The sequence below is a fragment of the Barbatula barbatula genome (assembly GCF_947034865.1).
Source record: "Barbatula barbatula genome assembly, chromosome: 6".
NCBI classification, from domain to species: domain Eukaryota; kingdom Metazoa; phylum Chordata; class Actinopteri; order Cypriniformes; family Nemacheilidae; genus Barbatula; species Barbatula barbatula.
This window is the reverse complement of record NC_136765.1, coordinates 16,860,752-16,969,931: the sequence shown is the minus strand read 5'-3', so window position 1 is coordinate 16,969,931 and position 109,180 is coordinate 16,860,752. Positions and strand designations below refer to the sequence as shown.

The 109,180-nt window shown below is 38.0% G+C and overlaps 5 protein-coding genes and 1 long non-coding RNA gene across 12 annotated transcripts; 2 read left to right on the top strand and 4 right to left on the bottom strand.

Annotated features, from left to right (window-relative positions):
• Positions 1–2,340: 2,340 nt before the first annotated feature.
• On the bottom strand, positions 2,341–5,801 carry LOC306894967. Its single transcript, XR_013786744.1, has 4 exons — positions 4,905–5,801; positions 4,721–4,781; positions 4,414–4,512; positions 2,341–3,133 (listed from the first exon to the last, which is right to left on the bottom strand). It is a non-coding gene; the product is annotated as an uncharacterized lncRNA (long non-coding RNA).
• Positions 5,032–50,523, top strand: rps6ka1 (ribosomal protein S6 kinase a, polypeptide 1). 4 transcript variants are annotated; one of them, XM_079457825.1, is made up of 23 exons: positions 5,032–5,583; positions 13,405–13,449; positions 36,248–36,301; positions 39,013–39,129; positions 40,843–40,924; positions 41,618–41,698; positions 41,875–41,954; positions 42,044–42,150; positions 42,258–42,295; positions 42,468–42,610; positions 43,065–43,135; positions 43,335–43,423; positions 43,565–43,629; positions 43,721–43,823; positions 44,129–44,259; positions 45,632–45,757; positions 46,624–46,713; positions 46,947–47,105; positions 47,446–47,607; positions 47,750–47,826; positions 47,938–48,055; positions 48,139–48,276; positions 48,462–50,523. In XM_079457825.1, the coding sequence occupies exons 1-23, from the start codon at positions 5,521–5,523 to the stop codon at positions 48,582–48,584; spliced, it is 2,262 nt and encodes a 753-aa protein (XP_079313951.1). In that variant the 5' UTR covers positions 5,032–5,520; the 3' UTR covers positions 48,585–50,523. The 4 variants fall into 4 exon arrangements, with proteins under 4 accessions (XP_079313951.1, XP_079313953.1, XP_079313952.1 ...); XM_079457827.1 differs by lacking the exon at positions 36,248–36,301; XM_079457826.1 differs by lacking the exons at positions 5,032–5,583; positions 13,405–13,449 and adding an exon at positions 34,984–35,150.
• A 2,966-nt stretch (positions 50,524–53,489) lies between these two features.
• LOC306895420 (uncharacterized protein) lies at positions 53,490–54,179 on the top strand (the record flags this gene model as incomplete). The annotated part of the gene is made up of 1 exon (XM_079458641.1): positions 53,490–54,179. One exon carries the CDS (start codon positions 53,490–53,492, stop codon positions 54,177–54,179), a length of 690 nt encoding a protein of 229 aa, XP_079314767.1.
• Positions 54,180–59,754: 5,575 nt separating this feature from the next.
• On the bottom strand, positions 59,755–82,040 carry asap3 (ArfGAP with SH3 domain, ankyrin repeat and PH domain 3). Of its 4 annotated transcripts, none has more exons than XM_079458570.1 (26): positions 81,599–82,040; positions 77,777–77,849; positions 74,823–74,968; positions 73,528–73,602; positions 73,024–73,073; positions 72,261–72,384; positions 71,334–71,419; positions 71,038–71,113; positions 68,751–68,837; positions 68,412–68,521; positions 67,291–67,360; positions 67,057–67,144; positions 66,242–66,290; positions 65,835–66,001; positions 65,514–65,647; positions 64,980–65,071; positions 64,692–64,872; positions 64,015–64,100; positions 63,819–63,934; positions 63,576–63,643; positions 63,091–63,195; positions 62,747–62,951; positions 62,132–62,390; positions 61,568–61,778; positions 61,273–61,389; positions 59,755–61,151 (listed from the first exon to the last, which is right to left on the bottom strand). In XM_079458570.1, the coding sequence occupies exons 1-26, from the start codon at positions 81,722–81,724 to the stop codon at positions 61,077–61,079; spliced, it is 2,976 nt and encodes a 991-aa protein (XP_079314696.1). In that variant the 5' UTR covers positions 81,725–82,040; the 3' UTR covers positions 59,755–61,076. The 4 variants fall into 4 exon arrangements, with proteins under 4 accessions (XP_079314696.1, XP_079314695.1, XP_079314698.1 ...); XM_079458569.1 differs by having other exon boundaries at positions 59,762–61,151; positions 61,273–61,401; positions 81,599–82,009; XM_079458572.1 differs by having other exon boundaries at positions 59,762–61,151; positions 61,273–61,401; positions 62,132–62,354; positions 81,599–82,007.
• A 3,352-nt stretch (positions 82,041–85,392) lies between these two features.
• On the bottom strand, positions 85,393–99,543 carry e2f2 (E2F transcription factor 2). The gene is given in 7 exon segments (XM_079458568.1): positions 85,393–87,547; positions 87,633–87,813; positions 89,985–90,092; positions 90,483–90,660; positions 90,805–91,024; positions 91,623–91,725; positions 98,928–99,543. Coding segments are annotated over 7 exon segments (1,329 nt in total). The 5' UTR covers positions 99,195–99,543; the 3' UTR covers positions 85,393–87,275.
• A 2,087-nt stretch (positions 99,544–101,630) lies between these two features.
• On the bottom strand, positions 101,631–103,402 carry id3 (inhibitor of DNA binding 3). The gene is made up of 3 exons (XM_079459329.1): positions 102,985–103,402; positions 102,820–102,894; positions 101,631–102,423 (listed from the first exon to the last, which is right to left on the bottom strand). Exons 1-2 carry the CDS (start codon positions 103,273–103,275, stop codon positions 102,841–102,843), a joined length of 345 nt encoding a protein of 114 aa, XP_079315455.1. The 5' UTR covers positions 103,276–103,402; the 3' UTR covers positions 101,631–102,423; positions 102,820–102,840.
• Between the last annotated feature and the right edge of the window lie 5,778 nt (positions 103,403–109,180).

Genomic DNA, 109,180 nt, shown 5'->3' with positions numbered 1-109,180 from the left:
ACCGTAGTAGGAGAAAATACATGGTAGTGAAAAGTGCCCCAGAATTAATTGCTGTCCTACATTGTTCAAAATGTCTTATTTTGTGTTAAACAGAACAAGTTAAATGATAAAGTAATGTTTTCTACTATGGGGAGTCTGGTTATAATATCTTTAAAAAATATGTCTGATTATAATCATTCTTCCAAATATCGTTCTCTTATCAGAACAAAGAAATGTATACAGATATGGAACAACTTGAATGTGAGTAAATGATGACATAATTTTTGGCTGAAGTATCCCTTTAAATGTAATTTGACATATATTCCGATCCATTCCATATGAACCAGTGTTTTTCAACCATGGGTCCCACTAGGGGGCTTCAACAAACGCCAAAGGGGGCTGAATTTGACTTTAAATTAGACATGCCAAAGAAGAAAAAAAAGCAAAAAAATGTAGATTCCCCATTGCCCTGCACTTTAGCGCCTCCTACCGTTCGTGTATGTGAAAACAGATGGGATCCATGCCTGTGTGAATGCCTTTTATGAAGACTGTGACGTCATTCATTGTGCAAACCAGATAAGTCTTGTTTGAAAAGCACTATGCAGTCTTGCCTTAAATGAGCTCTATAAATCATACCTCTCGTACAGAAACAGAGACAGCATGTTGTAAACAGAGTGAGTCTGTCTATGGCTCAAGCAAAACCCAGAGACGATGATTCAGAACAAACAGATATGCAACAGCAGAAAGTGACTGTTGAAACATAAAAGGGCACTTCAAAAGCAAAGCAAGTGCATGATTTGATTTGCATTCTATTCCAGCATGGAGAGGCGACCGAGCTTTGAGTGGCCATATGAAATATATCCTTGAAGCCCTTTGATAAAAGTCTCACTGAGTTATAGTGACATTGTGTGCACAGGGATGACCTGACATACAGTATAATTCAAAATGTTTGCATCTGTTGGTTCATGAGCTACACAATGGTACAGACATGTACAGAATTGTTGAAATGTATTGATTAAAATAAATGTATGTAAAATCATTTTAACTAAACAACTTTAGTGTTTTAGCCTAGATAGAAAATTAGTTATTTAGCATCAGTGTCCATTGGTTCTGAGATGTGTTTAACTTCAGTGAAAATCTAGAGACTGAGGCCCTGCAGCTCTCTCCAGCTCCAGATGGGAGAAGGAAATACCATTCAGTCCTCAGCATGTCGAAACAAATCTCATTCTTCAAGTTGACAAAGGTAAATGTACCTCTGTCTACAGCATGAAACTGTATTTACAAGCCTTTTCATTGAGATTCAGTACGATGACTTTTAATTTCAGTCCATGGAAGCTTTCAGGTTCAAAGTGCAGTTATTTTCTCACTTTCTGCTTACGTACTTCTCCTGCAGGCATCATTAATCAGTAAACCTTATCTTTATCCCTTCTGCCGTTTTACTTTGCTGAACTTTGCCTTCTTTATTGATGTTTGCATTTATTTAGAGGACTTTCAGAAAGAAACGACTCTGATCCAGTCTGTTTTTGATAATCATGCTGGTTATTTTTCTCAAGGTGGCTGCTGAGAAAAAACTAATTATCGCAACTGTGATGCAAAAGAATTCACACCTGGCAGAAATGCTGAGTAAAAGACTGATAAAGTTCCTGACGGCCAAAGTAATGCATATGCATATTCACATCAAATCAAGTACTCTCTCCCCCCTGCCCCTTCACTTTCCGTCTCTTGACGAGAAGCAGTGCTTTTTGGTTTCAATTTACATTAATGTAGTCAACTTGTTCAGTACTTTACCCGTTTTCGTTTTGCATAACATTTCAAGGCAGCGGACTTGCTTGTTTTACTTCATGCGCAAGAAAGATATTTTGCAGTCATATTCAATCCACACTTATGCTAACAAAGTTCTCTTTGGCTAAGTGCATGACAAAGCAGTGTGCAGTATACCGTTCACACAGCATTGAGTGCATTAAATGTTAAATCTCACATTGCAACGCTCTTAACGTGATCATTACATTGAGATTAAAACTTGGTTTTGAAAAGTTGCAAAAAACAAAGATAAATATAAAAAAAGAATATAACGGCACAAATTAAAACAGCTAGGTTAGCTTACCTCAAAAATCTATAAATATCGGTGTTATTTCAAACTGCGGTTAACACTTTCTCCGGCAAACTGATGTAACAGGACATGTTTCCCAGTTTGGTCATGTGATGTTTGACAAATACCCTATTTTATGTTCATTTTAGCATTTACTTTACATTTTAAAAATAAAGTTAGTAAACTAACACGAATAATTGTTTTGGCATTAGCGAAAATTAACAAAGAATGATCCAGAAAATGTCTCATTCATGTTAGCTAATGCAATGACTAGTGTAAATAAATATAACTGTATTGAAAAAGATTATACAGTAACTATTGCAGAAAACAGTATTTCATTTACGAACATTGACACTGTCATATTGTACTGTCCACTAAATTACACTGCTACAAGAGGTGACAAGGGGACGCCAGTCTAAAATACACCAGTCTTGTACTGTATTTCTCACAGGAAAAATAGAAATATGTGTAGCACCTAGTATACAAGGAAACAAACAAAACAAAATAAAAAATAAAACTGTATATGTATATTGGGGTACACGCAAGGATGCTTTTATGTTAGGAGGGGTATGCCTTTGTAGAAAGTGTCTGAGAGAAAAATCTGTAGCGTCTGTGTTCAAGGAACAGAAGCATTGTCATAATGGCTGCCATGGGGTCTTGAGGTTATTTTGCCTTCAGCTGGTCTATGCTTCCTCCAGTCTGCTGCATGCCTTATTTCACACCCACGCATCCCTCCTACTGATAGCCCAACTATTTACACACACGCATGGGTGTTTGTGTGACGGAGTGTGGGTGGGAGGCGGACGGACATCCTGATGAATAATGTGTGTGCCACTGAGAAGTTTGTGAGGAGGAACATTGTTCTCATTTCTGAAATAATAACAATGCGAGCATATAAGTATGTGAGGGTATTGAATGTGTGGTTGTATGTAACTGGGGTGTGTCTCAATGTAATGTGCCCAGCTGCAATGTAATACGTTAAGAATGAGTCATCTTCCCATGAACCCTGCGTGTGATCCAGACAGGGACTCCCTTAGGTCGTGGGGGGCGAAGTGATGCAGCTCTCTGAAATTAGATCACACCCCCAAGTACACACAGTTACCCAGTGAGAAATACAATTATTCCCAATGACAGGTCATGTAAATGCTACATAAAACAGCAATGGAACGTCAATGCCTTTCTTACCTATTATGGAAAAATTATAATTTAATTAAAGGAGAATTAAGTTCTTTTAAAAGACCACATTGTGTGTACTTTTAAGTCAGATTTAGCAGCATTTGACAATACGACTCTACACCTCAACCCTGAATTTCAAAGGGGTTTTAGCTTGAAAATAAATGTGTTCATTTATTTCTAAGCACACGTGTGATTGTTTAAGCAGGTAATAAAAACAGCTATGAACCAGAAAGCTCTGGCTTTTTATGACCCACTTAAAAGCTTTTAAGTCAACATCAATTGCACATAACAGACTTTACATCAATCTCCATACTGTGGAAGAAATTATGTGAAAACTGGTCTACTAGATGGGTCAACACAGGGGTCAAATGGGACAGGGGTCAAATGAAAGAAAACATTCTGGACAAAGTCACTATTTATGCAAAGATCCGCACTGTGTGATATATCACCAGCCTCTAGGTGGTCCTACTGAGACAATGCCATTAGTAATAAAAAGCCCCAAAGCTGTTGAGCTTGATGTTCACCATTGTTCCCCATTTTAACATTTCTTATAAAGACTCAATCATACAATTCAAAATATATGCTTTATATAAATGTTACGTAATATCAATTTATAGAATGGTTACATAAAATCAAAATCCTCTGTTGTTTCATTCTGACCACAATGGCTGGGTGCTTCCAGCATTTCAGCAATGAATCGATTTCCTTCTTTTCAAAGCCTCTGCATTTCATTCTCTTCAAGGTTAGACTGGCTGCATTTTTTACGTTTTTGTAGCACATGTAGCAGCCTGGGTAAGGGTCTCTGGGTTTAAATCAAAGTAAAACAAATAAATCAAACATTTGGCTATAATATGAAATCTGTCAGCCACAATAAAGAGTAAGAGAAGCTTACTATACTTTGGATATCTGCTTGTGAAGTGTATTTGATATCTGTGTGCATAATAACTGTTTGTAGACTAGCCTAGGACAGAACAGACACACGCACACTTGAAACAATTTAGTCTGACATGCCCCACTTCATTCATTAGTAAATTGAGTGGCATTAAAAACATTTACATGGAAACGCTTTGTGTCATCATTTGATTCAATGATGGTCCTCAACCATGCACACTCCATATCCACCCACTACTATCTCATAAAGACAACCATTCATACACTGTTTTACTCACCCCATGATTTCTGGCAGCGAATTCACCATCATACCGGCAGCTGGTCTCTGGTTGCCAGTGGTAACCACTCTCAGAAGCAACAGTTGCTACTCTCTTCTCCTTTCGAGAGAATGAAAGAGTCAAGGGGTGTTGGCATATTGCAGCCATTGTCACAAAATGTGTGCCAATCAGTGGATAATAAATACATCTATTGGCACTTCAAAACATCTCTTTGGAAAATTCTATTGAATTTCACTGTTATAGTGGGAATTGTATTGGTTTCAATAAAACTAAAATAGTTATTTATTGGTAAAATGTTGGGTTTTACTGGAGGGATGATGGTCTGGCAGATGGCGACCAATAAACACCAGGCAATCCTACTGGAAGGCCTAAAACATTACATAAGATCATTTGGTAAAGGTTTTAATTGTTAACAGCCTTATGTTCATAATGGTATTTTTAATGTAAACCATTCGAATTTGTAGAAATGTTGAAGAAATGTAGATACTCACGCATGCTGCTAAAGGTGTAGCTTGCAGTAACAGTAAGATGCCAGAGAGGGGCATCAGATGAGAGGTAGCTGGTGAAGGGGGTTGGCCGAGGAATGCCTTCAAACCAATGGAAAACTAAAGCTCGTGCGCTTTTACGCCATGGATTCGGTTCAGAGCGGAACACATTGACAGCAACGGGTCCTTTTGCCGTGAACTGTATGCGTGCCTTGCACACCGATAGTGCTGAGAAATACTCACGTTGCACGTTATCTCATCCGAGGAGACGCCGCCACGACAACAGATGCATTAACGCAAAAGCGCACGACCTTGTGAAGCCGAGTCCACCTGTGCGTAAAGGAGTGAGTGGGAGAGATTTGTTCATTTCGAGGAACGGGTCCGTGCAACTCCCATTTCTCACCGGATCAAGAGGGCAACTCGCGTCATTCGAGCGGGAACAAGGGCTTTTATTTGTCTTCGCTGTGATAATGCGCGTGCATTCCGGATTATAAGAGCAAAGTCAGTCGTTTTCTCAAGATCCGAAGGAATAGATCTGTTTCCTGGAGTGACTCGGAAGTCGCGGGTTCAGAAGACATCCAGTCCACATTTGAATAGTTGAGACCCCGAAGAAGCGTGCACAATGCCACTTGCTCAACTGGCAGAACCATGGCCCAAAATGGAGCTTGTGCAGTTGGAGACGGAGGTGAGAGGGGTGAAATCACAGCACTAAAATGAACTGATTTAATGTGTCCAAAAGGATTTTCTAGTTGTACGTTCCAGGTCCACGTGTGTGTTATAGACACAGAGAAAGTAAGCTTTACTCACAGTAACGCACACAGGTGCTAAGTTCTTTGGTTGTGCTCTTTTGAAGAGCGCGCATTGAAGTGCTCGAGAGGTTTTGTTTCCACACAAGCTCACACTGTCACTTAGCGTTACATAAACTCCAGTGGAGATTTTGTAGCGGCTTCCCGGACAGGGATTATCTTAAAGCAGTTTAATTGTGAGATTTTAAGTGATTTTAACAAACATGTCACACTAAAAACATTACTTGTGTGCATTTTGAGACAACATGGCAATGATGTATTTGAAGATATGTCCGTACAATTGTTATCAGTTTGGACAGCTCTAATATTTATTATAGTCTAGGACTAGCCTTAATCCCTGTCCTTTGTGTTTTACATTCTACTTAATGATCGGGTTTCCCCCCACTGCCTGCCAGCTTCTCTGGAGCACAAGGGAAATGTCAAAGCCTTAAATTGATGAAGCTGGCGCATTATGGGGATGCATTTTAATTTACAAAATGATGAAAAGCAAATGTTCAAACTACTTGGACAGTACAGTACAATCTTTGCAGTTCTCCAGCAATAGCTTCCTAGTGTAGACGAGACCAAGGCGAGTCTAAATTGAAGCTGTTTTATTTGTCTAAAGGTTTAGATCATAGACACCAAGTCAAAGTGAATATTTCCACACCGTCCCGATCACAGCTTCATGTCAGTAATGATTCACAGATGTATGAACAGCTGATACCTTAAAGTGATTAGTTTATATTCAATAACCTGTTTTTTTTAAATGGTTATATTTAATTTTCCTTTGCAGGCTGCAAAGATTCAGACAGTCTGATATGTTTTTCTTTAGATCACACACAAACCACAGTGCTATCCGTTCTAAACACTAAACCTCAGTTGTTGTATGAAAGTAAACTATATGCGTTGTACAGCACTGGAACCATCTACGTTTAGGGCAAAACAAATAGACAAATAGAACATGTTCCAGTGATGCCTGTGTGTTTTAACTTTTTTAAAGATACATTGTTTTTTTAAGTGAGTGAATGAACAGTTGTGCAGTTAAAATTGCATCATCTTAGAATTTCTCTTTGCGTTTTTTTCCTTTCTACCCTGCAGTTGTTAGAAGCACAAATAGATTTTCTTACATGCTTCTGGTCACGTAACCTCTAATTTATTCAATAATCTGGTAACAGCAGGTTTGCTGCAGAAAATGTCACCTCAATCCGTTTAATGAAGTTGTTTCTTCAGAGTGAAAGTGAGAGAAGGAAATGTGAGGTGAAAATGTGTTCTAGTTTTGCATAACAACTTTACTGATTAGAATCTTGCTAGAGCTTTTCAGTGAGGAAAATTCAAAAGTGCTTCCTGAGTCTAGACTAAGAAAAGACCACATATTTGAGATATTTTTAATAAGCACTGTTGAACATATATTTTGTACACTATATGCTTGCTGGTTGGATCCAGGCGTCAAATGGTTCTGCTCTCGATCCATCACAGGAAACGTATTCCAGTGAACTGTGAGGTTCCCAGTGTGTGTGGACCGTATATCATAGCTTGTGAGGCCCATGCATGTCTGTTACACAGGGAGGGGTTATGTTTCTGTCGGAAGAGTTTGACTAAGTCCCAAAGCCAAGTTTGTAACTTGTGAGTGGAATTCTAACAGGAATGTCTGTTAGATTCACCGGCATTAATCCGATAATCTCTGTTCTTTTTGCATTTTGAGCTATACTATCTGAAAGAATATTATGAGTCTTTTTGGCACACTGTTTCAATGTATTTCCTCATCTTGCTGTCCTGTTCTCGTTTTTTAACCTCAATACCATGCACGCACTGAGTCACACTGTTCCAGCATATGTTGTCTGTGAATGTCTGATGTTTAAAACCATCAGTGTGTTTCCGGTCTCATCTGTCAGTGTGTGCAGTGGTTGAAACAAGAGAAGGCATAGCTCGTGATGGCCAGGAACATGGAGATGTTGTGATGTAATAAGCTACATTTTCTCCTTGCCGATCCTGTCAGACTCACTCTGCCTTTATGTGCATGTTTATTTTAAATTCGTTTTAATGATTGTTTTGTCCTTTCAAATGTGAGTAAATTCATCTGTAAATTAAAAATGCTCTGTCCTCCTTTTCATTTCTGTTGCATTTTTCATATTAATATGTATAAAATATGTAACTTTTTTACATAGTTTTTTTAAGTCGTTTGTCTTTGATCTATCAAATACAGTTAGGTCGATTAGTATTTGGACAAAAGCTATTTTGTATTAATTTTAGCTGTGTATCAAAATGTTTTTGAGTTAGTTTTATAATGGATATTGTCTTAAAGTGCACACACTCAGCTTTATTTAGAGTGTATTAGTGCTGGGTGGTGTACCGCTTTATTCCCGAATACCGGTGTGTATTTTTGTTATTATATGAATTTTTTATATATCTGCAATGTGCGGAACACGGGGTAGCGTGACACTGTCTCAGTGGGGTCGCTTTTCAGTGCATTGTTACCTGCCATTCACACAGGTCTTTCTATGCCGCGGCACTACTGCATCATCATTTTTCTATATGAACTTAACAGACTCGTTTGGATGTCTGTGAGCATCTCGCACTTGAGCGGTAACTTTACATATTCTGTTCATGTCACGATGGGAGAACGGCTGAACAGCAGATGACTGCAACATGTGTAGCAATTGCAAGTTCGCATTACGTTATATTCAATTCCCTCACAAGCAAAAATCTTCAAATGGCAATCGTGCTCCCCTCATACCTGCTTAATATAAGCATATAACATGATGTGTTTCTAGATTTAACTGTTTCTCTGTATGCTATGATGAGGATTGACAGCGTGATGCTATCCATTTCCTCTCACATCTTTAATTTAAGATTGTTTTATAAAAAAAATGATTTCAGGAAATCACGAAGCCATTGTGACTATGTAAAACATGGTCACAATGGCTTCGTGATTTCCTGAAATCATTTTTTTATATAATGCATGTATTAATGGCAAGATTGTTACTATTTTGTATTCAACTATTCAGACAGATGGTATTAATTTTCTGGTGTGTGCACATACTCTTGAAGTTGGGAGCACCAGTAATACCCATAGATATGATGCTACCAAGATAAACGTTAATTTCGAGGTTTTCTATCTAATTATTTACTTAAATATTATGTATGCAATTTACCTTTGCATACTATTCAGTTGTTAAAGAAGTCTAAACTTTGCAGTTATTATAGGTGAAGGCGCTTATTTACATTGTGTTACTAGTTGTTTGTAAAATTTGTACAATTAAAAGGTTCTGTATTTTGACTGCAACTGTCATGCATCCAGATTCCTTCACTTCATCATGAGTGCCACCTCTTTATAAACAACATGATTTTGTGGGACTTAGACCACATGTAGACCACATGTAGAATCTTAACAGGCTTCATTTATGAAGAAATTATTTAAGGAAAAGCCCATACCTGTGAATAAAACAGATAATCTGGATGTGAATACACTCTAAATAAAGCTGAGTGTGTGCACTTTAAGACAATATCCATTATAAAACTGTAACGCGAATACAATTTGATATACACAGCTAAAATAACAAAGAAATTGCTTCTGTCCAAATATAACTGTATGTAAGTACGGTTTAACTGCCAGGTGTCAGGTTTGTCATTGAAGCAGACAAACAAATAATCATTCAAAAAAAAATTATTTGTATTTATCTGTCAAGAATACTCTTTCTTATCTCTTTCCCTTAATGTTGGATATCATTGGATTATCACCTTGTTGCTTATACCTCCTGCTCAGCAGAACAACCTGACCTACTCAGAGACTTATAAACTCTATCCCCCTGTCAGTCACATCGATAAGAAAGTGAGTCACATTCTGTTTTTATATTGGTTCCTTCAGGGCATAAACCAATGACATTCTACCCTTCACCTACAGTAGTGTATGTCCAGAATTGTTCGTGCAAATTAGTTTACATTTATGTATTTGGCATATGCTTTCATCCAAAGCGACATTCAGTCTATACGTTTTTCATCAGCATGTTTCCTCCTTGAGATTTGAACCCAAGACCTTTGCCCTAGTACCCAAATGTATATTGCACATGTGGTTAGGTATTCATTTTGTTGATCGTTATTTATTTATGAAGTCACAGATGAAGTGTGGTTAAGGGTGATTAAGGATTATAATACAAAACATAATTTCAGTAATTAATTTCATTCTGCATACTAGAGCTGCAAAATATGTCAAAATGATTGAAATATCGCAAATGTGTATCACAGTATACATGGGAGGTTGACAAACAAATGTTTAAATTTGGTGTTTCTGCAAAAAAGAGAAATCTATCTTTGATGTTATTTTACATTTTTAAATATAAATATTAAATAATATATTATTATCAGTTTTTCTTTTTGCAGTCACATCATAGGACACACGTATGGTATATTTGTCAACTACCCACATATCACAATGGTTTGTAATAACGTTGTCAAATATATTATTTATGTACTCCAACAAGTCTGCAACAGTAAAACATTGCTTGTGTCTTTCAGAAGTTAATAATTAATCATTCTTTTCCAAGAAAGAATATGAAACATCTACGTTGGTTATGTATAATGCTAAATGATCGTATTTTAATATTATTTAAATTGAGTTGACAGACTTAAATCATTGTTTCATCACATATCATATATTGCATTATTTAGCAAGTTATCTTATCGCATATTGCTTTTTTCTACTGTGTACATAACAGTACGTTGCTATGCAACAAACAGTGAACAGCTATATTGCTATACACAGTGCAATGGATGGTGAACTGCTTTTTTAGCATGGCTGGAACACTGGGTTGACCGGCATCTGTGTCCAAAACTATCATTTTTATAACATATGTTTTTACACTGTAAAGATTTTCTCCTTTAAAAGGAATGAACTGTTTCTTATATTTGCACTTGTTTTGTGAATGACAGCGTAAATCTGCATGCCCCTATTTCCTTTTCCTTCTTTGTAACACACACTTTCTCTCGCATCTCTGGGGAACAGTTTGGTCCCAATTATTCAGATGCTATTTCTGTTAACAGGGTCACATTATGAGAGCGATGTTGTTAATTTTTTGCAGACCGCTCTTTTAGCACTTTCATTTGCATTGCATTGTGTGGAAAAGCGTTTCAGGGTCACGTGTAGCCAGCGCCCCCCATGAAGAGGCAGTTACACCGTTTTTCTTTCACTGCAATTATACATGTTTTACATGCACTCAACAACACCTCTTATTTGCGTGTCCTTTTTATGTCAATGTCTTTAACAATTCTGCACGGACAGTGCTCGCTTTTTTGGATAATTTGAGTTTTTAGTTTTGTTGGTCCATTTTCTCCTGAAAAAAGACCATATTTACATTTCTTTCATTACTATATAATACTATTGACCAAATGTATGTATAAGATGCATTATACTCCAAATTAGAGTATTTATAATGTTTAATGTTAGTTATGTAATTGGTGACCTTGCTGCTCATGTTTTCATATCAGTGTTATAGTAGCTGTTCACAGCTCACTTTGAAAGATAACGCAGTCAACAAGTGTTTTGCATGAGCACTAGCACACATACGATCTTATATATTTGAGCTAGATGTCTCGCTTAAGTTATTTGGAGCCGTTTAGAGCTGTTTTACTCTTTAAATTTGAGCCATTTGGCTTTATTTACCACTATTGTGAATTGTTTTTGCTGTTACAAATAAGAAAAGGTCTCACTCTTGACAGACGGCGTCTCAAGGTCTCTGTGGTTACCATGGAAACCTCTTTGGCTCAGACATCTAGTGCCGATTGGCGTCAGGAGTGACATTGATGGTAGACCGAAGCTTGTTCTGAATAATCAGAGTCTTCTAACTTCTAGAGTGTAAGAATGAGTCAATTTTGTCCGTAAAAGTGAATTGCTTGGCAGATGACAAAGCCTTGATCTTTTTTCTGTTCTACTCTGAGCAGCCAGAAGTACCTTCTTCCTCTTATTTTTATCTTTTTCATTTCCTTTTTATCTTGTTCAAGGTTCCATCTCAAATGGAATTGAAAGCTATAACGATTTGTCTGTGCAGGAGGTGATTGTGTGTGGTTTTTGTTTAGGGTACTCCTATTGATTGGTCAAGCATTACCCGCTTTCACAAGCCCTTCGCTAAAGTGACAGTGTTGCCAGATCTTCATGAAAGCAATTCTTGGTAGTGATAGATGTTACCAGGTCCTTTGTCCTGAGCCATAAAAGGGTTAGTTCATCCTCCAATTTATTTTATTTGATAATTTATTCACACTTCTATTATTTTAAATGTGTATGTGACTCTTTGGAACATAAAAGAAAATATTTTGAGAAATGTGTCAGTGGTTTTGTGTCTATACAATGCAAGCAGTGGTGGGCAGTGTTGTTTGGTTACCAACATTCTTCAAAATATTTTTTTTTCTGCAGAAAAAAGTAATATATGAAATTAGTAAATTATTAAAGTATTTTAATTTTTCTGTTTAAGTCCCTGTAAACTGCCCCGTTTTTGTAAAGCGTTGCCAAACGTAAAGTCCTGCTTTGAACAATTAACATTTTCGCTTTATTCAAATATATCATTTAAAACAACAAGGGTGTTTTATTAAGCTTTAGTCTTCTTAGTTTCAGAAAACATCCACAAACTTCATCATCATAACAGTCAACAAAATATTTTGGCTTATGTGGCTATTTAACAGGGTTTTTATTATACTGCTTTGACTTTTACATTTTTATTTACCATGTTATTTTTTACCCCATATTGTTCTCATATGTGGACCCCCTCAGATGTGGGTCTGATCTGATTAGTCTTGTGTAGAAGCAGAACACTCTAAATGTGCTGCAGCCACATATTAAGCTTTTGCCATACAGCAAACTTATAGTTTTTACTGAACAGTGAAATAAATGTAACTGGTACTGGACAGCGACCTAGCTGGGGTTAAAGGGATAGTTTGCCAAAAAATACATTTTCTGTTATGAATTACTAAACCTCAAACCTATGTAAATTTCTTTGTTCTGTTGAACACAAAGAAAGATATTTGGAAGAATGTTAGCAACTGAGATTTGTGAGGCACCAAAGGGTCTGTTTGTTTTCCTAAAGTCTTCCAACTATTTTCTTTTGTGTTGCTAAAATTCTTCCAAAAATCTTTTTTGTGTTCAAACAAACATAGACATTTATAAATGTTTGGAGAAACTAGAGGGTGAGTTGACACAATGCATGACGGAATAAAATGTTTTGGGTGAACTATCTCTTTAAAGTCTGTGTTTTAGATCTGTAGATTCTGCTCATAGACAGAATCGGTGCTAGAGCGTGCTCTGACACCATAGTCCGTGCATAAAAGAAACAACACGGGAACTGTTGATTATGTCATCAGACACATGTGCTCATGATTTTTGACACCACAGCTGTGTGCCTTCAAATTCACGCTCACACAGATACACACAATAGTGATATGAATGTTCTGATGATGGTAATCTGGCTTTTGGGATGCCAGACCAGTGTTTATGTAGTTTGGCAACTAATGTGTTTAATAAGGGCTAATGCTTAAATGCCTGAAAGTAGTTTTGCAGAAAAATGGACCTTAGGGAACAAGAGCAGCAACTCACTGTATATAATACAGTATGTTGATATGTTTTTTCATTTGCCATGTGGACACGCATGCTTGTCCTTTAATATTACGTTTGTGAATAACAGTAGAGTAAACACAAAATGCAGACACGGTTCTCAAATCTTTCTCTTTGTCTTTTTCAGAATGGACAGAGCACAGCTGAGGATGGAGTAAATGCAACTGTAAAGGTAGGACCCAGCTGACCACAGATATGAACACATTCTTTTGTGTTTGGCATGGTTATTACGGTTTCCTCCAGGGGAAATCCATATTTTCTAGCGATTCGCAAACATGCTGTTTCCGACTGTTACTCTTGTTTCTCCATCAGGCCACTGAGGCCAGTAGATTGATGTTGAAAAAGATTACAAATGTATTTATAATTTAGAAAAAGTTGATTTTGCAATTTCAACATAATTTCACATATAATATTCAAGGTAATACAACAGTGATCCATACATCAACATTGGCAATAGTGTTTCTGCAGTTTATAAGAGACCTCAGAGCTGCTCTGTCTGGGACAGCTTACTATTACAATCAATAGAAGAAGTGCTAAAAAGGAGATGAGGAGCCCAGCCTCCGTTTCTTGGCTCACTCCTTGCATATATAGGAGGTTTGGTTACACTCTGCCTGATCTGTATAGGGACCTTATCTTTTTTCCGGCCAACCTAACTGGATGGGGAATATCCTGAATATGTTGTGTTTTTACATGTAACGTGAGCCTGATGTGATGGGGAGAGAGAAGATCTGTCTCTTCCTGTAGAATGTTCATTTCTCTGTCTTTATGAACAATGAGCCCAAATCAGGACCGCAGTGAAGCTCAGTCAAGGTCCTGTAACGGTTTATACCCCAGAGGGGCCGCAGCCGGATATTTGTGGGCTTTTAATGTAGTCTAATGTCCAACGACAAAATGACCTCACTAGAGGAAGAGTTTAATCTGTTTCTGCATCTTTGCACCGAGCTGATTAAAAACAGTTTTTAAAGATTATTATACATAGTTATTGATTTACCAGATGCTTACAGTAATTTTCATGAAAATAAAGTCACCTTGGTTGAGTTATACCTTGGTTGAGTCAATGACGTGACGCAAATTCTTTGTGTCCTTGTGATTTAATTAAATTTAAAAGGGTTAGAATTTCCAAATAAAGTTGAAAATCAATATTTTCTGAGGACAAAGACTGAAATTCAGTTTTTAATTCATTTTGAGAGAACAATTGGGGAATGATTGCAAACATGTCTATGTGGTGTATCAGTAAAAACTTGATACAAAAATTCAGCTTGCTTAAAATAGTGATGCACGATATTTAATTTGGCCATATTTTTCAAGTCATTTTAGCCAATATCAATATAATGCAAGTCTATAAGTAGGAATGCCTGATATTATCTTTTATCATGTGCTTGTGAAATATGAATCGTGGGCTCATTATATACATAAATCTGACAGATCAGATTTGACACAGTTTTTCCGGAGGAACACTGCGTTGTCTGCATACTTTTTTGGTAAACAATGACAGATGGTTCTTTCTCAAGAAATCCAATGTACATAATGGGAAGTATATTCACAGTTCTCGGATTAAATTAGGTCTGTGGATTTAAAGTGCAAATGGATGTTATATTGTGGAGGATTAAGCAGTGTAAGCGTCTGGATTTCTGAGTGATGTGCAGTATCATAATAAAGGTATATAGCGCACTTCTAGCGAAAATTTCTGCTGCTACAGCATATATTTGATAAAACTGTGTTCTGATATAGTATGCGATGATGTTTATTACAGTCATTGAACAAAAATATAATTAAAAAGTTGAGAAACAAAAATACGTAGGGCTCTTAATGGTAGCACAAAATGTGACCCTGGACAACAAAACCAGTCTTATGGGTACATTTTGCGAAATTGAGATTTTTACATCTACTGAAAGCTGAATAGTTAAGCTTTTTATTGATATATGGGATGTTAAGATGGGACAATATCTGGTGGAGATACAAGAGTATAAAACTCTGGAAGTAAAGGGTGTAAAAAATCTAAATATTGAGAAAATTGCCTTTTGAAGTTGTTAATCCGAGGCACTGTAGCAGGCCATCCACTCACAATAAAGTTTGTATATATTTTGGGTTGAAAATTTACAAAATATCTTTATGGAACATGATCTTTACTTAATAGCCTAATGAGTTTTGGCATAAAAGAAAAATCTATAATTTTGACCCACACAATGTATTTTTGGCTTTTACAAAGTTTTTTCCCGTGCTACTTAAGACTGGTTTTGTGATCCAGAGTCACAAATGTCAGAACACCGGCTTAACCTAAAACCTTGTGTGTTTTTAACACAACCGTGTGTTTATATGAAAGTTCAGACGCCATAAGACACAAAAATGAACTTCAGTACTCGTGTGCTATGTAACAGCTGGTGTCTGTGCGAGTGCACAGAGGAGAACCCCTGGTGGAACTTACTACTGCATGCACAGGTTAGAAACTCTTTTTAAAACGTGAGATCATTTGACATTCTAAAAAATAGTATTAACTTAAAAAAATTCATTTGGAATATTTCCATCAAGGTATGTGTTTACATAGGTGTCCATTTATGCCTGTCAAAATTGATTTTAAATTGAAATATCAAAGAGTAATGCACTTATGGAGTTCTATAACAAATCTTTCTGTTGGGGCCAATTTAAGGTCCAGTGTGTCATTTTTGGGATGATCTATTGTTAGCAATGCAATATAATATACATAGCTATGTCTTCATGTATAAAGATTGTACACAATAAAGCGTTATGTTTTAGTTCCTTAGCCGCGGGTCCTTGCATGTCATTTGCCATGTTCTGTTGCAAGATCATACAGTCATGTAGGGCCATGCACATTACTGACTAACAGTATGAGTTACTGTGATAAAATTCATTTTCAAAGTTGCATCAGCCAGTATTTTCTTTTTTACAGTGATTTGTACTGTAATTCATGCCCTGAATGTGTTTATGATTTGGGGTTACATTGACCATTGTCTCATTATTTAGTTCTCACAACATTATGAAAAAAAAAAAAAAAGTGAATAGTTTTTATCTGGATATTTCATTCATTGAGATCTAATATAGTGTATTTTAGGTGTTTCATTAATTGTTTTGAGCAGTGTGATTTTTGGCAGTATTAACATTTGTTTTGTTCTGTATTTTAGAAAGTAATGTAGATAACTGATAAAAAAGGTCAGGTTCATGTAATGATGGTGAAGTGTATTGCACATTGTTTTTACACTTAATTTCACATTATTGCAAAACTTTCTCCCTGATGTGTTGAAATTGTCCTAAGTTAAAACTAAAATGTATATACTTTTAACTGTATCTTATATTTGATTGTATTATGCAGAGAGCTTTATTGTGCACGGTTCATTACAATGAAGTGTTTTAATGTCCAGCACCTAGCGTGACAAAGGAACATTGTCCACTAAATGGGACAATTATTGCGACAAATAATCTTGTTTGTCCAATCAATGGAAAAAATTGGGATTATTTATGAATCCTGTTTGAAACTATCATAATTTTAGAGACACAGAAGTGACACCCTTCAGCTTTAAAAACGTGCCCATCATGCACAGTTTTATATAAAGAACAGACATCCTTATGTTTTTCAAGATGGGAATCAGTTTCTAGAGTTCTTTCTAGAGCTCCGCTTTGCTGGAGAATGAATCTTCAGATTCAATATTGTGCATGACCACTCGATACTAATAATATCCACGTCTACTCCAGCCTCCCCGGAGAGAGCAGACAGGAATTCTGTAAATAGCTGTTTGTCCAGGAATCTCTGTGAGCTCCGGTCTTTAGTTGAGCTGAGTCAAGCGTGACATGTCAGGACCAGAAGAGAAAGTCTGGGGTGATACAAACAGAGAATTTAATAGGCCCTTATCATATCCACTTTGTCACTTCTCAACTTTGTCTCACTAAATATCATATCCACTTTGTCACTTCTCAATTTTGTCTCGCTAAATCTCTCTTTGTCTGTTTCCTAGTCAGTTTCTCCTCTCTTTCACTTTTTTCAGTGAAGTTTTGCCAGGCTGTCAGGATTTAACAAGTCAATTAAGGGTCAATATTCATTTTGGGTTTTGACAACTGCAATCATTCTTTGACATGCAATTGAACCCCCTCCACTTAAAGAGATATTTCAGTACCAAATAAAAATGTCCCCATGTTTTTTTTTCTCAAATGCGCGTGAACCAAAGGTTTCTACTTCCGGCAAATGAAGGTGACGAAATCTCCCGCCAGAGTAGCGTGCGTTAGCACCTTAACATACGACACACCTGCGTCATCTGCCGGAAGAAGTTCACACGCATTCGAGAGATGACGGAAGCTAGACATGAACGTTGATAGCTCTGTCAATATGGATATTACTCATAAACCAACACATCAATTTGCTTCAGAAGACCTTTGTAAAGACCTCAGAGCCGTGTCGAGCACTTCTTTAATTGATGGATGCAATTTTTGGAGCTTCAAAAAATCAACACCCGTTCACTCCCATTCTACCTCTTGAAAGCATATGATACGTGGTATTATAACTCTGACTAGATTATTCTTCCAGAAGTAACCATATTCAGTTAGGATACCCCGAGGGTGAGTAAAACATGGGGGAAAATAAGGATTTTTATATAATACATAAATATATAAATGTTTTGCAATATTAGTAAATTATTGAAGCTCTAAATATTTATTTGTCTCTCTAGTCGAAACATTCAACATAATATTGATGTGTTGTGCCAAACTAATCATGTTTATAATGAAAATTATCCTCTTATATGCCCTCAGAAAACAGAAATTTGATCTCTCTTGCATCAACATCATCTCATCTGATAATGTCTCCAGAATTTGTTTAATAAGGTGCAGTGCGTCCAATTTTTCCCTTTTCATTTTTACTGCTGAAGTGATGATGGATGTCTCTCCTCAGCATTCACTGAAATCCTTACATTGCTGCTAGTGAAATGGGACAATATAAAGACTCATTTTCCAACTTACTGCTAAGATTGGGACAGGATCGAAGGACGTGTGTAAATTGAAAGTAAAATTTTTTTCCTGTATGAGACTGTTCTGCTTTAGTGAACAGTGATGTGTTTCTGTCCATTTCATCTGATGGATGTATTAGGCTTCTCGTCTGACCTTGTGAAAGAGTTCAGTCCTTTCTGGCCCTCTGTCTTGAGTTGAGGATTTACATGAGGGTATTCATATAAGACCAATGTGAAACAAATTTAACATTTCCGTAATGTTAAATTAAATATTCAATAATATTTTATTTTATGAAACAACAATTTGGAAAAAAGTTTTGAACAACAAAATTGCAATATAACACAAAACGATCAGGTGTACATGCACAAAGGTAAATTTGGTCAATTTTAAATTGATTTTGACTTGAAGTGGGTAAGCTGTTGTTTTTTCTCATTGAGTGAGATAAAAGGTGTGATTTTAAACGTCCTTAATAAGAGTTTACAGGAAAAATACATAGCTCATAACAAAGGTATATGGTCTAAAATAACTATCCAAAATATAATGTTTAAATAAAATTATATTGGCGTGTTTAGGATCTGAAGCTTAGCCAAGCTTTGAATCAAATGTTCGCTACTTGATATGTATTTGGGCTTTTAAATGACTTAAAGGCGGGATATCCGATTTCGCTTAGCTGTTGTTGAGGTTTAAATCACCAAAACAAACACACATCTACCCCCATCTTTTACTTTCGTCAGCGCTCTGCTCGACTTATGTACATGCTGTGCACCTTACTGCTTATTGGCTACAAGGTTATTTTGATACTCGGCCCGACTTGGTCTAAACAAGCGGAAATCGGACACCCGATGTATGTCTTTTGTTTTAACATATCTCTTCATTGTAATGCAGAGATTAGATCGAGCTCTTTACAAAGACGTGGGTGGTGTGACAAAAAATGTATATTATTCCAACCTTTGCAGATCTGTAAGTTTTAGATCAATTTAGCATGTGGGAAGCCAATACTCTAAATGTGATCTTGCGATCCCTATTCACCTGAAAATATATGAAGTGTCATTCTTTCAAGTAAAGAGTTGTGCAGCTTTGTTTGCTTAATCCATGATTAAAAGCCATATGGTGTGTTTGTCCTGCTTTTAATGAAATTGCTCATTGTTATATGTCGTCACTGTTGTGTGTTTGACGTGCCAATCTACTGCCTATATTGCCATGGTATTATTTTGTAGTCGGCATGGCAACAGCATGAGATTTTGATGAACTTTAAAAGTAAATCAAGCTTGCGTGTTTGGGCTTTAATGCCAGTTGTCAGAGTTGCAGTAAAAGCTTTTTAATGATTGTGTTCAGAAATACTGTTCATTGGCACTAATTAGCGCAAATGGAGTTTGTGAAATTACAAAGTGTGTTATGGAGAATGCGAAACATATTTATGTTAACCATGATGAGAGGTCGTAGATGCTCTCCAGAGATGTATATTTAGATTTTATTAGACAAATTTATCCAAAGCGACTTACAGGAGGCTGGGAAACAACGAAGTATTTAATCGTAAAGGTGGTAATATAGAATTGCTGTAACGAATTACCAGTAACACAAAGCAGTTTGTACAATCATATAAACAATCATTTGCGGCTCTTGCAGTTTGGGGTTTCTTGTAACACCACTATTGAATTATGTTTGAATATGTTTGTTTTTACATTTCAGGTCTGTCTGTCGACCTGTCAATATAGTCTGTGTACTGTGCACTTTAACTTTGTATTGGGAAATATAATTGAATACATGTATATCATTTAGAAATTATTTACAAGTGGATTCATTTTTATATTTGACAGAATAAGTTCTGGCATGGAACTCTAGATGGTCCTAAAGTCTAAACCAATCCAACATAATATTTATAGCACAGTGAAGCCGATTGGTTCCCTCTGTATCAGCAGCCAATGAGCTTGCTGCTCTGTCAAGTGTTTTTTGTAGCTGCACGTGTTTCAGAAACCCTCCTCCTTCCCCAGCTCCACATGTGTAGATCTGCTACAAGGTGATCACGTAAGCTATGGGGCTTTTTTCATATGTTATATGTACAGCATATGTGCACAACCATGTTAGGATGTTAAGATTCATACTGCTTTTCAAAGCACATGATGCTATTTGAAACATTTTCAGATTATTATGAGATGACAAAAATCACCAGGTTTAGCACAGATTTGTGAAATCCATGCCAACTCGAGTGCATGATGTCATTTAAGACAAATAACGTAAGATTTTATCACTTTCAATCTTACTCTAATCATCATACAAAAACGAATTTAAAGTAAATCGAAGCATTTTCAATACTAGTCTTAGTTTTTAATTCCAGCCCCAAATTTCTGAAAGGCATGAGCTTTACAATCTCTCTGCTTTTATTGCATAGTAAACATAAGCTGACTTTGTATTAAAACAGCACCGTGCAATATATCTGACATAGGTGGGATTTCACATATCACCTTTAAATTCAACACTGCAGTGTAAAACGTGGTTTTGAGTGAATTTTTAAGTGTGTATATGTGTACACATGCACGTGTGTTGTTTCCCCAATGTAAAATGGGGGGATGGTAATAATGTATTTTCCATTGGTGTAAATTTGATTAGTAAGAGCGCTCATGTTAGATAATAGCCTTTTAGTTTCGATCTGCACGGCTGGGGTGCCTTACACACCATAGCTCAAGTGTGTGTGTGTGTGTGTGTGTTTCAAGAGGGGCTTTGATATCACTTTCTGAAACCGCTTTGAGGTTATCCTCCCTAAAGAGAAACTCTTCTGCTTGCTCATCAATTTTTCAGCAGTCGCAGATGCTTTGTGGCGGTGCCTGGCAGTGATGTTATGCCATGCCTTTAGCCGGTGCCAATGAGAGCTGTGTAATTAATGCTTGTGTTTGTCTTAATGCCACTCTGACTCACACAGCCATGCTTAAATGGACATCAAGGGCTAGTTCTCATTAACGATGAAATGTAGTGTTGAATTCAGGAACCTGTCCTCTGGGATTGTCAATCAGCACTGGGTCAATTTGGGTTCAAAGTTTCTGCCAATTGCCAAGTCCATAATGTCGTTTCAAGAAGTGCTGTGAGGTTTACATGGTACAATGATGTATCCGATGGTAATACAATGGTATCTTAGTGTAGTGGATAGGTTAGCGGTCATCAGTTACTGAAATATTAAAGCAACAACGAGCCGATTTGGTGTATGGTTAACCCATGTGGTTGATAAGCGCAATTGTCTGATACGTGTGTCGTAAATACTGTCACAAAGTTTCCAGTTGTCAGCGATACACGTGAATTTGTTTACAAAGCTGATGTAACCAGCGCACCCAGATACGCCGTTTTGAAACTATGTCCACTGATGCCTGTTTTACCGTAAAAAAGTAAAGTAACAGAGCCTATTTGTTTTTAAAACAAATAGGCCATAAAACAGTGCTTGTGAACCTACCAGCGTACCAAAGTTACAAGTGTGATTTCAGCCAATAGGGGGCTGCTTAGGTAGCAGCGGCAGTAAAATTCGTCTGATTAAGAGTTGTCCTACCAATAAAATTATTTTAGAGAGATTATTTTAAGGTCAAAAACGGCTAGTTGTTGCGTTAACCTTTTATTGACAAGTCTTAAATTAAATATATGATCTAATACTACCGATTGTTGTGAAAAATAAATGGGTAATTTTGTTAATATTTTGGTAAGGTTAAGGTCATTGTGGTCCATCATGCACATATCCATTTTTCTGATTTAACCATAAGTTTACACCCCTCGTATAACTTGCCTTTGTTCTGCTTGAGCTCTGTAGGTATTCTAGGATGTATCTAAATTCTTATTTACATTTCTGGAGAGGATTATACTATACAGCTTTGCTGTCTGGTCTATATTGTTTCTCTGTTACCGTTCATTCACCCTCATGTCATTCATGACTCTTTCTTCTGTGGACACAAAAGAAGATATTTTCAGAAATGTGGTATTTTATGTACATACAATAGAAGTCAATGGGGGCCAGTGGCCGACATTGTTCGCCATATCTTCATGTGTTCTCCAGAAGAAAGAAAGTCAAACATGTTTTGTATGAAATAAGGGTGATTACATGATGAAATAATGCTTATTTAGGGGTGAAACATCACTTTAAGCCTACTCTATGATATGTAAAGGTATTGAAATTTGTAATGATTTCTCAAAATACAAGGTACTTGTTTATATGCCGACAGTAAGAACAGGTGCACTCTTATTATTGGTTGTAATTTGGTTGTCACACAGCGATTTCACCTCAAGTGAATTACAGAAAACAAAAATTACAAAAAAAGATTGTGCCGGATACAATACTGCAAACAGTAATAGATACATACATTGAGTCATGCAGTGGTGTGAGAGGAGCACTCTGTGTAATATATTCAAACCACACATGTATGATATATAAAGCAACAGTGTATGTATTGTGTAACCATGGCGATGTGTACTCATGGTGATGCCCTGCAGGTTCAGTAGAGTAAGCTAATGCACTGTGTATGTTTGCTCTGACCACAGGCTGCTCTTAAACTCGGCCTAGTAATCGTCACATTGACTGATCTGCTGTCACAATGCAGGAACATAATCTCTGTTAAGATTTTAAGTGTGTGTGTGTGTCTGTGAGGTCATCCTTTGGTTCGCTTGGCAACCAGAATGTACGTATGAATCCTGCTCGGACTTGTCTTTGGGAAATGTTTTACATTCCGGGATCATCAGCTGTCTCCAAGGAGAGAAAATACACAGGTACCACTGCAAAAGGAAAGTCGAGACAGAAAAAGACTTGACTGGAAAGAGGATTTGGCCTGTACCGTACTTGAGAACAGAGAAAAAAAAAAGGAATTTGAAAGCGGACAGATGTCAACATGCACATATTACAAGCCCTCAGGGCAGGGCCGTAACCGTCAAAACCATTGAAGGTGATGTGTCTTGCCTAAATATTCAGAATGATACTTCTTTTGGACTCAACCTTTGTAGAACCCAAATCAGTAGAGCAAATCAGTCTTGCTGCTCAGACTCAGAGGTTTTTATGGTCACAGATGTGTTCGTGTACGATGTACGATGTGATTGCCACACACTGATATGTAATGTTGTACTGTCTCTCATAAAGTAACAGTAACTCGTCTATGAATTACAACCAAATTTTTCTACCTATTTTTCTCAGGCTCACACATGTGTACACTGGGACTGATGTGTTTAATGAGTTAAACAGGATCTTGGTATTTAAATGACGAAGGTCGACACAGATGCTCAAGTGTGTGTGTTTCACATAGCAACAGAAATGTGTGAATCAAACAAACAGTTTTTGGCATTTGAAGTGTTTTATTACAGATGAAATCTGGCTGAGAGCAGAACAGAAGGGCACATATTTTAGAGTATAAACTTTAATATCATGTTTGCCTCCTAGAAAATCTGACTGTTTGTAGACCTCTGAGACATTTTTGTGCATCAGTGCCTGGTTACATAAATCCTCCAGATCCTCTACACTCTTTTTTTTTGTATGCACTACACGTTTAGGTTCTCCCCCACAGTGACCTGGAGTGGTTGAAAAAAATCTATATTCTCACAGAAACATTATTTATGCTTTTCAGGAGAACACTTTGGGGGGAAAAAAGATTTACCGCCATTGAGAATTAATCTGTGCAAGTAGGAAACTGCTGTAACATAAGGTCAACCCTTATCGCTATTGCACATTAAAAACATTTAGGTCACAATCGATGCATCGCTGTGTCTGTAACCCAGTATCACACCAAAGCGTGTAACAGTCTCGCCAGTCCACTCGAAATTGCATGTCAGTGTCATGCTTTGACTAGGCGTGAACATGACATGCATTTATGATGGTGGAGTAACGTAAGCAGAACAGGGGGATTTTATAATGTTTTCATCTGGGGTTTTTCCAACCCGCGGGTCTCGCTTTTATTAAATTATTTTGCTCGCTCCAGCCGCACCAATGAATCTATTTTTACAACCCGCCCGTACCCGCGACCATTAAATAGACATACTAGGCTTTGTAATGTAAAATAAAACAGACTTTATTTCAGCCTAAAAGTGCTTGAAAACCATTAATTACATCGTCCTGTAAACTGGCAACAACATACGCTTATGAACCATAGAAACTTGCACTTCCTGCAGTCCATATACTGCTGTAGGCTCCTGCTGCAACTATTTCTGAGAACCAGTCACAAACATTAGATTTAGCAGATGAACTTTTTATTTTAATGATGTAAATTACGGACCTTAATTTCTAGTTTCACCTTCACTATTTCACCTCGTCTTCCATCTTCACTTCAGTTTGTTTTGTTGTTGTGTGCTTGGCGCTTTCGCGACGTGTTTGGTTTAGGGACATAACGAAAATTACGTTGCTAGAAAGGCCAACTTATTGTAACCTTATCAAAGAACCTAATCAAATATGAAAATATATATTCCCAAATAATTAATATAGGCTATTGGGAATTGCACCCAACACACGTGTTTTTTTTATTTTGTTTTTAATGACCCGGCCCCGCAAGTGACTAGTGTACATACTATGGATTTTTTTTTGTCACAGACTGGATCATTTTTCGGATCAGCAAAAAAAGTTGTGTAAACTACTAGCTTAACTACTAAAGTCGGTAATAAAACAAGAACAATTATTCAAATTTGTCTAGATAAACAGCCTACAACATGAAATTATAAATAAAGAAAGTGACAGTTGTACGTTAACTTAAAACATAACTGACTGTGCTTACCAGAATATTTGCCAAAACTGGTATTTTAACATAACTTTGTGTGTGTATCCATCCGTTGAGGCGTTGTCTGAAACGCGGTATCTGAATCACGACTCTCACTCTCTCTCTGTGTGTCTGTGTTTCAGTGTGTGCGGCTGAGCGCTGACAACGGAGCTTGTGTTTTATAAACTTTCACTCTCTGTGGGTTAAAGTTAATCAGTTAATCCGCAAATCACATGCCGTGGGGACTAACCAATTATTTTCCACATAACGTTAACAGTTTATGGAAACACACGCAGATGCGCATATTCTTGAGCTGAATTTTCACTAATGCAAATACGTTGGATGGAAACCCGGCTATTGTCAGTATCAAACCATGCTTCCGATCTGGGCTGCTCCAGGTCAGGACAGCTCTGTGTCTCCGAGCATGGTGCTCTCTGTGAGCGGGGTGGAGTAATGTAGCCCTCAATCACGCTGCAATGTTTGTGAGAGCTGCCGCCTTCTCCACCCCACGCACAATGAAAATCTCAGACTCCTTTACAGGAAAAATAAAACTGAACTTATAACATCGGGGTAAATATGTTAGCAAGAAAGCTGCTCATAGTTTTCGACTACAGTCCTTAGTTAACTGCAAGTAAGCGATCCTTCAACCAGCTGTAGCATTATGCCAGTTCCCAACTGTTCTATGCTATTAGTTTTTTCTTTCACTAAGTGAAGCAACACTTCACAGTTTACTAGTAATATATAGTAAATATATGGCCATAGGACTTTGAAATATCAGAATTTAAGCCTTGCCTTTATCTCCCACGATTGTTGTTGAATCTTCCAAAAGTTTTGGTTTGGGGTCCTTCACATGTGGCAGCAGCACGTTCCACCGCACCAATAACACTGGGCTGCCCGCAGTCGTGCCTGACTTCAAATCTGAGCCACTAAACACGGATATCGGCCGAAAGAATTTAAATTATCGGTCGATATATTGGTCGACCTCTAGTCGGGAGGTCGAGGTAAAATCGCTTCACTTTTCAAGTGCAAAGAACTGAGCGTGTCATGTTCACGTCAGTCAAAGCGTGACACTGACATGTTTTTCGAATGGACCAGCTTGTCTGTTATACACTTTGGCGTGATACCGGGTTGGTGTCTGATATCAACACATTTAGTGGACATGAAATGGTTAATGTGTCACATGATTTGGGAGGGGTCATGGAACATGTAGGAATTGGTTATTAGGCACCTGCTCAACTGTTGTGGGTTAGGAGGGGTGAATGGGGAGTAAGTGTACTCTTTGTTGACCAGTAATTAACATCTATACCATTTTTGCAACATGTTTGTGGAGTAATAAATGGAGTATTGGAAAGCTTTCCATTTTTTGTTTGGATGATGTCTTTTTTGATGCATCACAAATACAGCACTTTCAGTTTAGCCTCTCGTGGCTTTTTTGAATAGCATGGCGCCACTACAAAACACACACAAAATGTAATGGTAGTTTACTGCATAGAATATATTTCGAAGAACACAACTGTATGTATCGTGCAGTGTGTTTCCTGAAGTGTGCATCTGTGTGTTTAAGTTAGTGCCCTGACATGTCCATTCTTTTTTTGCTGATCCACAACGGCAGCAGTTCCGTGCTGAAACCTGCACATGTTCTGTTCTCAAAGAGAGAAATACGGAGTGATTCGTTTCCAACATGTTTCAGCATTAAAAACGTCTGTGGTCTTACTGAGCATTGCACACACACATGAAAACATAAGCTCCTCTTTTTCTTTTGCGATTTTTCTTTTCCTTTCAACTCCGTTTCTTCTTAGTTTCATTCTTTGAGTTTTCTGACGTGGTTTCTGATCTTTGCGTTTCATTTGACTTCGTTGAGTGGACTTTTTAAAAAGATTGCCATTGCGTTTCCTCTCATGCAATGCAGCAGAATTGCTGGTGCATTTTGGCTGTCCTCAGCGTGGGGTGAGGATCTCTCGCTCACAGCAGGATGACATCATCTCGAGTGACGTCACAGCCGTTCTGTGCTTTGGTTACTGTTACTGCAGTGCAGAATACATCAGTCATCAAACGCTCATTCAGACAGATTTATTCTCTTTATCACAGGTTTCTAACATGTTTTCTTTAGGTATGTATTAGTTAGGTAGAGAGCAGGAGTGATGGAGAGCTGAAAACAGATGGTTTTTGAATTTGGTAAACATCACCTTCACAATTCCTTGTTCTCAGACAAGAAACCAAGCAGTGGTCGAGCTCTCTTTCACACTCTTTTTGCTTCCTCTACATCTCTTTCCGGCGGCCTTGTTTTCTCAATTTTTCAAACACTCGCTTGCACTAACAATGCTTAGATATTCTCTTTTTATTTTGTATTGTTATTTTTTTTGTATATATATTTTTTGGTATAAATTGGGCCTGTAGCAAAGAAAAGACACGTCCTTTCCCATCAACCAAGGTTGAAGTGGTTTAATTCTAACCGAATTTAAACAGATTCATGTTGATTATCTATTTAATCAGTTTGATCTGATGCAATTGCTGATGGTCTGGTCGAATCTGCAGCCAGGCAGTGATTCAGCCAATGCGTTCATGATCTCTAATTCTTAGTAATGGAGATGAAATGCTTTCCATCACAGTTTATTATGAAGAAACCGCTTTACAGTAAATTATTTGTATATTGATTTTTCACCATAGTTCAAAAAGCTCACACTTTGAACTTTCAGGATCTGTTTTTCCATTAAGTGATATTAAAGAGGTTGTACACCAGACAAGAAATGCCATGCCACGTCAAAGACACGCTTTTATGAGTTTACACACACCAGTTCAATTGGCATCTGCCTGTGGCACTCAGCATAAAATGAAAATTCACATAGTAGGAAAATCTTTTATGTTCGGATGAACTGTCCCTTTAACTTGAGTTCTGATTGTTCAATTTGTCTACTGGCAAAATTTCATTTTTCTTTAGTAGCTTTGTGTTTTTTCTATTCGTTATTACAACAATATAATTTTTTTAGAATTATTTTGTATTTAGTTATTTGTTTACTCTTGTTCTTGGCTCGAACTCCAAATGTGAGTGATTCGATGTAGGACAGATGGTGTGTGGAGGCAGAAATAGATTCAGACGTCTGTAGGTGTTTATCATTGTTTAAAGCTGTCTTGCCCGAAGTGAAGCGTATTCCTCCTGGTGACCCTGCTGTAATCGTCAGACAACAAAACCTTCAAACAGATCTTTGCTCCGAGGCTCAAGGGTTCCTGCTGTGTTGTTGTTGCATCTTATTGCCTAAGAGGTTTACTAGGAGGGTGTGAGGAAATACATTTGTTTGAGAATTTCTAAACAAAAATTCGATTTGTAAGAACTCTGTTACTTCATTTTACAAATTATTGTTTCTCAAATATTTTTTTAACATTTTCAGATGTTTGTTTATGAAGTCCATTGGATCTTTCTTGTCACATTGCCGTGACAAACAAAATGTACTGCCACAGTTCTTTCAATCACACACAACCTCATTCCATTCATCAACAGGCCTGAGGTAATGAGAAAGTTAGTCAGGCTTAAGGATGCCTTTCTGTCCTCCACATCAATCAATCCTTTAACTGCGTACAAAGGTGGCTGACCTTCCCACAATCATTTCATGTGTAAGCGTGTCATGAATTATTTTCACCTGAGCTTTTTGACTACTTCCCTCATCATAATCACGGTGCCATTTTTTTTCACTTTACAAGGTCAGATTCACCTCCTCTCCAACTTGCTGCTCTAAGATCACGCTGGACAACGACGTGGTCATTGAGAGGTTTAATCATTAATCTTTATTGCAAATGTAATACCCAGGTGTGTGTTCTGGAAATGTAATCACACCAGATATTGTTTGAGTTATTGGTCATTATTGCAAGGTTGTACCTTGTTTAACAATGGCGGGCCTCGAAGGCTGTGCTCATTTGGCCAAAGTCAATATAACAGTGAGTCACAGAGTGGCTTCTTAAACATGGCTGTGTCTGTAAGAGTAAATCGCATCCACTTCATAAATGACTTGTGCAGAATGATGGTATCGATCTCAAACTGCTCACAGACTCTGTAAATAATTGTTATAATAATTTATTGTAGAAAACATTTGTGCACTTATTTTAGAACGTTTATTGCTTTTACAATCACAATATCTAAAGGAATATCGTGAAAAAGGTCAATATTTCTTGTCACTCATTTCACTGTGTTTTCTGATGTCCACAGTCAACGCAGCCATCTCCCAGGAGATTTTAGGCCACTTCATGCTTTCTTCTGCTGACAGGCTTTATGGAGATGCTGATTTCATTTTCCAGCAGGACTTGGCACCTTCCCACACTGCCAAAGGTACCAAAAGCTGGTTCAATGACTATGTTGGTACTGTGCTTTATTGGCCAGCATACCCGCCTGACCTGAACCCCATAGAGAATATATGGAGTATTGTCAAGAGGAAGATAAGATACACCAGACTCAATAATGCAGATGACCTGAAGGCCGATATCAAAGCAACCTGGGCTTCCATTACACATGAGCAGTGCCACAGACTGATAGCCACATTGATGCAGTAATTAATGCAGAAGTAGGCCCAACTAAATATTGAGTACATAGAAATTAACATACTTTTCAGAAGCCTGACATTTCCGTTTAAAATATATTTAATATTCAAATTTTCAGAAACAATGATTTTGGGGTTTTCATATCTTTAACTCATAATCATCAACATTTCAAGAAAAAAGGGCTTGAAGTATTTCACTCTGTGTAATGAATCTATATAATATATGGGTTTCACTTTCTGAAATGAGTGACAAATAATATTGACCTTTTTCACGATATTCAAAAGCTTGGCCTCTCTCTTGAAGTCTGATTATATTTTGATGGCACCCCCTATCTAGTCATTTGGAGCAGTTGTTTTTCATTGGTAGCTTTCTAAGCTGCAAGTGACCCTGAGTAGGTGATGATGGTGTTTGTGGTGTGTGTGCATGGTAAGGTGTGCTGGGGGACAACATTTATCATGTGGAGGGTTGTGTGTGTCCATTAATTCAGGTCTGTCTGGGGGGGTGTGTGCACTTCAGATTTTTAACTGTGTGTCCAGAGTCTCTGTGACGCAAGTATTGAGGTGATCTGGTTTTTCCATGCACAGGTGTAAAGAATATCAGCTGTGTATCCTTTCAAAATGAGTTTACCCAGTTTAACTAGGTACAGATTGTTAGTTTTGTCTGCGTATAATACACATAAATAAATTACTATGCGTATTGTTATATAGAGCTCTGTGACGCACTCGTGGCTTCATCCTGACAGCAGTTTCTATGGTTACTCTGCTCATCCTCATCGCAACGGTGACTCCCATTATTTTCCGACACCCGGCACAACCCCTGTCTTTCATTCACACCTGACCAGTATAACTCATTCAAAAATCTCAGACACCACAGATGAGCTTTTTGTTTTCAATTCTCACAGATTCAATTAATGTAAATGCAAAATCATTTCTTTGCACTGACATAATGAATTTCAAGCTATTTTCAACATTTGCAGGAGAAGGCACGATTTCTGTGGCAGATCAAATTTTGCTCTTTTGTTTCTTTCCTTTTCATGTCAGTTGTTTATTTAAATCTTGTTCTGTATTTTTAACTGTTTAATTCTTAGTGTCTTTGACCTGAACTTTTTCGGCTTCATGTTCTATTAAAAGAAAATAACCATATAGGGTGAAAATAACCATATTGGAAAACCGCAAGATGAAGTTGAGAACATCATATACAGTCAATAATCCAGTAATTTATTTTTTTATTTTTTGGACACTACCGACACAGGGTTCACGATCCGGCCTTTGACCCAAGGAAGTAATGTATAAGGTGACGAATCGATCAAGGCTAGAAGATGGAATTTAAAATGAGAGAATAGGACTGATTCAATGAGGTTCAAAAGTCTAATACAATAATGACTGTATTACAGAGCTGTTAAAATATCACAGTGAATGCATTATTAGGAGGGCCTTTCCATTATCAATCTACACATCAGAGCGAATTTATGGATGGTGTAGGGCCATAGATAGGTATCCCCTTAAAGAGAGTTCTTTTAAAAATCATTTGTTCACTCTAATGTCATTCAAAAGCTCTTTATGGCTGTTTCTTTTAAGAATGAAGATATTTTGAGGAATATAATGTCAATGGAGGCCAGTGTTGTTTGGTTACCAGCATTCTTCTAAATATCTTCTTTTGTGTTCTGCAGAAGACCGAAAGTAATACAGGTTTGAAATGACAAGATGGTGAGAAAATAATGACAGAATTGTCATTTTTAGGTGAACTTTGTCTTTACCTCTTTAAATATTTAGTTACACCCTATATATTTCTAAAAAAATATATGTTGTTGTTGTTATGCAGTTGAAAGCTATTCTAATGTAGGGAAACCATTGCTTATATAATTGTATAATAATTTATCAGTTAGTGCACTTAACTATTAACTGTCTGTTCAGATGTTGCAGACGCTCTTCTCACTTCTGCTCTGCTGTCCTTTCTTTTCTTTTCTGCTCTCTTGTTCTTGTCTCTGCTCCTCTTAGCTTAACATGACTCATTCTAAACCCTGAATTTATTTGCATTTTCACAGCACAGTTATTGCGTTTCAGTATTCAGTGTTAGTCAGGCTGTTGACTTGAGCACGGCAGTAAGGTTAAATCTGTCTGCCCTGCCTTTTTCTTCTTTCCCCTCATGCATAATGACTCTTTTTTTTCATTGGCACACACAGTCAAACCTTAAAATGTGACTGTTTCAGTTCGGCATGTGCAAGGTCAACGATGAACCTCACCGAGATTACTTATTTTGTCTAGTCAAAGAAAAGCATTGTCTTACGGATCCGATGGTTATACTTTTGATTTTAAGACACATCTACATTTTTTTCCCATTCCAATTTTGTGAAATGGTTTTAATACACTTTATAATAAGGTTGTATTTGTTAACATCAATTAAAGGTCCAGTATATGAATTTTAGAGGCATCTAGTGGTGAGGTTTGCAAGCAACAGAGGTAACATATTTATGAAACACGCTCTATAGAGCAGTTTGTCCGTTTGGGCTACTGTAACAACATGCCGAATTCCATGCAAGGGGACCCACAGTGTATGTAAATAGAAATCATCATTGTAATGTAATAAAAACAACAATGTAAAAAGATCTGTTAAAAGAATATTTTCTGTAAACGGGAAAAACTGTTTAATTATTTTCCTGTAAAATTATAGTATAAAAGGATATATATTCAGTCGTATTCCCCATTTTTCATGTAAATTTGTTATCTGTTTCTGTAATTTTATAGTTTTTGACAGCATTTAAAAAATAAGAAGAGGCTGCAGAAATTTTTTAAAAGAGGCTGCAGAAATAAACTGTAAAATAACATTTTTTCCCTGTAAAAGGAAATCCCCGTTTTTCTTGTAAATTTTACTTTTACTGTAATTGTACAGGTTTTGACTGTTTTTAAAAATACATTTAAATTCTGTAAAAAAACTGTCAAATTCACGTTTTTTTTTTTTTTACCTGGAAAAGAAAAGTAATTATGTATATTATATTGCATTTCTGACAACACATTGGACCTTTAATGCCTTATCTAACACGAACTTATTATAAGCAATCCTTCTGGTGCATTTAAACATCTTTGTTCATATTGATTTCAGAATTTAGGAATATATTTTTAATGTATTGACGTTGATGCACAGAGTGAACAAACAAGAACAGTTAGACTGTCATTAACTTAATACTGAAATACCATGTTGTTCATTGTAAGCTAATGTATTTTACTGTACTAATGTTAACAATTATAATATCCATATTCCTTTCTTAGTCATACCGTGTTTCTAGCAGGTACTTCATTGGCAAGGGCAGGATCAGAGTTGTTTTCAGTCCTGATAAAGTTCAAGATTGTGTACACACCCATTTTCTGGAAGAGAGAAGCAAAGGGTGTGGAACGCTTGGGATTTATCAAAAGTGATCTGTTAGGATCAACAGGCTGATGCTGGAATCCCAACCAAACAAAGCTAGCTCGGGGGCGTATTTAAAAAAAATGTTAATATCATAAATCTCAATAATCCAATGCATTTGTAGCCTGTGCGTTGTGCTTTCAATAATGTGACCAAACTACCTTGTAATTCAAACACGCGTATAGTTCAATGGAGTTGGTCTTGGCTAAGATTTAGAAACCCAGTGTTTATTTGATTCTCAGCACACGCTTTAGGCACAATAATTCTTTTTTAGTGGGTGGATAAAATATGAACTAACAAAACCTGCATCTTTATGGTTATATGTTGTTTTTATGTACCAAATGGTTTTCTTTAACAGTATCTGTGCCTTCGCCTGTGAAGGTGAACAAGGATCCCTACAGGATCGCATTCAATATCGTCTCAGAAAGTAATGAGATTTTCTGAATGAGCTGCTGTGTGTCGTGCTGTTTACAGTAGTTAGATATGCCTGTTTCGACTGAATTTGTAAAGGATTGAATGGGTTTCGGTTATCACAGATGACACAACACCATTTTCAATGACCATGACATTCAATCAAACAGTTAAAAGTGAGACATCAAAAAAGAAGCAATAACAGAGAAGAATAAATATAATAATGTTAGAATATTGACATGCTCATTGTCACCTGTGTTTGTGAGATATGTGCATATTCTAAGAGATGGTGGATGCAGTTACTTTAACATTAATTTTATTGCATTTGAACACTTTCCAATATTTTATTCTGTTTGGTCAATTGTCTATTCTACGTGATAGGATTCGAAACGAAGTATGTCATTTGACAATACAATTTATTTATTTATTTTTAATGTATTTTTTTACGCTTACTTTTTAAGTAGCTGTGTTATAAGCAAGATAAACAGTTTTACAATAAAAAATGTTTTTAATCCAATATGAAAATTCTCTCCTTTACTCATCCTCATACCATCCCAGATACTGTACAGTATATCACTTCCTAAAGCTGAACACCAACAAAGTTATTTCGTGTAAATATACTGTTTCTGCTTGTTTTTGTAATGCCATCGTATGGTCCCCAATTTTGAATTTCCAATATGATCTTAATAGCAAATACATTCCTCATTATTAAAATAATTTGTACGCTTTTAGCGGAAAGACATTTTTGTCGTACACATATGAGGGTAAATAAATTAAGATTTTTTTCTTTAAAAAAAAATGATAAATTAGAAATTCTTGACGCACTTGGGCATCAGTGTTCTCTGCGGTACACTATACTTTTCCCTCAATTCATTGAGGCAGTCCAAACAAAATGAACTAAAATATTTCTCTCCATCTCCTTGAGTCTTGCATTAGCCACGTCCGCTCAAATGTACTTTTCTATTTATCCCATTGTCCAGTTTTTCCTTACATTTTTTGTGCCACTTGCTAGTGATGTAAGCAGCAGGTTTTACAACGTCAATGCCGCCATAGTTAGACCTGCTCTGCCCTCTAGTGGCCAGTTACAAAACTGCACAGTAAACAGATTTGCTTATTCCAAATAAACACACACTAGTGGCTCAAGAGGCACACACACACCTGTTGGTGTCTTTGTTCGAAATAAACGGTTCTGTAAGTCCACGGCAACAGGTGGCCGCACAAAGAGCGCAGTCGTGTGCGGCTCCGGCGCTCGCTGCTTAGCAACCCATGTGGAGATGATACTCGCATGCTTTGTAATTATATTTTCATAGTGGGTACTCGAGTGGCTAATACTTTTTTTCTATGAATGAGAGAAGTGATTTTAACTGTTAACCAATAAAAATGACAACTTTTCATAAAAGTCCATGTCTCGTGAAACTGATATCATACCTTATGTGAGGAGCAAACTTACATTCAAGTCATACATTTCAGTTTGTGTGTTCCCTGGGAATTGAACTCATGTCCCCATGAATGCTACACAAGAATATTCAACCCATATCACTGTTTTAGAATAACAGTACTACCTTACCACTGACCGTCAGTTATGACTTAACATGGTGACGTGTTTTGTGGGGCAAGATCTCTCTGTCAGTAAATGGGAGGAATAAAGTAACTCAAGTTCTGACATGTGGTTTTCAAAGTTTCATCATTTCCTCCACTCTCCACTCATCTCCACTCGCAAATGAACTTCAGGCCTTGCGGTTCTTCGACATTTCCCCATTTCTCTTGTCTTAAGAGGTCCGTGTGAGAGAGAGATCGGTCACAAACAGCCCTGTTAGCCTCATGGGTCAGGGTGGAGATGTGGAGGCATATATTTCGTACCAAACCACGCATGCAACAGGCAAGTCTACCTGTGCTTCATCTCAGGACAGTATGTTTGTGAGGATAGGAGGAAGGGCGGTCAATACAAAAGAAGAAAAGTAAAGAGGACGGGAAATGTGTGACAATTGTTTTTGCTAATCTGCTGAGACATCTCACCTGTGTTACCCTTTTTACATGCTTAATATGTGCGTTGAAGAATTTCTAATGTGTAAAGCTTGTGTAGATTTCTGAAGCAGATTATACGATTCCGCATGCACTTGTAAGACAGCTGCGTTTATGTCATGGCTAATTTTTGTCGTGTGACCATCTCTGGTTTGAACATTTGTAAAACAGGAAACGTCTGGTTTGCAAAAGATGCTGTTTGGAGCTTTGCGGGTTGCGGAAATTTACCTTGTGTTGAATTCTGTTAGGTTCCCTTTGCTGCCTGTCTAAAACACAAGAATAGTTTAGTATAACCTTATATTATAGTGTTATTTTTTGCTATTGTGATGTTACAGCTTACGGAGCTGGATGTATTCACCCCTTTTAGAAAACAAAATGTTAAACCAGAAGTGCTTGTTTGTGCAACTGTTTGCATTCTGGCTCTTGTGATTTTGAAAGCATTTAAGTGGCATGAGACATAAATACGTAAAAGATATAAATGTGATATAGAGGCAGTTGATCGTAAAAATGACAAGAGATAAAATAATAGAGCAGTTTCTATCCCTCTCTCACAGAGTCAGCAGAAACAGGAAGTTTAACATTTGTTCCAACTATCAGTGACACTCTTATTGTGTCTTTCTGATTTTGCCAACATTGTGGATCCAGAAGTACCACAATGTAATGTTCATCTAGGCGTCTCATTAGGAAATGGAAAATCTAGAAATGCAAAAAGGATTTTGTGACGATTAGGAAATATCATATATCAGTAACTCAGTCCACAGCCGGTAGAAGTCATTGGAAAGCCCCCAGTGTGAATAAAAAACAAATGTGTCGATGTGGTTTTATATGATATCATGTCCTACTGATACAGTTTCAACATTTTATACCCATGTTCAATTCTTCACCATATTTTAACAAAACTAAAAAAAAGTTTTATTTTCTCTTTATTTCCTTTGCCCAATCCTGCATGAGCAGCACAAATCAGAGATCGCCTGGGTAGAGCGAGAGTTTGCTGATATCTGTGTGAAGGTAAGAGTTCTTGTAAAAGCTCTGAGCATTCTGCTTCTCTCCAGCTATGAGCTCTGTCATACTGTCTATAAGCTCGGGTTCAAAAACTTAAAGGGATAGTTCACCCAAAAGTTTACTCACCCCCAAGTTGTTCCAGTATGGTCAAAATTGTGTTCTGCTGAAAACGAAAAGCGATATTTAGAAGAATGTTTGTAATCCGACAGTTCTGGGGCACTATTGACTTCCATAGTAGGCAATAAACTACATTTGTTGTCGGTGGTGCCCCAGATTTTTAGTTCTTCAAAATATCTTCTTTTCTGTTCAACAGAACAAAGGAATTCTGCCGTTTTAGAATAACTTTAGGGTGAGTAAATGATGACAGAATTTTCATTTTTGTGTGAACTATCACTTTAAGGGAAGAGGGGTGCTGGCATGCCGGAAGGTTAGTACTTAAATGACCAGTATGGGTGTTTGTTGTTGGATTACGACTTCCTCTTATGTCAGATTGGTGTGTTCAGGGCCAGAGGAAGAACCTGTTTCTGAAAGAACCTGTGTATTTTTAGCTCAAGTGATGTGAGGAGGAAATTAGCAAGGGATTATGGAACAGGATGGGCATATCTATCTATCTATCTATCTATCTATCTATCTATCTATCTATCTATCTATCTATCATCTATCCTTTTATTAGGCCTCCCCCACACTTCACTGTCATATCCTGTCTCTCTCTCACACACATCTCTCTCTCTCGTTCTTTCACCAGTTCAGTTTTTACGTCTCTGTCTCTTCCTTCCTCTTCCTGCTTACTTTAGTTGCTGAGAAAGGGTAGGGCACGCACTTTCACTCCCATACACACACACACACCTCTTTGTCTCTGGGATGAGTTTTGTCGTCCGTTCCTGCTCCGACTGCAGGCGGATGGGGGGATCAATGGGATGCCCTGGCTAGAGAAGGGATGAAGAGATGGAGAGAGAGAAAGAGAAGAGGAAGTTTAAAGTCAGTCAGCTGTTGACTCTCCACCTGTTCAGACGGCAGCACGGTAAGACTTTAGCGAATGGCACACAGGCCAGAGAAGAGACGAACAGTACCACAAGCTCGGCTCAGTCTAGCACGGCCTCGACCGATGAACTCACAACCTGGACGGTCAGTACACACACACACGGTACAATCGCCTTGGTTTGTATGTTGGGGAAATTGTTTTGTTTTTTTAATGAATTGGGTGGCAACCGTTGTTGTCAGAAGAAGCATTTTGTCTGCCTAGGTAGATGTACATTGTAGATTTACAATGTAAACTGTAAGTGACTTGAATGTTGTATGCATTTTAAAGGGAGAGTTCTGTCATTCAAATGACAAATTCTGTCATCATTTACATTTATAACTTGTTCTGATGAACACGGAGAAAGATATTTGGAAGAATGCTTCTAACCAAACAGTTACAACACTGACTACCCTAGTAGAAAAAATTCCAATGGTAGTCCAAACTGCCCCAGAACTCTTTGCTTTTTCTACTTTCTTCAAAATATCTTCTTTTGTGTTCATCAGAACACAAACATATATACAGATTTGGAATACTTTAGGGACAGTAAATCAAGACAAAAATTTCATTTTTGGGTGAACTGTTCCTTTAAGACAACATACAGTTTATTTACTTCATTTAAATGCTTCTCTACATCTTGCTGACACAGTGTGGCTGTTTCTTCTTCAGAGCTGATACAAGTGTTCATAACGCCCTAAGACCTGTCTGCTAAGTTCCTCACAGAACTTTGACCTTTGATGGATTGAGTTTGGTATTTAAAGTCAAAAGATTTTTGCACCACCAAGTAGTAATTAGCGGCACATCTATCTTTTAGTTTGACATGGTTAATATGTTGGTTTGAAATGTGATGTTGGCATTGTAGAAGTGTGGGTCTGTGTGTGACCTTTCGTTGTTCTCTTTTCTCAGAATGCTGTTAAATTTTTATTCGCCCATTAACCATTTCCTGCCCAACATGTATTACACTCACTAAAGTCACAGGGGAAATCTGACATATGGTTAAGAAGTGTACTTTATTTCCTTTCTACTTCAAACTGCCTAATGAAAGATAAACTGCGTTTACAACACATTCTGTTGCTTCTCAGTTATCTCACCGACACCTCTCAGAAGCGCATCTTCTTAAAAGACAAATATACTAAATAGAATTTGAGTACCGAGTGTTTTTGTGACCTGGGGGGCTAGAATATGCAGGTTCAGTTTTAAGAATGAAAAAGCAATTGAATAATACATTATGTTCTCAAGAAGAGCACTAAAAGATCCAAGTCTTCGTGTCATGACTGAATTTCTGAGTGTCTGAATGCTGATATACTGTACTGCAGCCAATGCATACCTTGATGGGCAGAGCAATTGGCCTCCTACAGGGGGGCTTTACAGTTGGGAAAGCTGAAAACCCCCCTGTGCCTCATATCATGGTCTTGTATGACTCACTTGGACTTGTCATTTACAGTAATTTTGATTAAATGTTTAATAAGCAGGGGCTCAATAGCAACATAAAGAAGCTATTTGTTATTGTAAAATAAAGATAATTGGATGTAAGGGAACGTCTACATCAGCATTGTCATCATAGCAGTTTTAACTAACTCTTTCTGACTCGAATGCCATATATCTGAGCGTCATTAGTACTGTATATCCTGACCAATCAGGTGTGCTTTATATGTATTATGCCAATTTAATGACTATAATGACCTTATTTCTTTTGCAGGAAGATGGTGACATCAAGGAGATCAACATCACTCATCTGGTTAAGGAGGGAGCGGAGAAAGCGGACCCATCCCAGTTCGAGCTGCTTAAAGTGCTGGGACAGGGATCCTTTGGAAAGGTAACAACATGTATACAAACTCTAACAGGGTAATGCTTCTATATACATTAAGGGCCAGAAATATTTTGACAGAAGCATATTTTTTGTTGTTTTAGCTGTGTCAAAATGTATTAGTTACAGTTTTATAATGGATATTGTCTTAATGTGTACACCCTCAGCTTTATTTAGAGTGTATTCACATCCAGATAAGCTGAATGCATTACAGCTCTTTAATATGAAGTTCCCCCCTTTTTCAAGGGACCAAAAGTAATTGGACAGTTGAATCAAAAGCAGGTATGGGCTTTTCCATACTTCATTTCTTCATAAATGAAGCATGTTAAAGGTCTGGAGTGGATTCTACTGTGGTGTTTGCCTTTGGAAGCTGTTACTGTGAGCCACATCATGGGGTTCAGGGAGATCTCCATGCAAGTGAAACAGATTTAGATTTCAAAAACACAACAAATCCATCAAAAAGATGCCAGGAACATTAAGAATCATGATATGAGCAGACAACCGTCATTCAGTAAAATAGTGTTCAGGCAGTGTGATTCCATTTCCATGCATGACTTCCTCGGGCACTGGGTCACTGGTGTTTTTTGGTCATGTAACAGAAGCATCCGGATTAATTCTTCGCTTTTCTTGGATGTTGTGAAGGTGTTTTTCTTCATCATAGAGGGGAATATGTCATCATGCACCATTTTTATCTCATATGGACGCCCAGGATTGTTTTGTTGCTGAGATCAGCGGTGTGTTGTTTTTTCTCAGAATGTACCGAAATTGTTGATTAGGCCGCTCTTAATGTTCCTGGCATCTTTCTGATGGATTTATTGTGTTTTTGAAATCTAACTATGGTCTGTTTCACTTGCATGGAGATCTCCCTGAACCCCATGATGTGGGTTCACAGCAACACCTTCCGAAGGCAAACACCACATGTAGAATCAACTCCAGACCTTTAACATGCTTCATTTATGAAGAAATAAAGTAAGGAAAAGCCTGTAAGTTTCTGTCACAGGTGATAAGATGCTGTTTAGACTGACAGTGGTTTGCGGAAGCCAAAACTCACACTGGTCAATGTGATACATAAGGAGGGTTTATGATATGAAAAGGTGATTAGCAAAAACATAACTCATTTGTTCAAAATATCAAAAAATTACAACTTACTAACACAACGTTCACGATAAAGACATATATAATAATACAATAAAAAACTTGAATTTTGGAAATGTTTAAAAACTGAGTTATCTGTTTTGCAAATAAACTCTCCATATTAAGAAGCTTAAAAGTTACTAATGCCTGTTGCGTTTATCAGGGTTTGTGTGCCATTCAGAAGTGAATTGAGAATGCCTTTTAAATTCATGTTAATTTTGTGAATTTGAAGTGGTGTAGCAAACAGGGTGTAGCAGTAGAATAGAAATTCCTAGTTATATAACTAATTAATAATGCTTTTATTTTTCGCGCATGCAACACATGGGTATTTCCAATCATGTCAGACGCTATTAATATCAGTGTTTAAAATGCTACCATTAGAAATGTGTACTCAATTTCTTACATTTACACCTTGTGGGCATGGCTGATCTGACTCTAATTGTATCTCGCTTAATAAAAGATGGACAATTCTATTTCAGAGTTTTGCCCAACCCCAGCTTTTTCTGCAAAACTGGCACTTTAACTACGAGTGAGTAGCTTTTTGCAAACGCTTTGATTCCATTGTGAAACTGCTTGTGTTGTGCACAGGTGTTCTTGGTTCGGAAGATAACGCCTCCTGATAATAACCAGCTCTATGCCATGAAGGTCTTAAAAAAGGCCACACTTAAAGGTACAGCGTTTGTGTATACATACACGCACGCGCGCACACACACACCACAAACCACACGCGCTTCCTTTTCTAATGTAAACATTACTTCGATACAACAACAGCTACTTTCATTCTGCACTGTTGTTTCCTGGGCTGTTAGTATACTTTTTTTATCACTTCTATAGTCTGTAAACTAACTCATAAGAGATCCTTAACCTAGTGAATTACAGCAAGTACACAAAGTCTGTAAGGTTGCTAAATTATACATTATAAATAAAAAAATAAAATAACTTACAAACACAATTTGCAGTGTCACTCTAAATAAAGCACAGTTTGGCATATTTCTGCAGATGCAAATGTAAAATCATGCCGGTGTGGGTGAGGTTGCTGCAGGTTAACGTCAACTCCTCTGCGGGCCACACACATCCTGTTTTTTCAAGTGTGCACCCCATTGACAGCAAATCCCACCATGTTTACACACAGTGTGTGCTCTGGTGTCTTTATACAGAAATCTCTGATAATATTATAAGGATTCAGAGATTTGAGTCCGTTCTAATGACAGCTGATGACATCACTTCCTCTGTGCCAATTCTTTCTTTCATATATTATAGTAAATGCCTAGTGTGTTGTGTTAAAGTTTAGTGTCTATTATGCGAAGCAGATCTTTATGTTTCTGTTATTTACTTCTAAACCTATGACCTTCGTTTGTCACAGTGAGGGACCGTGTGAGGACTAAAATGGAGAGAGACATTCTGGCAGATGTCAACCACCCCTTTGTGGTTAAACTCCATTATGGTGAGTTCATTTAATGCTTTAATACAATGTTACTAGCATGTTTTGCATGCTACTGTACATCCTCATTTTTTGATGTCACACGAAAAAGAATTAGTCAACAATAATGCTGTTTTTTAGTTATTAAATGACTGTGTTCCAGAATAATTCCATGTGTGTGTGTGTCTGTATATGTTTAGCATTTCAGACGGAAGGTAAACTCTATTTGATTCTGGACTTTCTCAGAGGAGGTGATCTTTTCACCAGGCTATCAAAAGAGGTAGATTTAAAGTGCAAATACAGTTTACTATAGATTTCCACAATTACATGAAGCTTGTTGACTTTGTCTCTTCCTCCGTATCTGTTCAGGTGATGTTCACAGAGGAAGATGTGAAGTTTTATCTGGCTGAGCTGGCACTGGGTCTAGATCACTTACATGGGCTCGGCATCATTTACAGAGACCTTAAACCTGAGAAGTACTTCAATCTTACTTGCATCACACTGACGTTAATACAATGTTTTTACTTGAAGAAATGTTATTGTGATATTTGGTAGAGGCATTCACTATTATTTCATATTCTAGTATCCTTCTGGACGAAGAGGGACATATCAAACTTACAGGTTCGATTTGAACACAGTATCACTTCCTCTGTATTCTGTTCTATTTATTGTGTTGGTATTTAGTTTTACATTAAAAAACAATGAAAGATCTTTTTCTCTACGAAATGCTGCACTTGGGTCATATTTAAATTCACTGGTGACATTGAGTTTAAATATGTGGATTTTTCCACAGATTTTGGACTTTGTAAGGAGGCTATCGACCATGAGAAGAAGGCTTACTCCTTCTGTGGGACGGTAGAGTACATGGCTCCAGAGGTTGTCAACAGGCAGGGACACATCCACAGCGCTGACTGGTGGTCATTCGGGGTTCTGATGGTACGTTAACATGTTCTGACCTTGAATAATGTCATTTGCAAGACTTGATATAGATCATTATTTTCGCTTACCTGATTCCTATTTTATGTAAAGTAATATCTAAACTAAATGTTTTAACGCGGAAAGAGACATTTTGGTCGTAGTGAGTGCTGTTGTTGTTTATAACATTTAATTTAATTCCTAATGCAGACCTTTTAAAATATTACTTTTATCCATTTTCTCTTAAATCTTCTTTTTTTTATTGATTTACTGTAACTCCATAATGAATACAAATTCACATGTGTTAAAACAATGCAGTTTGGGTTAAAATATTTCAAACGTGTATTGTGTCAACATACTACAAAGCTTGTTTTGACATGGTCAACAAATTAAGCTCATTCACATCTTTATTGTTGAGCCGTGGTTCGTCATATTGTCAGTTTAAATGTGTTTTTATCTGCTTGTTTTTTCGTAGTTTGAGATGCTTACAGGATCACTGCCATTCCAGGGAAAAGACAGAAAGGAAACCATGAATCTCATCTTAAAGTGAGGATTAAATAAGTTTTTATACCCTCCTACATTACTAATAGATATGTTTAAAATTAAAACTGGGCTTGCAGACACTTAATTTCTATTAATTTGCTGAACAGAAAAATCTGTTTCAATCATTTAGTGGTGACTTTGCCTACAGGTTTGTGATGACTTTAGTTTTTGATGCCTGATCATGGTTGGGTTTGTTTTTCAGGGCGAGGTTGGGTATGCCACAATTTCTTAGTAATGAAGCACAAAGCTTACTGAGAGCCCTCTTCAAGAGGAACCCCATCAACAGACTTGGTATACAATTCTTTCTTTACTTGATGTCATCTTCTTTATTACTTTGTATTTGCAATGAAGTTGCTATGTTGCTGATATGGCGTTGAAATGCAAACTGTTTTGAATCTATTCTTATGTTCTCTAACCTTAACGTTTTACCAGGATCTGGGCCAGATGGAGCTGAAGAGATCAAACGGCATTCATTCTTCATGACCATTGATTGGAATGTAAGAACTTCTCTGCAGATCTGAAGGAAAACTTCGTCTCATCCTCCACCATTACGATCTGAGTGAAGCCTTTTCTGATTATTATTTTTAGAAACTCTTCAGGCGAGAGATAAAACCTCCATTCAGGCCAGCTGTAGCCAGACCCGACGACACCTTCTACTTTGACTCCGAGTTCACATCTCGTACCCCTAAAGGTAAACGAGACATTACTCAGAGCTCTGACACATCACAGACCCTTTTTCATTTTCTTTTAGTGAAAAACGTTTTAATACATAACAATGTTGTTGGTAAAACGAAGTGTCCATTAAAACAAATAATTGCATATTTTAATAGTTTCGTGGTCTGTATTGGTAAGGCAGACCTGATGACTATATTTTCTTATTTTCAGACTTGGTTCACTGTTATATATTTAGAGGTTTGGGGAATTTCTTATGTCAGCAGAGGCTCATATAGAATATAAGTGTGGTTCATGGTTTGTCTTTTGCGTGTTTTCTCTCAGATTCTCCAGGTGTTCCCCCCAGTGCAGGTGCTCATCAGCTTTTCAGAGGCTTCAGCTTTGTTGATACGGCAATGTTGGAGGAGGAGGGTAGAGAGGAGAATACAAAGCCCCCTCCACACCCTGTGGTACAGGTCAGTTATCTGTCATGTAGGAAACCATCCTTAAAATATGGACTTTTCCTTTTTGCACTTTCATTGTAGGGTTATGGTTAGAGTTAACATGTAGTTATTGGTTAACATGTGCTGACATTGTTTTTCATGGCGGTTTAATAACAAATGTACATTGTGGAAAGTATTGCACCAGGATAAAGGGGAAGCTGCCTTTAAAACGTATGTCGTAACATGAAATTCAAGAGAAAATGTTCCATAACTTCCGCAAATCTCATGTTAATATTGAGTACTGACAGAATAGTATTGCACCCTTCAAAAATCCGTAGAGTGTTTAGTTTGATCACATTTATAAAAGACAGATACAGCTGTAAGACTATTTCCGAAAAACATACTACGCATGTGTGGGGGGGGCATAACTAAAGCACGTGTGCATACATTGCCAACAAAACACAGACAATTTACCGCGTGCGGTTCATGTCCGGCATCGGGCGGGGACCACAGCTGAACTTCGTGAATGTAGTTCTCTCTCTCTCTCTCCTGCACACAAGTGAAAGTGACTTGTGCGCATGCTCCTTCTCCCGCTCTCTATGGTTGATGCATTGGCGTGCCGCGTGCTTTTCCGGGAGAATTGTCCAATAAGGGACTAAGAAAAGTTATTATGTAACGATATTTCATTTTTGAAAAAAACTATCCGAATCCTGTACGAACGCTGGGGGAGTGAATCGAGCACAGAAATACTATGTCATACGTCCAACTCATTTTTTGACAAGTTAACCATGTCAAGCATGAGAAGACATCACGTTTCACATTGTAAATAAGTCAGAATGCATGAAACACCTGCAGGGCCACTTTGACCAAAATGAACATCATAGTCTGACCACAAGATGGCAGTGTTTCTATGTATCAGCAGTACTTGATTTATGTAAGAATGTAATGCCTTTAAATAAAATTGGTGATGTGATGAGGATGGTTGGTATGATAGTATCACAATATTTTGAACACATCATTCAAACAACAACAACAAAATTAATGTTTGCTGTACTGTACATACAAAGTGGAATAGGTCTGCTACTGAAAAAATAAAACACCTCAAATTAAAGCCCAAAATAAAAAGAACACATAAAAAGATCACCATAGCTCCACAATTCATATTGTATTTCTTATGTTGCATATGTCAGTTCCTATTACTGTTTCCCTGTTGTTTTTTCAGCAATCAACCCTTGCTAATGTCCATGTATTAGTCTGTGTCCACTAAGCCTATTCGTCTCTGTGAAAAAAATCTAATTACTGAATCCTCAGTTATTTTGCACGTTTGATATTTTAATATGGGTGCTGCAGTTTGTGTGTGCGTGTGTGATTCTCAATTGTTTGTTGTGCACCTGTCTCCAAGCAGCAGCTTCACGGTAAGAACATCCTGTTCAGCGACGGTTACGTGCTGAAAGAGGACATCGGCATGGGATCTTTCTCTGTCTGCAAACGCTGCATACACAAGGCAACCAACGTGGAGTATGCAGTGAAGGTTAGAGGCCATGATATTACATGGAAGTCTTACTTACTAATCTAGCTAAAAAAAGTTATTATTTTCAGAGACATTTAATATGTCAGAGAATATATTTTATCATTACAACTTATAGTCAATTGGATTTGTCCATTTACAGTATTTGTCAAAAGTGATTTACAGGGGGTAATATTTGTGCATTACTTTAGGGTGACCACACGTCCAGGCCAGGATTTCGGTGTTCTCACATTTCAGTTAAAAAAACATTATAAAATTAACATTAATTTGACAATTAAGACATATAATCATAGTAGTTTAATTCTTAGCTTGAGATATATCTGTTGCTTTTCTGAAATAAAACCCTCAATGACGTGTGCGGTGGACAGACGCAAACTGGAGGATGCACCTGAAATCCTGGCCGGGACGTGTCCGGGAAAAATGTCACATATGGTCACTCTACAATATTTGCTTTTTAATTTTCCCCAGATTGAAGAACCACAATACTAGGTGTACTAAGGGGTCATTTCCATTTTAACACTTATGTTAATGTATTTGGGTAGTTGACAAATAAATGGGTTTATTCAAATAAACAATTAATGCATTAAAAATAAAAGGCTCATAGAAAGAAAGCAAACGTTGAGTACAGTATTATCTGTTGTAGTTAATTGTCTGCATTCTGTGTGTCATTTTTGCGATGTTGTGTTTCATAAAGTTCTTCTCAACATTTTCAAACATAGTTTAGATGTTTTTGTGATTTCCTTTTGTGGACAATCTAAAAATTCTGACATCTCTAATTCCTTTTATAAGGACTGTGTGTGTTTACCAAAAGCTGTTTGTTAGTTTGGTGTGATCTTCAGGTAACTAACACATCACTTGTATATTGACAGGTAATCGATAAAACAAGCACTGACCCATCTGAAGAGATTGAGATCCTGCTGAGATACGGCCAACACCCCAACATTATCACTCTTAAAGATGTAAATACAAACACTTTACAAGAATCAGAAATACCTTTAGAGTTTTATGTACTAATAAAATGTGACTTACAATATTATTCAGCATTTATAAAATGTGAGGATTTAAAAACAAACTTGACAACAACTTTCGATCTCTAGAGGATATGCATTGCTGCTAACAATAGGTGAACGTATTAAGAAACAGATTCATGTGTTCCAATACAGGTTTTTCAGTAGGGTGTGCTGTCTTGCAGGTGTATGATAATGGAAAGCAGGTGTACCTGGTCACAGAGCTGATGAGAGGAGGAGAGCTGCTGGACCGAATCCTCAAGCAGAAGTTCTTCTCAGAGAGAGAGGCCAGCGCCGTCCTGCACACCATTGCAAAGACCGGGGAATACCTACATTCACAAGGAGTGAGAAAACGCACTTTAACTTCGGAGAGGGCAATCTTGTCTTTTACACACAATGTGCCACTATGATTCACAACGTGTGACTAAGCCTTGCAGTCCTCTCCTCTTTATACTTGTATCCGCCCTATCTTTTCCACATTTAATGTGATTTATTGCTTGTTTATGTTGACCTCTTTCCTAAAATAACCACAATAGAAACGCATTTGAACTCTGCTGTGGCTTTTTACGGCATGCTTTATACCAACGCCTGTCGGATACGAAAATTGTTAGATCAATTCAATTAAACCACTCTGCCCTGAAATCTTACCCTGATTTGAGAGTATGCCGTCTGGATCTCCTGCAGGTTGTGCACAGGGACCTGAAGCCCAGCAATATTCTGTACGTCGATGAGTCTGGAAATCCAGAATCTCTGCGCATCTGTGATTTCGGCTTTGCCAAGCAGCTCCGGGCGGACAACGGCCTCCTCATGACGCCCTGCTACACTGCCAACTTTGTAGCACCCGAGGTGAGCATGTTCTCACAACAGACCAATAAAGATGTTAAATCGCCAGAGTGATATTAAGGGAAATGGGAATTGAAAGAGCCCAGTTTTTAAAAGGAATGAATTGTAACAAAGGTAAATATCTGTTAATTGTTTTGTGTCACAGGTACTGAAGAGACAGGGCTATGATGAGGGCTGTGACATTTGGAGTCTTGGAGTATTACTGTACACTATGCTTGCTGGGTAAGAAAACCAATACACACGCATTCTCCCGACTTAAACAAATGTTGTTAATCCAATTTCAAACATGAACTGTAAAAACAAAAATATGCATTTTTCCTCTTAAATTTACAGATTTACTCCTTTTGCCAATGGACCAGAGGATACTCCTGAAGAGATTCTAAGTCGGATAGGGAGTGGTCGCTTTACCCTGACCGGAGGCAACTGGGATGCGGTGTCCGATGCAGCCAAAGTATGCAGTGACCCTGCCGCCACACACACAGCAAATCAATTTACTCTCATTTTCTTTCTTACACACTTGCTTTTTTTTTGTAGGATTTGGTCTCTAAGATGCTCCATGTGGACCCACACCAGCGGCTCACGGCCAAGCAGGTGCTAAAGCATCCCTGGATTGTTCAGAGAGACAAACTTCCCAACAGCCAGCTACAACACCAAGACGCCAAGCTTGTCAAGGTAACATTGAATTTCGGCACCAGCAAGGGCCTTTGACCACTTAATACTGGGACAGTGATGTCACATTTACAGTATACCTGCAAATGTAGCTGGGATTACATTTACACAGTGGAAATACACTCGCCACACTAGGAGCAGATCAACATTTTACAACATTGTCATTTAACAAAATAAATTCTTCACAGGGGGCGATGGCGGCCACCTACTCTGCACTGAAGAGTTCACAGCCTCCCCCGGAGCTGAAACCCATTGAGTCATCCTTCCTGGCACAGAGGCGGGTGAAAAAGCTGCCGTCCACCTCACTGTAGAGAACAAGGGAGAAAACACAGAGACGTCCTCCTGAATACAGTTTTGGAAGGGAAGTGATGGATGAAAGGACCATACTGAAGTTGTACTGACTAATGACAGTCTCTTAGACCTGCCCTTGACATCAGCGCTTATGCGGGCTGTCAAGCACGTTAGGCGAGGGACGTGATTGGCTGATGAAGTTTAAGGGCGGGGCCAATGGGGGTTTGAGCTCCCTCAAGAGCGGGTGTGTGTTTATGTGTTTGAGAGATTTAAAGAATCAGGTAACGAATACTGTTACTAAATGGATGATATTGCCAGTGCATCTATGTCTTGGTACTGTACTCCCTAAACATCAACACTGCTGTATTCAGAGTTTTGGATTGTTGTGTTCTTTATTTTTGTTTTTTATGTCTGTTGTTTGCTTAAGATTTATTCGTTTTTTGGAATGGGACAACACAGTACTGTTTTTTCCCGAAGTTATTTGGTAGCTCTTTCTTAATTCAACATAAAGTTATCTTCCTAAAACGTCAATCCTCCATAGAGGAGAGAAATGTTCCAGTGTATTGAATCACCCAGATAAATAAGTCAAGGTTAACTCTATCTTCCATAATGATCTGGTACGCATGTGACTATCAACCTAAGAGTAAAGGAGAACTGAGGTGCTTTCTGCATGGATTTGTGAAATGCTGTGTTGATGCTTTTTTGTTTTCCAGCTCGGTACTTTTGCTTGGTGACCCTGGTAACACTGGTCAAGACTGTTCAGACAATGTCTTTTACGTTTCTTAAAGAAAAGAACGAAAAAATGAATGCGAGATGGCATTTGAAGCTTGTGGCATGGAAAAGTGTTTGCTCTTGTTCACTGGTGATTTTTCTGGATATTCTGTCCCCTGTGTTTGATTCTGTTGTTGTTTTTGCTAAAAGAGACGTTATTTTATAAAGCACACTGAGCACAAACATGTATAAGTGTGACAGCTGGAGAATACGTTTGTGTAGATTTTTACCTGGTCTGTCTCATTAATTGTTCTCACCGTGTTCAGTGGTGGAATTCTGGACTGTATTGTGCTCAGGCTGTTCTTGCAAATTCATGGAGCCCTTATCAAGCTTCTGCACCCTTTATCCATCAAGCACATCTTCACAGTTTCTAGATGTGCTCACTTGCTTTGTATTCCCATCATTAGAATTCTTACTGAAGGATTATAAAGAATTGTAAAAATGTCTTCAATCCATCATAAATATAAGTGAATGTAAAGATCTAGAAAAAATTAATTCTCTTTGCACTTTAGTTATTAAAACTGTTATAAGGATAGTTTACCAAATAATGAATCATCTACTAACCCTTGTGTTGGTCCCAGAGGTAGAAAGTCATGCCGGTTTGGAACCACTTGAAGTAAATCAAATATGACTTTTTTCATTTTTGGGTGTACTATCCTATTAAAACTATTACGTTATGCAAAAAAGGTGACAAGAGATTCACTCGACCACTTTCACACGTGCAAATTTGTATCGTAAAACATCAATTGGAACTCCAGAAGACGGAACAAATAATGGAGCAGAGTGCATGTGAAATCTATACAGTTTGATGACAAACACATTTTGTCCATCTATTGTCCAAACTTTAAAAGTTGAAACCCTGTACAATTCTCTTTTTACACTTCGCTTTATCTGTGTTATTTCCAAAAGTTATTTTCTCTGTATGTGCTTTTTGGGGTTCTTTCTGGCTAATCCTTCAGGCTAAAATCTATTTCGATTTATTAGTCCTTTGAGGATAATGCATTATTTGTGAGTCGGAGCATTCAGTCGTATTACTGTGTAAATGTTTTTGTGTCTCCTGCCTGCTGTAATGGTGGGGTAGATTTGTGGTAAAGGGTGTAAATAATTGCCCTTTGTTCTACAGTTAAGGGGCTGAATGTAAGAACCTTCAGCCTGATGCCTTTCTATTAAAAGAAAAGAAAAACTTTTTACTCTTTTTCTGTTTACTTTCTTCATCTTTGTCTGTTGTTGTCTTGTCACGGAGCCTTAGCGTAAAATATAGTTTTAAATGGCAGATTTACCGATAACTCTCTCTGTCCAGCCCTCTGACTATCTTATTGCGCAGATTGCTGTGCTACTATTTTTTGCAGATATATCTCTAATAACCTGTCAGTCAATTGGCTTATCCCTGACCAAGTGGTTGGTTCTTGGGCAGTTTGGATGCAAAAATATCTAGACCTTTAGCCGCATTCTAGCCGGGTATTCAAGATTAATTGAATTTTTAACACAATCATAATTTGTTGCTGGTGCCATGTCAGGTCTGTAAATACCTCCAGTATTTGGGGCACATTATATTTTTAATCCGCTCATTGGATTAACAACCTATAAATCAGACCGAATGAAAGCGTTGTACAAAGTGGTGTAGTCTAGTTTTTTGTAGTGAGTATTTTTATAAGATGCCGATTTTCAAAGCACATTTGTGATCCAGTCTTTGTAAACCCAGCTTTCAAGTCATGTAAACCCACTCTCCTAAAAAATCAAAACCATCACATAAATTCAATTTTAATGCCATGTGAACCATAAATGTTTCTATTACGAAATAAAAATATGTTTTGGGTATTCTTATTCCAACAGGATTAAATGTTGATTCCCATCTGCATCTATTGTGTTTTGAGCAGGGTTTTATTGCAACCAACATCATGTTAAGAACATCCTGTGAAAGTAATAATCGTATATCTTGATTTGGACTGACTAATGCCATGACAAAGACTTACAGTAAATCAAATTGAAATAAACTGTTAAAATCAAACTCTGAAGTCACTAACAACTAGATTTTAGTTTTCACAGGCACAACTTAACATTGAACATTTGTGCAGTTCTATCAAGTTCCGGTTGTTTAGATTGGAGAACTGGCCTGGAGTTCTCATCTCTCATCATTTAAACAATTATGAACATTGTAATATGTGCACTCTCCTATTCTCCCTCTTTATTTATTGATCAAACGTGACAAACAGACGTAAGTGAATTTAGCTAGCTAGATACAATTGAATATGTCAACAATCCCCGAGTTACATTAGTAAAACGAGCAGATCCGTTGTTATTATTAAAGGAAACCTAGTGGTTTAAATAGTGGGGTTGAGTTATAAAAATTAAAATAATACACGTACAGTGTCGCCCTGAGCAGCACTAGCTTCAGAGACATGCTAACCAAAACACCGAAACAGTGTCGTTTAAATGCTTGCCTTTCATTATCTAATTTAGTTTCATATCTCCCGGTGCACAAATGGTCCAAAAGACAGTGCGTCACACTTTACGGCGATGTTGTATGTATCATCACGCTATTTTAAGTGGTATACGGAAATCCTTGACTTTCTAGTGGGTAGGCTATACGGCGTAAAACAACCATAAAGATTGTTAAACTAAAACCCCAACATTGAGCGACCCCCCCCCCCTCCTACTGTTAAGTGCTATAATCTCAGATGGATGGAGCTTTTAAACGTTATTTAGGCTGAGTGGTTCTCATTTTACTGGGTCATGCTGTCTATTCTGCATGCACATTTTTATTTTCTGTTTACTGTAGACACAGCACTTTGAAGTGCCACTTAAATCTGACAAAAATGTATTTTATATAAAATCCTTAAACTGGAGATGACCTAGTTGCTCTTTATATAAAACCTCTTCCAATATGTGAATTATTCATGTGCTTTGGTTTAAGGCCGCCCTGAGTGTGGGACTCCTGCATCGCCTCAAGTGCTCTTGAGATCTAAGCAGATCTTGAGATCTTCCTGGTTGAGGTTGGTCTGGAGAGATGGACATCACTAACATCAGCTCAGTCTGAGCCATGCATCAGGTGTACATGTTCTCGGCATCATTTACTCAAAAACTTGTCATTTCAAACCTGTATGACTTTCATCCGCAGAAAACACAAGAAGATATTTAGAAGAATATTGTTAAACATTTACTTGCATTGGTTTTGTGTCCATACAATAGAAGTGAATGGGGCCAGTACTGTTTGGTTACCAACTTTCTTCACAATAGAAGTTGTGTTTTGCCGAAGAAAGAAATGACATGTGGGTGAGTAAAACATGATAGAATTTTCATTTTTGGATGACCTATCACCTGAGATAATGAGCATTAATGTTTTATTTCAACCATTATTTCACTATGATTTCAATGTTTGACATGGTTTTAATCAGTCAATATTAAAGCTATTGAGGTTATATTTTCACAGAAAGGTCTTCGCATTATGTAGGATGAATTTATGTATTAAACAGTTAATCGTAAAAAAATATGTTTAGCTGGGTAAAACAGACTGGGTCAATTATAATAGAAAGATAATAAAAAATTTGCCACCCATAGTCAAGAGTGTCTTTGTGTTTTTTTTGCCTTGTCAAAGTCTTTTGTTTTGTGAATTATTATTATAAGGGTGAATTAATTTGTTTATATACATTTTTATTTACTATATAAAATACATAATATCCTGCCATTATATGAGTGCCAAGATCTGTTGCTTGGCAACAACGCTTCACGGACTGTCTTAGAGATTTATCTTACATATCTGGCTATTCACGACACCAGCGGGGGAGGAAAAGAATGATGGAGTTATCACTTTAAAGAGAACATGAGAGAGAAACTGTGTGTGTGTTAGCAAATTCTGCTCAGCCTCCTCACACAAACCACCTGATACCAGCCTGCGTTGCTACGGGCAACACAGAGGGGAGGGAACATGGAATGAGACGCTGAAAAAGCCTCACTTTTCGTCTTATTTTCATTGTGTGAGCTGACGTAGATATTTGTGAGGACAGAAGAGAGTGAGGGAGAGAGAGGATGCTGAGTGGGAAGGAATATAGCGAGCATCCAATCGGCTTTGGTGAAGTCAGCATCCTTTTGTCCAATCGAGTGTGAAGCGTGTCCTCCAGTTTGAGGTAACAGCGCTGGTGGTGTATTATTAATGAATGGACCGTCTCACAGGCAGCAAAACACTGCTCGAGCTCTCTCTCCCTCGACGGAGGAGGCATCACAAGAAGACCAGCAAGAGCATGTCTCACCTCGACGCAAAACAACAACAGCAACCATCCGCAAAAATGCAGGACCACCAGCACGAGGAAGAAAACTCTGAGAGTGATGCAGAACCCAACGTGCATCAGGAATGGCCTTTACCTCCTGGATTGGAGGTGCGTACTTCTTTGTCTTCGTCTAACCTTCTCGTACCCTCGCCTTCGCAGCGTAGATCCATCTCCATGGGGGACTTCCGAAGAGTCCCTGTCGGACAGGGCTCCGAGCCTCCTTCCTCATCTGCCACGGCGCCCTCCTCCAAACTGGTGACCCCCAGCTCTAGTATGGAGTTCGAAGCGGCTCGCCGGCGCCTCCTGGAGGTGGAGGAGAGGCAGCGTGTCATCAGGGAGATGGAGCGGCGATTGGAGGAGCTGAGGGAGGTGTTTGTGCGCTCCGAGCAGGAGGCCGTAGAACACGGCGAGTTAGTGGCCCGCATCTCTGCCGCCGCCCAGCAAGGAGAACTGTACGTGGCGGAGAACGGGCAAAGGCTGAAGAAGGGGTTGAGGTTTAAAAGGCACAGGCCTACTATCGTGTTCTCCTCAATGCTCGGATTGAGAACATGCCTCCCGTGGCCTGTCAAACTCAAATAGTGAAACTGCTGCTGTTCACTTAGTTCTTCACTGCTGTCACACGTCACATCACGTCTTCTCAGGAGGATGTCAGAAGCTATATGTCGTTAGTCAGGAAACGCTCTGAACTTTTTCGTTGTCAGTGTGTATTTCTTAACCGGGAACTTGGTGCTTTATTTAGGCTGAAAGGCAGCCCATTTTAATGGTGCAGGCCTTATATTTGCTGCTTGACCCTGAGATTTTGAGTATTTGCTGCAGTGTGTGTGAACTTTGCTGATGTTTAGAGCTCTGAGCATGTGTTAAGCTCCACGTTTCTGGGTTTGTGGGAGAGAATGCAGCGATACACTTTAATAGCGTGTGTGAGAACGTGTGAATGTGAAATTGGACACGAAGGGTGCTCCAGAACATGTCTGTCAGATTCAGTTTCTTCTGTTTGGTCCACAGAACGAAAACAAAAAGGTTTTGCATGAACTTCCTGCTGCAGTTAGGTGTGCTGAAATAGAGCAATTATTCTGTCAGGGTTATTTTTGAACCTTACATTTCTAAAGGCCCAAAGAACACAAAGAATATAGGCACACAGGGATGAGGCTTGAGAAAAGTCCTTGTTCTCCAGCATGTGGGGATTAAGGAGAGGAGCAGCAATCGTCCGCTCCCTTGGCCTCGTACGTTCCCCTGTTGCTTAGCAACCTGGACTGACTTTCATGTCTTTCAGAATGTATTTTAACAGATCATCCATAAGTACAGCTCATGAAAGACAGGTGGAGGACATTTTCAGATTCATTTGTTGCATAATGTTCACTGAAATAAAACTAGTAGGATTTACTTTTAAAAGTCTTAATTGTTTTGTGTCAAGTTTTTGCAAACAGATTTTTCAAAATTAAATCCTACTAGTAGTGTTTGAGTATGTTAAAGCTGTTTTTACTGAAAAGAGGTTTAATGGTTGTTATGAAGTTAAAAATGTAATCAATAATTCACCCAAAAGATCTTTGAATGCAAAATGAGAAAATATCCACGTTACTTTATTCCCTATGCAAGTGAATAGTGACCACGACGGAAAGAGCACCCTTAAGGTATCATTAATATGAATTCATGTGACCAAGAATATTTTTTTCTTATTTGATCACAACATTTTGTCTCTTTAAAGGGATACTTTACCCAAAAATTATAATTCTGTCATCATTTATTCACCTTCGAGTTGTTCGAAATCTGTATTAATGTTTTTTTTTTTTGATGAACACAGAAAGATATTTGGAAGAATGCTTACAACCAGACAGATTTTGCCCCCCATTTGACTCCCATAGTAGGAAAAAATACAAAGTTCCCCAGAACTGTTTGCCCAAGAACTGTCCTATATTATTCAAAATGTCTTCTTTTGTGTTCAACAGAATAAAAATATGATAAAGTATTTTTCCTGCCATGGGAGTCAATCGGGTTATAAGCATTCTTCCAAATGTCTTTCTCTGTTCATCAGAACAAAGACATTTATACAGATTTGGAGGTGAGTAAATGATGACAGAATTTTCATTTTTGTGTGAAGTATCCCTTTAAGCAAAGTAACATTTGAGTTGTTCCAAATCCTTACAGCCGTGTCCGTACTTCTATACATTTCTTTCCCTCTTTGCGCAAATTGTTCTCCAGCGCAGCCTCATTCGGGCGGCAGAGCGTTTGGGAACTTCAGTCGGACATAGGGGATTTCTATTCTTGGCTTCAGCCGTTTAAAGACTGTAAGGTTCTGAGCTATATAGACCGATGGAGTGATGCTGCAGCTAACCGACACATCTTTATTGAGTTGTTTGCAATGCTATCCTTTCCAAAGGCAGACAGATTTATGCTGTACTGCAGTGTAAGCCAGCAGTACATCTACTGTGAGAATGTGTCCTGGCATCTTGCCTCAATGCATAACAAAGCAACCCTGCCTTTTTAGAAAAACAGTGAACTTTCCATTATAAAATCCCATATTTTTCACAGCTGAGTTGCATTTGCTGTACTAAAAAGTAGCATAGTTAAAACTGTGCTGAATATTCAGATTCTGATTGTTCTAGTAAAATATGAATGTCTTTAGAATAAGATTGTAAGCACCTATTTACGATAATTTAACTAATAGAATGTTTGATTAAAATAGAGCATTTAACAGGGGTCTGTCTGCCATTTATTTCTATAGTCGCTGCTACCTGCATGGTGCTTTGTTGTCTCTGCGTGACACCCATTGCGTGTGTGGATTTACGTCATTTGTGGGGGCAGGATGCCTACAGATCACCGTCTTTCGTTCTTTTATGTCAGCACGAAGAGCAACAACAGAACGGCTGACTCTTAATTCAAGGGCTACTTACTCTTTATTGAAATCCTGATGTTTTAACGGGTGTGTTAAACTCCTTTATTTTAGGAGGGATTGATTTAGGCAGCTGTAAACTAGGACACACGATTGGCTGCTTTAAAGCGAGGAGAAATGTGAACATCCCTCAGTGTTCTTGAGCTGCCTTAGCCCAAACTTTGAGTTGTAAATAATCTGTACCATCAAAAACACTCAAAATGGCATCAAGATATTATTAGAGTTTCTGCAGTAATAGCTACAATTATGTAAAAAATATATCAAATAAATATGTCATTTCATTTTAACTGTGAAGGATGCTTTCTAAATTGTATTTATTTATTTTTGGATGACAGTGGTTCTATGAATAATCCCAGTTTTATTGTAAAGTCAGTAGTATCGTCACCATGGTAATGACATTGTCAGGGTGTTTATGTGTAGAAGTCCATCAATTTTACAAGACAAACTGAAATTTGTTTCTAATTGGCATTTGTATGCTGTCTTTCTGTAGAGTTGAATACTCATCAATATTCATGCCTTATCTTGTTCTCTGTACAAACTGTATGTATAGTCATACTGTGTGGTTAAACCATATGGTTCGTCTCAGACTATTCATGCGCTGATTTTTGCACTGCACCTTTTATGAGTTTTGCTATAAGAAATGTAAACAAAAGCGTTCCCAAAGATCTCTCTGGGCCCACTCACAGACTGAATGTAATGTCATGTTTATACACTTTACAGAAGGATGCATTTGTTAACATTAGTCAACATGAACTAACATAAAACAACCCTTGTACGGCATTCATTCATTATATTACATGGTAATTTTAAAATTTACTAATAAATATTTCAAATCAAAAGTTGTAGCCTATCTGTTAACATTAGTTAAAGTTCAATGATAATACACGCTGTAAAATGCTCATTGTTTACATAAATGAGACCATGTTGTTAACACTTCTATGTAGAGTGATGCCATTCCTATAGGATATGATGCTTTTTGATGTTCACTCAGTTGTAAAATAACTCATTTTTATTTTAGTCAAACTTTAAGTGATGCTTTTTTAAGCTTGTAATGTATTATTTTAAGCCTTTGTATTATTTTAAACACTTCTTAACAATACAAGAATGTATCAAATGTTTAATTTAAGTTTTCAATTTGCTTTGCAAACTTATTCAAGACAAAACATGATTTTATCCTAAAAATATATTCTGTCATGAATGCACAGCAAAATCGCCAGTGTTAAAAAAAGTTAAATCAACACTCACAGTGTATATATAGTACAATCCACAATAGCTAAATGTGGATTATATATCTACACTGTGAGAGTTAATTTTACATTTTTTAACACTGCCGATTTTGCTGTGTATAAAATAAACGTTTCATAGAGAAATTGTTACAAAACTTTCGTCTGAATGTCATTTTATTGTCGCTCAACAGATAATTCTGCATTGTTAGGGTTACCACAAGCAAATACTATACTAAAGTATCACAATACCAATTATTATCACGATGCTCTGCCATTCATCATTTGAAAATCTACTAAATAAACCAATATTTTCTAAATACACAGATCTAGATGAAAGCATTTTGTATATATACTATAGTAAACTAAATTATACTGTAATATTACAGTATTTCCACACTCATTTAATGTACGCTACAACAGTTAATATTCTAAAATATACTAATTGCATAAATTGTAGCAGATACAGTAGCCTACTTAAAAACTAGTACTTGAAACAAAAACAGCCAGTAGGTGGTGGCAATTTTATTTACAGAGTCAGTGTATTTAACAGCTTCACTCAAAACGGCGAATATATTTAAGAAAGCGAAACACAAAAAAAATTGCCGTTACCCCAGCAAACACAGAACGTTCCCCTAACGTTAGTACAAAGGTAGGGGAACGTTCCTCTAACCTACAGGGAACGTTCTATTAACGTCAAGAAAACTGTCCTGGAATACCAACAGGGAACGTTAAAATTTTATGCTCTGGGAATGTTCTGGGAACCAAAAATTGTTTGCTGGGACCGTGGATATGTTGAAGCTTTAGCATTGTGATGCTAGCGTTGTTATAGATAAAAGAGAAAACAATTCCATATGCTGAAGTCATATATTAATAATACATTCAATCATTGACCATTGAGCATTAAAAACATTTTCCAAAACCTACTGAATGAGGTCACTGTTCTGTACTAATGCTGAACTAATGTGGACGACAAGAACACTGATATGGTGTCTTTATTAAACAGTCAATCCCTCAGCAGAATTTGAGAATCTGATAGGTCAACAGGACCGGAGGAAACGCTTGATCCAGCACAGCTTGGAACAAATACTGCTGAAATCAGTACCAACCCCCTATAGTGTCTTTGCTTGGGCCATCTGGCATTCTGACAGGGCTCAGCATTAGAGGAAACACATACCGCTAATGTCATCCCACCTAACTGTACGGGGATATTTATATATGCAAAGGTCAAACATTCGTTGGTTTTATAAAGGTATGACACATTGGGCAGAAAATTAGCTTAATGATATTAGAGACTGAATGCTTTGATGGACACTCAGCTTTCCTCATCATTTCCTTTCCTTAACTGTATTTTAATACAGCATATGTTAAATTTCATACGTTGAAAGGTTTCAACACCCGCATTGCAGGACATGCAACACAAGTGACCCAGATTAAGGCTCTTGAGAGCAAAAGAACAACCATTAGATGTTATTATAAAAACAAAATACAGAAAGATTAGTACAAACGCACTTACACTGTATGTTGCGGCTAGCATAACATAAAGACTAGAATATTATGATATTAAAGCATAACATGTTATCAGGCAAAATATATGACAGAACAACCCGATTCGTATTTTCTTTTGTCTGTGAAAAGCTTATTCTGGATATTCTCCACCACATAACCCAAAGGTTATGCTCTCAGATGCCATCTAATGTAAGTGATTCAGCATTTGTGCCAGACGTAAACGGGTTTTTTTATTATCATTTTTTTATTGGAATGTAAACTCATGCATTGAAGGTGTGATTTATTGAAATAAACGTGCACCTCTGTGCTCTGCTCATCCGTGCACGTACACAAGACAAGTATTATGTTTACATGGAAAACATGGAAGGGGGGTAGTTAATAAGATTTATAGTCTCATAGATTTATAATCCTTTCGCAAAAGATTTTAATGCCTTCATCCAGGATTTGTGCAAAAATACTCCAGTGGAGTGAGTTTGTGTGCATATGTGATTGTAGAGGGCTTATATACTTGTAAAAATCCTTAAAAAAAGAACTTGATCTTTGTTTGCACATTTTTTATTTATTTTCTATTATTAAAATTAATTAACATTGGCTTGGAAAACAGACATTACATCGTTTCTCATCAATAATATATGCAGTTACAGCAAAACACGTACAAAACAATTGAGTCCAACAAGCATCATTTACAGGCAGCGTTACCTTCCGCCTCTTGCTTTCCTAAAACACAAAGTCAGCTGAACCGATTGGATCTCTACTGCCAACAGTACAGTACTTTTATCTCTGCCCCTAAAAAAAAACGCTTCACAGAAGTCAATGAGATGGCAGCAGGGAAAACATCTCTCATGTGCTCAGCTTATTAAACATTTATATGGAGTCTGTTGATTTCAGACACATCCTAAATGCATCACAAAAGCACCTCGGTGTAGAGGGAGACCCCATTAAAAATACAAACAGGAAAGAATGCAGAGACATACAGTAACAGTGGGAGACAGAAAGTCAGATTTTTACACAACAGCACAGAATAGGAGCATTCTAAACAGTGCACCTATGTTTATGTCTAAAAGGTTGTTTTACTGCAGAATAAACACAATAAAATACAATCCAAGTATTTGGTTGATGTTTGATATCTTCCAGGCTATTTTGGAAAAGTCTGCATGACAAACAAAACTTATTGAACATTCCGATCTTGCAGATGCATTTCAGTCTGAATGTCCGGGAACCAGCTGCAACCGGAGACGTCGGTGCAGAGCCAGAAGAAACCAAATACATTTTTCATCCTTTAACTCCCTGTCTGGTGTCTGGCCAAATGAAGCGCATGGATTGCGTGCCATAATGCCAGACAGTATAAAATAATAACCAAAGAGCACGACTCCACCAAGCTATCGAACCAACCACAGGAAGAGCTAAGGTAAATGAGTCTAGTGCCTTCCTGTCTAGGGGACAGATTGAAAGGGCGCCAGACTGATGTTCTTGATATGATCTAATTTTTAGATCCAGTCTAAATCCTTCAACTATACTATCAGTAATTATAACTGCGGTCAATTGATTGAACATCAAAGACAGCGAACATTGGCATGCATGTATCCTTTGAAATGTAACTGATAGCATGGCTTTTATTCTTATTCTGCATGTTCAAGGGCTACATACAATGTACCTGCCAGTCATTCAATCCAAATAAATAGAGCTTAGATACATTATGAACAGCTCTGACACGGAACAATGGATCAGCTTACAGGATCCAAAAGGCTCCATTGCAAGTGCATTGCAGATACAGTCCACAGCTTCTATGTCTAGAGGCTCTAAAAGTTAAAAGGAACGGCCTAGACTGTGCACATGGTGTAAAGTATCCGCTGAGATTCATACTCCTAATTTATGTACATAGTTGACCGGAAAGGAGCCGCTTCTGGAGGGTTCTCCGTCTATATGGCCGACCTGCGAAATAAATTGATTGCAGAATTATTTGTTGTGAAAATGAGAGCTGATTATTCACAAATGACACCAGCCAGTCAAAAGATGTATCAGTATGCATGTAAGAGCATTGATGCATACTTACCCACCAGTGTGGGTCATCAGAAGCGGTCACTATGATGACCTCGTTCTTAAAGAAAGCTAGCTGATCTGGACCAACTGCTCTGCAGTCCACCAATGCTTTGACCTTCCTGGGTCTCTGCTGAAAAGAGATCTGACATCACACACAAATACATGAATGCTTTAACAAAGTGGTGTGCAAAATGTAAGAATAGTATATTTTTATATTTCCTGCTTTAATAACAGCTATGATAAGCTTATTCAGTCGTGTGTACTTTGTGTATATGTAAACTATTTTCAAAAAACTTAAAAAAAACTACCATGGCGTTTTTCCGTGAGCGAGGTGGGGGCAGTAAAATTGGCACAGCGGCATTGAAGTTAGCTTTAGCGGTAGCTGGGGGTGGTGCTAGGTTGATGGCTCCGCCCACTGGACTGCAGTACAGATCCTCCTGACTCCCTGCACATCCTGCTACTGAAGACTTGCCCTGACTCCCACTGCTTGTGCGCCGATATGAGGTCGTCTTCTCTGAACTGCAGATTCACACAGAGGTGTTGGACAATGATGGATCGAAAAACAAAAGCTGTAAGGACATTGCGCCCCATGTGATCCACACACACCCAGAAACACTTATAAATATATAATTAAAACAGATGTTACTCTAATTCAAGGTTCATAATAAAAAAGGCTTGTTATGATAAAACTGATTCATTGATGGATATTTTTGTATATCATTTGTCTTTTCTTTTAGTAACCACTAGATGGCAGCAAAAGCCCAATACTTAGCTTACAACAAAGTCCATTGTTGGATATTTTTGCTCATGATATAAATTGATTTACATTTATAAATGACCTTGTAAAATAAATACATCCACATTATCCTCACCTAACAGGCCCTCTCTGACTCTGTGGAGAGGTGGAGTGATTTTTGACCTCTGTCCCTGACGAAGGTTGTCCGTCCCAGGACACAGTATGTCTCTGTGTTTTGGATGCTCCGGTGCTCAGAGATCGTGTATGTGTCTGAACCGATGACTCGGTCACGGGGAATATGCTGGTTCTCTGAATGCAACCCGTGGGGTGAGAGCGTTGACGGTAGGGAGAGTGAGTCTCTGGAATGGAAACCGAGATCTGAGGGTCTGAACAACCTGTGGGGACACAAATGATCTTTGACGATGCTGCAGTTTATCTGGAATAAACCTAATGGATATTTACATCTGAATGTCAAATTTAACTCATTTAAAGGAGTAGTTTACTTTAAAACAAGCCCCCATTGACTTTCTATATAGTAATTTGTATTCCTACTATGGAAAGTTAATGGGGCTTATTTTGAAATGAACCACTCCTTTAATACAAATAAGAATATAAATGGGCTTTGGGGAGTAATTAAAAATGGCCTGTAACTTTGATAGGAAATGTAGCATAACTCATGGTTTAAATAAAGTTGTAAAGTCTCACTTTATGGTATGAACTAACTACATACAAAAATAACACCGTATCTTACCTCTCTGTATTGCTTTAGCGGGTAAAGGAGGTGGCATGGTGCCCTCAGTGGGCGCGCTGTTGTTTGGAGGGTTACAATAGAGGAAGTCAATGTTCTCATAGGTACCAGCCGGCCTGCTTTTAGCAAAATTCCAGACAGAGGAGACGTGCCCATTGCTGCCTGCAGGGGGAACTGGAGACCGAGATCCCTTAGGATGTGGACTCACCTAAGAGTTGTTCATGTTGATGTTTAAAAATATATCAAAATCATTTGCATGTCTGTACATTCATATTTTACTTAAAAAAAATAAATGATCAATATTATAATGCTGACTTGTATTTTAAATATGCATACGGTGTACAGACCCTTTCATCCAGATCATCTTCACTGTCATACATGTCCTGTGGCGTTTCCCATGTGTATTCAACATGGATCTGAGAGTTAAACTTCCCACTGTGGGCCAACTCAAGCTAAAACACACAAATCCACACGCAAACAAAGCGTTAGAAATTCCACTGTGACTTGATTTTGACCATTGATATTTCACACAAATGTTTCATTAATGAGAACAGAGATTATTGTATATTATTGTATTATTGTACAGCTCTTCCTTTGGGTTAATATGAATCATAGTGTTATGACAACCGAACAGTTTGCTTTATGCTATGAAAATGAAACTTTTATATGCCAAAGGCAGCGGAAGTTCTATATGAAAACAGTGACATACGAGACTGGAGGATATTAAACAGGAAAATTTAATTAAGTCAACAAAGATATAATCTCTCCACAAATACATGCTCACGCACTTCTGCCAAAGTCAATGAAGCTTTGAGAAGGAGGTATTACCCACCAGCTCAATACATTGTGTGTGCTGCAGTCTCTTGGAGATGTTGAAAGCAGTCTCACCTGCTGAGTTTACTACGGGACAGTTAGAAAAAAAGGAGAGTCGGTGAAAAACAAACAGAACAAATAAATGTGAATGCAACAGGTTTGCCAATAAATGTAATTCAGTCAAGATTGTTTGTTCATTAATGTGATCCATCCATCCAATCAAAACATTCATAAATCTGAGTGTGCGATTGTTTTTGTTTACCTGTGTGTAAAGCGGCCTTTGCTTTAAGCAACAGTTTCAAACTTTCTGATTTGTTGTAAAGTGCACAGTAATGCAGAGCTGTGTTTCCTTCTGCTGTTTTCTTCTCCAAGCAGCCACTGAACACACACACACACGTGAGCTGATAGGCACGTTACTGTGGACTGATAAGGGTTGTGACATTAACAGACTCTCTTACCAGTTCTGCGCGAGAAAATCCACAAGAGACAGAGATGTCTTATCTGCCATCTGCACAGCTAAGTGAAGCGCGGTCTCCTTCAGGTCCTGTAAGACAGGGAAAGATGAGGATGAAGCTAATGGCTGCTGTTGGCTTGCCACTCAGAATAACAAATGCACTGATATCATGGCAACACATCACATGTGTCCAGAGAAAGAATGATGGGAAAGATTAATAAATCAAGCAGTAATACAATTCTGTACTTTGTTGTGTGTGTGGGCGTGATTCAAACACTTATTGCAGCAAACATGTGTGACCTAGAATAATACAGACCCACACATAAAAAAATCGTTCATTTCCTGAGTGGACTGAGAAAAAGGAGTGTCTGATTAAAGATGAAGTAAAGAGGGGCAATACAGAATTACAAGAGGGAGGGAATGCTGTGTCTTACCGCTCATTGTTCTCTAGTGTGTGATTACACACTTCAACCGGATCGAGATTACATTAAAATCATTTGAATGAACCTCAGGAAGTCTTACATTACAGACACACAATTTAAAAAGCGCAAATATTAAAACACCTCAAGAAATGTTTAGTGTTGTTGTGTCACACCCTATTTTTGCTCATCGAATCAAAATGTGTGTTCAGGATGTTGTGTTAGGGAAGTGGCTGTGTTGTAATGGAGGGAGTGGTCTTACCTGTCCATCCTTTGTGACCACTGGTTTAGAGAGGTCCTCTCCCTCTGCATAGAGCTGTAGCAGTGACGTGAGGTCTTTGCTACTCACTGTATCGTATACACGGTGCGGCTCAGGGTGTTCCTTCGGCAGGACATAACGGCGCTCGACATACTTTGCAACAATGTATTCTTTCCGTGCTGTCCTGGAAAGACACAAAAAAAATGCTCTCAGTGACAAAGCTGTGTGACCAAGTAGATTTTTTCAAGAGCAATTCAAAGCTGATCATGTAAACAGCACAATAAAACGTACATGTCACTCCTTGGGAGAGGCTTGATAGCATCATTACTTAGGTTGACTTCCATGACGTCATTAAATTTGGAATTTCCGATGCTGACTGCCAACTGTTAACCAAAAAAAAAGCACAAGTAATAAACACCACAGACAACTAAAAACGGAAATTACATATACAGTGTTCTTCACAGAAACGACTCCTGAATATTATTCATGAATGCATGTGATATAATTATATCAGTTTTACAGTAAGAGGTAAAACGTTAATATAAACATGAGGAGCAAAAACAAGTCATCACTGAGTCACTCCCAGAGGATTATGGGTCCATTAAGGATAAATGTGCAAGAACATGAAAAATCAGGCTGAATAATCTCCGTAAACTTCATGGCATCAACAGATCAAAGTGTGGAACGAACACAGCTTCAGTTTCTATGAATCACATGATGCAACACACCAATAGCATGTTTATAGAGAAACTGTCTGTGTGTATGAGAGCTAAAGAGAGAGAGACTGAATGAGTCAGATCTAATATTTTGTGTCTGCGTGTTTACCAGAAGCTCAGAGGTGCTAAGCACATCAAGAGTGAGGGACTGAATCCGTGACTGATGTACTCCAAGCTCACGATGGATTCCTGAACACTCGATGCAAGTGAGGATTCCCAGGTTGGTGGACAGCCAGGTGGGATCTAAAAAGCAGAAACTGTTTTCAAAGTCTTGAAAACTAAATCAAATGCCAAATGCACACCCTAACAATAGATAAATTAAGCATCCTAAAGTAAGCAATTTACTTCTGATATGTTAAGCCAAAGTTGTTGTTTATAAGGGGAACATAACAGTTTATTTTTGAAAAATGTCAGCATCTCTTATTCAGACCTGGGGCTCCGCAGTCACAGCAGGATTCATTGCCTGGCAGATTTCTGAGGCCCGAGATGACAGCTCGGACCAGCTCCTGCAAACCGCTGTCTTGAAACTGGAGCTGATCTCCTCCGAGAGCAGTGTTCAACGCCTCTTCCTTACTGTTCTGTAGCACAGACACCCATCTACAGGTTGCCAGATGGAGGAAAGAGTTAAAAAAACATGTTGAAAAAACAGTTGAGACCTTGCAGGAACATCTGCGGCATCTTTAACCTACTTATTCATCTGTCCGTTTGTTTTATCTCTTCTCATTTGGAAAAACAGGTTTTCAAATTTCTCTCCCCTACATGTCTAGACATTGCTCTGAAATGTTTGATATAAATTTCTCCAGTCCATGGGGTGTGTGTGGAGATTGAGACACTTACATCATGCATTCTAGCTCGTCCTCGGCCTGGAAATGGTATGTGCGATTGTCTGCAGGGAAATTAATTCGAGAGAGATAATCACACTGTGACCTCTGTGCAAGGGAAATGTGGGAGGGAAATAAACCAAGCCACAGGAAATAAAAAAGAAAGAAAACAAGCATTCAATACACCTTCCCTTCCTATTCCTTTACTAATACACACGACTAAACTATGCCTCTGCGATTTATTTACATACCTCTGCACAGCTACATATATTACACACCCTGCCTGTTTTGACACGCTTTAAATCAGATTCTCCAGAATCCATTACACGCTGCTTCAGTACATGAATGTCACCATCATTCAAAAAAATATATATTTACTGTAAGAGTCTGTTGAAGCACTGTTTCTAGACAAGCGTGTTTAAGTTGGTTTGTCATTTTATGTGTTCACAATCCTGCCCTAATAACGTGTTAATAATATTTATATTAGTATAGACTGTTTCAGCGGCAAACACATAAACGGTATGTGACCCAAACCGCACTTCCGGTACACTTACGCAAAGAATCGATAACTGTTGAGAAGTTTTAATTTAATTGAATACAATTAATATACAATAAAATATTATTATTAATACAAATATAAAATAAATTGTTCTATTATTATCAGCCACTAGACAGACAGATCAACAAACACAGACAGGGCCAGGCGTGTGCATCCAATGAAAGCGTCTACAGAAAAACAGTATATGTTGTGTAATGTCTAATAGTTTCCATTCTGAACATCTTTCATACCATGAAATAGAAAAATGGATCAAAGGTGAAAGATCAACTTACGTGTTACTAAATCGAACGTTTTTTTTTCCTCGGGGTTGGGCCGCACCTGACAGGTCAGGAGGTTGAGCTTTGCTGGTGGTCTGTTGATCTGAGAGAGTGAGCGAGAGAGAGAGAGAGAGGTCATACACAAGCAAAACCAGTAAACGTTTTTGTGTTTGATCTTGTGACTGGTGAACAAGAATAAACTCGTATAATAAAAAATGTGTTGTACGCCAAGTTTTGTGTGTGTCTTACAGTGCTGTGAGAAATGGTGAGGCATCCATATTTAACCCCACACTTCCTCTTCTGCCAAACCTTTCTGATCCTAAAACGTAAAACAAAATAAGCACTTAATTCAAAGATCTCAACATTCTACAACAATGATCAATATTACCAAGGCCATACGACTTCATTCAGACTATATTCAATTGAATCAAAAGAAACTCTGCATGTGGGCTCATGTTTGACCATCAAAGACGTTTTAAGAGCGTGTTAGGAAAGACCACACTGCAGCCTGAGCCTAAAACACACTTAATAGAGAACATCTGTGTGAGAGAAACACACACGCAAAATCTCTCTCTCTCCCTCATTCTCATAATCAGAATCACTCATACACATTATTCCACGTCATGCTGCTAACTGTCTGTAATCCATGATCCTCTCTGGACTATAAAATGTATTATTTATTCTGCTCTCTGGTTAAGGTTATATATTTTTTCCAAGAGAACACGTACGCACAGTGTGGCTAAAAACAAACAGGAGGTGGAATCTGCATCATGTCTGGAAATAGGTCTACTTGAAGTAATTCAGGTGAAGAAGTTGAATGGGTCTGTTGTAGTTGTTGGGTGAGGGAATTACTGGGAATGCTCAACCTTGGAAGGTAGTTAGTTGAAGACCGCACAGGCAAATGCAGACATTGTTCTGCTGTGATTATATAAGCCTCATAAAATCAGTTATTAAGATGACGGAGAATGAAACACAGCCCTTCATTTTGTAACAAAGCCCAGTTCCAAACCAAACAGCTCGGCATCTGATCCCCAGTTGAATTAATGGCAGAAATTATGGCTTTGGACTAAATTACAAATTTCCATCAATTTCTCCAACAAATTTCCATTAGTTTCTTCTGAACTCCTTTTTAAAAGATAAATTACATTTTCGTCATTTTATTTTAGAGTTTCTGTTATTTAATAACTGCAGCTTATGATGCTACAAGTAAAAACAGGAGAAATTTCACATTAAACAACATTAGTTATCTCAATATGAGATTTACCCGTCTCAGCCTGCCTAACAACCCAACAATATGGTGGGGATTACTGGGAATGCTAAACTTTGGTAGGTAGTTAGCAATGTTTGAAAGGTTAGAAGAACAATCTCACCCATCACTCTTCTTAAGAAGAAAGCCAGACTTCTCTGTGCCGTATTTCTTATTGCCTTGAGGCTGGTGGATGCTGTAGCCATGGCCAGAGTTCTTCCTGTTTAGAGAATCCTATGACAACACAGAACAACATTATTCATCACCATCGTCATCACTGAATATACTAGACTATCAAGTTTTTCTATAACTATAATTTCTCAGTCTTTCAATCTTAAATTCTAGCACTTAAGCTATCTTCAAGCATAATTATGTATAATTTGAGATTCAATAAGAATTATGGACGTATTACAGTATATGTGATTTATGAGTAATGCATTGTGAGAACTTTTATTTAACTGACCTCTTTGCCATCCACCTGCAGTTGTGTCCGAAGACAATCACGCAGTTGAGAGAGCTGCTTAACTTCTTCATCCTGTTCATGGCGAACCTACCAAACCATTCAAAGGAATGTGAGGCGGGGTTTATTTCTGCTGAGCGTCTTATGACTGGTCTACTATGAGAACCTCAAAACACGTTTGGTACCGGCACAGGCAAACCGCACAGGCAAATGCAGACATTGTTCTGCTGCGATTATATAAGCCTTATAAAATCAGTTATTAAGATGACAGAGAATGAAACACATCCCTCCATTTTGTAACAAAGCCCAGTTTCAAACCAAACAGCTCGGCATCTGAACCTCAGTTGAATTAATGGCAGAAATTATGGCTTTGGCCCACGTTACAAATTTCCATCAATTTCACAAACCAATTTCCATGAGTTTCTTTCTTTTGAACTCCTTTCTAAATGATGATTTTTTTTATTTTTCATTCAGAGTTTCATTTCCTGGTATTTTATAACTGCTGTTTATGATTTGCTAGTTAAAAATGTCACATTAGACAGCATCAGTTATCTCAGATTGTCTAACAGCCCAACAATATCACACAGAGATATAAAAACTGAAAACTTTATTACAGAAATAAAATGTAATGAACCGTTATTTTGTGTTTTATATATATATATATATGTGTGTGTGTGTGTGTGTGTGTGTGTGTGTGTGTGTGTGTGTGTGTGTGTGTGTGTGTGTGTGTGTGTGTGTGTGTGTGTGTGTGTGTGTGTGTGTGTGTATGTATATTGCTGACATTCTATACCGGAATAAATTTCTTTACAATCAAAACCTGCAGAAAGGAAATCATGATCCTGATTCCTCCTGACTGTTTTAAATAATTTTATTGAAATAATAAAATATTTTGAGGGAATTGTTTGCTGCCTTGCTGTCTACCGTCTATACAAGCAAGCAGAACCTTGAAACCTCACAAATTATTAATCTGGAACATTGTACAAAAATACAAATTAGAATACACATCACACAAAATAAAGAAAAACATTACATCATATTTTTTATTTTGAATCAATGTTTTATCCATTGATCTATATAAATGACTGGATTGCGCATAGAACACTAAACAAACGGCAGAAGGTGAAACCACCTGAGGTGTTCGCGACCCCATGTTGGTATGCCCAGCTAATTTACGGTCAAAATAACAATCTAAGCAGCGAACCATGCACAATAATCGTTTTTAGTTCACATGTATGTTTAAATTAATTGTTACTTGTTATGTTGATACAATGTTTATGTTTATTTTGGCCAGAATAGCGATGTATAGAAATTGTTAAGTTGAGTGTGTATTGCATACAGTTCTGTTATTATGGCAGGAATAAATGTTGAGAAATAAAACGTCACTACTTTAAGAACTTACACAGTCTATAATTATCTGTATTTAGAATGAGCACAATTGTCATAAGCTGTCTCGACAGTCTGCTGATCTGTTATGTACGCTATTGTAATGAACATGAATGTAACACACTCAGAGATGGGACAATTCCTCACTTTAAATAAATCAACATTTTCATGCTTAAGACATTTGCGTTCTAAGAATGTACCCTGAGACTACAGATAGAAAAACGGGGACTGATTACTGTTAAATCGTCAATATGTCATAGCTCCCCATTAATTCAATGGAATGTTTGGGCATAGCAACATGGTGGCACGGTGGCTTCGGTGTAATGACGTCATGAGCAATCTAGTCATTTATATAGATTAGTGGTTTTATCGGACACACGTGCCTGACCCGAAGTTAACTTCCTGTCTGTGTTTGTTTATTGGTCTAGCTAATGGGTTATAATATAACTATATACATATAATATAAATATAACTATAATATAACTATTTACATACTAATTTATATTAATTATATGAAAACACTGCATAGTTGTGATCTGTGGCAAGTGTGGAGCTCCTCAGTCTCTTGCTCAGCCCCAGCTAAAGCGCGAAAGCAGATTTGAATTTAGCAGTTGATCAAGTGATGTGCTAAGCGTCATCATTCGCTCTAGGGATCAACCCTAGACTGATAAAACTGGTGTCATTGTTCGTGTTTAAGGGTTTCAAATACAGTCTATATGCTCAGATTCCAGATGAAAAGACTACATATAACCAGGGACAGGAGTTGAGAATTAGCTCTAGCTATAAAATCTATATGCTGCGCATCAGTTGCAGTACTTGTATAGTAGCTAAGACTGTATTGTCCCTGTTAAATAAATAAATACAAATAAAATACTCTTTCGACATACAGTACATACAAGTTTATTACCGTTTGTACGGAGGCTGCTAACTTCTCCACAAATGGACCAAGATTCTCTGCAGCTTTCAGTCCATCCTGAAAAAAACTGGAAAGAAATAACAAGTGCTTATCCATCTCACAGAGCAATGAAACCACAACACACATTTTTTTTAAATATCTAGATCAGCCTTTAAAACCTATTGTAGAGAGATAAACAGAGTACAGTGATCTTTAAGCAATTTGAAACCAAGACTGACAAACAGTAATGACACAGAAACGACATGTTCACTTGAAAAGCATTTTCAAATCTCATGTCTTAGACATACTTCAGTTGAGCTTGGAAGTACTTGATCAAGCTCTGCAGCAGATCTGGACCTTGACGAACTTTAAGCTCCTGAATCTTCAGTAAGTACTGTAAAAAAACAAAGGGTGAAAAAGTGTTTTTTTATCAGCAGTCAAAAGTCAATCCATGCCTTAGCATTGATACTTGCCGCAATAACATCAAGTAGAAAACAGCATATATATGACTGAGGTGATAACAGAAAATAACTTTGTGGAGATAAATTCAAAGAGGTGAAAGAACGTTAGGAAACAATTAACCTCCAACGACTTGTGTTCGGTATCCTAACAATCAGCACAAAAACACTTGAAAAACATTTGAATGGATACAGGAACTTTCCTAAGTAAATGACAGTCACATGATTGGTCAGTTTTCGTAAAGGTCTCCACTACAAAAAGAGAACAAAGTGGAGACATCTGGAGCTCTGCGGCTGGAAAAGGGAGCAGTACAGGACACAGAACCCCCCCCCCCCTTCTCACTCTTATTATTTCTCCACCTCTTTTCTTATTATTTCTGTTACCACAGCTGGGATCAAGTAGCGTAGCCCAAATTTCCCCTGCCCCGGTAACTGTTCCACACACATGCAGTATTCAGAACTTGGACAAGTTGCTACTGAGACTTGTTTAGTGAGGTCATCAACAGACACCACACACACACCCACACACACCGAATGACAATGTGGTCTTCAGCTGGACTGGATGTAAAACACCATCTTCAGAGACCACAGCAAACTATATTTACATTTACAATAGCTGTGTTTAACACATAAGAGAAATTAACAATATGACCCAGAAATGACTAACTTACTTTCTACAAGACAAGCACAATATGGTTTTGGTTCATTTAGCAAATTTTAAAGTGTCTAAACCAGCCTCCCTTGCTGAGATGAATCGAACACACACTGCGGCCCTACCTCACACATCTGCAGCTGGAAGTTCCTCCTCTCTCTTTCCATGTCCTCTGCTGTGTCTGACCCTTCCAGTCGGATCAGCCCATGCTGTTTTTGTTTCTCTCTCTTCTCTCTCTCCAGCTTCCCACTAAACGATAAACAAAATTAAGGGAAAAGTAAGTGAAAACACTTACAATTAACAGTTGCGCCATATATGCTCGTCATGTGAGTGCAAATCCCGACTCATATCCTCTAGGAACCTGCAATCCAGTTTAACTAGTCATTAAAAAAGTTGCCAAAATTGATCGGCCCCATGTATATATGAAATCGCAGTTCTTCTATTCGAAGCCAATACGACAATCAGGTTTATTATGGAATGCTTCTTATTTTACAAACCTAGTGTTATTAGCCTGGTGTCATTTTGGTCTTAAATCCAGACATGCAATTTTGTCAAGCACATAACTGCATGTTCAAGAGTTAATCCAGGTGTCTGGACTGCAGTGAAGTATTTCTGTACTGTACCAGAATGGTATTTCGGATTGCAGTTGAATGATAAATCTTCCACAAACTAGCATTTAGAGGTGGCATGCAAGCTGGGCAATTGTGCAAACTGCATTTGATTCGAAGTCACCTGATTTGCATTATTTTTCGCAATATTTTGCTAGCAGGCAAATTTTTACTTTAGTGAGTTCCCATCATAGTGCATGTGTTGTATTTTAGACCCCAAACTAACATCTGCGAAGCAGATGTAAGGTTTAGAGTCTAGTCTCAAAGTTCAGAAACTCACACTTTGGCATCATAATCTTTCCAACTTTTCTCCATGTGTTTTTTCAGCTCCTGAGACAAAGAAAGAAGAGAGAGTGAGAGACAACAAGAATTTTAAAACACTATGACAAACACTGCAGTTTCAGTGTCGATAAACACACGCACACAAACACTTAAATGCCTTACGCCACCCTAAAAATTATGCAATGTAGGCCACACCAACTCATTGGGAAAGATAAAGTTTAGGGTGTGTATCATAACTTGTTCCTGTGTCTGCACTGATCCTACAAGTTAAACTCACCGACCAAGGTGTGGTGCTGCTATTGTAAGTCTGTCATATTAGAAAATACAATACCTCAAAAATATCATGTTGTGTTTAAAGACAGTTGCCAATGTAAGTCAGCCACTGAACAATATAACATTGTATTTGGACTTCCTGGCCTTTATAATGAATTCAAAAAATGCAATAATGTTTTGAAACATTTAGACCAGAGGGAAACATGACTCATGTGACCGTCTCACTCACCAGTCTGCTGTCTCTCAACTCTGCCTTTAACACATTCTCCAGAGGAAAAGAGATGATGTTGTTCAGATTCTGCACCTGCAGAACCAAGAGAGATAAAGAGCATATATTAAGCCAGACACACACTCAAGACCAGTTAAAACTAAACAGAGGCCAGAGAAACAAGGGTGGACATGAAATGTAAACTCTGGCTCATTCACAGAGCGAGTTTTCACATTTGTATCTGTCAAGACAAAGCGATATACCTTTTCTATGTCTGCTTATATACAGTAAGTCTAGTTCTCTGGCGAAAGGAACGGTTGCAAACCATAAATCTGCATTATGAAACTGCAAAAGCTAAAACCGTTTTCCCAGCACACATAAATATCTCTTTAGAAAGAGAAATGTAGGACCCACTCCAAAAAGAGGGAAGAATCAGGCAATAAAGAATTTAAACGTGACTTTCCCCAAAACTGGACATATAGATAAATGCATTTTCTGAGACAAAATAGCTGATCTAGCAATAGAGAATTTGATAAGAGAAAATGGATTAATCCCCTTATGTCTAAAATGATTTTACAGCAGCAGATATATAATAATGAGTAATTTTGAGTAATGTTGTAAAAAAAATGTGTCCGTCACAACATTAAAGCTTAGGTACATAATATAGTAATATAGCATTGATGGATTTATGACATTTCCCTGCTCAAGCAAGCGAAATGGACATCATATATAAATCTTCATGAATATGATAAATGGGCCTGGCTCTGAGGGAAAGTCATGGCCCCCACACAAGGACGCTAAATCAAACGTTTTGTTTATTTTCCTAGCAGGGTTTCTGTTGTATTTTTTAAACTGAGGTTCCTGTCCCTGGTGATCGTTTGATTGACAGCTTGGTGGTCAGACGGTGTCCACTCATGCACTCAGGTCTGGAATAAATTACCATCACCATGGAAACTATCAGTGGGAGGGTTCCGGGGGCCATGGTTCGAGAGGCCCTCGCCTGCAGCTGTTGAACCCCTGATGACACACACAGAGCTTCCCCTCCCAGTCCTGTTTGTACTTTGTACAGCTGGAAATCTGGTGTTACTTATTCATAAACATTGAGCAGCCTAACAACACAGATGCAAAAGGTGCTTTCTGAAAAATACTAAAGAGCCGGGATGGATAATCGTCATGTTCCATAAATGGAAAATGATCCGCTGCAAGCAGCCATGCAATGGTTTTTTAAATGCTGAAGCTATATCTAGATCTTCAAATTGTGATTCTTTGCATTGCATCCACTGCTTTCTGGTTAATTTCAAGACTGTCTCGCTCACCAGGTTTTTAAAGAGCGCCGTGATCTCTCGTGTGAAGACAGCCAGGTTCAGGAAGCCGGTGGAGACCTCATTATTGTCCTGTGTTAAGTGACTGTTCCCCAGATTCTCCAGAACCTCTATGTACTGATCCTTATTCTCCACATGATCTGAGAACAGACATAAGAAAATCAAGGTCAATCTAGAAAGATAAACAGTAAACTTAAAGTCAATAAAATTTAATTCAAAATCAATTTTACTTCCATAATGTGCGGAATAAAAAACCATTAGTATCGCAAATGCCACAGGTTGGACTTCCAAGGAACACACATACCAATAAAAAAGGTTTATCTTAAATGCACTGTAAGTCGCTTTGGATAAAAGCATCAGCCAAAAGCTTAAATGTAAATTTTAATTTTATGAGGAACGGACTCAAATATAAAATGTGGTTGGAAGGGAGAAGTTGAAAAATAAGAGGGCTTTGTTGACATCATGCGAAGCAAGTAATTACATTTTGATAAAAGACTGAGATAAAATGTATTTATCTTTTGAAACCATGTGACTTACAAACCCTTGCACTATGACCAAATGAAGAGAGGAAAACAGGATTTTGGAATACACAGGACTGAAAATGATACTGGCTTAAGCACAGTCAGCTCCTGGCAAAAAGTGTAAAAACACCACAGGCCCAGACGCCATACAGATCAAAGAGCTTCACCATATGAAAATAAACAGGTACATTTTGATCCAAAACCACAAGCAGCAAAGCCAAGCAATCTCAAGCACTCAGATCAACACTGATCCAGAAACATGTCTTGTGTACATTACTTGACTGTAGGATAGTAACATTGTTGCTTTTGGTGCAAAGCTTGTGCTTAAATCTGATGTTGTTGGAACCATGGCTATGTTCACATACTGCTGGCACAATGAGCTTTCATGCTAATACGTGAGCAACAGGTTTGAATCCCAATTATGCATTGGCGTCTAACATCACACATCTAGCAGTCACTTCACTTCACTAGCAGTGATTGAACATCTTCAAACCTCTGTGTTTTTCCTGCAAGACAGTCTGCCTTAAATAATTCAGAATTTTGATCGCAGGGGCAAAACACGCTGAGGAACAACCTGGATCTGGAAACGTACCCTCTTCCACAGCCATCTGTAAGCACTTTTTAGAAACACCTGCTTAATTTGTATTGATAATTCATTTGATACCTTGATCTTTTCCAGAGATGGTAGCTGACCCAATTGAATCTTAATTCACATCCAAGAGTTAAAAAAAAGGACCCATTTAACCTGCACCTGCAACATCTGTGATGGTGCGAGCGTATGCGCAGAAGCATTTAGAACACCCTGCCTGTTCTGTTTTAAACCGTGACAGTTAGGTAACAGAGATATGCACACAGACTTACAGACTAAATATACAGCTCTCTAAATAACCTGCAGAATGTTTCCTGTGATAGAGAGAAATTACAAAATAATTGAATAACAGCCGAGGAGCAGATAAAAGCCAGTGAAAAGGTGGTAGACTCCAGTCTAGAAAAAAATAAAACAGAATCTTGATTTGAACGAAATGAAATGATAATGTTGAAAATGAATGAAATGTTCTTGCCACAAAATGATGTTTAAGGTGGTTGCTATGCTGTAACTAGGATTATCTTGGTGGCTACTACATTGCTGCTTACTGGTTCAAGTAAAAAAGCCCAAATAATGAAATAATAACACACAAAAAAATTTAAAACATTAATATATGTTATTCTTCCTTCCTTCCTTCAGGCACACCGTTGTGAAGCTTCTATTTAACCAAGACGTCAAAGTTCAAAGATCTCTTCATTTGCAGGTCAGAGTTCAAGCAACTTTAGCGTGCAGTGAAAGTGCTCATACTTGTGTTTACACTCTTCCTAGTGCTGGGTGGTTTGACAAAATATTTGTATCATGTTTTTTTTATGGATTTTGCTGGTTTCGTTATTTTTAAATTAGGTATAATTTTTTTATTTTATTTAAAAATCCAAGGTAGACCTGAAATGTTGAATGTCAAAGAACTGAAGACTGAAACACAGTGAGATGGAATCTGGACAGTTTCCAGTTTAGTTGTTTTCACAAAGGTGATGAAAGATGTTCCAAAGATATGCATCTGCCTAATACTAACATAAGTTAATGGATGAACTCGTTGTGATTCTCTGATAAGAGCTACAAAGGTGCACTTCTCACACACATACCAGAGTATGTTGTACTATTTTAAGGGAGAAATGTGAGGATGGAGGGAAATGGTGAGTCAGTAAGAATGGAGATTTTATCAGGTTCAGGTCAAGATTCCGGAAACTGAGGCCCCTTACTAGCAATGTTACCAGAATTAAACATCTGATTTGGGTTAGAGAGAGAGAGAGAGCGAGAGCGAGAGAGAAAATGAAAAGAAAGAAGGGGGGATTATGGTAAACATGTGGGTTCTCCTTTGCGTTGTACAAAATGATGACTCCCATTATTGAGAAAGGCCAGAGCCCTCAGAAACGAGAAGCAGGCAGAGGCGAGACACGCTTCCCAGAAACCGTCATCATTCCACCCATGATTGCGCACTAGCCAGTTTTACAGGCTGGTTTCTCATTTAAGAGTTGATGAGCAAATGTAAACAGAGATACCCCCCTCATGCTTCCGTGTTTTGTAAGGTTGCTAGTTTCCATGTGGCAAGAAAATATAAAATTAAATCAGGCAACTTTCAGCGAGTGAGACAACAACTTACAGACATATTGCTTAAAGAGGTCCAACCATTTGCCAAATGCATCATGCAGGATGAACAGAATAAGACAATGAATCTGTGAAGTCTGTATGTGTTTATAACCCAGGTTAAGGCCCTTAGAGGCAATTGCAAAAATTTCTCTTCTCATGTTACCCCACAATCCAGGATGGTATCTTTCTGTTAAGTTTATTTTGATATTAAACCAAAATAAAACAGACAACAAAGATATTTAAACAGCACTTACTGAGTCCAGAATTGTGGATGGTCTTCACAATTTTCTTCATTCTCTGAAGGGATAACTGGTCCTGTTCCAGATACTGGTGTAAAAGAACAGATAAGATGAAAGGAAATATAAATATGAACATTCACTTGATCATTCACCTGCTGTTGACATTCCTTTTACTGTTTGCAATTTTTTTTTTAGGTGTATTAGATTTAGTGGCATCAAGCGCTGAGGTTGCAATTTTGCATCCAACTGCAGACTCTACGACCCCCCCCCCCCCCTCGAAGCATGACACAGAACTAAGATGTCACACTTTTACGTCTTTGCCGAAGGAGATAACGTATTTACGAAAATCCCGCTCTGTAGAGCAGGGCTACTGTAGAAACAAAATGGTGAATTCTACGTAAGGGGGCAACGATGTACAGTGTGTAGATAGAAATAGCTCATTCCAAGGTACTAAAACATGACACTTCATTATGTAAGGTATACACCTCTGAAGACATGTCATTTTATATTGCATAATAGATCAAAAAACTACACACTGGACCCTTAAACTGATCGTTGACGCACACACTATCACAAACAAATATAGACATTTGGCAGGGCAACACTGGAAAAAATGTTAAGGGAAACTTTCCATTTCATGGCAGGCTGTGATGAAGTCAGAACATGTAGTAAGTGAAGCACGGGTCAGGTGAATCAAAGTAGTGTTTCAAAAGACTTCTTAATGATTCATAAAAAAACTTTGTTTACAGTAAAGAATCAGGGAGAGAGACGAAAATGACACACCTCTGTGGGAATCGTTCCTGTTCGAGTTCACAAGCAATTCAAACCACTTTGGTTTATGGATGTTGGCTAATAAAATATTATTGGGCTAAGTAAGTTCACAACAGTCTGTTTCAGAATTGTGGCTTTTCTAAGAAACACTGACAACTCGACTTGAAAATAGATAGATGTTGACTTTATGCCGTTAACAGACTCGTGTAAAATGGTAAATCCACATTTTGTAATATCTATTCAATGATTTATTGTTCATTTGCATAATTTAAAGTAATTCATCAAAATATTGTCAAGTAGTACCTATTAACTCCAAGACTAAAATATACCAAAAAACGACTTCTGTTTTTAAACAACATAGTGTTGTTTTCAATCTTTGGTCAAAGAAAAAATGACTAGTCATTGTAGGCAACATCCAAGACAGGTTATTGCTGGGTAGAAAGACATAAACGTGGCCCTTTGTTTACATTATATACAGCATATTACAATTATTAAAAATAAAATGTCCTAATATTCTATATGAACATTCTTTAAAAAAAAAATATGCTCTGTGTGAGTGAGAGGGAGAGAGAGTGAAGGAGTGTGCAAATGCTCCCAAAGACACCTAAACATGCAGGTTTACCAACGTTACGCCTTTTATTGGTCAATTTACTTCCTTGTGTAACTTTCCCAGTTTCCTAAGAAACTCAATTCCGTTTTTCCAGTTTCTCCAAATGTGAGTGCAAAGCTTTACCTTGGGTTTGAAATCTCTTGCAGGCCTTCTTTCAACAACACAGATGAAACACAAACAGATGAAGGACACACACTTAATCAAAGGGCACATCCCATATACACGCTGACCTAGTCTCAGTCAACAGGAACATACAAATTACTTAGTATATACTTGAAAGTGTCCTTGTGATTGTGTACTCTATTGGTTTAGAACATTAAAATAGTAGTAATAGTAGAAAATGGCAAAAAAGAGATGAACAAAGGCAAATAGTTTTATCAGGACTAAAGATAAGGTTTCTCATGAACTTTGGGAGATTTTTTATATGATATGCTAAAATGATGACACTAAGTTATGTGATCCTGCAAACGTCTGGGGGAGTCATAAACTACAGCAGTAAACCGTATTCGTATTAGTCATATACAATTTCCTGACTCATGATATTATTGTGGTGCTCTGTACATGTTCTGCAGATGTAAACAAAACAAATGCACAGCTGTAATATACTGCTTTGATAGCATAAATCGTGTGTGGTCCATACACATATCAATTTTTTGTCGTCTCTTTTAGATAATCCAGCATGATGCAAGTCATGAGCCAACGTTTTATCAAATCTAAACACAAAACAAACTCTGCCTCCCAAACCCAAACAAGTCTGACCTTCTCAAAAACACTCCGTTACCCACACATGCCCTGTGTCGCCCTAAGGCCTCAAACACATACAGCTTTATATATTAACACACGTAATCTATGCACACAAGACATATCCGTACCATCAGGAACTGAGCTTTCATAATTCTGAAAAAACGTTACTACCACACACACAGACACACATCTCTGAGTCACACAAGGAAAGTTCTCCATTCCCACCAAAAACACAAATAAATTACTGATGGCAACAGGACGTTTCCTTGTTATCTTCTCTAGCTGTGCTGTTAACAAATCATTAACCATTAAAGATATTTCTACGAACTACTAAATGTTGCTTTAATCCTGGAGATAGCGGGACGCTTCATGCAACACATCAAGGACAAACCGGTCTTGCCAGAGCACTGCGATTCCTAAAAACGTTCATTCCTAAAGTATTTCCATTCAATAAGTGGCTAAAGGAGAGGCTCTAAGTTACAGTCCTGACATGCCCAGCTTTATCACCACTGGCACAGTTTCTCTGTTCTCCATTAATATCCACACTTATGCCCACAGATGAGCTGCAAGCCCCAATCTGGGTTTATAAGACCTCATAACACGAACTGTGTCTGGTAACTGCCCAGCTACACTGTAAGTAAATGTTTTAACACTATTGTTTGGGATTGTGAAAAGTTATTTCAGTGTGTAGTTGAGCTGTGCAATTAATAGAAAATGTATCGTAATCCTCAATTTTAGCCTTCATTAATTACGAAAATATTGCAAGGATCATCTCTTTTCTTGTAGTATAAATCCACAGCGCACACCTTTCCTTTACAGCAGTGCTTTTTCTTTACATTTATCTTCCTGTTAAATTCAGAGTATAAAAGCCAAGTTTTTTATTTCCTATGTTGTTTTAAAGGTTAATGAGTAATGGCGTGAAATAATCGGGATTATGATTTGTGTCATAATCGAGCAGCCCTAATGTGTAGTCTGTTTGGAAGCTCAGTCATGTGTTGCCATTAAACTTGTATTGTTTAAAACCGAAGCAGAGCATATTCTGCACATTCCTGACAGAAACGCCTCTGGTTAGTTTACTTGGCAATTTGAAAACAGTCTTTGTCATTCTTCTGTGTTGTGACTCCTGTGGTATCTTCCAACTTTGCACTCCCACGCCAGGAACCCAAAGAAGCGCAACAAACCATTTGAACTATTGCTTAACTATTGTTCTAGCCATCAACTGTTTACTGAATGACAAATGGTCAGATCTGATGAAAATGCAGTACGGTAGAGATGCATGCTGTTATGCTTGTGATGATATTATGTGTATTATATCGTGTATCTCAGTCAATTCACATGCTGTACTTGTTCCTGACTGTCCTTACACAACATATTGCTGCAGGTAACATTATAAAACAATAATATAAAGTTAAATAATGGTTCTGTTGTAGAATATGTTGTTATTAAAAAAGTAAATGCGGCTGTAAAACAGTGCCAACTCTCACAGCATGAAACTCTGTTTTTAAAAACATTATTTGGATAAAACAATCCCTTCATTTAGGCTTATTTTAAAATAAACATTATCCCTCTACCAAGTGGTGCGAGTAACTTTCACATGTGTTGCTTGCGCTAATGTTTGTTCTCTGTAAACACAGTTTACTGACAAAGTTTCACTCGGGTGGTGTGACGTCCACCTCAGCACAGGTAAACACCGCGCGTACCCGCGCACTCACCTCCTCGAGCGCGGCCACGGTGGTGCGACAATCGCTCATTTTGGACTGAAATCCAGAACTTCCAGGGGACGACAGGTCGTCTTTCGCCAGAGAAACGAAATCCAGAATACTTATTTTCTCCGGCATGTTTCGTTAAAATCCCCAAGCAATCCAACCGAAGAACCCGAAAGCCCAGCAAACTTAATAAAAACAGAAACGAATCGAGTTCAAGCAAAGTGCATCTCCCCAACAAAGTTCTTTAAATCCACCGGTGAGCGTTATTTCCACAGTTACACGTTGTTTCATATCTGCGACAGAAGAAGGTGTCCGCCATGTGTCTCTGTGTTGAAAGGTTTCTTTGCACCGTGATCTACTTTCGTTCCCTGAGCGGTGCGAGACTTCAGTAGCGCGTGCCGCGCTCTGATTGTGCGCGCGCTGGGAGGGAATCGTTCCATCATCACGTGGGAATGTTTGCATCCATTGGCGAAATTAAGCAGAGGAAAGAGCCCGTAGAGAAAGTGAACATTGGAAGTCTTTGGATTTATTTTGTGGATGTGAGGATAGTGACACAAATTCATTTGTTAATTTAGTGTGAAACAACTTTGGTGTGGTTTGTGCTTTTAGTGTGAGCTTTTTGAAAATACACTTTAATTTATTTTAAAGTCATTATTTTACTTTTCAACTGTTCAAGTTGAACATTTAAATATGTCGATTTATTTAAAGTGTGTGCTTTTCTTATTCACGTTAAGCATACGGAAATAAAAGTGAGATTTTTATTTAATATTGCCTGTCTGTAGACTTCTTTCCTTTGTTTTATTGTTAAGATAATTGGATGTATGGACAACAAGTAGTCTACATTTCAGTTTCCTGAATTCGCTTGTAAAAAAATATTTTGGTTAAAAATTTCATATAAAGTGAGCTTCAGACAACGCTGGTTAAATGGAGTAAGGGAACATGATAGTACCGATGGAAAATATTTGGGCACATTGCCTCTTATTCAGGTTTCAGCAGCAGGAAGCCATTTCTTTAGTATGGTGTACATGAATGAACATGCATCTAATTCAGTCTAGAGTTTAAATGAAACCCACCCCGGAAAAGATCTAACACAATTGCTGTCTTTCTCCAATCCTTTGGATTTGAAAAGAAAAGTTTGAATAGAAAATAAATAGTGCTACTGTGTATCACCACATCAGCTTTGTTAAGGCCGGACACCAAAACAAGACGGTGCTTGATATGAAGTTTTCATTGATACGATGTTTCATTGTTTTCTAAACATAATTTTGATATGGAAAGTATTGAGAACTGTCTTTCCCAGTACCGCTGCAGATATTATGAAGTCATACTCCCCATGCACCTTTGAACACATGCTTCCTTCACCTTAGCCTTTCAAAAAACAGTATACTGTTACATCTGATGTCATGTGCTGGACAGGTGCCAGAGTTTATCCCACTATACATTGGGGTTTCGCGGTTTAAATAGTTACCTTGCATACATCTGCATTGTGTTCCTTCAAATTATAGAGATCATCAGACATTTTCAACTCCCTTGAGATGGAGACATTCATATTGCAGGCATCAGAAAGGTTTCTCCAATCTGTTTGAATTTTTTTTATCACTGTGCTGTCCTGTGCTGTTTAAGACCAAAAAAAACTGTACATAATAATAAAAATGTGCACAAATTTGTGTAGTTAGATTGGTTTGGTGGCGTTAATATCTGCAAAATACACCACATCCACACCACACACAATGCATTCCAACATGCACATAGTATTCTCTTCATATGCTTTTCTGGCATCATGAGTTATTGTTGATGTAATGGGGGTTTTGTGGCCAAACAATACTTTCTTTCTCCCCCTGGCTGTGGCCCCTCTTTGTGTAGCTGAATGTGTGTGTGTGTGTGTGTGTGTGTATGTGTGTGTGTGTGTGTGTGTGAAAGGATCTGATCTGAAATGTTGAGTTTAAGTGGGTGAACGTCACCATTCTGGGGGAGGAAGAATGGGGTCAGAGCAGGAAAGTGGGTTGAAGAGAGAGAGGGGAAGTGTTTGGAGCCAACAGCAGTATCTTTTAACAAACTTTTCATGCCTCTATTTTTCTCATTCTATCTTTCCCTTATATCCAAATCTTGTTGTAACCTACTGGCGCCTATATCCTTCCCCATCTTTAAAATTAGCCAATAACGTGTCTGGGGTGGGCTCTGTATGACAGAGAATCCAATGAGGTTTGAAATGGGCTGGAGTCTGTGACCACTGTAAAAAAAATTGAGGCGTGTTCCAGGAAAGGTTAGACCACGACCAAACGGATTCCCAGCAGATGGCCCCTCCTACCCCTGCTGCCAAGATCTGTTGACTCAAGAACCGGAGAAAAGTCATAATTTATCCAGTCATGTCAGTCCGGGGTGCAAACATTTACGGTAAAACACTGAAAAAGAGAAATGAAAAGATGAAAGGAATGAGATGAAAGCTAATTTAAGATAATCGCTGTGCCAAGTGTATATGCAAAGAAGAATGGAGGCTGTTTTTTATATTTATAAAATAAGGCACATGTTCTCCTTTCAAGCCTATTTCACAATGTTTATGCTTTGAAAATCTATATAGAGACAGAAGTATTTAAACTGTTTTACTTTAGAGTCAAAATGTGTTTTCTGGGAGGGTGTGACAGTCTGTCTGGGGCCATTCAAATTCCTCCACTGGAAACTCTCCTCTATGAAGTGCTTGTGCAAACTTATTTGTTCTATGCAGACTTGTTTTTGTGCCATTTGCATAAAGGTGGTTTATGACTGCACAAGAAATGTATTTAAATTACAGCCTTAAAGGGATACTTCACCCAAAAATTGAAATTCTGGCATAATTTACTCACCTTCGAGTTGTTCCAAATCTGTATACATTTCTTTGTTCTGAAGGAATTTGTAATTTGTAAGAATTTGTAAGAATCCTTATAACCATACAGATCTTGCCCCCCATTGACTATATTACGCATTACTCTGTGTTAAATACAAGTGTGGGCCTTGAACGCATCCGCAAGGATTAAAGTTCACAGAACCCAAGCTAATATAAAGCTGTGTGTGGTCTACTTTGCAGCTAAAGAGAATATGAAGAGCACAGAGCAGGTCTAAACCTGCCCGAATATAACTGACCTTTCGTTGTCAGAGCTAAACATTAAAGTGATAGTTCACCCAAAAATATTGTTTTTTGGTCATCATTTACTCACCCTCTTGCCATTCAAAACCTGTATGACTTTCTTTCTTCCACAGAACACAAAATATATTTTGAAGAATGTTGTTAACTGGCCCCCATTTACTTGAATTGGTTTTGTGTTCATGCCATAGAAGTGAACAGGGGGCAGTTGTTCAGTTACCAGCTTTCGAAAAAATCTTCTTCTGTGTGAAGAAAGTCAAAAGTTTGACAAGATGACAGGATTTATATTTTTGGATGAACTATCACTTTAAAGATCATGAATGCTTAAGCAGAAGATTGTAATGTGTTAAGTGAATTATTAAATCACTTAAATTGTGGCAATATTTGCTATTCCTACATGGTTAGTTAGTACGTCTTTACTTTAATGGACAAATTTACATTTATGTACCAGAATCAACGAGTGACTAGTTGTTTATTAGTCTGACTTAACTTTTTGTCAATATTTAATTATCTCTCACCTTTTCTTAGGAATCTGCAGGGAATGTACTAATTTGAAAGGTAAACACTACAACTTACTGGCTTCTAGAAGCTAAAATGTTACTTTAGATCACTGTAGTAGAGCATAATAAAAACAGAAAACGTTACATTTAGCAAAACATGTTTAGAGCACACAAAAGACTTTCAGGTTAACACCAGGGATTTATTTATTGAAACACCACAATATCAAATGTTAAGTGCTGCCTGTTAAACAGACGGTCTTTGAAAAATTATACATCCTGAGACAATTATCAAATTCCTTTAAATACAAAACCTATAAATACAAAACCATTCTGTACAATTTTAATAACATAATGCTTATTGAGAAATTGAAGTAATCCCAGACAATCACTCGACACTACAAATTTACAAAACTGTTAACTCTAAACATGGCTCAGCACACTCATGCATGTGCATACACACACTTTTCAAGTTTCTTAGGACAGGACATATGTCCGCATATGGGACAGTCGCATGAAATTAATCCCAGGTGAAAGTTTTGTACACACCTCAGAAGGCGTCTACAAGTGAACGAAATCTGATAACAACTATGTAAACGGCACCTTTTAGAAATGCTGAATCCATATTATCAGAACTCCAGGGAACAGAAGAAACAGTAGATTTATCTAGAAGATCAAAGCTCAAGAATGCTGGTATATATATATTCGTTTTGTCATACGTTCGAGAACACACACAGTAAAGATGGATGTGGGAGTGTAGTTTAAAACATCAGCTTAGTTCAAGCCACACTGCCTACAAGATGGGCGTTTTCATAGTCTGTAGTTTATAACTACATTTTAAACACAAACCAGATGTAAACAGTTAAATTCTCCTTTTGTCTAGGCCGCCGTAAAACCTACCATACAGGTGGGGCGAGAATCCCAACTCCAAAAGAAAACACTAGAAACAAAGTTCACTTTGTATTCCCAGCAGTTCAGTGTTCAAACAGTATTAAAGGTTTCCGTCAGATCCCATTAAACATCCCCAAACTCCAAGTGAAGCAGTGAACCCTGAGATACCATTAACATTTCACAAGAAAAACCGAAGACCTCAGAAAACATTAATCCATCAGTTTCACTAATGCATATGGAAATGTAAAATTTAGCTGCAAGATCTGAACATTCCGTGAGATTCCATTTTCTCTGCGTTTTATGGCACAACATCATCGTGGTGTAGTGCCACAGAAAAGATCAGTACCTCACTGGGGTTTACATCAAAAGATGGAGGTAGAACGAACAAAGTAGCACAATCTCCTAAAATCTGAACGTTGATTTAACCCAGAACAGACTAATTCTGAAAGACTGATTTTTAGAAGTGTAGTTCTAAATGTGTTATGGTTATGAAGCAAAGGTATAAATTATTATAGATGTACATATTATAGATGTTTCATGTCTCAACTGCACATTTCTTCAAAAGCACCTTTGTGCAACTTCAAATGGTCACACAGCCCTCTACTGGCAATGTTTGACAGTAACACAATTATTAAAGCTCTGAAAAAGCTTCCAAAATTACCTGAGTTTCATACATCCCATTCAAGAATTACAAAAAATAAGATACAAATGTACGTTCTAGCTCATACCTAGATACAAGGCAATTACTAATGTCTGACATTCTGGCCATTAATTGAAGTTATAAAGACCAACAATATTGCCCATAGGCAAACACTTGACAAGTGAAAGAAAATTTAAATTACATGACAAATACATTTTGTGTTGTCAAAAAGATCTATAGCTAAACTATGCAGGCAACAATACCTTACAATTTTATGGCTAATTGAATAAAGAAATGGCTTCATAGTGTAAATAAACCCAATCACCTCTAGGGGGCGGTGGTAGGCTTTATAAATAAAACAATATTTTGAGGCCCATTTTATCACCCAGAACGGAATCAGTTCAGCCAATTCAGTAGTGCACTTTATCCTAAAAACTTCAATCTGTATCATAATGTAAAATTGTTGTAAAATGAATCTGTGTCCACATAAAACTAATTACAATTGAATTACATTACAAGACTTCAAGCACTGATGATTTATGTTTTGAGCAGATCTCCGAGATCGTATGTGTCAAAGAAGTCAGATACACCTTCTCCGTCCTCCAGACCCCAGAGGTAGTCCTCATGAGTGAGCTGAGGGGAAAAACTGACAAAAGGGCCAGAGGGGTCGGATGCGAAGGCCGCACCAGCCAGCTGGTCGTCTGTGATCTGCAGAAGGCTTGGAGGCAGATCCAGAATCCCTTCCACATCGAGAAGAGACGCGCTATCACTGGGGTTTGTCAATGAGGGCTGAGTTTTTGACACCAAACCTGTGAAAGAAAATGAAAGTCATTGTCATTAGTTAGATGTTTCGCTTATGTGCTTTACAGAAAAATACTTTAACTGATATCTCACCCTCCACTGAATGGGGCTTAACAGGTGGGAGGAGAGAGGGCGTGGTGGTGCTGGAGGGTTGTGGGTAATCTTTTTGGGGTGTGACATTTTTGATGGGACTACTATCCTCTAAACATTCCTCCGGACACAGGTACACCTCAATCGGGCCGTTTTTGCTCTTCAAGTAGATCTGCAGCAAACCCTAATGATAAAAAGTGAAATGTAAGGCAAAGACAGAATTTCTTGCACGCATTTCTTGGTTCACATTTCCTTTAGTTAAAAACATTAAACTCAGCAGTAAAATATCACATAGCCAAATGTCTATTATTAGTAACATAACTGAATACATCAATCTTTTCTGAAGTAGCTAATGCCAGATTATCAATATCTGTTGACATTGTATAATCATATACAAAGTAACATGATATAAAGTTTTACATCGGTCTCTTTGCCTCTTGTTGCATCTTAAGCTACGTCAAAGAATATAGATACAAAGAGGCGAGATTCTGATGGTTTTTGGGAACCAGCCACTGTGGCGTTTCGGTTGCACGGCCAACGTTTTGGGGTGAAAATGCCAGCTGGACTATAGCAAAATACAGAATAGCGCTATAATTCAAGTCATCAGTACCTTTTGTAACACTTACAGTAAATGTTGTATCGTCTTTTATGTTTTATGTTATCAGTTATGGAATCCAACCATTAAGTCTACTTTGCTGAGTATTTACACATTTACCATTACTAATATTAGTTACAATGTCTCTACGATGTCTGCAATATAATATAGTACGTTTTAATCCATATCGTCTCTGAAAGGCATAGGGCCAAAAAACTTTGCCCAATCATTGCCCTCAGTGCAATTGGCGCGGTTACATTCTAGCGCGGTCATATTCGCTGTGCTGATACAGCGGGAGAATGGCAGTTTAACTTTTTAACTTTCCCCTTGTTAAATCTGTGCAAGTTTGCAAGTGGCACTGGCAAAGGACAAACACAAATAAAGACCATCTGAAAAACTGCCTTGACTTAAAACGTTTGATCACAAAAGAGGTGAAAGCAGAATTCCATTTGCAAATGCATTCCGGCTCAAGGGGTTTCCGAGGTTCCTTGCCCGGTCTGTATTCTGTTTTGTTCCACAGGTTTAAACAGGAGATGGGTGTGAAATGATGATTATAATTTGATTTAGATGGGTTTTGATTATGTTGCTTATGTAATTTGTGGACCTTTATGTATTACATCGTCCAACGGGAACTATGCTGCATTGAATCCTGTCTTGAATTTGTTGTTTATGGTTTTCGCTATTGTTGTAATGTTATTTACTTTGGACAGCGATTTGCATGGAGAATGGGATATGATTTCACTGCTAGCAGGCTAAAGTTAGCATATTACCAAATTACCTAATAATAATTGTATTTTATATAAAAGTAGCATCTCAAAGGGCTAAACATCAGAAAGAGATTAAAATAAAAGTAACAGAAATTCAGAATTATATTAAAATTCAAGGAAAATAACAAGATAAAACCAAACAAAGAACAGATAAGAATAAAAACAGGCAATATACTTAACAAATAATACGACGAAAAACACTATCTAATCCGCCTTTAATTTATTCGTCAACAACCCATTTATCGTTCAGCTTTGCAAATTTTTCTGATATATTTCCTTAATTTGTTGGTTCTAAGTGTTAATGCTAATACTTGATAACCTAGATGGTTTCTAGAGAGCATAGGTTTTGTCATCATGTATTGTCATCATTCAGGCTGATATTGCTATTGCGACAGCAAAAACCTATTGGACTGCCGAGTCACTTTCACACCAAAATGGCGGAAATGCATGGCTGCTCCTGGGCGCGAGTGTTGCAATGGAACGTTCTTTTGAGTTTCGCCTCCTCCATCCTATGATTCGAAAACCGATCGAGCTCAGCCATCTTTAAGGACATCTCAATTCTCTAATTGAGTATCGAGGAGGTTTTCTGAGGAGTCAAGAGCGAGGATACACAGGTGTTTTATTTGCGAAAGTGCATTATCAAGAAATCCTGAAGCGCATATAAAATCTACTTTCCTTGCACATCGTCACATCTTATTCAAACACGCATAAATATGATAATTAAGCATTATATTATTGTAAACGTAGACCTATTTCAGAGGGTTTAGTTAATATTCATAGTAACTTTATTAATATAGTTAATATTTTTAGTATTTTATTTTATTAAACTGAAACAACAGCGACCACAATGCCCATCAGTGCTGCCCGGCTTACCAGAGTAAAATAGTAGCTAATGACGATAAATCTTTTGATATGAAAGCTTGGTTCATCTTACATTCGTTTCACTTTATCACATTGCCAGCCATGTGGAACAGCCTTAAGACTAATACTGACCTCAGATGCTTCAGGAACTTCCAGTTTGGTCTCAGATGGTGCTTTCACAGCGATCACAGTTTGCTCTTTCAAGCTGGCTATAGTACGAATGTCCTGGTAGGTCACATATCCTAATGTGAGCTTGTGTTAAGGACACAACTCTTAATATATTCAAATTACTTTTCTATGCACTGAGAAAAAATCCTTGCAAAGACAAACTAACAGTACAAAAATGTTACTAGTAGATGTGGGTAGTTGACACAATATACCGTATGTGTGTCACATTTGAAAAAGTCACTAGCAATGAAGGCAAATCTCTTTTTAGCTATTTTATATTATAAATATGAATTAAATACAATATATTAACAGTTTGTTTTCTAAAGTTTTGCTATGTCACACCATAACACACCATTACAGTGTTTTGTCACTATCCATATGTCTACACCCTGTGAATGTTTGAACATGTCTGAGTAATGCATTGTTTAGATGAACATACAGGGCACAGAGATTAAACACACACAGCCTGAAAGGATATCTTTGGTTGTCTTTGTTTTCTGTCAGTTCTCGGAGCCGTATAGAGTTGGACTGAACAAGGTCTTCCAGATGTTTCTCCTGCCTTTCTAGCTCATACAGCTCTTTCTTGAGATCGCTGGTCTTCTCTGAATTGCTGGTTGAGCCTTCAAACACACCACTGACCCTAAAACCCACACAGACCAGAAGACTGAATGTCTGAATGACTAATAAAAACACCATCTTCAAGTTCATGTCATCTGCTCATCCAAATCTCATTATAACTAAGCATTTAGTCAAGAACAAACTCTGGTATCTTAAACACACTTACAGCCACTGGATGTTGTTTTTGGACTTCTTGCGAATGAGCTGCACCCCCTCCAGAACGTTTGTAATATCGTAGATTCGTCTCTTCTGAACCTCAAGAACCTCTGTGGCCCAGTTCAAATCCAGAACCCCGTCTGCCGATTCACTCAGCAATCCCACAAACTTCTTAGTAAGCAGCCCGAGCGACGTGTCGTAGCGAGTGCGATCACCTGGAGACTTGGGGGCTGTAAAGAGATGCCAAAAGCTCTTTGATCACAGTTTAAGTATTAACGCCTGCATCTCTAACCCGAGGAGTAAGAAATACTTGGACAGGTCTTTGTAAAAAATGATAAATTAAGAGCGGGCTTTGTTGTAGGGATGCACCGAAAATGTTGTCCGGAAAATAAGTGCAATGGCAGAATACTTTTTACCGAACGTGACATGTGATTTGATCAAGTGGCAATGAGCGCAGAGAGAGAGAAAGTGAGTGAAAGAGACAGTGAGAGACGTGTGTGGGGAACATTTTTAAAGGTCCAGTCAGTGAAAGGTCCAGTTTTGTTCTTTAAATCATTTTGCAGCGTAGCCTATTCAAGTCAATATTTTGTTTTAATTTAGCCAACTTGTTTTGTTCAATTTTATTTGAAGTTATATTGTATTATGTTGAAAAGAAAGAAAATTTTTACTATTCAGTTTATGCAATAGTGAAAACATTGGCTAAATAAATAGAAGAAATACGAAAAGCCATGTTTGGTATTGGGCCTTCGACCAAGTGTTGCATTTTTATAGTCGCCTTCGGCCATGAATTTTCATTTCGGTGCATCTCTTCTTTGTTGTTTTACTCACTTTTCGGGCTCTGTACTCTCGCGGATGCCGAGTGTCCTTTCCCTTTTGGTGTGCGGAATTCTGGGAGATAAAGCGGCTCTTCCAGATCTAGTCTCCGTTTGGCCTGAGAAAAACAAGACAGCAAGGCAATGGTCAGGTAGATGTACCAGTAGCACAGCTTTTTTTAAATGCTTAAAACAACCTTTATAAAAATGTTAATCTGATTTGGTATAATAAATGTTTGCCTTTAACTGCATGTGAATGAAACAAAGCAGTTTTTTTACAAAAATTTTCAATTAACATGTTCATCTCCTCTTCTCAGTTATTAACATTATTTGCTTCCCCCAAATACCTCAAGCCTACTCTATACAAAACAGAAAGTTCACTTTTTCAAGCAGAGTGAGACGTTCATAGCCTTTCTTCAAAGGTCACCTCACCAATTCATAATCCTATTCATAAAATAGTACAGAGTAGCAATTGTATGAACATACTTTTTTAAAATTTCAAACTAAATATGACAGAGCACACACATGAAACTTGCTTTACAAGACCAATACCTTTTTCTTTAAATTTGTAACAATTTTTTCATTCTTCAGTGGGCAGACTCCACCAAAAACTGGTTTAGTGTGCCAACTGACAAGGTAATGTTTATGTTCTATGGAAGTGTGATCTGAACTGTATTTAGTTGGAATCATTTACACCTCATTAAAATAACATCATTCATTAATGGTGTCCTTCACTCAAGATCAAATCTGAAGACATAATTGTCAAAGAAGAATGTTTCTTCAATCCGGTTTTGTATGAACATAGGACTGATATCGAAGGCACTTTGATGCATACGCATTCGGTGGGGGCAAACGCCGGCATTTTGACTGACAACCAGGAAGCGCAACTCTGTGTTTACAAGCAGACGCACGCTGTATATAAGCTGATGTTTGGATGATTTCGATATTGAGGAAGACTTGCACTTTTTTGCCCAACCGTACAAACCGAATGCGCAGGTGTCGAAGTGCTCTCGTGAACGTTGCAGCATAGACTGACCATACAGAGGCGAACATTTGATAAACGTTATTATTTTGGTTTGTTTTTGGCACATAAAGTATTGTCATCACTTTAAAAAAAATCTATTGAGCCACAAATTTATCAATGTTTTTAGTACTTTCTGGACATTGACAACAACTATAACAATGAACAGGGCTGGAAATCTCTCGGATGTCACCTAAAATATCTTTATTTGTGTTCCGAAGACACCAGGAGGTTTTAAAACAAGTCAAACGTCATGTGGGTGGGTGGGTAAAAAAAACATTTTGGATTTTTAGATGAATTTTCCCTTTAGAGAGAAACGTTTGTGCGAGAGCTTAAATGCTGTTTTTCCAGACTTTGACATTTGATGATCATGCACAGTATTTAAGAAAAATATTTTTAGATACTTTTTAACACTGTGTTCTGCAGTTATCGTATTCTGTCCTGTATTCCATGCAATCGGATCATATCCTCCTCATGCGCTCATTAAGATTTTGGAGTTGGACTTTACAAGAAGGTGCATGAAACAATTATCACTCAATAAAAGCACAAATAACTGATATGATGTGGATACAAGGTTAAATTAAATGTGTGAGGCATTAATGCTTATAATCGTTTTTAATCACACTTTCTGTAATCTAACTTGAGTTTACCAACACCATTTGTGTCGCCCCTTGTCTCCAGAATGAGTGTACGCATGGGTCAGAGTTTACTTACAGGTGCACACATTCCCCCGTCAAGTTCGCTTTTAATAGATCACAAACTTTGTGGCGTACCCACGTTTATAGATGAGACCCCTGACCAGTAAATTTAGACTTCAATAAGACATATTTTTTATGTAGTTAGATTAATTCCTATTGCAGTGGACTGCATGCAGTTACAAACATGACAGCTGTTAAACACATATCAGGTCCTTTTCATTTACGGCACTTCAAACATTTATAATCCATATTTTCACCAATCCAATTTTTTTACTTGTTTATACTGCATATAGGACAGTGGAGATATACATGAGCATAAGGTCATAGACAGGGTTCGGGATTTGGACATGACCCGGGTCGGACTCAAACCCAGGTCTTCATGAGTCAACAGCTTGTATATGTTTCTGGAGCGGTGACCACTGATCCACAACTATGACTCCAAACAATTAAGTTGATATAACTTCCACAGTCTTGATGTTTTTTTCTTTTTAAATAAATACAATATCACAAACTTTTTATAAGTGACATGATAAATGCCCTCTGTAACAAATACTGAGCTGGTGCTAACATCATCCTGCTCGTGTGTGTCTGGAAAATGCTTGCATTGTCTTGACCTGAGCGACATCTACACCTGTCACTGACATCTGGAACTGCTGAGCAGGTGGTTGGGGGAGAGAAGCAGCACATTGTTTCAGCTTTCTTACTTGTTTTGTGCATCTATAAAACATACACGCGCTATTTATGCATAAAACTATACTTTGCTTGAATAAAAAAATGGTGGCTTTTTCAAATATAGGGATTTCTTCATTAAACCTTGTGATGAACGCACACCCAGATTGGATGGGGGGGAGGGTATGTGTGCGGTTCGGTTTCTCAGAATAACACCTCATGTGTGTTAAGGCTTGGTTTCCTGTATCGATGGGAAATAAGAAGTCAGAAATGCTGGCTCAGGGCACATGGAGTGAAAGCTGAATCATTCACTCTCAAAGCACTAAACTGCAGCTTTACCATAGTAAATCTAAACTAAAAACACTACTACCAGGTTGCTTCATGATGTACATATAACCAGATTTATATACACTAGTGACTAGTAGGGTGTTTCTTTAAAATATGCTAATCAAACTAGCATAAAGCACAACAGTGGTTCCACAGTGTGTGGGGTCTTATGTGGTACACAAATTACAAAGTTTTCGTAAAAAAAAGACATTTTAATATAAAAACCAATCCTCGTTTATACTGCCATTTCCACGTGCCTTTTTGAAAAAAAATCTAAATAAAATACCGAAAACGCATGTCACATGACCATTCAGACACACTGGGCATGCGAACACAAATTAAAATTGTTGTATTGGCATACAAAAGTTGGTTGTTGATGACAGTTGCTTACTAGATGGCAAGGAAAAGCATGGACGTCTTTGTGTGGATAGATGAGGTAATCCATGTAACTGGCATGTTTGATTTCATTAAACGTTGCTGCAATGTCACTGTGTCGATCCGTCAGACAAACCTCAAGGATAGTGAGATTGCATTAAAGATCAGCAATGCACCGAGAAGGCAGCGCAGCAGACAGAAAGTTTCATTACCAGTTAATTCCACAGGATTTACGCAGAACGTGATAAAGCCCTTAATTCCCCCCAGGTCATTGTATTTAAAAACTACGGTTAATATATAATTATATAACTTAAACTATTCAGCTGTGTTTACATTTTAATATGGCGTCAGAGCAATGAGCCATTTCTGGCAGACTCATGAAAGAATGTGAGATTTTGTGAGCCAAATGAACGTAATAGCAGAGACATGATCAATAAAACCTTAACATGTCTCTTGACATATTTATGCGTTACCAGCTAACCAGGATTAGAATGACTTTACTCTATAGGTTTGATCTTTAAAGTGCACTCCATGTAAAAAAATAACTCCCCCCTTTTGTCAAATTTCGTAGCTAAACTTTTACTCATGCAACCTTCAGATAAACCATCACGCAAGAACAGGTTCCTTAACGCCTACAGAGACTCATGTGAGAAGAATGACCTCCAAACTCCACACCTGTGACACTCCCAAATGTAAAAAACACACACTTGCTCCTCACACAGTGAGAAAGGTCATTCTGCTTGTATAATGAAATAGTCCGAGGTGTCAAAGTGAAAGAAAGACACAGGTGAAGGAGTTGAAGGGGGAAGTCCGGGTGACATGAGGCGACATTGAAATTCAAAACTTGGCCAGACGGAGCGGCCTAGCAGAGTTATTTGAATAACACAAGAGTTAAACAGCTTGAGGCTTTTAAACTCCCAGACCCCTCACCCACCTTGCTGATGCACCACCTGGTTACTGGAGGTCCCAGAGGGTGAGGCAGGTCAGTAAAATGAGGTAGATTGACCTGATGAATATTGGGGTGGTGTGGGGGTTGGGTGAGATTCAACAGGTTCTTGGGGAAAGAAAGCTGTTCATGCGTTCTTCGACGTGACGTACACAGACCAATGACTGATCACTTGATCTTAAACATGTAAAGATAAGAGTGAACCAGGGAACCTGTTTTCTATATGAGCTTTACAATTCTTATAGTATAGCTCTATGTTATATACCAGGGGCTTTCAAACTTTTTATGTCAAGGATCCGACATGTCTCTCGAAAACCAAATTGGCATGATGGGGGGCATTTGTGTGAGTGCACATTTTGTTTGCGATGCGACCCGTTTTCATTACTGTACAGAACATGCTAACAACTGCACAAAGTATGTGCGTTCTGTTAGCTGCAGTGACTGGCCCAACCATTTACAGACAAAATTACTTTCGCACCGTATTTCTAGTAAACGCGTTAGACAGTTGGGTTTTAACGTTCAAGTGCGTCTCTCGCGCCTGCAGCACAAAAGCACTAGTATTTGCGGTGGTTTGCGTTCCCAGCAGCGTTTTTTGACGACAAGTACAGTATACAGGTTTATTGTGGCTCAGTGGTTAGGGCATGTCGCTACCAACGCCAAAGTCATGGGTTCCATTCCAAGGGGATTGCACATAGTCAGAAACAAATGTATAGTACAATGCAATGTAAGTCCCTTTGGATAAAGCGTCTACCAAATGCATAAATGTTAATGTATAGCAATTGCAACTTCACACATTACGTTATTTTGAATACATTCACAGGCAAACCTCTTCAAAATGAATCTGTTTTATACATATGGGCATGTAAGCATTAAACATGTGTTTGTGCTTTTAACTGTTTCCCTAAAGGCTATGATGGTTCAGTCAGTGGAGGAAGGAGGATAGACAGTGTGATATGATCGCCACCTCTAACATGCGCACCAAAGCATAAAGAGAAAAGAACCCCAGCTCTTTACTAAAAGCTACACCTTTTTAAGAATACAAAGCATAATTTTGTGCAATTACTCCCTGTCAGTTGAGTTTGTGACAAAACATTTTGCTGTGTTTACATATTATTACTGCATAATATAATTGATTAAAATAGAAGTTTGTTTCATAAAGTTGATTTAATAATATTTTTTTTGTGCTTGAGGTGAATAAAAGACAGTTTTCCTATTTATATTTCATCATTGAGGATTTCTTTTAAAAATGGCAAAAAAATCTCGTTCTCGTGAACAGAGTCTCGTGGAATAAGTGTCTAGTTACACCCCTACCTTGTACGAAAGACCCCCTTTCTGTATAAAGAAGCATTAAACAGTTATACACTGAAATATATATGGTATACATTATAATATTAGACAACCTACTGTTTGTAGAATTTAAACTTTTGCTATCTTTAACAACGTTTGCTGTCTTTTGTTTCTCTAACATTTTCTTGGGACCCCTTAGAACATTCTGGAGGCCCCCTTGGGGGTGGCTGGGCCCCATTTGAAAACACCTGGCACTGATTGGCGGCTATTAACGCTACATACAATTATGGGGGACTTTACAAGTTGTTAGCAGCTGAGATTTCTGGGTAGTCAAAAAAATTGTACAAAGAAAAATTATATATTTTTACCTACTATGTTAGTTTAAAAAAGGACCCAGAATTGTCAGTTGCTAACAATATTCCAAATACCTCTTTGTGTTCAACCAAACAAAGGAAATTAAACAGATTTGGAAGTGGAACCACTTCAATCATGACAGAATTTTTTCAGTATAAGTGTTAACTGATAATGTATATCAAACCCAAAGATTTTTGCTAAAGCTCAAGATTGAAGACACGATTTTAACAGACAAATATGAAATGACAGGTCATAATGTAATAATAAATTATGTATACAAATGTGGCCTTTCGTTCATAAATTTAGTTTATGGTAAAGTGTAACTTCTTTAACTTCTGTTTTGTGTGTTGATATCAACAGTAGGGAATGTTACCTCACCTTGACAAAGTCCATGTGAAAAAAACTCAGGCCAGATCCTCAGGCAAACTATGGGTTTCTTTCGGTTCATATCGGTCAGATGACCGAAATGTCATATACAGGTGTGTCTGTCCAGTCAAACTGAAAGTGTCATTCAGGGAAGGGAGATGCATTCATTTCACAGCAGGAGATATGACTCTAGCATGCTGGTGTGAACAACTGAAAAAGGGAAAACGGGGGCTATTCATATGTGGAGACACACACATCGTGTGTGCTCTCAGAAAGACAAGGTACAACCGTTCCTTTTAACACTCCAGTATGAACAGTGTTAAACCACGTCAAAACCTGTACGTCTGTCCTAATATGATCTTCCCATGTAAGACATATGGCTTTGTGATCAGCCATACCCAACCCTAAGAGACCTCTGTTGTAAACTTAATTTGCCACTGCATCAAATCTTCCATGCAGACGCACGGTCTGTTATCAGTCATAACCCATATACTGCAACGTGAGCCTGTGATCATTCATTGTGTTTATCAGCTGGAAGCAGTGAGAGGAGTTCATTTAAATGATCACATGGACATGGTTCCAGGAGTGGATATGGTGGAACCTTCTTGACCAACTGGTTGAGCTTGTAGGGGGGGTTTGAATGGAAAAGCAGGTGTACACCGGATAATAGAAAGGAGTAATGTCAACTACAGGATCAACATCTAAAGTTGTCAGAATCATAAACTTCATGCAGTCATTTAAATATACAAATATTGGAACAACCATTTGGGGATGTGTTTAATAGGGGTCGTGTGTGTGTGCTTTTAAAGGAAAGAGAACATTGTTTTATAAAATGAATGGCCACATGGAATGTAAATTAGTATGTTTTATATGATACACGCAAGGGTTTTCGCTTACGGGGTCGAATTGTATATATAACACGTCCGGTTCAGAAGCTGTAAAGTACCCTTCCCCCATCAGCTTCACATTCCCCCATCCTTAAAGAGCCTGCATGTCCTAATGCCTTACTGAAATTTACATAGTCTCCAAATCCTGAAATGTTTATGATTCCTTCATGAAAAACAACTGATGCACTAGAGTTAACGTTATACCAGAGATGACCCATATGAAGACGTCGTATATGAGCACAAACGGGAAGCATTCATGTTCATAGATTCTTCATTGTGACCGTAACTGTGCGTTAGAAAATTGCATGCTATTATATTGCTAAACGTGTTAACATGTATAAGCTTCATAGCTTGCTAATAAGAAGGTTGAATGGTGTCGAAAGAAGCTTACCGGTAGCCGACCAGAGGAAGTCCGCACCGGCTTAGGTTCAGGCCCGTGGGGGGTCGCATACAGACAGTTGGGTCTCTGCTCCGCAGCTGTCGTGTTCCCGATTTGAGAGAAGTATCCAGTCGGTACCGAATTCATCGGTGGGCTTGCGAGTCCCGTGTTGAAGAAATCCGTCCTCATTGCGGGCAGCGTTTTCTTCTGCGAACCGGAGAGGCCAGAGCCTGCGCCTCTTCCAGAAGCAGGAGAAATACCTCTTGGTATCCGGATCATTTTGCACTGCGCAGCGAATCTACTGTCTAAACTGTTATATAGTATAGTAAATAATATGATAGATTATGCGTTTAAAATAACAAAAATGAAAACATCCGAAATACACAAAAGACGTTTAGCTTTGGGATGAATGATATCTCCGAGTACTCTTTGTTGTAGACGCACGAAAGAAGCAATAATAAACAAAATAACTTAAACATATATTAAAATATCCAACGTCCTTAAACTCGATAAAACTGCCTTGAAAACTGTTTTCTTGTTCCTTCGCAAAGCCGGTGATGGTGAGAAATGTTCCTGTCTGTCTACAGTCCGTCTCCTTAAGAATAGATTGCTTTGACAACAGCTCAACAGAGAGGTGCTATTTTAGCGCCAAATTACGTCCCGCGAAATTTGGATCTCCCGCGGCTCAAGTCGCTCTCCGATTGGCTGCTGGCACGCCTGACTTGTTCGATTCTGAATATAATTTACATGTAACAGTTGGTGCCTAGCGTTCTTCCTCTTAAAGATACAGTGCACTTTTTAACTCTTTTGTGAACTAGGGCGATATTCTTCAAGAATCACAATATTAGATGGCTCCTAATGTTTATATCTAGCCAACAGCACATGGAACTTTATTAAATGAACGAACTCATGTTAATATCTTAATTTAGTTCACTCGATAGAAAACAACAGACATACACATCTTCCATCAAAGCATTTACACGTATTAAACACACAGAATCGCAGGACATGTTTCCATGGTTTCCAAATTTGTCATTGTCACGTAAGCTATCTATATTAATCTATATTTTGATGTCAACGGTAATTTATAACAAAACTGACACCATTGTGGCCAGGCAAACAGGAGCTTAGAAGTCTTGAAAACCACAGAAAGAGACATAAAATAAGCCTTACTTGAAAGCGATCTCAATATATGGTACAAAGAGTGATATCTAAACTGTGTTTAATATAACACGCACACACACACACGCACGAACGCACGCACGCACGCACGCACGCACACACACACACACACACACGCACGAACACACACACGCTTTTCCACATAAATATATAATGACAATTTCTTAATAAACTTTTTTGCCGAATTACAACTTTACGAGTGTTTGATAACATTGTAAATCTGATCTCTGGTAGCCTAGACAGATCGTGGAGACCACACCAGCGTTAGTTCTCTTGAGGTGAAGTTCAGGTGGGGTGCTCTATTGCGCCATCTCGTGGAAAATTATATTAACGTACGTAGAAAAAACTATGCTGTAGCTACCATAGATCATTTGCTCGCCCTCAGATTATTCCAATCCTGTTCAAATGTATTTGATCATCTGACGAACACACAGAAATATATTTGGAAGAATGCCTGTAACCAAACAGAGCTCATCCTCCATTTACTGCCACAGTAGGGTAAATGAATACCATGGTAGTCAATGGGGGTTGAGATCTATTTGGTTACTGGCATTCTTCCAAATATCTTCCTTTGAGTCTAGCAGAACATTTTGTCAAATTATTATATTTCTTATAGTATCTGTTACAGTAGCGACTTTCATATACAGCATGTGGAGAGCACAGCAGCTTCAGCTTCAATCTTGTAATATAGGGGTTCATGTTAATTGTGTAGGCCAATATAAAAACAAAAAATGCAGTTATCGTTTGTTTATTTATATTATACATGTTACATTCCAAAACAAGGTTTCGGACGACGTAGAACAAAATGAGTACAGCTGTGGTTAGTAAAAGAAATAAAAGGGGTGACTTCTCAGATTTTCAAAAGGGGCAACCTATCCAGCTTACTGAAAAAAAGTGAGAAGAAGACACAGAAGTGAAATATATATTCAAAGGTTTTCCAAATAGATGCAACCATATAGGAGAGTAACAGTCGTTACAATAGATCGAGTTTATTGGCTTTATAATCATTAGAGATGCTTACTTAATATTTGGACAAAACTTCTATACGCGATTAAACCATATATGATTCACAAGGTGGCGCCAATGTATTGTATTTTAGGTCAACAGACAAGTTTTATGTTCTGTGGTACTTTAAACACTGGGGGTCGCTATACGACGTGTTTTGACGTGCTTACAAAACACGTTACACGTATTCATATTCAAATTCGTTCTTAATAAGCAAAGTAGGCTACTTAATTTATAAGACGACATGAATCCTAGAAATAAAAAGAGATTCTGGTTCGTGCTCGTTTGGCACTTTTAATCTGTGTGACTCACATGTACTTATTGCGTAGGGCAGTTACAGATCATATGCCATACACCAAAAAGTCCGTGATGACTCTATCTGGGACTCTACTATGACGTATACTTTATCCAATCTTTCCTATCACCCTCTCATGTTTAGTTTATTCATTGAATTAGAATGTAAAATGACGTGCCACAACAATTGCTTGTTTTTGTTTCCTATCAATGTAGCTTACAAGAGAAAAGTGTGTGGAGGAAATCACTTTTATTTTCTGCTACATATTATATCAGTTTATATTCAAAATAGCCTAAAGCTGTAAAGACAGCTAACAGCATGCATTCAGTTATTTAAACAGTATTGATAAATAATACAAGTAAATAAGTAATGAACTACTTGTCATTTTCATGAATGATTTATTTTCTTGTGTAAAAAGAGTGAGTGTACAAAGCAAAAACTCTTAAAGGAGTTTATGAAACTCGTTGATCTGACAGTCTGTAGAAATAGACAATCCCCACAAACATATACAATCCACTCTATATTATAGAGTTCAAATTCTAATCCACGTCTGCATACCCAAGGCCCAGCCCACCCCAAAAAACACACACCCCCACGCACAATATGTACACCATCTCAATGATAAACATAATCACTGAAAAAACTGCAGCCATGCTGAAATGGTTTAAAAGGGGGAAAAGGAAGGGGGGGGGGTATTCTCCAAGAATGGCTGGGAAGGAAGGGTGTGTGAAGAGATATTAGTTAATCCAAATAGTCAGGAATGTAGCCAGTACAAAATATACAATGCTTGATTGTTGCCACAAAAATAGGAATGATTAGGAAAAAAATCTGAAGGGTTTTCTTTTTGTGATCTTCAAAACTCCTTGGCTTTGGTTTGCTCAAGTGTCCGGTGACCAAAGAATAGACCGCTCGAGAGGGGCGCAGATTGCTTTCCCACACTCTGAATAGAGCCTCACTCCTTCACCCGGCTCACCCCTTCACTCTCTTTTCTTCCATAAGTAGAGGAGAAAAGTTTCTATCCCGCACCTGCAGCATATAGGAGAGGGAGAAAAGTTAACTCAGTGTTCTCACACACACACACACACACACACACACACTGTGGATACAGCCGGTCTGCAGACAGTCTGGCGCCAACTAGAAAACTTTCATTTGCTGGAACTGATAGGGCAATCCGAGCTTGTTTGCTTATTGGCACAAAGGCCAAAAGACAAGACGACGCTGAACAGACTTTCTGATAACACGTCCCCTTGACCTTCATAACATTTACCGAAAACAAGACCGTAACGATATTGACCTGAATTAATAACTTGCTACAATAATTTACTCTATATAAACAAAAATCAATCATACTAATCTACAATGCATAAAAACAATAGTACAACCCCCCCCCTAAAAATAAAATATGAGAGAAAAGAAGTGTACCGTTGAACGCTGCCATCGATCCTAATGGCACATAGCTCCATCTTCCTTGGAGAAATTACGGGTCATCTCCGAGTTCTACGGAATGGAAATAAGTGCAACGTTAAAGTTGATCTAAATGTATAAGTATTGGAAACACTATTTATAAACCTGTGGCGATTACCTCACCTTCATTGAAATGAACACGTCGGGCGTGTTTTTTGCGTCCGTCTCGTTTTCCAGCGCTATCTGTAAATCGAAGATGTAATCTATAACATGTTGAAGAATCTCCATTTGGCTCACTGACTTGTTTTGCGGGATGCTGGGTACCAACTCTTTGAGTTTAGAGTAGCAGTCATTCATGTCGGACAGCTCCTCTGTGGGGCTCTTGCAACGGGTGATGGAGAGGCTCTGATCGGAGATACAGCAGACCGCTCCGTAACAGCTTCTGACAGACCGAACGGGACTGATCGCCTTCATTCTGGAAATGTGCTCTGACTTGCTAGTAGAATCCGCTCTGAGAAATTGCTTAAGAATACCTTAGAATGGTTCCTAGTTCTCCAGTTTGGTTGATATCCAATAGTTAAGTCCTTTCGCTTATGTTGCTCATTGAATGATGGCAGGACAGGCAGGCACGCAACTCCTTTTCAAGCCTGCTCCGCGTGGCTCCGCCCCCTTCGGAACAAAACAAACCCTCATGTGCCACTGAACCAATCGTAAGAGGGCTGTGAGACGATAAACCCCGCCTTCAGCGAGTAGCGAACTCATCATTGGAAAAGTTAGCAGGTCACTCAAACAGACTTTGGTGGAATGAGGAAGCGCTGTCAGATTGAGACATATGTATTTTTTTTCGAATTTGAGAAAACATTTGGGGTCAGTGAACCTAATCGTAGCTGGACCTGAGCATTATAATAAATACAATCTTTACTTTAAAAGCTTTACATGATTATACTTCGTTAATAAGAAACTGTCCCTCGCTAAACATATAAACTTGTGTTTTGCACCAACACTAAGTTTTAAAAACAATGGACACACTTGGCTTCAACAGACTCAACATTTGTGGAAGGAAATAAGGCGAGGAAAATTGTTATCATACGCTTATAATCAATCCGCGCGCATCTCTCAGCTCAAGCAGAGATGCATGATATGGATAAAAAACATAAATCTGGAACTCCCGTGACCAGCAGACACACTGGCGTCGAGAATTAATTCCCTTAAAAGACTTCAACACACACACAACGAGATTAAATATCTCCAGGACACGCTTTAAGACCACCACAGTTAACAGTCATGTGAAACGGCAGTATGAAGTAATGACTAAAAGTGCTCTTTTTGGCAGACCTCCTCTCAGATCTGATGTTTTAGAAGTGTCACTTTAAACGAACAAACTAAATCTTGTTAAATGTCGTATGTCCAACATCTCTCACGATGATAGACTTATTAATAACCAACTCGGGAACTTTTGGAAACCACAGTGCGCGCGGTTTTCGTGCCATCTAAAAGCGTTACTCGTTATCTATAAATAGATCGTAACTATACTTGTCTCCCAAGGGCCGTTTTAATAGAAAAAACGAATCTTTGCGAGATACAGCTTAACCATAGGCTGACTCTCTTTCCAGATTAAACCCAGTGCATTTTTAGTTTACATCAAGATGTGTCCCCACTTTTCTCACAGTACTGTTTTTGTGAAGGAATGCGCTGGCGGGCCAGCTGTGTGTCCTGTCCCGCTCCAGCTGTGTTGATCTAACGCGCGAGTCCCAGACAGCCTGGCGCCGGGCTCCCGACGTCATCCATTCACGCGCTCCAGCGCGCACCCGTCAGCGAGAGAATAGTCTCGGCCGAGGAGCCGCTTGAATTGGTCAGCGTGGCTGTCAATCATGCTGTAGAGCCCACCCGACCTCTCGCGCTATTGAACTAGGCTTGCCCGCACAATTTATTTGCCCACACCTGGATTTACATTCAGAGCTCTGCGGTGTAAAGCTCGTCAGTTGGGCTAGATTAGTTAAACTAATACCAAGGCATATCTGCTTTCTCAGAACGATATGGGATAATAGTTAAAAAAATAAACGATGAAAAACGATGTTTTGCTTGAATGGTACATTCTATTCTGCACTTTTGTCGTGTTCGAACTGGCGATTAAATGTCAGCAGGTAGCCTATTAGACTGGCCTTTTCACACCTATTTGATGTGGGTGATAAATGCGCCTATTTGCAGCTCGCTCTGTACATCACGATGGTGTGCAAAAGTGGCGTTGGTCAAAGTGCAACACGTTTAGCTATTTCTAACGGCCTCTGCAGGTATCGAATTAGGTTAGCAAATGTAACCAAAGCTTGGAAAACAAGAGCTCTGGAAGAGCAATATGTTAAAGACGTGTTGGATTAAAGAACATTAAATACCTACAAGTTATTATCCAATTTTTATTGATCATCATTATTTGTCAATATAGCCTACTTGTTCACTTCATTTAACTTTTTCTTCATTCACAGTTTTGGAAGTATAAACGTTACAGTGGAGACTTTATTGTTTTTGTTACAATAAAGCAAGAATGAAACACTAATAACGCAAAGCACGCGGCTCACGACGCACTGTTGCTTTAACGTTTAAACACCCTTTTTCAAAAATGAGTTTATCTCAAGCATCTGAAGTGTGTGATAGAGGACATATAAGTTAGGAACTATACACAGGAGACCGGTTTAAAAGAAAAATCGAGTTCTTGTTAGTTAGGTCAGGTGCCTCGATCGGCGCTGGCGGGAAGAGGCCCGGCACAATCGGGGCTCTTTTTTCAGCGCATGGGAGAATGTGGCGACTGGCGTCAGTGAGTCTGCCCTGCTCCGCGTCCCCGCCCTCTGCTCGCCCCCGCTCCTCTGTGCAGCTGGACGCACACAATCAAGCCATCAACAATCGCCGTGCATAATTAACGCGACCCTCCACCCCCTCCCGCCCTCATCACTCCTAAAGAAAATCTTCTTCGGTTAACAAAGTCTCTCTATTTGTCCAGTGGCGAGAAGAATATTCTCAAGAATATTCTCCAAAGATAAAGAAGTAGGCCTACTTGAGTGATAGTAAAAGACTGCACGAGAATGAAAGTGCATTGATGAAAAGGAGAACATGCTTTGTATGATATTGACCAAAAATAACTAATGAATAAATGAAGGAATAAGTAAAATAGGAGAAAACTTTGACTTGGTTCAAAACGGTTGAGTGGTGAAACTCGTGTTGTCAGATATGCACCTTGAAACAAGCGGCCAGATGTTTCTCCCTGGTAGTGTTACGCTTGCTCTGTTCATTGCATGTGAGTGTGTAAGTGACTAAAATCCATCATGATTCATAAAGAAATATCTGTACTTTCTTAGAAAGACAGAAACAAGGGAGAGAGAGTGTGACAGACACTTTGCTGCCAAACTGTTTGAAGACGAGGAAGAAGCGCCTCACTGACAGAATGTTCCAGGACATTAGCTACAAATCCACACTGTGCCAGATTGCCAGAGCTTTGTACTTAAATTACATAACCTGTTTGCATGGTTTCACCAGGCTTAAGACTAGTCCCAGACTAAAATGAAAGTTTGGTCTGTCCTAACTCAAAATAAAGTGCCCTGACATATCACACCAGTAATATTTTTATATTAGACATTTTAATAAAAGCTACTTAAAGATCCTAATTTAAGAAAGCCATAGTGCTGGCTTAAGATAAACATTGTCTGTGAAAGCAGGCCGTTATGTTCATATTTTAATTCCAAGGTTGTTCTGGGTTACACAGTAGGCTTCTGTAGCGGGGTCAGATTTACGAGTATCGCCCAGCATATGGGTAGACTACGAAAACATATTGAGACGGAGTTGGATATAGATAATAGGAGCAAAGGAAATAGAGAAGGGATGAAAGAAGGAGGCTGTGAGCGAAACAAACCCGGGCCAAAAGACCCCTGCGTCCTCTGCAGAAGCATAACATTAGAGTGTCTGCATGTAGATTAGATGCAATGCGGACACATTTCTTTCTGGGTCAAAGATGCTCCAATATTGCAAAAGGTGCCTCTGTCTTTCGACCTCAAAGCACATAACACACGCACATTCTCTCAACCTTTTAAGAACAGATGATGTGAAATAGCTTCTGAGAAACAAACAGCTGATTTCTTGACACATGGTCTCTCTCCTTTTGCTACTCTAATCCAGGTCAGTGCCTTTTCCTTTCATACTTCAAGATGCTACTCACACGTGCGCACACACACAATAAAAATGACCCGGTTCCATTCCCAACATAGACAGACAGTCAGCTAATCAGACATGACCTCTCATTCTCCTTTTTGTCACCATTTGCCTCTTGTCCCACACACACATACACATTTGTCTCTATTTCATACAGACACAATGAGATACACGTTCCATTGTGTGACTTTGCATAAGGGCACAGAGAACACTGATTTGTGTAGCTGTCATTAATGTCTGCTTACATACACCGTTATTATCAGGTTTTTATCTGTCTTTCTTAAGTTGGTTAACACAGTTGGTTAAGGAATATTTGAAAAATGGCGTTCTGGGTCAAACACACATCACCTTTGTCTTACAGAGCATGAAGATGAAGAGAACAATTGTACACTGTAAAAAGATCCAGTAAAAATACATTTTCTGCGAGCTTGGGTGCCAGAAATAAACCTTAAAATAACAATTATTACCTGTCAATTAACATGTTTTCCCCATTTTTCTTGTAATTTAAATGTAATTAAATATTTTCTTGACCGTATTATTTAAAAATACATGAAAAATCTCATGAAAAATTATGTAACATTATACATGGAAAATCTGTAAAGAAAATATATGTAACAGTCGGTTTTACAGTAGATTCACATGTATGGACAAAACCATGTTATAGAAATAACTTTTTTTAAAGAATTAGCTGCTGACAAGTGTGACTTTTCAGTCAAAACTTGAAATATACATTTGTGTTTATGACCACTTATTAAACCATCTGTTTATAATTTAATAAGCCCCCGATATGTCCAAACATCAGGAAAATATCAGTCTATGCACAAGTTTTCTATTTTAAAATAGGAAAAAGTTAATGCAATATGGATGTGACACAAAAGGATGCATCATATTTTGTAGGATTTTTGTGAACTGAAATGTGGGAAGCAGAAGCAATCCTACCAAACAAAAGGAGATGGGATGCCTCTTTATAGAACACAAAATAGTTACATTAAAACTAGTATATAGTTATAAATAGTTACGTTATTTTATTTTAACTTTCATGTGCCCATTTATGAGAAATATGGACCAGATGTGTCAATTCACTTACCTGACTATGGAAAACTGTGCTTTAAAAACATTAAAAGAAACTTCCCATGGGTATTGAAACCACAAAATATTGACAACTGACATTTCAGAATAATGAAAACCTTTGGTGCAAACTTGATTTTTTGTCTTAGTAGGGTTGACATCTGCATTAAATTGTCCAGCTTGTGTCCCACAAGAGACAGAAAATCAAAAATGTTTTAACAAATTTTGTATTATTTTGGTGGCTTACATAGAAACCCTTTAGATAAATCAGCATAATGTCCATGTTGAACAGTTATTCAATGTCAATGCATTAATTAGCGCATAATTGCATGACAATAGCACAGCTAGCCCAGAAACAACAGTAAGGTCATTAACCCTTGATGTAATTGTCTATAGCTAATGTCAGGCTAACTGAACGAGATCATGGGGGGTTTGGTAATGCTTAGCTTACATCAGTACTGGATTCTCTGTCTGGGGGTGGTGGTAGTGGGGGGGTTCTTTAAGATAGAGAGCTGATGACCTTTGACTCGCGAAGAGGCCATATAGAGAGAAGCACAGAGCAATTAAGATAAGACTCACAGTGAGAAACGACTCCAGTAAACAAACAATCCTCCGATGACTCGGTGTGAAACACTTCAAATAAACATAAACAACCATTTGAGCTATGAGTTGAAATGAGATAGTCGTGATGCGAGATGTAAATGTGATCATGTGATTCTATGGGTGATTTGGGTGTGCGTGATAATGTGGCACATGTAATTGCAGGATTGTGTGTGTGTGTTGTATGTTTTGTAATGTGTGTTAAATAATCGCAGAGATGCTCAGCTGTGTCAACGCATTGAGTTAATTATCAGCCCTCAGACGTCTACCAAGGTCTGACCATCAGTAACAACAGAAAGAGAGAGAAAATGGGTGATAAGGACTAAGTGGGTCGTGATAACATAGAAATCACGACTGAAATGTATGCTCTAAAAAAGGTGCTTCACGATCCAAAGAACCTTTCTATTTTACAAAAAGTTATTTGTAGTGGAAAAGGGTTCTTTAGATTTTAAAAAAGAAAGAAATGTTTTCTAAGTAAATCTGTGAGAGGCTGTGAAGAACATACTATGACACTATG

Coding starts and splice junctions, on each gene's coding strand:
- rps6ka1 (XM_079457824.1), top strand. CDS start 37,241: ATGGAGAGAGAGAAAGAGAAGAGGAAGTTTAAAGTCAGTCAGCTGTTG. Junction 42,611..43,064: donor GGTCATTCGGGGTTCTGATG/GTACGTTAACAT, acceptor GTTTTTTCGTAG/TTTGAGATGCTTACAGGATC. Junction 45,758..46,623: donor ACGTGGAGTATGCAGTGAAG/GTTAGAGGCCAT, acceptor GTATATTGACAG/GTAATCGATAAAACAAGCAC.
- asap3 (XM_079458569.1), bottom strand. CDS start 81,724: ATGCCGGAGAAAATAAGTATTCTGGATTTCGTTTCTCTGGCGAAAGAC. Junction 68,522..68,750: donor TGCAGGTGGATGGCAAAGAG/GTCAGTTAAATA, acceptor GTGTTGTCATAG/GATTCTCTAAACAGGAAGAA. Junction 66,291..67,056: donor AACGTTCGATTTAGTAACAC/GTAAGTTGATCT, acceptor ATTTCCCTGCAG/ACAATCGCACATACCATTTC.
- id3 (XM_079459329.1), bottom strand. CDS start 103,275: ATGAAGGCGATCAGTCCCGTTCGGTCTGTCAGAAGCTGTTACGGAGCG. Junction 102,895..102,984: donor ACGTGTTCATTTCAATGAAG/GTGAGGTAATCG, acceptor TCCATTCCGTAG/AACTCGGAGATGACCCGTAA.